The sequence below is a fragment of the Engraulis encrasicolus genome, chromosome 21, assembly GCF_034702125.1.
Source record: "Engraulis encrasicolus isolate BLACKSEA-1 chromosome 21, IST_EnEncr_1.0, whole genome shotgun sequence".
Classification (NCBI taxonomy): Eukaryota; Metazoa; Chordata; class Actinopteri; order Clupeiformes; family Engraulidae; genus Engraulis; species Engraulis encrasicolus.
Window position 1 is genome coordinate 24821870 of NC_085877.1, and position 130761 is coordinate 24952630.

The 130761-nt window shown below is 43.4% G+C and overlaps 5 protein-coding genes across 5 annotated transcripts; 4 read left to right on the forward strand and 1 right to left on the reverse strand.

The window, feature by feature from the left end:
- The first annotated feature begins 3513 nt into the window (after window positions 1-3513).
- On the forward strand, window positions 3514-7690 carry LOC134437312 (uncharacterized). Its single transcript, XM_063186803.1, has 5 exons — window positions 3514-3582; window positions 3901-4032; window positions 4613-4747; window positions 5081-5185; window positions 7479-7690. The coding sequence occupies exons 1-5, from the start codon at window positions 3531-3533 to the stop codon at window positions 7688-7690; spliced, it is 636 nt and encodes a 211-aa protein (XP_063042873.1). The 5' UTR covers window positions 3514-3530.
- A 691-nt stretch (window positions 7691-8381) lies between these two features.
- On the forward strand, window positions 8382-13425 carry LOC134437720 (urokinase plasminogen activator surface receptor-like). The gene is made up of 5 exons (XM_063187240.1): window positions 8382-8447; window positions 9907-10017; window positions 10319-10465; window positions 11167-11283; window positions 12136-13425. The coding sequence occupies exons 1-5, from the start codon at window positions 8399-8401 to the stop codon at window positions 12381-12383; spliced, it is 672 nt and encodes a 223-aa protein (XP_063043310.1). The 5' UTR covers window positions 8382-8398; the 3' UTR covers window positions 12384-13425.
- A 2971-nt stretch (window positions 13426-16396) lies between these two features.
- LOC134437313 (C-type lectin domain family 17, member A-like) lies at window positions 16397-28400 on the forward strand. The gene is made up of 13 exons (XM_063186804.1): window positions 16397-16639; window positions 17117-17191; window positions 17552-17599; window positions 18176-18595; window positions 19152-19178; window positions 19286-19348; window positions 19577-19654; window positions 20180-20313; window positions 20876-20985; window positions 21705-21856; window positions 27320-27376; window positions 27458-27589; window positions 28372-28400. Exons 1-13 carry the CDS (start codon window positions 16579-16581, stop codon window positions 28398-28400), a joined length of 1386 nt encoding a protein of 461 aa, XP_063042874.1. The 5' UTR covers window positions 16397-16578.
- An 8047-nt stretch (window positions 28401-36447) lies between these two features.
- On the forward strand, window positions 36448-38433 carry LOC134437315 (piggyBac transposable element-derived protein 2-like). Its single transcript, XM_063186805.1, has 2 exons — window positions 36448-36571; window positions 36767-38433. Exons 1-2 carry the CDS (start codon window positions 36448-36450, stop codon window positions 38431-38433), a joined length of 1791 nt encoding a protein of 596 aa, XP_063042875.1.
- Window positions 38434-43850: 5417 nt separating this feature from the next.
- LOC134437026 (uncharacterized) lies at window positions 43851-45726 on the reverse strand. The gene is made up of 2 exons (XM_063186456.1): window positions 44087-45726; window positions 43851-44005 (listed from the first exon to the last, which is right to left on the reverse strand). Exon 1 carries the CDS (start codon window positions 45534-45536, stop codon window positions 44799-44801), a length of 738 nt encoding a protein of 245 aa, XP_063042526.1. The 5' UTR covers window positions 45537-45726; the 3' UTR covers window positions 43851-44005; window positions 44087-44798.
- Window positions 45727-130761: the final 85035 nt, after the last annotated feature.

Below are 130761 nucleotides of genomic sequence, written 5' to 3' on the forward strand. Positions count from 1 at the left end.
TCACATCTGAATAACTTCCTCATGTTTTATGTAGCCTAAACAAGGATGGCTAGATTTAACTTTTTTTTTCTTTAACATCTCACTTTGACATTATTAAGTTCTTCTTGCGGAAGTGAAACGCGCACCTGATGTGGAGGTGAGGGCGTGTTCAAGAGCAAATCGCGCTGCCTTGACAGTTTGTCTCTTCAGCATGGGCAGTGTGCAATGTGTGAAATGCTTTGACTAGGCTATGCGATGCACTCGTGAGAGGTGACCGGGCTTTCAAATAATTTAGATTTTCTTGCAATTGCGACTGTGGATCAGGTGCATCTCGATCAGGACCCCTGTCCTGTCTCCCAGACCGCGCATAAAAGCACGCACGCACACACACAGGCATAGCTCTACCTTCCCGAATGTAATTACACTCTGACGGCCAAAGAGTTCGGGATGTGATCGGAGCAAGAAGTAGGCTAAGCGCCAAAGCAGCTCGAGCCATTGCTGGCTATTGATACAGGGAGAGTGAGAAAGCCACCTTTAGTTTGCATTTAACGTAGGTCATATTTAAGACGCATTAATAGGTGGTGGTGGTCAAATCAGCAGCAAGAGGCAAAAGGAACAAATTGCCAAAACAGAACCAGTACAACATTCCAAAACATCCAACAATAGCACAGCCATTACACACCGCGGCAATTCAACTTTGACAACTGTGATGATAGACAAGCCAGGCACACAATCGGCTGTGCACTCCTTCAGATTCACCCCATAGCCAACTCCGAGGCTAAGCTAGACTACTTCACCAGCAACAGGCAAGACCTAGCATACCAATACACGCTTGTACGAATCCAATCTCCACAGCAAGAAACAAAAGTCACTTCTTACCTGACACGATGCACAACTTTGGTGACATTCCCTTCACGCTTTAAATGTAGGCCTACATAATTCCTTGCTTAGTTGGTCCGTTTTTGTTCACCAAAGTGATGAGACTTCTCTACACAACAAGTTAGCTCCTCCAATGGTTTCAAGACCTTATGATGCATGGCCAACACATCGCCCTTAATACCACTTTTATTACTACCTTGACACCACAAGCTAAACAAAACAAGCTCGCGTCACTGCACCGTTCTACCAAAGTACGTCTAGGGGTACTGTTCTTTCCTGTCTGGTTGGGGTTCTTTGAACACAAATGTAAAGCACACGGCGGTGCCAATAAATAAAATCATGACTTACCAGAGGCTGTGACCACCAGTTGACTACAACACCTCTCCAAAATTCCTCTGGAAATGCCCATCCAATTCGTTGTCAAAACTTCCCAAACTGTTATAGTTCACCTCAGCTAGTTTGATATTTGCTCACGGGCATTTCCTATGATGCTCAATGTTCCTCCGTAGCACTAGCAATCCTACAGTGAAAGAGAGTCAGCGCGTTTTTTGACTACAGATACACGCTTCAGTGCTATAGTATGCACCGGGACCTTGCATCGCAAAGCGAGTGTTTCAGAGCATGTTTTATTATTGTTTAAAAAATAAAAATAAAATAAAATAAAATAAAATAAATTCGTTTTTTTCCCATGGCCCTCCCCCTAACTCCGATTTTTTTTGCCATGGCCCTCCCCTCCACCTCATTTTTTTTCTCACCCCCCCCCCCCCCCCCCCACCCCCCCCCCCCCCCACCCCCCTAAGCACCAGCCCTCCCCCCCCCCCCGGTAAATTACGAACAGTCCCTTAATTTTCGGGCTGTGACGCGCACACCTGGCGCACGCACTTGGGTCTAATGTTAGTTGACAGTTGAGTTTATTTGTTACTTTGTTGTTGTTTTTTTTAGAGGCCTAGCATGATATTTGAACAGACATGTGTTCAGCGAAGGACAGGGAACAAACACGTGGAATAGCGTACCACTTCTGTATAGAGATGTGCAAAGGATTTATAGGCCTATCATCAAATACACATGGCATCATATGGCATAATCATGAATCTTTTGAGGAATAATCTTGGCTATTAGAATCTGATTTTTTACCCATCACTTTTTAGAAAATGCTGGGTAGATTATGATACTAATTTAAGCACAGGTTTATAACTGCTACACTACTCTGCATAATCAACATTGATTAAGATAGGCCTACTTATGTGTGTCTGTATAAACTCGTCATATGAACAGGGCGTCAATTCCAATATGCACACTCCCGTCCTCCACTTGTGCTTGTGGCCTCACCCCGCCTCCTGGCCCCTCCATGGAGAAAACAATGAAGTTTCCCAGCTGTCAGCTTAGCCACAACAACTTTTGGGGGACTGTTTTTCATTCACCATCCCAATTGCCAATGCGAAAAAGACAAAAGAATTGTGATTTTGCAAGATATTGAATTATGTTTCTGTCGTCAGTGACATCATCATGAGGGAGGATGGAAGGGAGGGAGGATGGAAATCCCCAGATTGGAATCCACCCAGGGAGTAGTTGCAGTTAAGTTGTTACACTATGAATTTCACCAGTAGGTGGCGGCAACACTCTACAACTTACCTTGAGGGACACACCTTGTTTTTGAGTGAGTTGCAAGTAGGACGTTACAGGACTAGGCCTGGAAAAGTAAAAACTCTTTTGAACAATTAAAGTCACATTTTTTAAAATGGTATCCTATATTGCATAGCTTCACTGACTGACTGAGTCAGAGCCCGTCTGCAAATTTTAATGTGAATTTAAAAAGAAGATGGAATGTAACAGGGCAGCAACAACAAAAAAAGGAAAACAGTGATCTCCAGAAATCACTTTTGTAAAAGGCCAGATGGTGATGTGTATTGTGGTATGAAAAACACCCCATTGCTTTACTGCAATTATGCCCTACGGTCCCAAAGGATGCCCAACATCACTGGCCTGTGCCTGTGAGGAAGGGTGTCATGTGTTGCCGTATGACAAACACCTTATACCTGTAGAGCCAAATCTGGCCCTCTGAGTCATTTTATTAGGCCGGCGAGATCATTTGAAAAGTGTATTACATTTGGCCCACATACACCATTAATGTTTACTAGCAACCTACTGTATTTTCCTGCTAATTTGGCTTGCTACTGTAGGCCTACAACAGCCCTTTCAGTCCAGTCAGGGCTATACTGACGGGTTTGGTCAGGCCCAGGACAAAGTCACCTGAAAGGGCCTCAAACCCAATAGATACGTACTATCATATGTAATGAGGATCCAATTCTGAGCCCAGCCCACTCACTCCCTGGGCCCGGGTAAAGTGACCCCTTTGAACACATCCCACCCGCCACCCCAGCCTCATCCTCACCCTGTCCTCTTCCAACTTCTGGATCCAGGTGTCTCTTCTTTACTTTCCCATGACATCTATTGAGGACATGGGAACTCTTTAGCTGTTGATACAAGTGAAACGTGATACCCTATGAAAAGAAAACCTGAACTGCTCACCAGCCACTGAGCTGTCTGTACTTGTTCTGTCACACCATTTGATGCATTGCATTAGAATTGTGATTTGATATTGAGTGGATTTACCTGAGAAAAGACAGTGTAAGATTAATACTGGACTAAGCAGCAGCAACAGCAACAGCGAAATGCTACTGCAAATACACATACTTGCTCTGATGAGTCCACTCCTGATCAAAGGTAAACTTTCGAATTGCATATGTTCAAAGCTTATTTTGTTTGGTTAACAGTTGATTCCAAAGTGCTTAATGAACTGACTATATTTGCAGTGTGTACGATTTCAGTTTATATTTTGGTCTTGACTTAGTCTTAAGCAAGGCCCCTGTCATAAACATGCTGTTACCAGACTAATAATGATGAACAATGTATTATGCATTACTGAGGACTGTGCAATGATATAGTTCTGTACTATATGAGAGTGAAATATTTTCAATGACTGCGTTGCACATTATGATGCTACTCACTTTAAAACCTGACGGCTACACTTTATATTTCCAGCCCGGACAGAGGCCTACTGCTGTTGTTTGCGAGACCACAGGACATGCAATGATGTAGAGGAGAAAGAATGTTTTGCTGTGGTTCACACTCAAATTTTCTACTGCTGTGCGCGAGAAGAGGACATTATGTATGGTAAAAAATAATCACAATCAACATTTTATGGAAATATTTGTATGTGTGTTCATGAGTTTTTGTTTTAGAAGCCTGATAACTACCTAACATCGATCGCCATAGGAAATTATAATAAAGAACAGAGAGATCCCCCTTTTATGTAGCCTATTTGATTAAGCATGGCACTGTTAAGCGGAGAAATTCAAAAACGATATCCAGTGTGACACTGGTTTGTTGTTTGGGAATTACCACAAGAAAATAACCTGGAAGTTGGAGTGAATCACAATGAGTTAATCACACATAGATTTTGTTAGCTTTGCAGTAGCACAAGGAAATATACAGTATATGATGCTTTTCTGGTCTTTTGAATGTCGTCACTTCTTAAAGTAGAAAACAGAGCATTCACCTCAGAATGTTTTTCTTGCCCATAGATAAGATAAAGCTACCCATTTTAAAGACAAATTGTATGCTTTAAGATAAATCAGTTCTGTTCTCTGGAGTCATTGAGTGGCTTCTTGGACCTGAAACTGCATTCTGCAAAGAAATGATTTTTTTTAAATGGAGGGATTCTTTAAATATATCTTAGTGTTTGCATCAGCAGTGTGCAGAGAGGACCACGGCATGTGTAAGAGGAGCTTCATGCCAGCACAAAACGGTGTTGTTGACTGGAAAGTGAGCAGTCCTTGGATGAGGAAGTGTGGTGTATGTGACTTTTGCTGCAGTTCCAGACTGATAGGTAAATATCTAAAAAGTAATTTCCCATTTCTGTTTGTGGAAGCACAACTTTTTTAACTGATAAAAAGGAGAAGCCTCCTGTGTGTGTGTTTGTGCGTGTGTGTGTGTGTGTGTGTGTGTGTGTGTGTGTGTGTGTGTGTGTGTGTGTGTGTGTGTGTGTGTGTGTGTGTGTGTGTGTGTGTGTGTGTGTGTGTGTGTGCTCGTGTGCATGTGTGTGTGCGTACGTATGTGTGTTTGGATTTAGTGGTACATAACTTTTGATTGATTCACTTGATTGATTGATAAAATTCAACTATACCGTCTGTATCTCATTTGTGTGCAACATGAGATGCAGGATGCAACATCTCCCTTGATGTGAAAATGAGACTCTGTCGTGTTGAGAAGACCTTCCCTTGCATCCCGGAGTGTGTTGGCAAAGAATGGTGTCTGTCCTTGGACGGTAAGTTTGATTGAGAGACTGTGTGCTTGTCTCACCTAACTATTAGCCAGGCCACGTTTTCCTAGTGACTCAACACCTTTGGTCTTGCTTCTAGTCAGGCCTAGAGCAATGTAAATATGTTTTCTGATCTCCGGAAAAATCGTGAACTCCACTCACTTTGTCAGACACCAGTCATCCAGTTGCATGCCTAGGGAGGCGGGTCAACCATGCCGTTTGGGAAACGTTAATTGTTATGCTCTTGGTCAGACCAAGTATCGAAGAGATTTGAAAGTCGATGATAATCAGGCTACTTAACTATGTCACCAGTGGGCATGTATATAAAAAACCTATCATTTACTGTTGAAAGGACGTGAGAACATGAGCCCACAATTTAAAGCAGAGACGGTGGATAAGGGAGAGGTAAGGTAGATTCAAGCCTGTACCTTTCCGGGACCCATGTGACCCCCTTTAGGAGACCATGGGAGGTTGAGAATGAATTGCGTTCCCAGTGCTGTAGGTGGCAGTAGCACACATCTTATGAAAGTTGCCCCAAGCAAAATAAGAAGGAGGGAACATTCATAGCCTTTTACTGCAGATGGGGTCGCCGGCAGGCCCATTCACTATTCGCTTAAAATACTCAACTACATCACAACAATATTGCTATAACAGCATCGAGAGCCTCAAGTAACAGATTGAGACATAGCCATTACAATAGTAGTACAACAGGCCCAGGACAACTGAAAGGTTATAACATGGGCTCTGCGCTAAGTAAGGCTGTAACGATACACCCAACCCACGATTCGGTTTGTATCACGATATATGACCCACGGTTCGATATGCCCCACGATTTCACACAAAAAAAATAGAAAAAAAAAATGAAAAAAATAATAATAATTATATGAAAATAAATTATATATATACTTTGTAATTAATATATTTTTTGCATTTACCTGCCTGCATTAATTTTGTAGGTTTACAAGGCTGAATGATGTTGCAGATATAGGCTACCACTGCAACCTGTTCCCAGGTGTTGACATCAAAACACAACACAGAGAAATAAGGGATAATAGTTCACCAAGGGAAAAGGCTTATAAATAAGCTAAGATCATATGTTGAGAGAGAGAGCGAGAGAGAGAGAGAAAGAGAGAGAGAGGTGGGTGGTCAGGGTGTATAGTCATTGGCAGCTGTCTTACTTTATCAAACATTAGGCCTATGCCTATCCAATTAATATCCAAACATTAAAACAACACTGGCCATATATCGTCAGGAAACATGTTGTATTAAGTTAGGCTACTTAAAGAAATGCAACACTTAATTTTGATTAAGTTAAATATTTCTGTAGCTTTTTTTATGATCGTGCAGCAGCGCCTGCCCGTAGCCTACAATCAAAACTCGAAATTAACCTGTTAGTTCTCACTGCTACGTAACGCGCACGTTTTTCGTTTCGTTTTGTGGTTTGACATTTTGTCAAGAGCGAGAATGAATGCAGAGGCTGAAATGGAGCATGCTTTCTGCTTATGTAGGTGGTAATTTTACAATATAGCTTAACATTAATGTGGGAAGAAATAATGCTGCCTAATATCCTGCCTATCGACCTCTACGTTCGTCCGACTTGGGCACCTCCCTACAAGCGATTCCAGGCTGGTATATAGGCAGGCGGAGCATCTCGTGCGCTCTCTCTCTTTCGCGCGCTCTCTCTCTTTCTCCGCTCCAACATCAAACTCCACTCGCAATACACCGCGCATGCATGAGTAAAAAAAATATTTACACGTTTATAAAAGCCTTCTTGGTCTGTTGTTCATTTGTCCTTCACCTTCCTTGTTGTTCATTTGTCGTTCACCTTCCGATGTTTGCCTCTCGCGGAGGTTGCTCAGGCAATGGATAACAACAACGTGCTGGTTGGACGGAGCATTTTATATGAGAAAGCTGTGAATGGAACTGTTACTTGAACGTGTGCGCCCTTTTTCTACTGGTCTTTTTAAGCGCATATGCAAACTCTTGCCTGTATGTTGCCTGTTGTGTTCTACACTGAGGGGTAACAACTTTAAAAGGGCACATCGCGATTCTGTGAGGAAGCTTCGCGATAGGGGTTCGTGGGTCTGCGTACCGCGATCCCTCGGTTCGATGCAATATCGTTACAGCCTTAGCGCTAAGGGGTTAAACTGACTCCAAAACATCCGGTCTGAGGAAATGTTTTTTTTTTCGGTCATTATCGACTACTTATATTCCTATTCTATTCTATTCTATTCTACGAAGTATTCTATTCTATTCTATTCTATTCTACGTATTGTTTTTTTTCCTTATCCACTTCAAGGTGAAAGTCATGCTGGCAGTAAGGAATGCATCCCTGGTTGCATCTTCATGTGTAATCGTTTCCAAGAATTCTGCGCTGACTGTTCTCCAGACCGGTTCTACTGCTGCTGCTGCTGCTGCTGTGAGATGGTTCAGATGAGCAGCACCATTAGAACCCAACAGAACCTGCATACCTTGATGATGCCTCTCGTACTCGTCTTTCTCCTGAAGTGATCTCTCTCTCTCTCTCTCTCTCTCTCTCTCTCTCTCTCTCTCTCTCTCTCTCTCTCTCTCTCTCTCTCTCTCTTAGATTCCGCTCAGTTTTTATTTCTTTCATTGTTTCATTGTGTCTCATGTTGTCTCTTCTAGCATTTTCTGGTATTTTATCCACCTTGGTTTGTTTGCTTCCTTGGTCGTTTTCCTAAATTACTACAAAATGTAATGCTGGGATGGGTCAGAATTGTCGTATAGCAGCTATACTATAGCTGGTTGTGTTTTTTTGTATGTTTTTTTCCCCCAAAAAAGCTGGATCACATTCTTGGTCCAGGAATTGACACAATAAAACAATGTGTTTTATTAAAATGTTTTGATTTTTTAAAAAAAAATAGCGATTCTGTCATGTTATTGATCCGGCTAGTGTCTCCAATGTTCTCAAATGTTCATATGGTAAGAGTGTCAAAGCTCAAGAACGTGAACTTATCATCCTCCACAGTAGCATTTTTCTCTAAATAAAAAAGTATTTATTGGGCTTATGCCTTCATTTGACAGATGGGATACCACCAATTTGTTGGTGTTTTAGTTTTTGTCATACCAAAATGCTGTTTGGTTTCGACAAGAAGGGCGCAGGTCAAGGCAAAAGGCCACTCCTCCATCCTCCATACTGCAGGCTTCATAGTCGAGGACTTGGCTTCCTTACCCACATCCTCAAGCCACAGCTGCAAGATGGACCTGAAGGTAGCACTCATCCTGACAAGTTGCCTTATTTCTCAAGGTAACAAACAAACTAAAATGTCAACTTTTCTAATAGGGTGGTAAATATGCATTCTGGCTTGCTTAACACAGGCCATATTTATTATTATTCTTGGCAAGATCAGATTTCAATATGACCCCAAAAGTTGTTTTGTTGTGGACTGTGTACTTTATGACTTAAGCTTAACACAGGGAATATTCGTTATTATTCTTGGCAAGATGACATTTCAATATGGCCTTAAAAGACTTTTTGTTCTGGACTGCATACTTTATGACATTTTTTCTCGCAAAGTTGTATTTACATTGTTGAATATAAATAGAATAGTAATAGAGAGAGAGACAGAGAGAGAGAAGAGACAATTAAAGAAAAAGAAATACAGATCGTACACATGGTTTTTCTGTTTATAAACATGGTGTTGTGAGGAGGGGCGAGATGCTGGCAGCCAACCACGTGAGCTAATTTTTTGTCCGACAGCGGCTTCAAACAATCAGAGGTTGAGTTGTGCACAGCTAGGGGCGCGCAGCCAGGGGAAAACCAAAAAAGAGAACCCATTTATAATGCCAGACACAGAGAGAGAGAGAGACAGAGAGAGAGAGAGAGAGAGAGAGAGAGAGAGAGAGAGAGAGAGGGGAAGTTGTTGTTTTGTTCCCACATGCTAACACATATTGACCTCTGGTCCACTGTGTCCGCATGGCTGGCTGTGAGCCAGGTGAGGGCGCAGGGCTCATCCATAGCTAGTCAGGATGCCACTAGACAGGCCAGGGCAAGCCAACAGTTATATTTGGCTTAACTTCCATTGGAAGGTCAATTATCGTAACTACTGTTGTAAGTAATATTTGGATAGTGAAACTGAGTGGATACTGATACATGGAGTGAAATTGCTTTTCATTACCCACAATTTCAGTTTCAGAGTTATGCTGGGGTTTTTTTTCACTGACTTGGTGTTTTGTGTACATGGGCTAAAAGGTGTCAACCTATGGTCTACTGACAGCATGTTTGGCTGTGAACCAGAGGAAGGCACAGGTCTGAATCTTTCAACACAAAAGAGCCAGTGCCTTCAGTCCGGATACCCTTAGACAAGGGCAGGAAAGGCTACAGGTTCCCATCATTAACATGCTTTTTGTGCATGCTGTAAAACAATTTTACTATAGGTGAAGAAACTTTAAAAACAGGAAATTAAAGGTGGAACAGCCACAGTCAAGTAAAAAAAAATCTGAATACTTCATTATTATTATCATTCATTACATTACACTTAGCTGATGCTTTTTTTAAAATCCAAAGCGACTACAGATATTACAGGCTATTGGTTACAGTCCCTGGAGCAAATGTGGGGTTAGGTGCCTTGCTCAAGGGCACTTCAGCCATCTATGTAACACTAACAATCTAGTATGCGGTCTCCGGAAGGAATACATGCCAGGCTTGCTAACCTTATTAAGCTGGTCATCTCCAATTTAGCTAATCACCTCATCGCTGTTCCCAGGTCGGTGTCTGATGTGTCACAACTGCCTCCCTGATGACACCGGCTTCTGCCACGATGTCCAGGGACCCTGTCCCGAAGAATGTGCCAGCGTCAGAGTCGCCTCGTACATAGGTTGGGCTTATACAACATTCTCTTGTCTTGTCTTGTCTTGTCTTGTCTTCTCCAGAATTCTATCTAATGTGATGTCAAAACAGTTACCAATAATTGTACATTCGATTATATTCAATTATATATTCCTGTGATTCTTTCTGAGGTCACACTATATTTAAACAGTGTTCCCAGTATGTGGGTCCACTGTCAAAATTGTGGTACAGAACCAACAATAAAATCTGATATCCTGTTGTGTTTAAAGTGTGCACTCAATAAAACATAACAACACGTAATATAATCCTATAATGATTGGCCCGTACAGATGGCAGGAAGCAAGGTGTGATGAATCTGAAGACCTGCTCCCAGTCTGACATGTGTATTGTGGGATCTATTAACTTCGGAACCTCCAGAGTCAAAGTGGAGAATACATGCTGCTCCACTCATCTCTGCAATGGAAAAACTCCACCAGGTAACCAAACCACACACACAATTTTCTAAAATACGGAGAAATAGAGGTACACATATTCTACATGGCACAATACCTCTATATTATAGAGTATATAGAGACTATAAGTACACCCTCAGGCATTTTTTCTAGTAGTAGGCCTACTGTATGTTTGTACATAAAAGGGTACAGGTCAGAGCTTTCATGGCACCATGGTACCAACCATGCCATGCCAGCATGGCACCACCGTTGAAGATAAACAATTTAAAGGGATACCAGGTAGGATTAAAAGGTTGATTAATTACTGTCCTGAGTTGGCTGATGCTTAAATGAGTCAATAGTGAATGATGACTCCCCCAACCACTTCTGGTCGGCTCTCCACACGAAACATTTGGATGACCTGGTAGAATGAGTGTTGTGGTAAAAAAAAAATGTTTATCATTAATAAAAATAGACTTTAGGACACAAGTCTCACTTGTATTGACTGTTATTACTCTGAGGTAAAAATATATATATATATTTTTGTTTTGTGAGATTTTGAGGCAGGCGTGCCATGGGCTCTGCACAAACTGCAGAGGGCAGTATTAAACAGGCCGCTACAGTACATGCCCCACAACAAGAGGTTTATCAAGATTTTTGTCTCACTTCCTTTGTCTTTCTTGGAAAGTTGTTGTGCTTGAATATGTGATTCTGATGGAAATGAGTGTGTGGCTGTTGTTTGACAGAGTCCCGTGAAGACATCTCGAACGGAAACCGATGTTACACCTGCAGGAATGGAGACTGTTCTTCAACGGTGGAGTGCTTGGGAGATGAAGATCGCTGTGTTACATCTATAGCTACAGGTGATTTAGACACAGTGTGTTTACACGGTGTGAAGATGTTTTTAAACACAAATGTTTTGTGTTACATATTTTTTCTGTTTCTGTTTACATATAAACAGGACAGGTGGATACAAGTAAAAACACCATTGTGACAGGTGCGTTTTAGCTTCCTATAGAGGATATTTTTTTAAAACCAAAGCTATCCATGTAGGCCATAATAGATTTAATGACAGCCAAGTTACTGACACATTATGACTATTACAGTATATTGGAGGCAGGGCTGGACTGGGCCCAAAAAGCAGCACGGACATTTTTTTTTTTTGCAGAGGCAAGCCCCTCACACAGCGCCCTGTCTTTCTACAATATTATGGTTAGCTCAGTCCACTGTCTACATTAAACATGGACCAATGTACTGCCCCATGTGAATGGTTGATTAATCTCAACAACCAAACAACAGCATCGGCGCCTGCGGACCATCGGCCCACTGGGAAAATGCCCTGTATGCCAGATTACCAGTCCAACCCTGATTGGAGGATAACTCAGGTTTAGTAGGCCTACCACGTGTGTCTCTAGTCTCGCATCCCCACTCTTCCCGCTCTTTTTCTTCTATTTCTAGTAGTGAACATCAACCAAATTCATCTCTCTCTCTCTTTCTCTTTCTCTCTCTCTCTCTCTCTCTCTCTCTCTCTCTCTCTCTTTCTCTCTCTCTCCTCTCTCTTTCGCTCTGTCAATCTGTTTGTCTGTCTTCCTCCATTTGTACGTCTGTCTTATTTTTCTGTCTTGTTTCTCAAAGGAGGAAGGGAATCATTCAAGACGATTGTCTATTTACTCTCTCTCTCTCTCTCTCTCTCTCTCTCTGTCTCTCTTTCCCAGATGAGGAAGGAAGGTCCACTGGCATTCAGAAGGGCTGTGCGTCCATGTCGATCTGCCAGCAGAGGGACTCCTCCAGCCTCTTCCTGGCCGATTTGGCCGACCAGCTGATCTGCTGCGAGGGCCAGCTGTGCAACGACGGCACAGTGGCGACGACCAATCACAACGCAGGAAACCTGGCTCACCTTACCAGGAGCAACAGGCACATACTTCTGGCGATGGTGGCGGTGTCTGTCTATGGATTTCAGTGATTATCATCTCTGGAGTTGTTGTTGCTTTGAAGCCATGGCCTAATGGATACAGTATATAGTTAAAAAAAAACAGTGTTAATATAACTCCTAAAGTATGCCAAGTGTTTAAGCCTTTATTCAGACAGGACAGTTTGAGAGTATGACAGGACATGAGTGGGAGGTAGGGATGGGGGAATTTTCGGAAATATTTCGTGTCCCCAGGGTTAGCATTACAGTACAGTGTGTACAGTACAGTACAGTACAGTACAGTACAGTACAGTACAGGCCAGAGTAAGGCCCAGTGTAACATTTTCAAAGTTATTTCTACTCTTGTAAAAACATTAAGAGCTGTGGAGTTGAAATTACATTTGCAACCTGCAGAATTTAAAATTAAAATAAAAACCCTAGACTTTTGACTGAACAAAAAAGGGATAATCCAGGCAACTCCAAGTGAAAATGAGGAAGTGAATTAAAAAGCCTTTATCATCTTATGGCTAAAACATGATTAAAAGAACCAAAACCTTTGACTTTTGACACTGTCAGAGTAATTTAACTCTATCTGGATCATATAGGTCACTCTGAAATATCAGCAGTCTATTTCTTTCTTAGTGTGTAGGAAGTTGGTCCTGTGAAGGTTGCAAGTTGGAATCTCACGTCATTGCTGACTCATTTGCCCCTTGACAAAGCACTTAACCTGACATCACTTCAGAAACTGTAACTAATAAATATTATTCATTACTTCGGATACAAAAAACATCAGCTATGTGTAATATAATCATACAAATTAATATAATGTAATTTAGTTAGTGATATCATTAAGATTGCCATTCATTGCATGTCATGTCAGCTTTGTACTGTGAGCAAATATGCTTCTTTTTGTGGCTTGAAATCACACTTTTCTTTTTTTTATCTCTCCTCTGGCTGCGACACAGCTATACCTGGATGAATAAATTTACTGGATAACATTATTTTAATCACGTGTTGTTCTTATTTCAGTGACATGATGGAAATGTAAAACATTTCAGTTTGTATGTTTAGGTCACTTCATAAAGGACATACAATACTTCCTTTTGTGAATAATATGACTGGATCACATGCATGGCGGATGACAAGAACAAACATCAGCATTCCCTTTACTTCCTGCTTTTGAGCATACACAACTAACCCCGAAACTGAGCTCAGGTAGCATGGGGAACACACCATGTTTTGTGTGTAGTATACATTACCTCTCTTTCCATTGGAAATCACAATGACAATTTAAAAAAAATAAAGGGTAAACTGTAACTGTGAGTGTAACTGAGGGGAGGGGGCCTGTGGAGCCCAGAACGACTGCCGGTTCCAGCCAGTAAAAAGGCAGAAGTCATCTTCTGTTTCATTGTCAGGAACTGCAACTTCTGTGTTGTAAAAAGAGAAAAACAGATGATGAAAGAGCTGTTGACATAACCGAATGGCATCAGGGATGTCGAAAACACAACAAGGCAAATTATTGTAAAATGCTGATAGAGGTCCAGATCTTTCTGTGGACAATTAGCCTAGATTTTTTCCCCCATATCTTACATTACTTTGAGAGTAAACATGCTACTGATATACATGTAGGTGTGGATGACAAATGTTTGAAAGGAGGAGGCTTAACATGTAGAGACAACAACAGGTATATTACAGAACATACCTGTAAAGGTCAAAGGGAATGAATGCACATCAGTAGCACGGGTGGTGGACCAAGCAGAAGATAACTGAAGGGAAATGATAAAGGTCTGCAACACTGTTTATGCTCCCAGTTTAACAGCACAATAGCACGTTTTGTTTGGGAGCATTAACCGTGTTTTGGACCTTTATTATTTCCCTTTAGCTATATTACAGTCTAAGGCAAATAAAAGCACTTCTGTATGAAGCAAAGATTATACATTAAAACCCTGAGGATGTTAACAAAGAACAATGCATGTTCATATGCCAGGCCTGCATTATAATAAAAACCAATGGAAGTGTCGTGTAAACTGCTCTCGAGAAGAGGCACATATTGGATCGTAGGTTTCCTTTATGCAATGTACATGAACTAGTTCAAATGAACTAGCCTATAGTGCATCAACTGGCTCATATTTTAGGCGAATGTGAACTGAATGCACATCACACACTTCTTGATGAATGAAATATGAACAAGTTCATTCTGGTGCCTGTGAACAAACAACATGTACCTTCGTGTAGCCTCTTTTAGGGCTTTCAGGCCGATCAGAACGGAACCGGTGCCCGCACCAGTTAAGTTAAGTGCTTACCTGCGAACTGCCGGTGTTCATACCGGGCTCTGAACTTATTCTGCACGTGACTGTGTTACCCGGATGAACCTGCTGACGGCCATGATGTCACGGTTTGCGGAGAAAAAAAAACAAGCATTTTGCGATTCGCATTGCAAACCAATTTGTTGGTTCACGAGCGCTAAGATCTGTGGCGTGAACACGATGGCCGGTTCGCGAGTAGGTGCGGGAACGGGCACCGGCATGGTTCTCAGTGGGCCTTAGTGCAGATGGGCCTGTTCACTCATTGCTGAAAAGACTCTACATCATTCCAACATTGGTACGCCATTACTGAGTGATCTAAGTAACAGATTAAGACTTGGTCATTACAATTCTGGTGAGAGTAAGGTTGTTACAGAGGATCCACACAAAGGGCTTAATAGGGTGCCACCTTTCCTTAGTGTTCAGGTGAAAACCCAGCTAAGTACATCACAGAGCCCCAATAATATAAGATGGAATCAAACGTATATATTCACTGTTCTGATAAACATAATTGTTGTCTGCAGTGTTGTATAGGCTTTGCCAATGATATTGAACAATATTGCTTGCAACAACATACTGCAAAAAAATAACAATTAATTATTTCATTCGATTAATTAATTATGAACAATTATGAACTATGTTGGCTACGAACTAGTTCATTTTTTTTAAATGTGTGAACTGAGCTTTGAGCTAGTTTCCGTAGAATGAACTTTCTCAACACGCCCTGTACTGAACTTTTTGTGTGAAGTGGATTAATTTTGTGTGGCACAAACTGCAAACAGTGCGCTGACTTCATTTCTGTAGTGCTCCCAAGAACTTCGGTTGTGGTGGTGTTCACATAAATTGTCAATGTGTAACAGCTGAGAAGTTGGAGGCTAGACATTTATCAAAGACAGTGACACTTCAGTCCGCTCGCTGGACAAATCAAGGTCAAGAAGACGATATGCTATTAATTGAAGGTACAAATAAAATAAAACATGAGCCATCAATGCAGCTGTGAGGAAATAAAGACATTTTTGTATATCACGTGAGATTGTGTTGTGCGAAAAAAAAATCCTGTGATAAGGCTGCTAATGATGACCAATTTAAGAATCATGGTCAGTTTGTCATCTCTCTCTCTCTGTCTCTGTCTCTCTCTGTCTCTGTCTCTGTCTCTGTCTCTCTCTCTCTCTCTCTCTCTCTCTCTCTCTCTCTCTCTCTCTCTCTCTCTCTCTCTCTCTCTCTCTCTCTCTCTCTCAGTGACAAGCAACCTTTATAGTTACATTCTAGTGCTGCCACATGGTGCGTGGTTGAATGATCACCTGGTTAAACTGGATAGGTAACCTATAACCAGGACATTTGTAACTATTGAATCTAGGTCACCCGCATCATGAATACCCTCTCAGTCTCTCTGTCTGTCTGTCACTCTCTCTATCTCTCTTTCTCTCATAATTATTTGTGTTTGACCTTACTGTTTTACTGCCATGTGTCATTAGCTTGGCCAACACTGGTGATTATAGCAAGGGAAGGACAGAGGAGCATAAATGCATATACAGTACAGTACTTCCTCTGCTGTTGTCAAACATTAGCCTGGGCCCACCCTCCATGCTTCCTCTGATGCTGCACACACATTTCATCCCCTAGCCGGTCTGGCCTATCTGGCTATGCTTCTTTAATTACTATACACATCCCATAAGCCAGCTATAGGGTCTGATTCCCTAACACCAAAGTTTGTTAACTGGCTTGCTATAGCTATAAACTTTACTGTTGAGAAGTACCGTTCTCTCTTCCTGTTTCTTTCGCTGGTGTCTCAACAGTGAAGGAGTAAGTGATGCCATTGTGTGTCATAGCTTTGGTAGTGGTTGTAGCATCGCAGAAAGTGTGTGTTGAGAGTTTTTTCCTCATTTTGCTACTGTTGTTTTTTTTTGTCTGTATACGACGCAACTAAAGATAAGGGCAACTTAAAAATGGAAACTCTAGAGGGCTCATCTGAAGACAAACAAAAGGACGTACAAACAATTGACCAAGGTAAGATTGGATGGTTGAATTTCGTGGATGGATGAAATAGATTTTGGCACTGTGTTCATTCCAAAAGTGGTAGGCCTAATTCAAGGAGCGGAACTAAATCCAAAGCAACAAAATGCTTTATTGCATTACAATGACAAAAGTCACTGTCAAAAGTGCAATCCACAGCCCGTTTTGGCCATCAAACCATCCTCAGTGCCAATTGAGTTATAATAATAATAATAATAATAATAATAATTGTATTTGTATAGCACTGTATCATACAAGGCATGTAACTCAAAGTGCTTAACAAATGGAAAAAACATCATTGTTAGAGATGGATTTAAGAGGGGAGGTGTAGAGGAGAGGCTGAAATAGCAGGAAGGCAGAGGAAGAAGAGATAGATAGAGATTGTAGAGTCATAAGGTCAACGTAGGTTAGGACCAGGATTCTTATGCTCCTTGCTGCCTGCTGCTGTATCTCTCTTTTTTCACCGTTTAGAAATTGCTCCAAGTGAGATCACTTACTCTGAAGTTCAGTTCAAAGCAAGTGGTGTGCAAAAGAAGAAAGATCAAGGTGAGTAAACCTTTGGAGGTTGCCTGTTTTAACAACAAAAAATTATGATCAATTATGGTGTGAAATGTTCTTTCCCATATGAAACAGAAATATATTAGATTAGATTAGATTAGATTAGATTAGATTAGATTAGATTAGATTAGATTAGATTAGATTAGATTAGATGAAATTAAACTTTATTTATCCCCAAGGGGAAATTCTTTTTCTGGGTTGCTCTGTAGATTAAAAAGAGAAATAAATATAAATAAAAAATAGATAACAAATAAATAAGGTAACATACAAAATGATTCATATGAGGTTTTGAACAATATGTTTCACTCTACGTAATGTTCTGATCCTGACCTGGATTCTGCTTTGAAGACCACGACAGAGAGGTCATCTATTCGGACATCAGACTATCCAAAAAAGGTATGTACAGTTTGCAGTATTGGGTTATAGTCAGTGGTGAAAGTAAGAGGGTGCCAGGTGGTGCTTAGCACCGGTATAAACTTTTCAGCAGGTGCGCAGCACCGGTAATAAAAGGATTACTGCTGACCAAAAACCCACATTTGAGGGGGAAAACTAAGGTGCACAATTTAAGTTGAAAACACATACAACTTCACTCTGCCATTTGATTCAAGTGTCATATCATATGAAGAGAATAGGTCAAAGATACCCGATATAGGCCTACTCCTCCTGAAGTAGTCCTGAAGTGAGTAGTAGGCCTAAGACATGGACATGGTAAGACATGGAAACTAATTTCACCACTGGTTATAGCAAAATCCAATACACACACTCTTTCTTTCATTTCTCTCTCCATCTCTCTCATCTCTCTCTCTCTCTCTCTCTCTCTCTCGCTCTCTCTCTCTCTCTCTCTCTCTCTCTCTCTCTCTCTCTCTCTCTCTCTCACACACACACACACACACACACACACACACACAATGTATGATTAGTTTCACAAATGTTAGTTTCTTAAATGCTCTCCTTCTCTTTCCTCCCAAACAGATGACTCCAGCGACACTCTTCAAGTTGAATCAAATGACTGCTTTGGTGACCAAATCTCTATCAATGGTCCCAATGATGTCTGTGGGGAACAGACCTCTACCAATGGTCCCAATGAATGCCCTGGCAAACTGTACTCTTCTAGTGACCCCAATGACTCTCCTGGGAAACTGAACACTTCCAGCAGTCCCAATGGCTGCTCTGGTCTCCAGGCCTCTGCCAGTGGTTGCAGTGACTGCTTTGGTGACGAGATCTCCCTCAATGGCCCCAGTCCCAGCGACTGCTCTGTGAAAGAGAATTCGACCAGTGGTCTCTGTGAAGACTTTGGTCACCAGACCACAAAGAGGGTCTCTTGGCAGCTCACAGGTCTGCTATTTCTCCTGTGTGTCCTCCTGCTTCAGGCTGTTGTGATGACAGTCCTTTGTGAGTATTACTTTACATTTTTAAAAATATTCTTCACTGGCCATTAATGCGACTCCATCATTTATGGAAATAAGATAATTTTTCACCTTCCCTTGAGTTAAACATTTGAGTTTTGCCTTTCTTCTGTTGTTCCAGACATTCTATTAGTAGGCTAATATTAGTTCTATTCCATGCTAGCAAATTGTCATTGAGTTGTATGGGACTAGCAAGCTGCTAGCTGGTCCCATAAGATTCAATTACTGTATATATGCTACTGTATGTTAAAGGTAGAATTTGCATTGCCAGACTTGTCTGGAAGTATAGGAGAATGGTAAAACTGTCAAGGGAAGGTGAATGACGAGCATATTTCCAGCAATGGTGTCACTTTAAGCTGCAGCCAGCAGCAGCGCTTATCACTAAACTGAATTTAAAGTGTATATTTTGCACATAATGAAGTAAGACTGCTGTTAAGATTTTCCTAACCGTATAAAATTTAATGAAGGCATCTTACCGAAAGAGGAGTGGAGTAAGTGTAATGATTAGTAATAATTATGGTATACAACCCACTTATTTACAGATGTGCTGATGGAACATGCACACACAGGTGAGTTTATCTATAATCACAAACTTTTAAAGGCAGGAAGTCCATTTTTGCACAACTCATACGCCATAATGTAGGTAAACTATCTATAATGCCTTGTGCTACCGCAGATCTTAAACAGCAACATGAAAACACCACTTTTCTGAACAAGGCCTTGGAGATTAAACTTTTAGGTGAGATGGAAGAATGAATATAAATACTTGATTTCACACATGCTCTTCCATCAAAGAACACATCAATCCAAATTCATTTACTTGGTTGTGAATTCAACATTTCTACAAAAGAGTTTCAAGGATAGATGACTGCTATGTTGGAATGTTAACCGTTCAAAATACTTTGTGATAAAAATGTAAGGACATCTGTTTCATACTTTTTTGCCCCAAATTGGTTTGCACAAAAAGAAACAAACCAAAAACTACAGGTACAAGAGGAGCGAAATGCCAATCTATCCAAAGAAGTTGATTTACAGAAATGCCTTGGTAAGTAGTCAGATTTTGAAAATAGCAAAATATAAAGAAATATTTATTTTATTACATATCTGCATGCAGAGTCCACAGTGTGTCTTAGGTTAGTTAACACCATAGTAAACTTATAAGGGATCAGCAATTACTTTGGCCCATGGGGCTAATCTGGTGACTAAAAGGGTCAGAAAGTGAAGGCCTTTGTCAAGAATAAAACAAGTTTGACTATTTCATGACTGTCCATTGTAATTGAAATGTATTTAAATGAATAAAAAAGCCTTGGTTAATCTCAAATCCACAGGACCCTTGTGTTTGGCATGCATCTTAAGAACTTATGAGAGTATCACTTTGGATTTAAAGTTGTGTTTCTGGTAAAGGCTTTGCGAGCCAGATGAAATGGTTCAGTGCGCCCGTAAGGCCTCCGGGCCTTAGTTTGCCCACCTCTGCTTTAGAGACAACTGCGGACTAAAATTATAGTCCAATATACGACCCTATATGACAATTATTGTTTTATGACTAACACATCACCTTCAATCCTACTAGTGCGGATGTGCGGAAGGGAGAATTTCCAGGGAAAATGGTATATTTTTTCAAAGGATGAGAAGAATTGGAATGAAAGTCGCAGTGACTGTCAGGCTAGAGGAGGAGACCTGATCATCATAGACGCGGTCAAAAAGGTAGGGCTCAAGAAAACGGGGAAATTATCTGTCAATAAAGACAAGTAACTCGTAAGAAGACAGCACTGTTAAACACTGATACAACACTGTTACACATGATTCGTTGTAAGCCTGATGGTCTGGGAAATAGGTCAAAATATAACTAATTCATGTAAACTAATATGTGGGGAATCGGGCCAAAGTCTGCGCTCTCTGAGTGTGGTTCTGTTTTCTGATCTGCTGGGGATTCAGCGTAGGGGTCGATTGGGGCAGAGCAAATTTCATACGAACACTGGAGCTGGGTCCATAGGGTGCAGCCTTGCTGATACATGTATGCAGGGCTGTAACAAGACATTTTCAAATACTGAGGTCCAATACTGCGTGATGTACTGCATACTGTACATTTAGAATACTTCAAATTATTCAATCAAATTCTTACGTTTGTTTTCATTAATCACTGCTTTGAAATCACTGATTTTACATTTCTGAAAAAATTACAGAGGACTTGACCTCTGTGTCCTCAATGGTATTTACGGCCATGCATGTATGTGAGCGTATCATCTGGGTACTGTTCCTTTTGCAGAAGTTCCTAGACCAGCATGTAGGTGGATACGGGTGGTGGGTTGGTGCAAGTGATGCTGTTGAGGAGGGGCGGTGGTTGTGGGTGGACAACACAAGTCTTCCTATAAAGAGGTTGGTGCAAGTTACATATGCAAACTAAATACCAGTACTGCACACCCATTTCCCATTTGCTTCAAGACAATCACACATAGGTCTGTATTTGAATTCAATGCTTTATTCTTTACAGTGTTCATACTGTAGTTCTGTATACCTGAACCGTTTTTTTTAACTTTATCATGCTATTAATGTTTTTATTTCAGTTTCTTAGAGAGAGAAAGGACTATTGTTAATTAGCCTACCATCATTATTTAAAAAATACAAATAGATGTTATTCTTTTTTCTTAAAAGACTGCGAGTGATTCCAAGATGACCCTTTTAACTTAACATACTGTACCTGCAATACAATTCTTCCACCCAAAATTAATAAAACTAGTGACTAGTGGTTTAGGTACAGCATTGGTTACAGTCCCTGGAGCAATATGAGGTTAGGCTCCTTAGCCTGTTACAGTAAGACACAGTTATACATGTGCTGTTATCAGAATGGCAATGACCAAGTCATAGTGCATTACAAAAGGCCCTGTGTTATGTCACAGTAGTGTGGAATTGTGGCAAAGACCAAGTCGTAGTGCATTACTAAAGGCCCTGTGTTATGTCACAGTAGTGTAGTATTGTGGTAGTTAACTGTTCAATGACAGCTTTCCACTGAGAGAGCGGCGTGCATTATGGGGCTCCCCCCATGCCACAAATCACATCCTGATATTTAAGACTTCCTCTTCCTCTACTTTTGACAGTTCATTGTGGGCACGTAATCAACCAGACAACTATACAGATTCTGCCTGGGGTGGTGATCCAGTGCATGGAGAGGATTGCGGTGAATGGCTAACGGACAGTCTAAATGACAGCAAATGTGATAATAAACGGTGGCACATCTGTGAAGTACAGTGTGAGAGGTAGTCATATCTATCACACAAACATGTTGTATAACAGCTACACACACACACACACACACACACACACACACACACACACACACACACACACACACACACACACACACACACACACACACACACACACACACACACACACACACACACACACACACACACACACACACACACACACCGCACAAAAAGCTACAGAAGATTCTCCAAATGTCCATATAGAGACATTGTATCTGAAATAGTGCCTTACACTATCGTTGAGTCCATTCAAGATTCAAGATTCAAGATTCAAGAATTTATTGTCATTGTCAAAAAGGCAACGAAATTGTGTTTGGGGTACAATACTTAGTAGCAGCAGGTTTTCAAGTAAAGTGCAATAAGAGGTACAAGTGACACCAGTGCTTGACCCCCCAGCCCCCCCATCCCACTTAAAGTGCAGCAGAGATTAAGTGCATAATACTCGACACCCCCCCCCCCCCCTCTCTCTCAAAATGCTACTATTACTGTGTCAGAACGCTATAAAGGACTTTAAGAAAAGGCACAACAAAATACCTCCTCTTAATGTATGTTCTCTACAAGTATTCTGTTGTCCAGTCTTGCACTTTAAATGTCTGTATGAGCACTGTCTACGTCCATACTGTCTTATGTCCATGTATGAGTACTGTCTATGTCTATATTGTCTATGTCCTTACCTAGATTAGTCTATGTCTGCATGGGAGAGCAAGAAACGCAATTTCAAATTCTTTGTATGACCAGTGCATGTAAAGAAATTGACAATAAACTTGACTTGACTTGACACACACACACACACACACACACACACACACACACACACACACACACACACACACACACACACACACACACACACACACACACACACACACACACACACACACACACACACACAGAAATGTCCAAAGGATAGATGGATACGCTGTTGGCCAGTCTTTTAGTGCCATTCAAATGCTCCTAGCACACAACAGTCGGAGCTCTGTGTTGAAAACTGTTCTGTTCTGAACTGTTGTTTGTTTGACAAGAATTGAAAGCTCCACCCCCCCCCCCCAAAATCATACTGTATGCTCTATTCTGTTTTCAGCGTTAGATTGAATTTACGAACGCATCCAATGTCTCCATTGCCACTGTATTAGCCTATGCATTTTTCTCGGCAATGTGTAGGTCAGGGGTGTCAAACTAATTTGATTTGATCCCCGAGATCATTTCAAATACGCGTTACAGTTGGCCCACCATAATATTATAACACTGATAGAACGTGATATTTGGTGTGTCACAGGAATACGAGTGAGCCCAGGTTAAACGGCTCACACTCAAATGCAACAGAATAGCCTATGTGCAGGCAGATTTGTACTATGATGGGAATCCGTTTGTGAAATTTAAATATGAGTGTGTGTGAGCGTATGTATAGCTCCCGACTTTGTTCCATGGGTTTGAGTGTGAGTTTGACACTGGTATACTGTATGTAGGCTATATCATTGTTATGTAAAAAATAGTTTTAGGTCATATTAAAGTATATGTATATGTCTTGTGTAGTTATGATATTGACATTTAAATAACATTTAGGTACATTTCTATAGATAGTCTTTTGTAAGTAATGACTTGATACTGTATGCAGTTTGTATCACCTGGGTAATGTCTAAGTGCAGTATGTCTTTCTAGGAACGCTAGCCTATGTTATTTCTAGATAATGTCTAGGTAGGCCTATATTTTTATATTGTTAATTGTCATTTGTGTTTCAGATAATTGTACTGTTATGTGTGTGTCTAAGCCAGTAAATGTCTTTTTTTAACCTTCTAATGAATAAAGTGAGCTTGATTTTCTGTGTATTTATTGACTGATTTGTCTGAAAATCTGCAAAAAAGTAGTTCCCCTTGTTTGCAATGTGCTTGTTTCTTTTCTGAGGCCGTCAGGCTCACAAAGTACTGTACATTCCTGCTTATCTGAAGACTAAAGACTTATCATCTCCCTCTTTTTTCCAGTAATCCTTACCCTCATAACAAAACTATAAAGTACAAAGTTCGTTCTTCATTTCTCGTCCACTACAACTTAGCCATCCATAGCTTCTTTATTGTCCTCTTTCATATGTCGATATATTGTAGCCTTCCTTAGCATTCAAGTGTAATGTAATATTGTGGTAAAATGAAAACATGCACAGTATGCTTACGTGTGGTTTGTCAGCATTGAATTAAGCACGATGTGGATGTCTGTGCTGTTCTTTGGTATAATAAAGTACATTAAGCGTAAAAAGGGGAAGGGTGACTACAAACCCAAAATGCAGAGAATAGACAAATTGAGAAGATGATTTCAGGTGTCGGGCACTATTTGGATAGTAATTCTGTTGCATTTGGAAAATCTACTGCAGCTGTGTGTGTGTGTGTGTGTGTGTGTGTGTGTGTGTGTGTGTGTGTGTGTGTGTGTGTGTGTGTGTGTGTGGGTGAGTGAATGTGGGTGTGTGTGTGTGTGTGTGTGTGTGTGTGTGTGTGTAAGTGCATGTGTGTGTGTGCGTGCCTGTCCATGTGATTTTAAATCTAATCATCAGAACAATCCCATTTGCCATGTCATGCAGCATTAATGAAGAAGTGGTTGGAAATGGAGAAGTGAGAAGTGACTGAATGCTATTTACATACAGTAGGCTATATTGTCTATGAGCCTCTAAGCAGAAATGCTCAAATTAATTTAGATGTTTTAAGAGTGATAGGGTGGATATCTACATAAGACAGAAGATGGAGCAGAGTAAGCAGACCCAGCACGGAGGTGAGCAGTGTACTTCTACATGTCATTTTCTCAAATATTGCAGTTGCAGTAGAATCTTGTCTTAAGCAATGTCATGGGCTATAGGGGCCACATTCCAGAAAAAGTCCTAACTTGACTTAAATGATAGTAATGTTTTTAAGTTGTATAATAATGATAATAATAATAACAATAATAAAAACAATAATACATCAAATGTTAATTATGAAATGATAATAAAACATTGTATTATAATTATTATTACATCGAAGGCAGCTATGCCACTTATCACCCGGTCGACACATTTCCTTTTCATATTGTTTTTTAAAATATTTTCTTTAGGCAGCAATCTACCAAACAGCTGTTTTAGGGTTGGTGTAGGCCAGTGTTTCTCAAACTTTTTCAGACCGAGGACCACTTTGTCGCCCCAAAAATGTTCAGGGACCACCTGTCAACTGAATTGGCAGTTGAGGGGTGATAATTTGACACTGCCAATTTCGATGCAGATCACTTCCTTTTTATTCACATTTACAAACCTGTCTTATTGTGGTGAAAATATGACTTCAGCTATGTTTAGCTTTGTAATACTGTTACAAATAGCCTACTGCTAGCTTGTGTTGGAAAAGTAGAAATCTCCTTGAGGACCACCTGAGCTTTGTTGTGGACCACCAGTGGTCCCCGGACCACACTTTGAGAATCACTGGTGTAGGCCAACGCTAGGGAAACATGCAGGCGGAATGAGCGAGACAGGCGAAATTCAGTGTTCCATTCTGACAGCTCAACTATCATCAGGTCGTTGCGTTGAATCAAATGGAACGAAACACTTAGTACCGGTATGTAGTTGATTTGATTGGCCACAGTAGGAAAATTTCGCTTCTCAATTGATGGTGGAATATTTTTGCTTCTCTTCGATTCTGTTCGCTTGCCTTCGCCTCCCTCATAGGAATGAATGGCAAAGTTTGTTTCGATTGGCCAAATTCACGTCTGTGTCCCTAGCGTAGGCTACTGTAAGGCTTTGTTAGATAGATCCACAAGACTGTGTTATACCACCCCAACTGCACCAGATCCTAGCGACTAAAGTTAAAGTTAGACACTTCCCTTGGACATGCAATATGCGGTTTGTTTACGCTTGATTTACTAACACTTGGAACACTGAATCAGCCAATCACATTCAAGAACCAGACGCTCAATTTTAGATTCAGCTGTCAATCTTCTTTGGTTATCATAGTTGTTATTCTACAGCGCATCGATATAGAATGGTGATGAAAGTTCTTTTTCCGGTGTCCTGTCGATATGAGCTCGCTGTCAAGATGAGCTCCTTTTCGCTACTGAGCATGCTCGTGCATGCGCACCTCCATGCAGAGATTTCTGTGGGTGATTGTCCATCGAGCTGAGCTACAGAACAGCTGATCTTAGTTTACATACTCGATACCAACTGCAGCAAGGGACGCTATTACAAGTATAGGCATAAGGTTTATAGAGCAGGAAGACATCCGTGCCCCATAAAGGGCCGTACACACACGTCGCTACCAGTTACTCGCTTAGCGAATGAAGTCAATAGAATGCCAATGTGTTCCAGCGAGACTAGCAGGCGAGTACTGTACAAGCGATGAGATGTGGGCAGATCTTGAGTTGAAAATATTTTAACTTCGGGCGAGGCGAGTAAGCGAGTAACCAATTAGAATGCAGAGTTCGGAACTTCTCACCTGTACATTGGCAGTTAAAGCCGCGGGAACTTTCAGCGAACGTTCCATGAAAGACTGGCGAGTAGGCGAGCAAGCGAGAAGCTAGTAATGTGTGTGTACGCCGCTTCAGCTGGTGAGGGAGATGCCTTGCACAACCGTACTGAGTCTTTTTTTTTCACATCCTCTAACAGAATTCCTTGCGAAAAATCACCCCGCGTCAGACTTTTTCTAAAATAGCCTGACATCTAATAATCAACCTGATTTAAGAAAATATGACCTAGGCCTTATTTACCCCCTCGTTACATCAAACGTTTCCTAAGTAACCCATGGCATCTAAAAAATTAGACAGGCTGTCTCTGTTTAAGAAAATCCCAGCAATTTCCCACACCCGACGTTGCATCAAGCCTCCCTACTTGCGAGGCAAAAGCTCTCACATAGATAAATTATGACTCTTGTCATGTCCTGGGAACAGAAGCGTTCAGCTTGGATTTAAATATTTGCTGATTTTCAAAAAAAAAAGGCTACCCAAAGCAGCTGTGATGTTCGTTGCTGTAGTTCATATTGAGTAGGCTACTATAACTTCTCTGGAAAAGTCTAGAGGCGCGTACTAGACACGCCGCTCGTTTTAAAATAGTAGGCTAAATAAAATGAACAATCCATATATCGGCAAGTTATTGAAATGTCTCCACGGAGACTTACTTAAAGTCTTACTATCTCATTTCGATAAGGCAGCGCAAATCGATAGATGCCACCGTCAAGTTAGGCTACTGGTAGCTCATCTCGATGAAGCAGCTCATCTCGACAGAACACTGGTTCCGGGGAATAACGGATACATTACATTGTCAGCGAATCAGAACAATTCATTTCTGTTAACCGGCTGAAAAATAGTTTCATTAGTTCTGCTTAAACATGTTGCACATCAGTTTATCATCATTTCATGTTTATAATAACAATATATTTGGACTTCCATTGATGTGTTTGCTTGTTTGTTTATGCATGCTGTTCATGCAATTTGGTGTCATCCTTCAGGTGACACATTGCCAGGAAACACTGGAATGTCTGCTAATGGTTTTGAAAACACGAGCAGTGAGTTCTACATTACTTATTTTCTCAGTGTTTTATTACTTTGTCAATATATTACTAAGCTTTTTTCTTGTGCTTCTTCAGCGCAGAGCTCCGATGAAGCCACATACTGCCAGCTACCAGTGGATGAGATGGGACTGCAGAAACTCAAGTTAATCCTACTGGCCATCCTCTGTGTCATCCTTGGAGCTTTCCTCATGGCTTTCAAGGTGCAATGTAAGTGCATATAAGCGTTTTTTCGGTAGGGGAAAATTCAGAGATTGCATTTGTGTAGTTATTTGTAGGTTGAAAAGTAGGCTGAAAAATGTTGATGAGCCAGATTTGGGAAAGGATGCACTCTGCCTATTAAAACCTAAATATCTCGGGGGCGCAGCGTGTTAAGCCCCCCACATTTGGGCTTGCATGTCCACTCACGGGGACCCCGGTTCGAGTCCGGCCGGGGTCATTTCCCGATCCCCTGTCTCTCTGTCCCATTTGTTTCCTGTCACCATCTTCAGCTGTCCTATCAAATAAAGCCATGAAAGCCCCTAATTTGTTTTTTTTAAACCCTAAATATGTCCACATATCATTAAAAAAACCTCTAATCTCAAGAACCTGCATGCAGCGTATATGTCGCTCCAGGCTTTAAAAAAGAGACCCATTAATCAGACGCACTGTTACTCCAATCACACATGCTACAGTTAAACTATGGCCAAACCAAAACAATTCCTGACCATCAGTAAAGGCACGTCCTGTCAGTATACAATTGATGTACCATTATAGTTTTGTAAATATTCACTTTTCAGTTGACTGAGAAGTTAAAACTATGCCCGAACCAAAACAATTCCTAACCCTAACCGTCAGTTAAGGCATGCTTTTGTGCAAGCATGTTTTGTCTGAAAAGATGTGCCCAAATGTACCCCAGCAACCTTAGCGTCAAGCACATCTGTCAAACTAATGGGATGCCGGACCAATCGGATTCTTGTTATGCTCTTCTATGGCTTATTGTCTGACTTAAGGGCTGTCGGATCAACAAGCCGACCCGTAAGTGGGTGGTATTAACTTTTGTCGGTTGTGGTTCAAATTGCCTCTGCACTACCTTGGCCAATGCTTGCTATGACCAATCAAACATCCGCTTTTCATTCTGCGGTCTACACTGTGCTGCCAAAGCCAGTCCTAAAGATTTAAACAAAGGGGAAAACAAAAAGTTGTGTTAGGCTACCGCTGGTGCCTAAACATGATGGATACAACAGTAGTTAAGTAAGCGGTTAGGGTGTCAGACTTTTGTCCCAAAAGTTGACGGTTCGACTCCCGACCCACCAGTTTGGTGGAGTAATTAACCAGCGCTCTCCCCAATCCTCTGGCTGAGGTACACTGAGCATGGTACCATCCCGCCGCACTGCCCCATATCCCTGAGTGCGTTGCATTATGCGACCTTGCCTCCTCCACTTGCTTCTCTCCTCGTACCAGGAAGTAATATGTCATGATGACATCACTGACAACAGCATTATATTTCAATATCTTGCAAAAGCTCAATTGTAGAGTCTTTTTCTCATTTGCAATTGGGATGGTGAATGAAAAACAGTCCCTCAAAAGTTGTTGTGGCTAGGCTGACAGCTGGGAAACTTCATCGTTTTCTCCACGGAGGAGGGGCCAGGAGGCGGGACGAGGAGACAAGCGCAAGTGGAGGAGGCAAGGTCGCATATTGCAACGCACTCCCTATCGGGCACCATTGGGGGCTGCCCCCTTGCACGGGTGAGGCATACATGCAGTTTCCCTGTTGGGCTTTCACTTAACTTTCACTAGTTCATTTCCGGAAATGGTGCTGTGTTGCTTTAAAGTGGTGGTTCACTATTTTAGACATTAAGCCCTGTTTGTGTGACTTCTGGGGTGAAGTAGAGATGTTCTCATCACAATTTTGACATTTGGTGCTGAACGGAGCATTTGGGTATCCAAGACTGCAGCCCCCCCACCTTTACATTGACTCCAATAGAGCACTCAAGCAATCGATAAAATGGCATTAAACTTTCGTTCGAGAAAACATGGAACTCACTGTGTGGTCAGTGGTAGACAGCGATAAATTGACCCGAAAATTGCAGCGAAATAAGCCTTCTAACTGTTGTTTAGCATTTGGCGGACCTATTTTTCCCCAGACGCCGTTGAATAGCAGTAGACATCCAGCCAGTAGGTAGCGATAGTGTGTTGTTTGTGTAGACATCAAGGAGCGAGGTAGAACGGCTATCTTTGAGCGGGACTGGCTACAAAACTTCAACTTGCATACAAACCATAGATAGTAACGTAAACAAACGCACCCCCATTTCTGGTCGCGCGGAGTAATACTAGTCAAACCAATACAATCAATGAAAGCGGACAATAATGATAATATATCTTCTCTGGAAGCGTATTTCTTGGTGATTTTCGAGCCAACGTATCGCTGCCCACCTCTGACCACTCGGTGAGTTTCATGTCTCTGCAAACGAAAGTTTAATGCCAGTTTATGATCTATTGCTTGAGTGCTTCATTGGAGTCAATGTAAAGGTGGCGGGGCTGCAGTCTTGAATACCCAAATTCTCCGTTCAGTACCAAATGAGAACATCTCTACTTCACCAAAGGAAGCCACATAAACAGGACTTAATGTCTAAAATAGCGAACTACCACTTTAAAACGTGCCAGGCATTCCCTTTAATGACTAACAGATTGTCCTTGTTGTTTTTGCAGATTTCTTGAAAGTGGAGACGTGTTTAGGTGAGTGTGGGGGCCAAACCATACTTCCTATTGGAACAAAAAAATCCTTGTTAGTCTTGCCAAGTGGAGATAAACAATAAACATGGTTGTCACTAAGCGGGTATTGGCCAGAGCATAGTAACAGCATTACTGTAACAAATAACACAATAATTTACTGGGCAGTCATGGGTGAGCGGTTAGGGCATCAGACTTGCATCCCAGAGGTTACCGGTTCGACTCCCGACCCGCCAGGTTGGTGGGGGGAGTAATCAACCAGTGCTCTCCCCCATCCTCCTCCATGACTGAGGTACCCTGAGCATGGTACCGTCCCACCGCACTCCTCCCCGTGGGGCGCCATTGAGGGCTGCCCCCTTGCAAGGTTGAGGCATAAATGCAATTTCGTTGTGTGCAGTGTTCACTTGTGTGCTGTGGAGTGTTGTGTCACAATGACAATGGGAGTTGGAGCTTTCTAATGGGCTTTCACATTCACAAGTTTTGTGAGATTTCTCAAGCACATGATGACATATGGGCCTACTCCAAAATTATTAAACCTTTCCATCTGATGCATATTTCTCAGATAATGCACATTTTCCGTTGACATTTAGACCTGAAAGTCTTTTCCTTTTTTGGCACATTTCCCTCCAAATGTTCTGCACTTCAAGCCACCGCCCAGGACCTGGAATCCCTGCAAGTGTTGTATGATAATGCAACTGCTATGATAAGGACATTGGAGGGAAACCTCAAAGGTATGGACATGTCTTTCAACCATCTGTTACAAATTCTGTGACCACAATGACATTGAGCGCAGTTGCATGCAAGGAATATTTTGATTTTAAACGGGATGGTGACAGTATTTTGTTTGGCCACGAGTCACGTTAGCTGTATTCAATCTGAATGTGGCCGTATTGCTGCAAGATTCTGGTTGTACAACAGTCCTCTCCACACATAACTAACCTCTGAGCGCTTGGGCAAACGGCACATGCTGGTGGGATATCACATTCATCTCCCTAAGAGAACCGGGATTACAGTACGTAACTTATAGTTCTCTTTCGGTCGACTGACTTGACATCTCTTAGCTCCCTAATTGCCTTTGCTAGCCCTAGGAAATGAAGGAGGCCAGTCCTTCAGTAGGATTCACATATTCAAACCCAGAGTCCTATGTTCCAGAGGCAGTGCTGTGACATTCCAAATGGTAAAACCTAACACAGGAGTCCGGACTAGCCCAACTCACTGCCCGGCAGACCACGCATACCGCTGCACCCTTAAATGGGGCCCAGCATGTAAAGTAGAATGCGCCTTAAGGGGGGGCTGCCCCTGAGACTCATATGCCATGGCGATGAGCAGAGCCTCTGCTTAGACAGTGCATAGCCATTGGAAGACTTGGCAAAGCACACAAACAGTTGCTCAGTCTTCCTAAACACACTGGTTCTAATGTACACTCTGAGGGCAAGAACAGGGCATAAGTGATTTGGCGCTGTTGCTCTGATGAGGAAAAAGGTGGAGCGCAGTAGGCAGACAAGTCTACTGGTTCACAGTTGAAAGAGGCAGGATTTTGTGGGATAAATACCGGGTTGAATTTCAGGTAGCCTCAGGTACTAAGGAAATATCCCACGGGGGCTCTATGTGCCTTAGCACAGGGCAGTGGCACCAAGAGCCCTTCATGAACCGGGCACTCTAGGGGTGCAGCAAGGGTAGTCGGGCCAATGCCGACGCGGAATGCTGATATAGACGTCAAGTAGCTACACAGTCTCACCCCAAGTAGTCAATATCTGAGTACCTTTGACCAGACTGCAATTTTTGACGTCTTGGGTATTCCTTCCACGTCACATTTTGACTATGTCCTCAAAGGCGCCCCCTTGTGGCAGCATAACGTCATTGAGGTTAGGTTTAGGAATAGGTTTAGGGTTAGGCCACATAGTCAAAATGTGACGTGGAAGGAATACCCAAGACGTCAAAAATTGCAGTCTGGTCCAAGGTAGTCAGAAATTGACTACTTGGGGTGAGACTGCGTTGCAAGTAGACCTTAATGGTTGAAAAAGCCTTGCCTTTCTCCAAAAAGTCTTGTGATGGATATGGAGCATTGAATAGTTATTTCTCCACGTTAGTCACAACAGCGCTCTAAAACAGTCCACTTAAGATCATATAGGGATCTATAGGAATGCGCTCTGGCTCTTGAATGGTCCTAGTGACATTCTCAGGAAGCCCAGCAGCGTCCAAGTAAAGCTACTCACGGGTGACCTTGCAGAGGAGGGAAGTGAAGTGGACCACCTTGTGCGGGAGCTTCAGGGTTACTGTCGCCAATCCCGCACTGATGGAGGAAATGGCAAGGTGATTAGCCAGGGGCAGTTCCACCGAGGACATGTGGTCCCAGCCCATCTGCTGTGCATCCCACGTCAGAACTGGAGCGTTGACTGGCAGGTCACAGGTTCGAGCCCTGAGGGGCAAATTATTGCAGATGACTTCAGTCACACATATATACTGAAAGTGTGCTCAATGTCACTCCAATTCACACCTTGAAGAGATACTGATGTGACTCTTTCATCATACAGTATGGGGGGGGTCTTATTACACGAGGCCTCTGTTACTCTAGCCTGATTATCATGACTTTCAAATGTCTTTGAGACTTGGTCTGACCAAGTGCATACCAACTTACATTCTTAAACGGCATGGTTGACCCACCTCCCTTGTTTTGCTACTGGTCCAGGGCAGAAAAGGCTGAGCCGAAGGTTAAACCAAACATTTTCTTAGTCCCAATAGAACAGTGATACTCACTATTTTTTCCTGAAGAGCCATATTAGGAGGAAAAAATCAGGAGAATAGTCGCAAGGAGCGATCACACCGCCCCCCCCCCCCCCACACACACACACACACACACTTACTTTTCATGGCTTTTCTTTTTTTGGGGGGGAGGGGGGGATTACATCATGATAGTGTTGGCCTCATTATATATGGTTGTAGTATTATTTATGCAAATTATTATTAGTAGTAGTAGTATTAATTATTAAATGATTAGTATTGTTAAAATATTGAATTATTAATGAATTACCCTATGTCAGCAAACGCTGTTAGGCCTCTAACTCACTTTTAAACACTAAAAGACACCTCTGCTGAAGGGCACTTTTACATCAAAGAACAATAGGGCAGTTCAGTTTAACCTGGCACTGACAGATGGCCAATACATGCAACCAGAGTCAAAACCAACACAAAAACAGAGGGAGGAGTCCATTTTTGTTCTCTCTCTCTCTCTCTCTCTCTCTCTCTCTCTCTCTCTCTCTCTCTCTCTCTGACGCTGTCAGCCAGCATATTTTTGATGGCTGATGGATAGACCTCCGGATCGTCATTTATAGTGTAAGGAGGACGGAATTAACAGATTGGCTCAAGAGTTATTGAGCTTGTGAAGGATGGTTGCCCGATGCTCTTGTGAACTTATTATTTATAAAAACGTGACGTCGCCGACAGCACTGAGTTCTATCAGCTGTCAATCAATGCCGTGCAGAGAGAGAGAGAGAGAGAGAGAGAGAGAGAGAGATAAAGCGAGATAGAGAGAAAGTAAGTTTCCAACTTGCAGCATTCCAACGCGACTCCACGTGCTTTATTCGCGCTCTGCTTGCCTTCATTGCCCGTTTGACAGCGCCAGGTTAAACTGAAAATGAACAGCGATTTGCGATGTGGTCGCCAAGCAATCTGCGCGAGAGAGTTAGCCTAGAAATCTAGACGCCCCTAGCGACCGCAAATTGAATTTGCTCCCGGGGGCAGTCTAGCGGACCCCGGTCGTTTTGCGAGGCTGAAAGTTATCCGATGACAGGGCCAATCAAATCGCGAGGGGGGCCGGGCTACCTAGTAAACAGGAAACTTTCTAAGAAGAAGCATGGTGTCCGTCCGTGCTACGTACAGCACGAAATAAAAAGTGTTTACTTAATTTAAAAAGCCTGGATGATAATACATTTCGTGGCTGACATGGATTGATGTAATAATACACCATGAACTTATCGGACACAAACAGATCTCAACACATTACCATTTGATCATTTGATGTTTTAAACTAGCTCGGTAAGCTAAGTTGAGCATTTTACAGAACCAGATAGTCACACGCTATTATCAGACCACTACTGTAGGTGTAGAATGAAATTGCGGCCCCAATTTCTAATAAGACACATGCCATTAAAAACGAGACATTTGGGAGCTTTGAAAGTCTTTGAGTAGCTTACTAAATAGATGGGATCGATAGTCTGGCTAGTGGGAGCGAGCTGACCGGGGAGCGTCCTGCGTTGGGAGCGACAATCAGGGAAAGTTATGGGTATTTGTCACAGGTAGGGGGCGCTCGGTTTCAAAAGCGGCGCCCCCATTTAACCACCAGCTACCCCGAGGAACATACTGCACACCACAGACAAGGCAGGACCCCAGGTTGGAATTTAAGTCAATATTTATTTACTATTAGGACTAAATGTCTAAAAGCAACTCACTCCCACACGCACACACACACACACACACACGATACTCACACACACACACGTGCACCCACTCACTCACTCACTCACAGGCCCATTCTCTCACTCACTCACACAGGTCCCATGGGCAGGTCTGCAATGTCCTGTAACCAGTTCATTCTGTGGGTTCATAACCAGAGTCCGAATCCAGTTCCTAGTCCATAGTTCACTCCCTTGGGTCTGCTCATGCCAGCAGGGGTTCCGGCACACGGGGGAGTGGGGTCCACATCTCTGAAAGAACAAGTGTGGTGAGTGTTCACGCAGGCTGGCGATCCAGAAGTAGGCTATATCTAAGGCAGCTGATACTCAACACTCGTGGTCACACCATATTAACACTGCACACGAAGTCCCAATCTAGGCTACTGCGAACTGTGAATAACAGGGGGCAGCTAGCCACAAACAGTAGGCCTATGTAAAGTAGAGCCAGTCTTGCGTGGAGGTTACTCCAACATCGAGAGGGTGAAACCGACAGGGTAAGTGAGAGGGAGGGAGAGAGAGAGAGAGAGCCAGGAGCAGCATGCGAACATAGAGGGGTCTCCCAACTTGGAGGCCACAGTCTACAAGCATAGGCACTTAACTGATCGGGGGGTTGCGCCATCACCCCCGCACGTCCAACTCGGCAGCTTCATCGGAGTAGGTCGTTCCGCGGACCTCAACTCTGGCACTATGCCGTCCGTCGACCTCTCGGCTGCATGGATCCGGATCCGTAGGATCACCTTCACTTCGTGCCATCTTCCACAACTTGCTTCTGTCCGGTTACCGGTTCTGGCTTCACCTCCTCCCATACTCCCGGCTGCGGCCGCGTCTCTCCCCCCTCTGGTCTGAATTCTGCTCTCCCCGCGTTTGGTCTTCCTCTCCCGTCCGTTCCCCTTCTTTGCTGCTCCGTCTGTGTCTTAATACCCTTGCCCCTTCTGTTTGTGCCAATCATCAATTACATGCATTTCCATTCACACCTGCATCCACTCTCACACCTGCAGCCAGTCATCCTGATTAGCCTGTCTGTAAAACTAAGGAGGTCGCCATGATTGTTTACAGGGGTGCAGCGCCGAAAGTCTTCCCCAAACGAAATTTAAGTTCCCTCCCCCACTTATCGTTGTCACCCCTGTGACATATACAGCTAGCTAGCTAACACCGAACATGCCATGTTGACAACAATCATAAATATAACCATTTAACCCTGTGAAACCTGAACCATGAAAGCAATGAGAGAAAATTCTAATTTTTTGGAATTTGCTTCAATATTGGTCCCTTATAAGAAATGTAAAAAAAAAATTCAAAATTTTGTTAAGGTCGCTGAGATATTTAATGCATCATATATGACTGCACTGCATATATACTGCACAACGTTGCCCTCGGGCAACACAATATTTCTTCAAGCCCTACATATTGTGCATGTCACTTCAAACTATCAAAACCAATCAGAATGCTTTATTAGACATCATATTACAATCCAATGTGGTTTGGGTTCCTGTGTATTGCAACATTAGAAGGTGGGACTTCCTTTCTTGACCAGCAGTTGATGGAGCACATGGCATGAGAAAGAGGTAAGATTATTTGCATGATTTATGGAAGTAAACTTGATACAAACTTGAAATAAAAAATACGGCAGTATGCATGAAGGTGTAAAGAAGACTTTTTGAAGGTTTTAAGAAAGTTTTTCACTTTGTAATTATTTAGAAATACATTTTTTCTTTTCGTTGCCTTAAGGCAACGTTGTGCGATAAGGGGTAATTTTGTTGATGCCCTTCTTATCATTGCTTTCTTTGTGTGTGGTTGAGTTATCACTCAAATGTTATGTATTTTCATACTGCAAATGGTGGGTATTAGTACATTTAACTGCTTTATTTATTTGTAATAACTTATTCTACACATTTTGACAGAAAAATGGACACAAAAGTGTTCTATGGACGAAAGCGAAAGGATCTGCATGTTAGGGAAATACCATCTGACAGTGAGGACAGTGAGATAGACAGCAATGCCAGTGATGAGGAGCTGATTGCAGAACAAGGTTTGAGCAGAAGTGGGAAAATAGGGTGTGAACTTTTGACTGTGACTGCTATCTTATTTGTTAACAAGTCAATTGTAGCCTAAATATAGATTACCAGGTATCGAGAGAGCATCAAAAGTTACAGCAAACATTATGTTTCATACACATACAAGGCTGGAGAATTCACATTTTGTTATTTCCTGTTTTTTTTTGTAGCCATTGGAGGGGGTGAGGATGAGGCCATTGATGATGACGAGACTGTGGAGGATCAAGAAGATCAGGAAGATGATCAAGAAAATGATCCATCTCATGGAAGAAGTAATTCTACCCAAACCCCAAGATGGAAAACATCACACATCCCTGCCTCTTCTGAATATCCCGAATGGACAGGCATTCTCCAACACTCTGGCGATATCCAGTCTCCATACCGTTACTTCAAGAGGTTTTTCTCAGATGATTTGATTGAGTCCATTGTTCAAGAAACCAATTTGTTTAGCGTGCAACAAAATCCAGCCAAGCCACTTGACCTTACAGTTGATGAGCTTGAACAGTTCCTTGGTACAGTAATGTACATGTCCCTCTTCCGCCTCCCAGCCACCCGAATGTATTGGAGCCGAAGTACACGTGTTGCGCAAGTTGCCGATGTGATGTCCCTCACACGGTGGGAGGCCATCAAGAGATGTCTCCATTTCAATGACAACAATAGCCTCCCTACACGAGAGATGCCCAATTTTGACGAGCTGTACAAGATTCGCCCTCTCCTCGATCATATCCTGCCCAAGTTGAGAGAAATTCCAATGCAGGAGATGCTGTGCGTTGATGAGCAGATGGTACCTTTCAAAGGAAAAAGCAGAATTAAGCAGTACCTACCCAGTAAGCCAAAGAAGTGGGGGTACAAAATTCTACTTCTTTGTGGATCCAATGGCATTCCATACAATTTGGAGGTGTTTGTGGGGAAAGCTGTACATCCACCTGAATTGGCAGATATAGGTGCAAGCGGCAATGTGGTGCTTCGTTTAGCCGAACCAATCCCAAAACATCAAAATTTCAAGATGTTTTTCGACAACTGGTTTACCTCCGTTAAACTAATGCATGTGTTGGCACAGCAAGGCATCCATTGTGTAGGCACGGTGCGCCTAAACCGCTTACCAGGCAGTTGTATGGCGAAGGAGGAGGATCTGAAAAAGGCAGGCCGTGGGTCCTTCCAGGAAAAGACGGCATTAGTTGGCTCCACTGAGTTGCATGCCGTGAGATGGTACGACAACAGGTCCGTTACCCTTCTCAGTACGTATCAAGGAGCTCAGCCCATGTCCCAGGTTGACCGATGGGACAAACGGCAAAAAAAAGTCATCCAAGTGGCATGTCCTGCAGTCGTGTCAACATACAACCGACACATGGGGGGTGTTGATTTGCTTGATTCCTTGATTGCGCTGTACCGCATACATATCAGGTCAAAGAAATGGTACCACCGCCTTGTCTTCCATGTGATTGACCTGGTGGTGGTGACAAGCTGGCTACTCTATCGACAGGATTGCGTAGAGAGCGGGATGGCAAGAGGTGACCACATGGCCCTTTATGCCTTCAAATCAGAGGTGGCACAGAGTCTGTGCAAATTTCAGAAAGAGGGGAAAAAAAGAGGCAGACCCAGTGGAATCGCACAAAAATATGAGGAAAAGAAGAGGAGGCAGGGACCAACGGCTCCCATCCCCAACCATGATGTCCGCTTGGACAAAACATCCCACTGGCCAATTATGGCAGACAAGAAGGGAAGATGCAGGGTGCCTGGGTGCAGGGGAACACCCAAAGTCATGTGCGGAAAGTGCAATGTGCACTTGTGCTTCACCGCACAAAGCAACTGCTTCATGAATTTCCACATGGAATAAGGTTTAAATATAAGGTTTACATGATGGACAATTCAGTTGGTAATGTCAAAATGTGTTTAGTTTGTTCTATTTGACATTTCAGTGTTTAAAATGTTATACCTGTACTGCTTTGTTAGAATTGTCTATTGTTATGGTTCTCCATGTGGGTTTATCCCTTGAGCGCACAACGTTGCCCTCAGGCAACAAAAAAATATCTTGTAAGGGGGGGTTCAAAAAAATAAAAAAATGTTTTATATCAATAAAGTACCCCAAAATAAACCAGGAAATGCTCTGTAGTATTTTTTTTCATCCAACATCATATAGCGTGCAGTAGAGGGTTAATGAATGAAAATTCCAATTTCATGACCATTGAAAATGACTTTTAATGCATTTACAACTTTTTTTTTATTTAAAAAAGTTGTCAGACAATTTAATTTGAGGATTATCTTTAAATATTTAGTGAGATCCTGCCATTTTTTAAAGCCTATCCTTGTTTTAGCAGGACCATATTTTACATTTCCCACAGCCTGGTTGGGTAATTTTTTAAAATCTATGTAAAAACATAGCTGATCGAATGCTCAACAACCTATTTATAAGTGTAATATAGATCATTATTCATTTTTGATGTGTAATTTGAATATATGGGTCCATTACTACAATTGGACCATTTCTCCATTCACTTCAATGCATTTTTTACGAGATCATAATTTCAACATTTTGCATTGCATTTTCAAAATTGCAAGTAAAACCTGTTTCTTAAGGCAATATCTTTGTCTTGAAGTAAAACAACTTGTGTGTTTTGTTAAACGATCGTCGTGGTATGCTTTGTAAGTTTCCCTATGGAGCAAATGCATTGATGGCTGACTTCCTGCCACCGCCGGATGGTGCTTATATGTCTCATCAGTTTTAGCACGATCTCTCTGCAACACGGTGTAAAAATATAAACTCTTCCTTGCTTAATTGCACAAAGCAAGTGTTCAAATTAAAGGATGTAGAGTTATATTTCGGAAATTTGTACACAAACCTTATGCAATTTGACGAAATCTCAGCGTCGGTCAGGGAAACCGCTTCTACTCCATTTTCCTGTTTTTCGCCGAGCTGTGGTCAACTTGTTGTCGACCGCTGCTCTCTTGTGGCGGTTTCCGTGTACTGCAGGACGTTTGGAAATGACACGCAGGATGTTTTTCAGATCGATTTTTTTGTGTGTCAGCGTGGAGAGGGCTTTGAATTTGATGAGACATATATGATGCATCCGGCGCGATAGGGTTAACAAGCCCCACATTGCTCGACATTTCGCTGATTGATCAAGGAGGGCCATCTGAACTGTATAAGTGAAAACGCGATTTATTAGGAAACTTGTTTGTGGCTGTGGTCATCACACGCATTCACTGCTACGACGGCTCGAAGTTGCCGCTGCACCTACAAACCCCAACTCCGATGAAGTTGGGACGTTTGGTAAACAGTGAATAAAATCAAAATGCTATCATTTTCAAAACATTCAATCTATTCATTAGATGGAGAATAGTAAAAAGACAACATATTAAGTGTTAAAACCGAGAAAAAATATTGTTTTGGGGGACATATGTACTCATTTCTAATTTGATAAATCCAACACGTCTCAAAAGAGTTGGGACGGGGATAAGTGAAATTTAGTAAACATCCAAATAAGATAAAACAACAAAGAAGAACATTTCAAAATGAATTGTACTGACGGACAATATACGTGTCCAGGTATAAGATCATCACAGAGAGGCTGAGTCACTCAGAATTAAAGATGCAAAGGGAATAATTACCATAGTTATTACATACATTTTTGAATTCTTTGATTTACCACGATTGAGCGATCGTGTACACGGCTCCGGTCTCGCCCACTACATTTTGGCGTAGTCGGCAGGATTGGCATAGGAGCAGAGACACTGGTTTCATTTTTTTAGGTTTTTGTTTTGTCACTCTTTGTAATAGAAATGTGTCATATGGTCAATGGTTGAATGAGTGTATGTATGTGGTTGGTTGAAAGTAAGAGCACCACTGAATAAGCGCTGTGAGTTTGTGTTTTTCCTGTAGAAGCGGAGCAGCAGCCGAGGTTGGGAGACCGCCCCTCTCTCGGGATTTGGACCAGCCATCCCTGTGAGTTTTTGCATTTTCCAAATTTGTCTTGATCGGTTTCCGCAGCATGTCGCGGGACGCACAAGAGATTAGGGATGAGTTGGCTGAGGTAAGAGCCGAGAATGAGCGCTTAAAGGCCTCCCTCGCCCAGCGGGCCACAAGTACGAGCACACTAAATGGTAGCGCCCCGGCAGGGTCCGCTACAGAACGTTTGGTCTTTGTCCCAAGGGAAAAGAAGTGCCCATTGTTTAGGGGAAATGGGGCCATAAGTATCGAGGCGTGGAAGGAGGAGGCGGAGGCATGTATGCGGGCACGCCACTTTTCTGCTGCCGAGAGAGCCTATTTTCTTTATGATCACTTGGATGGTGAGGCACGGGATGAGATCCGCTATAGGCCGAGAGAAGAAAAAGAAAACCCAGAGAAAATTTTTGAAATTTTACAGGAGCTTTACGGTTGCCCACAGTCATACGTGGCCTTGCAGGAGGCGTTCTTTTCGAGAAAACAGCAAGAGGGAGAGACACTGCTAGAATTTTCAATCGCATTAATGACCCTTATTGATAAGGTTAGACGAAATGCGCCTGAGGGAATTCTTAACGCTGACGTTCTTCTGCGTGATCAGTTTGTGGAGCATGTTAACGAGGGCGCCTTGCGTCGTCACTTGAAGAGTTTCATTCGGACCACGCCGTTAGCCACTTTGATCGCGGTGCGTAAGGAAGCCATGCGTTGGGAACGGGAGGGCGCCGCCGAACCGCAGCGGCCGCGTAGCTTTTCCTTGTCTTCACTCGATCGCTCCCTTGGGGTCCCTGGTACCTCTTGCGCCGTAAGCATGGATCCCCGTGGTGGGGCGCCGACCAGATCTGATATGGAGAAGTTGCAGGCCGACATGGCGAAGCTCATGGAAATGGTGCAAAATCAACAGGCTCAGTTGCAGAATTTTTCTCGGGGTGCGGCCACACAGGTGCAGCCACGGAGGCGAGGTCGGTCTCCTCGGGAGGGACCCCTTGTCTGCTGGCGCTGTCGTGCGACAGGCCATATTGCTGCGGATTGTGACGGAGAACGAGTGGTGGGGCCCCCACAAGCACCCTCCCGTAGAGGCTCCGGGTTTTCGGAGAATGGGCCCCTCCAACCGAACCAGCCCTCGGGAAACTGACGCCCACCGGACTGAGGAGTCACAGTCCGGGGGGGGGCTCTCTTGGCTCACGTAATGCCCTTGCCCCTGCCAATGCCGCCGAGGCGTTACTTTCTAACTGTCCACATCTGCTCGTCCGGATGGGCGGGGTTCAGGTCCCCTGTCTCATTGACACTGGGTCTATGGTGTCCACCGTCACTGAAAGTTTCTTTGCTGCTATCTTCGAATCTATGGGGCAGGAGCGGTTACGCTCATGTCACTGGCTGCAGCTCCGAGCGGCCAACGGCCTAGAGATTCCTTACTTGGGCTACTTGGAGCTGAATATTGAGCTTTGCGGGAAGAGTATGCCTGATTGCGGTGTTCTGGTCGTTCGCGACCCCCCAGGGGGCACGGCTTCCGTGGTCCCTGGGGTTCTTGGTATGAATGTTATCGGCAAGTGTTATAAGGAACTTTTTGGGCGGCACGGTCCCACGCTTTTCGATCTCCCATCAGTGTCAACTGCCCCTCGACCGGTGCTGAAAGCGCTGCAACACTGTCATCAGGCTGAAATCCGGCCCACCCCCGAGACCAGCGGCGTGGTGAATGTCCGGGGCCGTGCGCCATGGCGGGTTCCGGGGGGGACCATGAAGTTGATTCCTGCCACCTGCCCTGAGCAACATTCAGGGCTTGGAACCCTCTTTGAGCCGACGGACCGGGGGTTGCCCGGGGGGTTGCTGGTGTCCCCTGCCTTGGTGCAGGTGACCCGTGGCTTGGTGCAGATCCCTGTAGTTAACGTCGGTTGTACGGACGTCCTGCTGTACCCTCGTACTAGACTCGGACAGGTGAATGCTGTGTCGATCATCAGCTTGCCACGGGACGTGGTGGAGGTCCGTTCCGTGGCCGCCATTACTGACCCTCAGGCGCCTGCCCCGTCGCCTTTGGAGACACAAATCCGCGCAGTGGACTTGTTACCCCTGCCTGCCGAGGAACAGGCTGAGGTCCGGGCCCTGCTTCTGAGGTACTCTTCGGTCTTCTCCGCCCATGAGGGCGACTTGGGTTGCACTTCCCTAATCTCGCACGACATCCCGCTGTTGGATCCGACACCGGTCCGGCAGCGTTACAGGCGCATTGCCCCCTCCGACTACGAGGCCGTAAAAACCCATATCAACCAGCTCCTCCAGGCGAAGGTCATCAGAGAAAGCAGTAGTCCATTCGCTTCTCCCCTTGTTCTAGTCCGGAAGAAGGATGGGAGCTTGCGACTCTGTGTCGACTATCGCCTGTTAAATGCCCGAACTCGGAAGGACGCCTTTCCGCTCCCTCGGATCGAGGAGACATTGGACATGTTGGCAGGTGCCCGCTGGTTTTCTACGATGGACTTAGCCAGTGGGTACAACCAAGTCCCCGTGACAGAAGGTGATCGGGCCAAAACGGCATTCTGTATCCCCTTTGTAGTGGGCGAGACCGTTACAGGAAGTAGTTCGACTACGCCACCCCCGGGGGTGGAGCCCCCGGAGGAAATGAATTAGGGGTAGTTACAGATACCCCGGACCAACACACAATGTACCCGCACAATAGATTACCAGGCAAACACAGGTTCGTGCACAATGGAGGCAGAGACAGTGGTGACAATTAATAATTCAATTCTTTATTATTACTTTCATTATAAAAATATGTTTTTCACTCTGTATAAAAATAATATGCACTCACTTACAGGGGTGGGTGTTCTGCCACAACACCCGCAGATCAATAAACACTTTACCCACTGCTTTGTTGTTCACAACCAGTTACAGTGTGGTGGGTGTTCTGCCACAACACACACAGACCCACAAACAGTGTAGTCACTAGGGGTAGCCAACATGGCTCAAATTGATTGCACAGACACAGACACTTCAGCCCCTGGGGCTTATCTTAGACTTTTCAGGTTGGTACCAACTCTAAAGGGTTAATAAAAGAAAATAAATTAAATAATTCACAGCAAACCAAATAAAGCAAAGAAAACGAAACACTGCATAAACAAAACCATAAACAAAAGGATTAAGTCAAAAATCAGCACACAGGGTTAGAAGAGGGGCACAGCAAACAAAAGTAAAAGATGGGAAGTAAGAGTTAGTCCAGCCCTGTTAGCCTTCTGGCCCAGGGACTAATAGTGGCCGTACCACACACACACACACACACACACAATCATTACACACACACACACACACACTGAACTAAAGCGCGCCAACGCCACACACACACAAATGTCCAATTTCCCGAGGCCGGAGCAGCAGCCGAGATACGGGTTCCCGGCTTCCAGAGGCACCACACAACCGGGGCTAAAAGTCGCCGCTCGTGCACCTAAACGCGTGGTGTGTCTGACCACGGCCACACGGATACAACCTGCGAGGGAGGAGGAGAGCGTTAGCCAAGCTAGCAGGACACCCACTATGACACGATTCTGCTGCCGAGAGGTTACCTTACCCGGAGATGAGGGTGCACCGATGCGCGATTCTCACAGTCGGAGTGCCAATACAGAGGTACACGGCCGAGGCGCCGGTAGCGACCACACGCTGAAACCATAATAATGGCCGTCGTTAGCAACCATGGTACGAAAACAAACAGTCAGGGCTGGGTAAAGGCACAAGCTAACCCACTATAATACATACCGGCGTGCAGGAGACGGGAAAAGCGCAAGGTAACCGTTGGTATTGTCCACCGAAGTCCTTGCCAGTGGAGAAGCAAGAGATCACTCTAGCCAAGTAAGAGACGCCAAGTTGGAATCACAACCTATAGAACAGCAGACGCGAAGTTAGCCACTAGCTGCTGGCTAGCACATAAACAGCGACAAGAAATGGTCCACATACTCACGAGGACAAGAAATGGTCCACATCTCCTAGATCTGAACTGGACACCGCACTCCTCTCGACGGCGAGGGGAGAAGCAACCACAGCATTCGCCGGTGGCGATGAAACGCGCAAAGGGGGACTTTGCAGGCTTACCGAATACTAGCCACTGGCAGTGTTTATGAAGAGACTTCCCATAAGCCTCTACGAGCGGCGTGGTGACGTGTGCCGCAGCGTCAGACTTTCCCTTAAAGGAGCAGCGCTCCACTACAATCTACCCCCCACATGTTGAATCGTCGGCCCGACGATGCAGGTACGCTTTCCCCCCCACTCCCAGATCCAAAATTCCATCAAGAGTTTGAAGTCGCCCCACCAGGCAGCCGATGGGGATTAGAGTGTTGTCCCGCGTTAGACCGGAAAGTCCGGCGTGGGGGCACCTCGCTGCTGCTAGTGCCACGACCGGGTAGCTGAGCGGCCGAACTGCTGGGGGAAGCCTGCGAAGTCCGACGCTGCCCTTCGTTTCCTCCTGAGGTGCCACCCTGGGGTGCATGGGGCTCTGCTGGGACACCCAAGCCAGCATCGCCCACCTGCTCCCCAAGAAGGATATCTTCTTCGCTCGATAGCTCCCCTGAGTCGACAGGGGTAGGTTCGCCTGGTCGGCCCGACCCCGAGGGGGTGTCGGGGGCCAGGGGGCCCACCACTCCTTTCAGCATGCTGCGGTGAACGTGCTTCAGCTTCGTTGGATCGTTGACGGGGGCGATCGTGTACACGGCTCCGGTCTCCGAAGGGGTACGCACCACCATGTGTACCTGAGAGTTCCACACATCTTGGATTTTATTTCGACCTCGCACGCCGAGGTTGCGTACATATACCCGTTGCCCTACTTCTAAAACAGCAGTCTTCACCCGTGCATCGTGTCTGTCCTTGCGATATTCCGCCGCTGCGGCCAAACGCTCCCGAGCCCCATCAAATGCCACTTGAAGCCGGGCCTGATGCTCCTGCATCCAGTCACACACTCGACCATGGACCGGTGGCCGAACTCGGCCCAGGAGGAAGTCTACGGGTAGCTGTGGCTCTTGGCCGAACATAAGGAAGTGTGGCGATTCTCCTGTCGCTTGATGCGGGGTGGTATTATAACAGAAGGTTACGTGCGGCAGGCAAGTTGCCCAGTCGCGCTTCCGAGAGGCCGGTAGGGTACGCAGGAGGTTGTGTAGAGTGCGGTTAAATCGCTCACATTGGCCGTTCCCGGCCGGGTGGTACGGGGTGGTTCGGGACTTCTGGACCCTGTACAGCCCGCAAAGCTGCTGAATCAGGGTGCCCTCGAAACAGCGCCCCTGGTCGGAGTGGAGCCGACCAGGAATTCCGAACCGGTAGAACCATTCCACAAGCAAGACCTGGGCGACCGTCGAGGCCCGCTGATCCCGGGTGGGGACGGCAATGGAATACTTACTGAAGACGTCCGTGATGACTAAAACGTTCTCCACCCCCCCCGACGTGGGCTCCAAAAGCGTGAAATCCACAGCTACCACTTCGTTGGGCCGAGATGCCAGTAGGTGGCCCATATACGCGGCGGCTAGAGGAGGCTCCCCTTTGGACTCTTGGCACCTAAGGCACTTTTCACACCATCGGCGCACCTCCGCAAACATGCGGGGCCAGTAACACCGTTGCCCAACCAACTCCAGTGTTCGATTAATCCCCTGGTGGCCATGGTGCTCGTGGAGCTGGTTTAGGACCTCTGATTGCAGGGCAGCCGGCAAAACCAGCTGGAGGCACTCATCACGGCCACTGGGGTGTAGCACTCTCCGGTAAAGGACTCCATCGTTCTCCACAAACCGTTTCCACTGCCGCAACAGGATCAAGGCCAAGGGTGACAGAGCTTCCCGTTCCTCACGAGTAGGCCGCCGACGCGCCTTCCAGAAGGCCAGAATCGGCTGGATAACAGGGTCTCCTTCTTGCAGAGCGCACAGGTCCGGCAAAGAGTGGGAGGGCAGCACCGAAACAACCAACTGAGAGGCGGTGATGCTACCCCCCGGGACAGCGGCCGGTTGCAGCTGACCACCGGGGTCGCTTGCTTTCAGAGTGCGCAGAACCGGCAAAGCGTGGGGGAACAACCCCGAGACACTGGACTGAGAGGCGGTACTGCCGTCTCCCTGAGCCGCTACCTGTTGCAGCAATCTAGGGACCGCTGTACCCGGAACCAGGTCACTCACGTCTTCTTGGTCTGGCTGATTCTGCCGCGACAGGCCGTCCGCATTTCCGTTAGATTTACCCGAGCGGTACTTTAATTCAAAATCAAATGATGCAAGCTGTGCGGCCCACCGGTGTTCGACCGCCCCAAGTTTGGAAGTAGTGAGGTGACTCAGGGGGTTATTATCAGTGTACACGACACACTTCTGGCCCAAGAGATATTCGCGAAACTTCTCGGTGACTGCCCATTTTAGGGCGAGGAACTCGAGCTTCATAGAACTGTAATTGTTCATATTCCGCTCTGTAGGTCTTAACGTTCTACTGGCGTATGCCACCGGTCGGACTTTGCCGTCCACCTCCTGCGAGAGGACCGCGCCCAGTCCGCAATGGCTGGCATCGACCTCAAGAATAAAAAAGAAAAGAAAAGTCCGCGTACGCCAGTACCGGCGCCGACACGAGCCTCCCCTTGAGTTCCTCAAAACTTCTTTCGCAATCCTCTGACCATGCATCAAGAAACTGCTGCCCCGAGGGCCGACGGGAACGGTTCCCGTTCAAGGTGGCCACCAATCGATGCAACGGCGCGGCCAGCTTGGCGAATCCTTCGACGAATCGTCGATAATAGCTGGCGAAGCCTAGGAATGATCGGAGCTCCGACACATTGGCAGGTCGCCGCCATGTGGACACTGCCTCCACCTTGCCAGGGTCGGTAGAGACACCGTGCTGAGAGATCACGTGTCCCAAGTACTGAACCTCCGGCTTAAAGAACGCGCACTTCCCTAATTTAGCCTTCAGCCCCTCCGACTGCAACCGGGTCAAGACCATCTCCAGGCGCTGTACATGTTGCGCCACGGTGGACGAGAAGATCACGATGTCGTCAAGATACAGTAGAACGGAATGACACTGTTGGTCGCCGAACATACGTTGCATTAATCGTTGAAATGTACCTGGTGCATTGCACAGGCCAAAAGGCATTCTGTTCCATTCGATACANTAGAACGGAATGACACTGTTGGTCGCCGAACATACGTTGCATTAATCGTTGAAATGTACCTGGTGCATTGCACAGGCCAAAAGGCATTCTGTTCCATTCGAACAACCCGAAGGGGGTACAGAATGCCGTTTTGGCCCGATCACCTTCTGTCACGGGGACTTGGTTGTGGAGCGCTGCTCCTTTAAGGGAAAGTCTGACGCTGCGGCACATGTCACCACGCCGCTCGTAGAGGCTTATGGGAAGTCTCTTCATAAACACTGCCAGTGGCTAGTATTCGGTAAGCCTGCAAAGTCCCCCTTTGCGCGTTTCATCGCCACCGGCGAATGCTGTGGTTGCTTCTCCCCTCGCCGTCGAGAGGAGTGCGGTGTCCAGTTCAGATCTAGGAGATGTGGACCATTTCTTGTCCTCGTGAGTATGTGGACCATTTCTTGTCGCTGTTTATGTGCTAGCCAGCAGCTAGTGGCTAACTTCGCGTCTGCTGTTCTATAGGTTGTGATTCCAACTTGGCGTCTCTTACTTGGCTAGAGTGATCTCTTGCTTCTCCACTGGCAAGGACTTCGGTGGACAATACCAACGGTTACCTTGCGCTTTTCCCGTCTCCTGCACGCCGGTATGTATTATAGTGGGTTAGCTTGTGCCTTTACCCAGCCCTGACTGTTTGTTTTCGTACCATGGTTGCTAACGACGGCCATTATTATGGTTTCAGCGTGTGGTCGCTACCGGCGCCTCGGCCGTGTACCTCTGTATTGGCACTCCGACTGTGAGAATCGCGCATCGGTGCACCCTCATCTCCGGGTAAGGTAACCTCTCGGCAGCAGAATCGTGTCATAGTGGGTGTCCTGCTAGCTTGGCTAACGCTCTCCTCCTCCCTCGCAGGTTGTATCCGTGTGGCCGTGGTCAGACACACCACGCGTTTAGGTGCACGAGCGGCGACTTTTAGCCCCGGTTGTGTGGTGCCTCTGGAAGCCGGGAACCCGTATCTCGGCTGCTGCTCCGGCCTCGGGAACTTTGGACATTCGTGTGTGCGTGTGCGTTGGCGCGCTCTAGTTCAGTGTGTGTGTGTGTGTGTGTGTAATGATTGTGTGTGTGTGCGTGTGGTACGGCCACTATTAGTCCCTGGGCCAGAAGGCTAACAGGGCTGGACTAACTCTACTTCCCATCTTTTACTTTTGTTTGCTGTGCCCCTCTTCTAACCCTGTGTGCTGTGTTTTGACTTAATCCTTTTGGTTATGGTTTATGTCCACTCCCTCAAGTTCATACTGTGTCCTCCTACAATGTGTGTGCATGTGTGTGTGCGTTGCCTTGATGGTGATGATCCAACTGTTTTCTACTCCATAGATGGAGTGTCAGTGTGAGTGGTGACCCAGGATGGTGTGCGTACGGATATGCGCACGCCAGGGAGTGTATGCATGTGTGTGCGTTTGCCTGTGTCTGAATGCTGCTTGCGTGTATGCACCTGCCTTTTAAATGCCTGTGCGTACCAGTTTGAATGGGTGCTTTGCCGTGTGTATGTGCTGTGGATCCACCCGTGTGATTTGTCCAGAGTGAGACCATTCTCTGACTGGCCTGCCTGCATGTGTGCGTCGTGTGAAAGTGTCTGTCTGCGTGTGAAAGCTGCCTGTGTGTGTGTGCGAAAGGAATGGTGATCCTGTGACCCGATACCCTGGGATGGTTGACTAGCATTGGGATGGGTTAGTTATTAGTGTGTGTTTTTGTGTTGTCGGGATGACGACAAGAATGCTGGGGGAAAATGTAAGAGGGCGCACTGTCTGTTCAGTAAGGTGTGTCCCTCAGCAGTTCCCATACTTCAATGACGTTACGAGACTCAGGTAGCTGCTCAGTGGCTAATCTGTAATTGGTGGCTATGCCATTGTTTTTATAAAATCAGATGAATTAGACCGGCTCTTTGGAGCCTTCCTGGTGTGCCGGTATTCGCTGATGATGCCTGGTGCCTTTGCTAATGGTGCAGCAAGGTATGTGTGATCACAGTTTTGTGTAGATGACTGCAACCATCTAGAGATGTGTATTTAAACATACTGTTCATTCTCAGGAGCCAGAGTTCCCGTGGCGTCTAACCCCAGTGGCTTCCCCTCCCTCTCAGTGTTGTTGAGGTGAGCTTGTAAAGATCCTTTGTCCTATGCATAGCTCATGTTAAACATTTGTCAACTATTTGTATGTAACATGTACTGATCTCTGTGTGTGTGTTCACCTAATTCCAGACACCTCAGAGTACGTCGAGGGTCTGTCTCTGTGGGGACTGCTTGCGGCAGCTGCTCACCGCTGTTTTGCCCTTACGAAATTGTTTAGCCTTTCTGTTTTGTTTGTTTAATTTTCTTTCGCCTGTCCGCCGCTTTAGTTTGTCACTTTGTCATTGTACGGGGTTTGGCTGTCGCAGTCTAGGCCTATGTACGCTAGTCGGGCAGGGCCATACAGTAGACTAGTAGTTTTGAGTGTGATTATACGGATTTATTCTGTGTGTAGTGGATATCCACACTTATTGTCATTTAATCACTTACATAGCGTAGTGAGCCTATGAGCGTGTGTGTGACTGGCGTTTACCATAGGCCCCTTGGTTTCGTGCACGAGTGGTGAACTTAATTTATTCTTAACTAGTAAGCCTGCCCGGCTGGCCTAGCTCGGTGAACCCCTTTTATCCTGGGGCAGCCAACCCCGTTCTAATGTGCATTACTGTTTTTATCTCAGCGGCGCAGGGTTTTAATTGACTACAATTGTATTAATAAAGAAAACATTGTTATTCCTTTAAACAAAGGTACGTCTCTTGTCCATTCTATCCGAACCTGTTGTGCCTTATTGGTTGAAATCAAAATATATTCTGGGGTGGCAGTCCCCCAGTGGCGTAGTCGTGCAATTACAAGTATCAGTTTGATGGTTATTATTTTAGGAAAACTAACATCCAAACTTCCACTTTGCTACATTTATATTGGCTGTAGTCTCACTCTAATTCCTGGAGTGCTAGAGCTATTGAAAATTGACCATATTAAGAATGCTTAATGCGTGCAAATGATACAGGGGTGTAACATTCTCCTAAGCACCTGAACTCACTTGAAATAGACCCAGAAGACATGGGAAACTGTCCTTTGCTTACAGAAGTCAGCAGAAGTTGTAGAAGTCCATTCTTTTTGACAATAATAGAGCATTGCACATCCTGTGCTACAGTGAATATGGACCATACAACTTGTGTTAGTGCTAGCTTCAAAAGTCAGCCTCCATGAGGCCATACGGGTGCAGACTTTAAGTTAAGAGTTAAGTTTAAGGTAAGACGTTCTCACTCATCTGTAGAGTTAAATACAGTGCTGAATGGTATAAATGGGTTTTAAACAGCATGAAAAGCCACTCATGCATTATATTTTGAAGGGAGATTACTGCCACATAGTAAGGTCAAATTGCATTCTCTACTATGTTTTAACAGTTTGGCTCCATCATAAGGACCAGCAGGTGATAAAATGGTGGGTTTTTGGTCAAGACCTGTCACACTGTAAGCACTACAGAAAGGAAAACATTGCAAAACATGACAAGGAATACACCCACCATTTAAGATGGTGAAATCATGTCCAAGATAGGAATTAACACTGTTTTTTATATAAAATAATCTCATCGGTTAATGTATTTAACTGTTAAGTGTTGTCTTTTGTTTTGTTTTTAGTCTTCCTCGACATTTGCTGCCATTTATTGTCCCCGTCCCAACTCTTTTGAGACGTGTTGGATTTATCAAATTAGAAATGAGTACATATGTCCCCCAAAACAATATTTTTTCTCGGTTTTAACACTTAATATGTTGTCTTTTCACTATTCTCCATCTAATGAATAGATTGAATGTTTTGAAAATGATAGCATTTTGATTTTATTCACTGTTTACCAAACATCCCAACTTCATCGGAGTTGGGGTTTGTACAAAGAGGCCCTCGCTAGTGGCTAGCTAACCTGTCGTCAATAACAGAGCTAGGTATCCAGCCTTGTATTATATGCCTGCCCCAAATTCTAATAAGATCCATGTCATTAAAAACGAGACATTTGGGAGCTTTGAAAGTCTGTAAGTCGCTTACTAAATAGATGGGAATGACACCTAGTCTACCGAGCTAGCGGCTAGCCATGTATTAGTTATGGGTATACAGCTAGCTAGCTAACACCGAACATGCCATGTTGACAACAATCATAAATATTAACCATTTAACAAGCCCCACATTGCTCGACATTTCGCTGATTGATCAAGGAGGGCCATGTGGTTGAAAACGATGCATTTTTGAACTGTATAAGTGAAAACACGATTTATTAGGAAACTTGTTTGTGGCTGTGGTCATCACACGAATTCACTGCTACGCCGGCTCGAAGTTGCCGCTGCACATACAAAGGGGCGTGTCGCGTGTACGTTGTGAAAGACAGCTGTGACGTTACACAGAAGTGTGTGGGGATTGGTTGTTCCACCATCCTATTGCGTGACGTTGAGTGCTGAAGCAACCGTTTATCCCGCCCACACTGCCGCCCAGCCCTCCTAGACCCTGGTACAGCTTTTTGCTGTACGGGTCTGGCTGCGCTAGGCTACGAGAGAGTTACACCAGGCGCGAACATGGAACAGCGATTTGCGATGTGGTCACCAACAAAGCAATCTGCGCGAGAGAGTTACACCAGGTGCGTGCACGCATCATTCACAATGTATGATGGAATTACTCATTTGATGTGGACAAGACAATTTATTGGTCTCTGCCATTGAGTGTCGTGGCGTTGTTGTGAAGGATGGTTGCCGAATTAGGTTAAGTTTTGGCGCTCTTTTCTCTGCTGATAGACGACCCCAGCCATGAAAAGCTGTCTATTTTTAAAACAATGCAAAACCAAGCCACCAATGAAAATGTGAACAAACGTCCATAAAAAATGACAGCCAATGTATTTTCAAATAAGATCTGTGATTGATTTTCAGGGCTCATTTCGGAGGGGAAATGTGGCTTGCTGCGCACCCGAGTCAAATTTGTCAGTAAATAAACAACGACGCATGGGGTGCCGGGTCAGCCAGGTGGAAAAAAAGAGATCTTGATGTAGACGTGCCCATAGCCTTGCCTACTTGGCGTGATGCAGATGACTATGATGTGTGTTCATTGTATATGTATGTAGGCATGGCAGATTTTAAATGCAGGTCTGTTGATTATGTTGGGTTATAATATTTTTTCTATAACCTTGCGAGCCGCCAAGTCAGGTGTCGCGAGCAGCGCAATGAGTAACAGGGCAATAGAACGTCTCTGCTTAAACCACGTCACTGCCTTGAACATGCCTCTACCCAGGACTGTTGGAGATGCTCAAAGTTGATTGGTTCCTGAAAAAGTGGGTGGAGTTCCCCTGCCCAGGGGAACTCACATTCTACCTGAACAAGCTCTTTTCCTGAGCAAGTGTAGCAGAGCCGAAGGTGTGGCGTCACTGTGAGGGCGGAGAGTGGGTACTGTTTCTCTACAACTAAACTTAAATGACCAACAGGACATCACAGGCATATTGCTATACTTTTTCATTTCGCAGGGCATCCGTAAGATGCTGTTTATAACTAATAGCAGTAAAACCTAACCGTAAAAGCTTTTCATTGCATATTTTGATAAAGGTATCTTTCTTGATGATTTTGTTTATGCAATTATCCTTCAAGCTACCACACGAGAGCTGGAATCCCTACAGGGGTCACATGATAATGCTACTGTCATGATACGAACTTTGGAGGCCACCCTAACAGGTATGGAATAATAATGAATAATTAATTATAATTAAATAATAATTTAGACAATTATTCATGTAATTACATGTTTAATAATATGTTTCTTTGCTTTTTGTCAATATAATTTCACAATATAATTCAGCCAGTTCAGAGGAGCTGGACTCTCTACAAGTGTCGCATGACAATGCTACTAACATGATTAGAACCTTGGAGACCAACCTCACAGGTATGGAAATGTCTTACAACCTTTTGCAACATGTGACCACCACGATTCTCACTCCAGAGCCAATCTCTTTTGATTTAAGGCGGGGATATACTGTGCAATATTTTCAGTCGTGGGTATTAAGCTCCAGCTCACACTGCAAGAGGGAATTTCACAATTTAAAAGTTCACAAGCAAGCAAAATGCTCACACTCTGCGGCACGACAGGCTTGTTTAGGGACTGCATAAGACAAGAACGAGGAGGGAACGTGCTCACCTGAGGTGGAGATGAGGGAGCGCTCAAGAGTGAATCGCGCTGCTTTGTCAATTCGTGTCGTAGCACTGCTTTAACTGTGCGATTTACTCACGCGGGACGGTCAGGATTTCAAACAGTTCTGATTTACTCGTGACCCTACAATTGCACAATTGTGAGGTGAAATCGCTTGTCCGTAGAGCTAGGCCTACCCCTTGTACCGTACACTACCCGATGCAAGACTCGCATTTGACCTGCGATTGAGCATGAAATTGGCCCGACTCCCAAAAAGTCGTGCGAGTGACAAATCGTGGCAAAATCAGGCAAAACCTCTTACAGAGAGAGTAGAGAGAGAGAGGTTCCATTGACCCATTGTTTCCTGGTTCTATTATGGCCCCCCTTAGGCAGACCTAGGCAGACCTAAGGACTGTTCTATTCATTGTAGGAGCATTATGACACGCCCCTTTAGGCAGACCGGAACCTGGTCATGTTAGGTGCCCATAGAAACCTATTATGTTGGCATATCTCTATAGAATATCTCTGACCTCTTACAGTGTAAGCCCGGCTTTAGATGATCTGTATGAGAATCTCCACAGACATGCCTCTCAGACAAATTATTCAAATATGCAATCAGAGAGACTTTTTTTTTTAATCAAACTTTCTTTTAATATAACTCTGGGTGCCCTACAAGTGTCGCATGATAATGCAATTTCCATGATAAGAACATTGGAGGCCAATTTAACAGGTATGGAAAAGTCTTTCAAACATCTGTTATTGAATTATGACTAATGCATTGATGCAGTGATAATTAGAGACTATTAGGAACCTTTTTTTCCCAGGCCACAAAATTTCCCAAATTATCTTTCTTTTTCTCCCATAGCTCAACTCAGTAACTCTCTCTCTCTCTCTCTGACAAAACTAAAATAAAATATGTAATTGGAGTGTCTTTTGCTTTTCAGCAAATGTTCTTACACATATATTTCAGTCAGCAGCACCTGTGGGCTGGAATCCCTAGAGTGCCTTTCATTGCTTTTGTCCTTTTTTTAAATTATTATTATTATTATTTTTTACAATATAACACAGTCAGCACACTGGAGCTGAAATCCCTACACGCGTCACATGATCATGCTATTGTCATGATAAGAACATTGGAGGCCAACTTAACAGGTATGGAAAGGTCTTCAACCATCTGTTATTGAAACGTGTGACCACAACAGTTCTCACTCTAGAACTGAACTCTTTGTTTTAACTACCGGCATCTGATCACAGTCATACTTCTCTGCTTAAATGTGTTGCCTCTCTCTTAGAAAAATAATAATTCAAATATGTACTCAGAGTGTCTTTCTTTGCTTTCTGTCAAATATTCCTAAAAAATATTTCAGCCTGTAAATGGGAGACGGATTCCCTACAAGTGTCGCATGATAATGTCACTGTCATGATGAGAACATTGGAGGTCAACTTTACAGGTATGGAAATGTCTTTTTGAAACATGTGACCACAGCAATTCTTACTCTAGAACTAAACTCTTTGTTTTACGTAACTGCCTTCATCTGATCACAGTCATACTTGTCTGCTTAAATGTGATGCCTCTCTCTTAGAGAAACTCTCTGTGTCCATTTTTCCTAAAATGTATTTTAGTCTGTACATGGGAGCTGGATTCCCTACAAGTGTTGCATGATAATGCTACTGCCATTATAGGAACCTTGGAGGCCAACCTCACAGGTATGGAAATGTCTTTAAAACATCTGTTACTGAAACATATGGCCTAATGTTGATGCAGCAATACTTAGTGATTACTAGTGGTCAAAAATTCCCAGCACACAAAATTTCACAAAAAAAATCGGTAACACTTTCTATGAAGCCCATATCTATAGCGCATTATGAGCGCATTTATAACAAATTATAATGCACATTATAATTACTTACAACACATTACGACTACACCGATGATGTTTCATGATGCTTTATGTTAACAGTAATGAATAACCATGAATGTAGCTTATAATACTCTATAAATCCAAGGTTATTATGAGTGCTCATGACTGGATATAAACTACAGGCAGCCTGATGTGCTTACAGTACATCATGATGCATTATAGATGTGCATTATACAGTGCATTATAGATGTATCCATATGAACTTCACTTTACTTAGAGCACACATTGACGACTTATGATCTCGCATGAAACATTATAGCATCGTATGAGCCCTTATGACAGTTTATCATCCAGGTCTGTGCATAGAGGGGTATAGGTACTCATAATGTACTATAAGCCCCATCAGGCAGCCTGTAGTTTATAGCCAGTCATGAGCACTCATGACACCCTTGGATTTATAAAGCATTATAAGCTAGATTCATAGTTATTAATAACTGTTAATATAAAGCATCATGAAGCATTATGAGTGTAGTCATAATACGTTGTAAGTAATTATAATGTGCATTATAATTTGTTATAAATGCGCTTATAATGTTGGCTTTAAGTAAAGTGTTACCAAAAAATCTTTAGCTCTACAGGCTGTAAGTATGCAGAGCTGTGCACCTGGCTGGATGTATTTCAGTGGGAAGTGCTACTACTTCTCCACTGATGTGATGAACTGGACTGATAGCAGAGATGACTGTGTGACTATGGGAGGACACCTGGTTATCGTAGACAACGAAGATGAATTGGTACAATGTTTTGGTATTTAGATGTGAAGGGAAATGAAGTAGTTAATTTGATAATTTGATTGTCACATTGATTGTACGCAGACATACACCAAGATTTAAATGTGAGTTGGATGTTGATGTGTGTACTGAGACAGTTGTAAGTCAAATAGGAGTTTTTGTTATTTCACTCATGCACACAAATACGTGAAAATGTACTGGAGTGTTTAAAATTGTGATTGTAATGATACATTGGAATCAATGTCACTTATCAAAATACTAACAGTAATATTTCTGAATTTAGGAATTTATAGTGATGCATGGAAGCAGGCACTTTATTGGTCTAAATGATATTGCCCAAGAGGGACGGCATCTTTGGATGGACGGCACACCCATGACATATCTGCAAGTAAGGTGAGTATCATCCAGACACATAGTGTGATAAACCAGCTACACATGGAATGTCATTTCATAGACGGTTTTGCTATGTTTTATTGAGAAACATTGGAGTTGTAAGCTCTGTTTTAAGTGTGCCCACTTACTAATATCTGGACAAAGGTCCTGGGTCCATCCAAAGCTTAGACAAGACATGCAGCTCAATGTGCTTCACAGTGAGATTAACAACAATATTAAAACAAAACAAACAAAGAACAAAAACAATATAAAATAAAATATTCAAATAAATAAGAAATAAAACACAAAATAGAATACAGATGAAAACAGTTCAATATGGTTGATTAAAAGACAAGTAAAGACAGAAAGTATAGGGACAACATGGTGAAATGTCGGAAAATCCACAAGAACCAGAGATAGTCAAGTTCATTATGTATTTTTGCTGGATTTTTATGGGGATTTGGAAAACTATACATTTTTGAAAAGTAGATAGTATAAGCAATCAGAAAAACAATGTTTCCATTTGCACAGGTGGCGGCCATCTTGGATTTTTCAAAATGGCATCCGAAAAACCTATATTTTGTCATTTCTCAGCTTCTGAATAAGTTAGAACATTGATTTTAACTGCTTAACCAACATTTTCAGGGTCACTGAATCTAATTGTGGTAGTTTTATGGTTGTCAGACATTTTGTTACCACACCAATTTATTTGAACTATTGATTAGTAATAGTAATAGTATTTATGAGTAGATGGCCCTCCATGTAAAACATCCCAGCTGGAATGTGCAAAACTGGTACAGTTTACATGTCCACCATTTTGCTGTACATTTACAGGCTTGCCTGTGCAAAGCTCACAGCTACATTGTATCCAGCATACAGGAACAGCGCCACATAGTGAATGTTTTGAGTGTCAACAGGTGTTCATTTTTGAATCAAGTCACAAAAAGCTGTCTGCGGTGTTGTTTGAAAGCTACAAATTACACAATCAGCTTGGAATACAACAACCCTCATAATATGAATTATGATAAATTGAAAAATAAAAAATTTAATATCTGAAGTCCTCAAATTTTAAAATGGCCAGTTCCTTGTCTTAACGTAGCCTGCAATGCCATGAACAACACCTGAAATTCTGGTGTTTGGTTCTTTATTCATTTCAGAGATAATGGGACATAAAGGTTGAAATGAGTTGTAATGAAGTAGTAATAGAGTAGTGTCAGGGACAAGACTGGACTGGCCATCTGGCATAAAGGGCATTTTCTTCTGCCCATTGTCAATGGACACAGTGGAAGCTAGACCATTTTCAGCATTCAGAGAAGGCAGGGTTGCCAGATGAGGCTGATGATTTCCAGCCCAAAAAAAGCGTCAAATCCCGCCTAGAAGCACAAAATCCCACCCAATTGTATTGATTTCTATAGCAAAAAAGTGGGCGGGTTTTTCCACTAAATGCCATTTTTTCCCGCACACGGCGATCCTAAGCAGCCCAATTGGGCGGGAAACAGCCCAATCTGGCAACACTGATTCAGAGAAGGCAGGGTTGAAAGAATAAGCTCAGTAAAGGAATTTTCTTAATGTTCAAGCATCAAAGGGTATGTTGTAGCTGTATTTGATGGCAACTAGTGGCTAGCATGTGTTGAGGAATGTATGCCGAGCACTGAAGAGGTGAAACTGAACTTCCTGCATCCTCATGGACCATCTCCATCCTTCACATATTCCGATAGACATGCTGTCATGTGATATTACCAGGGTGCGATTTGTCAAAAAAACAGAGGGGGGGATGTTTTTTTTTCTCCATGAAACGTGACGTCACAAAATGAAGTTAATACGACTAACAGCTCAATATTGGATGATATCAAATTAATAACACTTCAAGTGTAACTTGCAGGTTAAACACCACTAAATCTCATTTTAAGAACCTCAATACATAAATTTAGATGTGATATATGTCAAAATACCGAATTATTGCATAAACAACATTTTCAGAAAACTTTGTCAAAAATAACGGCGGCTTCTTTTAAACAAACATTTAGAATCCGACGTAGATAGAGGGAGTCGCCGCATTCTACATAGGCTACTAAGCACCGCAGAGAATAGGCCAGATTATAATATTGTAACACCTTTCCAGACCTATAGGCTAAATTTCAACAAGTTAAATGGCCTTAAACAGTGGCAGTATCCACCAGATACCGTCTGAACCATTTTATTATTTAAAATAATAATATTTTTTTGTAGGTTTCCTCCATGTCAATGCGCTGCAGCAGCGCCATGAGGGTGTGCCAGACCGTTATTAGGCTATGTGGCACTTCATTAGGTTTCAAAATAACGTTGTTAACCTAATAAAATGTCTGATTGATATAAACTCTATTTGTGCATATAGCATATTTAATTTTATATTTTCGATGTGTTTCCCTCATTGTGGAGATTCTCGGTTGGATCCAGAGTTGGGTAGGCTAGGTGTAGCCAAAAGAATCCCCCTGGGTGATTCTCACGAAGCTAAAAAAAACAATGGCAATGACTTTTTAATGGTTAAATATGACAGGGATTCTTTTGATAATATACATGACTGTAGAGCGAGACGTGTACTTTCTGGCACACTAGTTCATTTAAAAAAATATTATTTTTATTTTCCACTTTTTATGCATTTTATAGGCAAATTCTCATTACCGAAATGTGTCCCGACCAAAATTTCTGGTCTTTGAATTAGGGTAAAACATAATAAAAAATTAAAAAATACATAAATGACACTACAAGAGCGTTAGTCTATGTCCGAAGTTTCATTAAGTGTTCCTTGTTGGCAATTTAAATAATGAACACTAATGAATATTTCAAGAAAAGATCGTGTCCCCAAGTTTTTCTTCTCATTACCGCAATATATTTCAGAACTACAATTAAAAGCCATCAGAATTTCAATATGAGCTGAAACTACCTCCAATTCATCTGTACTAACAGGAGATTCAAGATTGCTACATGATTAGTCAGCCTTATTGTTTGTGCCTGTAAAATGTCACAATTTGTCTCAAAAATATGCAAATACGACAAAAGTGGTTCTCATTACCGAAATCAGTCAATATTTCGAAATGAAAAAGATTTTTTCATTTTAAACTTGCTTGGTAATAGGGTATTCCTTTTCAGAATTCAACAATGGTCATGAATTAGCTATGTCATAATTACTCAAGTTACAGTTAGCGTTATTGTGCTGAGCCATCTCATTACCGCAATACACATTCTCATTACCGCAATGTTTTAAGTACCTTTCGGTAATGAGGATTGTCAATTTCGGTAATGAGACTCAATGGTGATTTACATTTAGAATATATTTTCATGACATATATGTATTTCGCTTTTTATTTATGTACATTTTTAAACATGCAACTGCAACCTTAAATAGAAATTATATTTTTGCAGTATAAATATTGTCACTATGTCACTTAATTATAGTTAAAGCACTTGATGGAAGTGTTAAGTGAAATTGCATCCATTTCAGGTTGAAATATGCAATTGAATCGATATTCGATATACAATATTGTAAGTAAACAAAGCAAAAGTAAATGCCTAACATATGCAATAGTTCCTTCATCTAATGGGGGTTGTCTGTAAAAGTGATCATCTCCATATACATTACATAGGCTAAATTCAGTGGTCATATAGGTGTTGTTCATAGACCATTTTTCTGTTCTCATCCTTTCTGGCTAATGTTGTGGTAACATTTACATTTTGTCCCACCCTTGGAAGAACAATAACTTAATCGACTATGGGCCAGAAACCCTGTTGTGAGAGTTCATTGAGAGTAGCAAGTCACAACTTAATTCTTGCTCACATGCCAACCCATGAATCAATATTCTGGCTGTTTCCACCCTCGAAATGTGGTCTTTTGATGCAAAAAATGATCAAATTGCCTAGTGATGTCACCCAATGCAAAGGCAATTGCAAACAACGAAGCCAGCACTCGCAGTGAAGTTGTCAGATTGCGTAGATGGCAAAAAGGGAAAAAGTTGGGAGACAAAATCGACTCACTTCAAGTCTATGTGCTTTTCCAGAAATTGACAGTTTTTTTTGCTTCCTGTGTTTGGTTGTCATACCCTCATTTGTAGTGGGTTTGAGTATTTATCCTTTTTTACTAACTTGACTTCCTTCCAAAATCTTTGTGGTGTCACAAAAGGCTTGGTATTTGAAATGGTGTGAAGCAGTTTTTAGAATATTTCAATCAAAACTACAAAGCGGATTCCAAAAAAGTTGGGACACTTTGTAATTTGTGAATAAAATCAAAATGCTGGCATTTTCAAAACATTCATGTTAACAATGTAGAACATTATGCACAGACAACATATCAGTTGTTAAAGTCAAGCAGAATTATTGTTTTGAGGTAATTATGTGATCATTTAAAATTTCACCCTTGCAACAAATCCCAAAAAAGTTGGGACAGGGCCAATACAATGCTTTTTATATTGGATAAGACTAAACACAACACAAGGGATGAGACTGAACAGTTAGATACTTTGACTGATGGCATAATTTTATTCAAAAATTTGATATTTTGATGTGCGACACATGATTTCAGCAGCTGAACTGATAGGTGTGTTCTTCAACCTGTTTACCTTTTTGTTATGCTTAATATGTGGCATATCCTGACTGCAAGAAAACAATTTTGTGACCTGTTTACTCTAATGATGGACCACACTGTTGGAACATAGTAGAGATTGAAATTTGCCACCTTTATGGGGCAATATCTAAAGGCGGTGCTCCAAAATATAATGCCTTGGTAGCTATGTTTGCTGTTTAAAGTCTGTATGTATCATTCAACATTCATTTTAATGCTCTACATGAGTAAGAATACCCTAACTAAGTCACCTCTGCACCCCCTTACCATCATATATGCTGTCTTTCAGACTGACCACTAAATCAAGCTGAAGTATTCATTTTCTATATAACCTGGAGGGTGCATGACTCCATAATTTTCAAAATGGATTAAATATTTACCATTCTGTAATCAGAGGACAGTTTCACATGTCTCCTAGGTCCTTAGAATGAGCTTTTCCACACGCAACACTGTTTAATGTCTGCATCATGTGCATTAATCAAGTGTTGTGTTTATGGTCATTTTTTCGAGAGCTGTCATTGTTGGAGTGTCATAGTTTGCTTATTGACCACGAGTATGTCATGATCTCATAACTCGTGCAATGATTACACAGAACTCTATATTACGGAAGTAGGCCTTATATGCCTGCAATTTTGATAATTCAATCTTTCTGTATAATAGATAAGTAATTAGTCCCTCAAAATCTTTGCCGCTGAGTGCCATAGCCTCTATGTGATGGTATTTTATTTGTGCATTCATGTTGGCAGTCAATATAGTTCATTTTAAAATATTCTTCCTTGTTTAATTTTTAGAATTATCCAACTATTACAACATGTTTTGGCCCTGTCCCAACTTTTTTGAGATTTGTTGCATGGGCCAAATTTTAAATGATCACATAATTACCTCAAAACAATAATTCTGTTCATCTTTAACAACTGATATGTTGTCTGTACATAATGCTCTACCTTATTAACATATTAGATGTTTTAAAAATGCCAGCATTTTGATTTTATTCACAAAATACAAAGTGTCCCAACTTTTTTGGAATCCGCTTGTAGTAAGAAGAATCATTTGGAGGAATGCTGTAGTTGCCTTTACACTTTCCCAAATTAGAAACTGCTTATGCATGTTGTTTGCAACTTTTAGCAAGGTTTCAGGCCCCATACTCCGATCCTTTAGCCATGCTCAAACACCCATGTACCCATCTTTTAGTCATGCTGTAGGGTTCTTGATGTCCTGGGTAAGTGGAGAGGCAACTGGATCAAAACAGCCTCAAAATGCACTTTGCACTGATTTAGCTGAAAATGCCCATTCACAGCAATTCAAAATTCCAAGTCTATTGTGCCACCCGTTGACAAGTATCAAACATGCTAGAAAATGACAAGGAAGTTAAGGTAGTGCAATGGAACAATACTGCAAGAGAAGAGCAGGATTTTGCAACGTTTTAATTCTGTGTTTCATGCACCCTATACTAATTATGGGCATGTCTGATATTGTCCTGAAAACCAAACATTTTTTCTTTTTCAAAAATGCGAGTGAAGTGAAAGCCCACTTGGGAAACTACAACTCCCATTGTCATTGTGATCCAGCACTCCACAGCACACACATGAACACTGCACACAAAAGAATGGCATTTATGCCTCATCCTGAATGGGAGCAGTACTATGATCAGGGTACCTCAGTCATGGAGGAGGATGGGGGAGATCACTGGTTAATTACTCCCTCCACCAACCTGGCGGGTCGGGAATCGGGAGTCTGATGATGACCTAACCCATGACTGCCATTGATGTGCAATGTGCAACACAAGCAGTTAGTGGTGTTCAGTGATATTTCATAACACATAACGTTCATTGTGAATTCCAGCTTTGGTCCGGACAGCATTATGGTGATACTGTACCGGAAATGTACCGAACTGTGACCCTAAAACCAAGGTGTACATAACCCACATACCATACAAGCTACTCTAGTCATCTCTTGTTCCTTCTACTACCTACTTCCTAGTTGCCGGTGCGTGCTGAGTCAGAAAAAAAAGTCCAGTGCACGACCTCGCACTGCGACATGATTTTCCTTCTCATGACAGATTTAGATTTCTCGTCCACTATAGATTTTTGGCTGGAGAGATCAGTGGTGAGTTGTGATGTCATTCAGGGTGGGGATGAGGAGTGGGATGTATGCGCTTCATTGGGGTCATCAGGTGGCTACCCTCCGGTGTTTTGATGATGGACTAACTTTAACTTCAGAGTGCACCCCTTGGCCTTCACCCCCTATACTATGATGTTACTTTGGTGCCCAGGAGGGGCCTCGCCTCTTCACCTACTGCAGGGGTGGGGAACCTTTTTCATTCGAGGGGCCTCTTCAAATTTATCTGAGGGCCGTAAAAGTTCTCAGAGAGCAGTATTAAGAACACAAACCAGGATTTCCCACTGCACATTAGGCTTATATTGAAGGCAGCCACCTTTAAAACAGACCCCACCTTCTCTAGTTCCCCTGAATATAACTTAATTGTATTGCAAATGTTGATTCCTTTACAAAATATGTCATATTTCATGTGAAGCTGCATAACATTGATTTTATATCGGGGGCCTGATTAAACGGCCTCAAATGGCCCTCGAGACAGGTTCCCCACCCCTGACCTATGGTCTTTTATGGTCTTTGGCTGGGTTAAGTCTTGAATCCCAATATCCTTCAGTAGCTTAATGAATGGTTTTATATATAATATATTTATCATCTTATTAGGTGTCATTTGATTAGTTCTGCCCTGGAGACTCTGTCGTTGTGCTAATAATAATAACAAATCACATCACTTACTAATATTAGGCTTTAGTTCAATTTATTCCTCCTTATTCTCATTACCGAAAACTCATTCTCATTACCGAAATGTATCCCTCATTACCGAAATGAGCACTTAATTGTAAAAAAAAAGTACTAAAGGAAAACTGTATTCATATATATTTTTTATGAACACAGTACCTTTCATGTTTCTTTCACTTCAATATATTTTTGGACCGAAATTTTAGGTTTTCACTGATTTATTCTAAAATTAAAGAGGAAAACAAATGATCCTATTGCGGTAATGAGGTAAAATGGTAAAATTCTTAAACTACAATAATAAGAAAAAAAACTTTTTTGAGTGTTTTATGTAGCCCCTAGTACAACTATCAATATTCAATGAACAAAACTGCAAGAACAATTAAGTTTCCTAATACATTACATGAAAGAAAAAAATTGCGGTAATGAGCATTTTAGCAGACATGGACTTTTAAAACGTTAAAAAAATTGTTTTAAATAGTTGTCAGGTAAGTTGATATTATTGTGCTTAGTAACTGTACACTTTAATGTAACCGATTCAAAAAGAAATTCAATCAAAAAAGCTTTTTGAAAAAATGGTTGTCAAAACACCTTTGTTGCGCGTTTCGTGAGAATCACCCCCCTCCCCATCACAGAGCTATCGCGCACTACCACCACCACCGTTTTTATTACCCAAGTTTGCACAGTAAGATTGTCATTATTAGGGTATGTCACATTACTTTTTTGGAGTTTATTAACGCTGCTGTGCTGGCCTATAGCCTAGAAAGTTGACTGACTTTATGGCGCTTCGCTTTTGTCGGAAAAAAAAACCCCGATATGCTTCCGAAGCATAACCTGACGGTGTTTTTTAACTGCTGGAGAGAGTGAACCTCTTTCTCCAGGCCTACATAGCATATCCACATTTCCATCTTTTTGTTGAGGACTGCTTCGTACCTCTTGTCTGTCAGTAGCCTAACCGAATCCCTTCCGACGTTGTGTATTTTGCTCATGGGACAGTGTGCCAAATTGGGTCGTAGCAATGTTTTAACTAACCTATATGCAGTACCCTACACTCACGAGAGATGACCAGAATTTGAAACAGGTTTGATTCTTGCGGCGATTGCTGATAGCCAGCTGGTCCAGCGGTGGATTGCGCAAAACCAGGCGAGACTCGCTCTTGCAGACAACATTGCTCTGCGAGAAAGATCATCCCTGTCTTCCTGGCGATTCATCCCCTTTGTCATCGTCCCTCTTTTCCTGTTGGTAATTTGGGCCTGGCATGTTTATCCCCGTAATTTGTAAAACCGGCAATCAAACGTGCGCGCAGCACTTTACAAAGACGCAGGTATCCTCTCTATCAAAGGAACGCTTTCTCTGCGTGTGGTGTGCTAGATTTTCCGTATCCTCATGGATTGGCAAGACATGTTGGGAGACTTCAATTCAATTCAATTTACTCCCGATTTTGTAGAGATATTATGCTATTCATCAAAATGTCAGGACCACATCAACGTTAGTTTGGCAAATGTAGCCTAACGTTGGCATGCTGATGCAAGGTCGACGGTGAAACAATGACGCATGCAAATAATAATCGATCTACTTCCCCAAGCATAGCCTACTGAAAATGCCCAGCATGTCCAACGTGTTTTACACATTCAAATAGGCCTACTCCCACTAAAGACATCTCCCAAACTCAACGACGAGTGCTGCCAGTGCACATTTCGCCCCTAGCACCACACACGTGGACAGCTCGCAATGCAAAAATAGGTAGGCTATATAGGTAATATTTGTGCTGGCATTTTTGTTTCAGTTTTGTAACGAGGATTATAGCAGCTGAAGACTTGATTTCTTCTAGCTACGGGAATACTTTTTTAGTTTGGTATAATTAGTCCTGGACCATCCATGTAGACCCGTTCGCAATTTTGAGTTGGGGGCGTTTCTCACTGGAATTGAGTTAGTGGGTTCCTAGACATTAAAAATCACGGAGGTGCTCGTCCACCATAGTGCCAGATTTTTCACAATATGGCCGCCAAATATGGCCACTATCGCCTATGACAAAAACCTGTGTTGTTTACTTTTAAACTGTTTATACACATGCCATACATCAATTCTGACCAATTTTTGGAGAGGAAATCATTTCTGACAATTTCATGAGGAGAATGTGTGATTGTGACCTTAAAAGATCATTGCCAAGGTCAAATTTGCTATTCTGAAGAATGTCAATAGACTTTCATTGTAAAAATGAGAAACAAATTCTCAATTATGGTATGAGGAGTTATTTGCTGATATTGCCATGATTATTTTGTGTCAGTATAGTGTCAGTATAGTCCTTAAAAGGTCAAGGTCATGTTCCAGGTCTTTTCCCTATTCTGAATAACTCGGCCATGTGCTTGCCTATTAGGTCATTGTTAAGAATAAGGAACAGTCACTATAAATGTAAACCTAACATTTCCACACAGAGGACATGACAGCACATGCACTGCAACAGTCAACACAGAGAGGAGCCCCCACTAGAAGAGGAGAAGTGTGTCAGAGATCACAAGAGTACACAACTTCACTGCCTCTTTCAAATGCTTGTGCATAAGAATGCTCGAAAAACCGACAGAAAACCATACCTAGCACTTACAAGGGAGGATTATACATCCATTATACATGGGGGCATCTGTGGCCTAGTGGTTAGAGAGTTGGTCTTTCAATCTAGGGGTTGCAGGTTCGAATCCCCCCTGACCTCTCCCTACATCTCCATCCATGGCTGAAGTGCCCTTAAGCAAGGCACCTAACCCCACATTGCTCCAGGGACTGTAACCAATACCCTGAAAAATAATAACTGTAAGTCGCTTTGAATAAATGAAAGCGTCAGCTAAGTGTAATGTAATATACATTGGCAGGCATCCAGCTCTGATTATGCTGACAAATCATTACTTTCTGGTACCAATGGTTCACACTATGCAGCCTTATTACTGTTTCCAGATGCCTCAGTGAACAGACACCTTCAAAAGTCTCCAGTGTCGGGCACAGAATTAGGCCAAGCTGATGATATACTGCAGAGGAATTTACCATGCCAAGAGGTACCTGATCATGCAAAGCCAGTGGTTCGACCTGCCCTACCACCAGACATGCTGCTGCATCCTGAAAACAAACAAGCAACATTACTGCATGTTGCCACTGCAAAAGGTTTATCAGGAAACCATGAATTCTTGATCAGCCTGATTCGCTCTGGTGTGTCAGGAGGAGACCTTTTGATGCAGGCTGCTGTACACACACTTGTCTCATCTGCTGTTGTGCCAATGATACGTGCTGGCTTCCTTCCTATAATACCAAGACCCATTACTGAGTGTGCCACTGTCAGACACTGCCTATCCAACTTCCAGTGTTCGCAGGCAGATGATCCAGGCATCAATGGCAATTTGGTGTGATGAAACCTGCATGAGACGGAGCACTTCAAGGATCTCTTCCACTGTATTGGCCCTTTCCATTGGACGCATGTTATTCTCAGATATCAGGGAAAATTGCCTCGAGGTTCTGGCCTAGATAATGCATTGATGCATGTCTCTCCAGTGGGAGGTATTCTGGACTCACAAGGACAAGGCAGACTGTCCAGTGCTTGCACAGGTACAGGCATTGCACACTTCACTGGCTTCAAATTAACGTTGCCCAGAATTTGAGTTTGAGGCCTTAACTGAGCAAGTGGAGAGCTTGAATCAAGACAAGTCAGAGCTCTGCCAATTCTTTGAAGTTTGGCGGCCATCATTAAAAATGCTGTTGTCTCTGAAAGAGAAGGAAAATAAATCAATATGAGGCTACCATAACGTCCTATGCCAATTTTTGCAGAACGTAACTGCAGTAGCCTCTTACTGCTGTGGGAGGTGACATAAAGGTTGAGCAGCATTCAGAGAGTATGCAAGGGTCATGGAGGACAGTTTGTAGTAGGAGCCACATGCAATGTTAATGTTGCAGCAAAATTTGAGTTCTTTCCATCAGATTAGAATGATCACTGATGTCCTCAACTTTCTCACCAACAACACCACTTTGAAGCGGACAGAATACCACCTCCAACATGCACTGAGCACCGCTCCGTGCCTTACATTCAACCGAAATGTGTAATTGTTGCTAGACTTTGTGGTGGATCCGCAGAATCCATACTCATTGACCGTTAATGCGCCCGTTTCCACTGCACAATCTGCTCAGCAACCAGGTTGTTAACAGGAGTGTTGCACCTCGCCTGCGCAACCGTCTCCAAAGCTTGTTTTCAGCTTATACTGGCAGGATAGGTTAGTTCTCAAGAACATAAGATAAGTGGAACTGTTTCAAAAAGGAATCTTCTGCAGTACAAAGATCAGCCATAGAAGACACTAGCAATCATTGTAAAGGAGCAGAAGTTGGTCTCATCTAAAGACATAGCTGAGGCACATAGGAGGATGGACATTGCTGAGGAACGGGGCATGAGTATTCAGCAGATCTCATGATGTCCTTTCAGCATCACCCCTGTTAGATGGTGACCTTCTGTTGGTTGTTAACAAGTCAAAGCTTGTCAGTGAAATTGAGCCTCACCTTAATCTCACCCAATGAAGCTCTGAGTCTACTTATTGCCCTCATGTTCGGGTAGACTTCATGTCAAAGATCCGTCATATGCCTCTGGCAGAATTTAGGTGCTGTCATCATTGCCTTCATCAACTCAGCAGTATCCCTCTGCTGACATCCAGAGCTCATCCATCTTGTGACTCCTACATTGAGATGTCATTGAAGGAAGGTGAACGCATGCTGTGTACCAACTCAACAACAGCCGTTGACATCATTGGCGTGAACGGACTAACACCCATTCCTCACCAAGTTCCGGGCCTCTGTGGAGAACAAGTGAAATCTCCAATTGTTAGTTCCAGACATTATTTATTATCAAAGCAGAGGCAATACTACAGCCCTGCTGTTCTTGATGATGAGGTGCTACCAGCAAAGTCAGCTGATGGTGAAGAGATTCCAGAACTCTTGAACTGTGTTGAGGCTTAGGCCAGGTTGCTGGTGCATGTTGAGTGGGCTGTTCGTGTGAAGCAGTGCAGAAAAGTTGTTATAGACTCAAATGATACAGACACATTTGCATTGCTTCTCCACTACAGCCCATATTTCCAGGAACTTGGTATGCAGGAGATTTGCCAGCAGTATGGCACTGGCTAGATGCGGAGAATGCTTCCCCTCCATCAATTAGTCTCTCATCTTGGACCATCACTGACAAAAACTGTGATCAAAGAACATATCCTGTAAGGAGATGATTGCATGAGTAGGGGGTTGCATGAGGTTGGGACTAAACATGCAGCCATGGTTTCTGATCCAGTCCAGTACTTGCTATCTTTGGAGAGGCCAAAATATTGACCGAGCAAGCTGCAACATTGGCTGGGAAGTACTTGGTGCGTGTCTGGGCTGGGGCCAGATCAACCACAACAGCTGTAATATTTGATGATCACAGAGTATAAATGTACAGCATTGGTGATGGAATCAATGCACTTCCTCCCATCAATAGTGCTATAAGAGGGCACATTCACAGAGGGGCATTTCTAGTTCATAGAGTCTGCAACATACTTACTTCTCCTCTAGTGGGGGCTCCTCTCTGTGTTGACTGTTGCAGTGCATGGGCTGTCCTGTCCTCTGACTGTGTGGAAATGTTAGGTTTACATTTATAGTGGCTGTTCCTTATTCTTAATAATGACCTAATAGGCAAGCACATGGCCGAGTTCTTCAGAATAGGTAAAATACCTGGAACATGACCTTGACCTTGACCTTTTAAGGACTATACTGACACTATACTGACACAAAATAATCATGGCAATATCAGCAAATAACTCCTCATACCATAATTGAGAATTTGTTTCTCATTTTTACAATGAAAGTCTATTGACATTCTTCAGAATAGCAAATTTGACCTTGACAATGACCTTTTAAGGTCACAATCACACATTCTCCTCATGAAATTGTCAGAAATGATTTCCTCTCCAAAAATTGGTCAGAATTGATGTATGGCATGTGTATAAACAGTTTAAAAGTAAAGAACATAGGTTTTTGTCATAGGCGATGGCGGCCATATTCGCCGGCCATATTGTGAAAAATCTGGCACTATGGTGGACGAGCACCTCCGTGATTTTTATTGTCTAGGAACCCAGAAACTCAATTCCAGTGAGAAACGCCCCCAACTCAAAATTGCGAACGGGTCTACATGGATGGTCCAGGACTAAATTACGGACAATGCAAATAACTGTTTTTTGTGACATGCGGACATTTTTGGAGGGAATATAATCGAAAGTCCCGCCGCCTGGTTTATTGTTTTGTGACGTGCATGTGGATGAGCTTTATTGAAGTTTCATGTAATAGGCCTACTGAGCAGTGAACTGACATTGAAAATAGGCTATATGCCATTTTTACAACATGGCATTTTTCTCGGGTGCTATGAGTTATTGTTTTGCACCGAGTAGGAAACGTTTGATGCCATGCCACTCACAGTGAGTGACCATATTATTTCTCATCATTGTGGGCAAAGGGTAGGGCCTTCAACCATAGCCTATTGTATAGTTTGGTCTTTTTGTAGCCTGTAAGCCAATCCCCTCGTGAAACTGTAACGCGCTTCACATAAGAGTAGTGCCGCGGTTTCAGCACCATGGACAGAGGGCGCAAATCCATTTAGGCGGCAGGCATGTCGTTACTCCACGGCGAATGCCGTTTTTGGGAAAAATATTAAAGTAGTCGCTATTTCTAAGTAGCCTATGTAATGGTCTACTTTGAGACTGTTGAAATGCATCTCTCATGTGAAAGCAAAGGAGAGATAGGCCTAGATATCGCCCCCCTGTTTATAATCGCAAATTACGCATGGCCACAGACAGCGCGGAGACCCAGAACAGTTTCATATTCTAGATAAACCGATAGACCCGCTGATCTGTCTTTTTTAATACACAATGCACAAACACAGTAATAGACCATTTTCAATAGCCCACATACAATATAACTGTCCACTTTTCCCAGCCTCTCTACTACAACCAAAATGGTTAGTAAGCCTACATCCACAAGCGAGAGCTGAGCCAGAACTTTAGTTGGACTCCCTCTATCTACGTCATAGAGGCTCTGCCAGCGAGGAGCCCAATACTTCAGAAGTAGCTGTAAAATGATACATTTTCATAAAAAATATTGCAGTTTGGCTTTGTTATAGACTGTGAATTTCACATATATGTTTCAAAACACCTCTCCTGACAACATCCAGTATATATTTAGTTATAAATTTAACCTAAACGTTACCCTTTAATGCAGTCAAAACAAGGGGGCAGGGTGTTTTTCCCCCCAACACGGACACGAATATAAGACAATGCGTCTTCATTGAGAGTTTTTTGTAATGCAGTTGGAAATCTGTTGTGCGAAAATGTTACACTGAAATCGCCAAGGGGGAATATCTGTAGCCTACATTTCGTGTGCCAAAGACACTTAAGTCACTCACAATCCCAAGCGCACTAACCCTAGAAATACCCACCGAGTGTAGGCAGAGGGGGCTACTTCAACTTGTCGTCCTTATGCGTTGCAACTTTCTACAAACTTTCAGTCGGGTCATACAAATTCATTGCGTGTTCAGGCGCTCCACCCATTCTATCTGCCTTGACAGTAGCTTAGATTTACAATCAAGGCACAACGGTTGCATAGCCTTACGTGCAGACAGAAATAGCCTACTTGAACAATTTCAGTTTTGATGGCAAGGACGCACGTTTGCACACAGGTGACGGTTTCATACCGTAGTCTTAATTCCAGTAGCTTAGTTCATGGCTCCCTGTTGTGGTCTTTTATGTGGTGCCCTTACAATCCCTTTATGCTCCGTTTCCAAGCATCTCCCTTCCTAAAGCAACGTATAGGCTACAACTGAAGAGAAGAGCAGCGTTCAGCCTAATTCCTACTTTTGCTGTCTTTTATTTGATTGTGGTGCATTAATTCAACTTTTCCCTTAATAGAGCACCTGCTTTTTTGCCATTTGCATTCGGCATCCAATACGGCACCTCATCAATTAGCGAGAGCTCAGCGCGCACCTCCTCTTCAGTCTAACAAACTCCAGGACAGGGCGGCTCTCGCAACATGCCTAGTCGGTGCGTCTTTTTGCATAGCCACTCAAGAACAGTCGGGAGTTGGAAGCAAAGTATTTCAAACCAAATATCGTTTCCTTCGTTTGATCCCCCACTGACGCTGCGCTTATGCAATGCAATGCACCTTTTTTGCGCGCCTAGGCACTACTAGCCAAGTTAAGTAGTTGGGTAGGTTGTTTTTTTATTTGATGGTCCATCAAAAAAAGGACGAACTGCTGCTTTGGCGTTATATTTTCGCAGGTCGTTTGCATTAGCGATTAAGCTTCGACAACGTCGGGCAATTTTGAAAGTGAGTGCAATGTAGACTGCAGAAAAGGGTCACAACTTGCCTGTCATGTCGACATTTTGTTAGTTTATTTTGATAGGCCTATTCACGAGGATATTTTTCCAGCAGGGATAAAAACCAGAAGGGGGGACAATCCCCCCCATCCCCCCCAGCAAATCGCACCATGTATATTTCTATGATATTACCATATTATTATTAGGTGATTTGTATGATGTCATATTACTTGAGTCCCATTATCTCTAAAATTAATAAAGAACCAAACACCAGCATTTGACGCTGCATTCACTCCAACAGCGCGGACATCCACAGTACGTCCACAGAATGTGTCCGTTATCAGTCCGAAACTGTTAGAATACATGAAAACAAATCATGCCTTGCACACAGGAGTGTGGTGTATGTGCCAAAGTTAAGTTTACTGTGAAATTCACATCATCAATGAAAGGGTTACTGTCCTGAAACATACTATCCAATCAGAATAGTCTATCTCTATCGAAGCAAGATTAACTGGATCATTAATTGGTCAGGACTTCATGAAGGCCAAGCTATGTTTTTTGGTTTGGAGAGTGATGGTAAAATTGACCAATCACGGCTTGATTTGAAGGAGGAGGGACAAAAAAAAACATCTTTAGGCGTTCGCGAAGGCGTCTTGAGCTGACCTCTATCAGGGGCTGTTCACTCACGGAACTTGCTACTAGCCACAACTGGCTAACCCTAACCACGGGACAGTGCAAAATGAATGGGTGTCAATGGAGTTTTTTACCATTATCATTTTTGTGATTTTTTATAATTTTTTGTCCTGAAATATTAATATTAAGTTCGAAGCTAGAAATAATAAGACCCCATTTGAGTAGCGTTTTGATTATTTTGCGCCACTAGATTATTATATACTGGGTCACAAAGCTCAATTTTTATGGGGCCAATCCCATAAACATTAGCACGATGCTAGCGAGTACAGGTTGAAATATTCTAACCTGCTGTAAAACTACACCCCTGAACGATTTGTCAATACAGCCTATTGTTAAACAACAGTCATAGTGCTTACCAGGAATGTTTTGTTGATAATATTTGTGACTGGAAATGGCAGTAGCAATGTATTTAGCATGGGTTCCCCTTTCCATTCCATACATTTTCCCACATGAAGGACTGGCCTACGCTCGTTACTGCAGTATGCATGCAAAGCTAACTGGCTACAATAGGAACCAATGAGACTGAGCCTTCTCCCCTGTGTTCTAATTTCTCTGCCTCAATGCAACGAAACTCTCATGTGATTTCAGAACCGGAACGAGACTTGCACTTGTTTTCAAATCAAAGCGGCGCCAGTGCGATATACTGCAAGGTTAGCATTAACTTACTAAATGCTATTACATGGTTTGTAATATTGTTATAATGTTTTCAATAGTTTACCACGGCTGTTTTAGAGACTATTATTGCTTTGAATATGGGAATATCGTCCATCGACTGTTGTGTGCTTTCGCAGGTGCGCGCATACCAACAAGTGGTAAGTGAGAGGCTGCTTATAAAAGTTGTTTTGTAACATTCCCATGCAAATAATGTGTGAACCATGCAGATGGTTTTGATGGTAAGGCTTGAGGCTTTCTTGTCGGATGGTTGATAAAGCACAGTCGCGTTTAGAAATTGCCCCTTGGGTACCAAGTATTTGGCTAGAATGACAGGCAGCGTAAGTAGCGCAATCTTCGCACAAAGAGCGCCGAATTGCACCAAATTTTGGCTAAGGTCATTATTTGACCACCTCTAACAATGGCATTTCGTTTCAAATGCCCCGGAGTGGTCCTTTACCCTGAATAGACCTGAAGCTTACAGTGCCCTTACCTGACCTAAAACCTATAAAAGAAAACACTTAGTGAATGCAAAGGGGAAACAGATTGCATCCCGTGTATTGCATTCCATTTTATTTCCTAAATGTAGGGCCTATCCTATATACAGTTGAGGACGATATTATTAGCCCCCCTCTTGAAATTAGACATTTCTCTTGATTTCTCAGTAAGAATGACCATTATTAACCGTTTCTGTTATTCTGGAAACAAATACACTGATGGAGATAATGTTCAATGAGTTGAATATGGATTTTTCTATTGTTACGATGAGTTTAAACAAAAAAGGGCAAAAATGACAAGGACAAAATTATTAGCCCCCTGATCATTAATAGTCAATACAGTGCCATTTATGAACAAAAATTGACACCAGGCACTTTGATTAGTTGTTAACTATGTTGGCACATGTCCTACCAGGGATTTTGGCCCATTTTTTTCATTGCAAATAGTTAAGCTGGTCCAAATTGCATGGATGTTGAGGATGGACATTCATTTTCAGCACTCTTCAAATACTATCTAAAGGATTGAGGTCTGAACCACTCCATGACCATGGTTTTAGTATCCTTGAAGAACATTTGAACTATTTTGGATGCAAGTTTTGGGTTATTATCTTATTGAAAGATCCAGTGAAGATCTTAGCTCCCTCTATGAGCATATTTTTGCAAGGTCACTTTCCACATTCTATCATAATTTTCAGTTTTTATGGTGCCGTACACCCAAACAAGGTTTCCTGTGGCTGAGGCTGCCACAGAATGATGCATCCACCACCATGTTTAATTGTGGAAACCATCTTATAACGATTCAAGGCCTATCCCTTTCTTCACCTGACAGAAGCAGAATTCATGCATCAAAGCAGGTGCAATTGAATATCATCAGATGAAAGCAGAGACGTTCAAAACTCATTTTTGACTTTCAAATGTTCACAGGCAAAGCTCAATAACACTCTGATATGCACTGCCTTTACTAAAGGGGTTCTTCTGCAGTGGCGGAACCAGACATTTATTCTTGGAGGAGCAATGGGGTAGCCACATGATTTTCACAGGGGCATGCTCTTACACAAAGAAAAAAAAAACTCTAACACTATAGAATAGATAAAGAGAATGATTTTCTCGGGTTCTTATGACACCTGTGAGTGTTACCAGATTGAGCGGTTTCCGATTGTCATCTATGGGTTAAAGAAGGGCTTTGGGCAGGTACATATTCTGTAGAATTGTGTTTATATAAATCAAGACTTCTGTTTTATTCTGGCAGGATTTTAGTCTTAAGGCGTTCTTTTTAGTATTTTTGGGTTGGTAATCATTGGTCACATTTGGCAACCATAACACCCGCTGTGCACCCTATAACTGCACCCTTAAGTTTTAGGTCTCCTATTATGTCAAACAGTAGTCAGTTATTTTTTGTGTGATTTTTTTGTAAGATTTTTTTGTGATTTGACCCTCAGAAATCCATTGCATTGCAAATGGCAAGATTTACAAAGAACTATATAGTGCCTTACATTGACTGAACTTAACTCAAATTAGGCCTACATATCCCAACACCACACAGTCATTTCCGGAGAGAAAATAGTATAGAAAAGATCACATTACAAGTAAAAACATGGTCATTTTTGTATACTGCTAGCTGTCTTTTCTGAATACATTTTAACCATTGTAGAAGTAATTATTTAATATGTAGATGTGCCAGAAATGTGCCAAACCACCTCTAACAATGGAATTTCGTTTCAAATGTCTGGAGTGGTCCTTTACCCTAAATAGACCTGAAGCTTACAGTGCCCTTACCTGACCTAAAACCTATAAAAGAAAACACTTAGTGAATGCAAAGGGGAAACAGATTGCATCCCGTGTATTGCATTCCATTTTATTTCCTAAATGTAGGGCCTATCCTATATACAGTTGAGGACGATATTATTAGCCCCCCTCTTGAAATTAGACATTTCTCTTGATTTCTCAGTAAGAATGACCATTATTAACCGTTTCTGTTATTCTGGAAACAAATACACTGATGGAGATAATGTTCAATGAGTTGAATTTGGATTTTTCTATTGTTACGATGAGTTTAAACAAAAAAGGGCAAAAATGACAAGGACAAAATTATTAGCCCCCTGATCATTAATAGTCAATATGGCACCATTTATGAACCAAAACTGACAACAGGCTCTGATAAGTTGCTACCTAGGTTGGCACATGCCCCACTAGGGATTTTGGCCCATTTCTGGTCCAAATGGCATGGATGCTGAGCATAGACATTAACCACAGACTCTCAGTGGGATTGAGGACTGGACTATGAGCGTGTGATTCCAATATCATGGTTTTAGTGTCCTTGAAGAACCTCTGAAATAATCTAAATGTATGCTTTGGGTTACAATGTTGTTGGAAGACCCAGCAATCCAGATTCAGACCCAGACTCCCTGTGTCTGAGGCTGAATGACAGACTAAACTTGATGCCCTTCCACTATGTGTAACTGTGGAAACTACGTAGCCTCATTAGACCAAAAAAGCATTGGACACCTGCCTAGATGATTGTTATTGACCTGGCCTCACCTGGAGGTCCCCCCCCCCCCCCCCCTAAGAAAGACAGTTGTTAGGGCTTGTCATCATATTGGGCTTTGGGGCCATCATCACAGAAGAGCAGGGGCAGAGCTACAGGGGTGGCTAGGGTAGCATTTGACCCCCCTGAAATCTGATTGGCTACCCCAAGTGCTCCCCCAGAAAATGAACAGTAGCCCTGCCCACTCGCGTTACACGAAGTGCATAGATCGCCCGCAAATCGCTATCGCGAGTGAAGAAAGGATAACCATTTTCCCCACACACATTTTGATGCAAGTTTGTGTACACACCACCCTCGTGAATTTGGGCATATGGGGTACCATTCGAAAGCTCAGAATGACCTCTGCCTAGTGGTATGCATGGGACTGACGACAATAGAAGCAGTGTGCTTTTCCATCCTGAAGAAGAAAATCATTAGAGAAATAACAGCTTATTTCAGTCAAGACTCATTTCGTTTTCCTTTTAATGAAAAGTTAGCTGTGTGCCATTTAAGATTTTTAGATGCGTCCCAGCATCTCTATAAGAGGGTCTGTCTGTCCGTCCGTCCGTCCGTCCGTCCGTCTGAAACGCATTCGTCTGAAACGCATTCCTTCAATTGTTCCTTACTGTGGCCACAAGGCGGCAGAGTTGCCCTTTTGGACCGGAGCGAATGCGTGCAAGCCAATTGTTCCTTACTGTGGCCACAAGGCGGCAGAGTTGCCATTTTGGACCGGAGCGAATGCGTGCAAGCCAGAACATATTACCAAACAGGCAAGACGGCTGATGGCATTGTGAGACAACTGAGGGGGGCATTCAATTTTCGCTATTGTTTTGCGTTTGGACAATGGGAGGCAACTTTATTTTGGTTCGTCAGAAACTCGCGGAAATGAACGATTTAGAAGTCGGCAGGCAGTTTTTGACACAGATGTTTGTGCTCGGATAGAGAGGCGTTTGCATTGCATAACGCTCCACGGCATGGAACCGTAGTTAGTTGACAGGCGACCCGCAGCGCATACAGCTCTTCCTCTAAACGTTGACCTGTAACATTTGGTTATAGCTTTTCTCCTTTCAAAACATTTACATTTTCCTTTGTGCGTGGATAGAGGGGCGTTTGCATTGCATAACGCTCCACGACATGAAACTGTAATTAGTTGACAGGCGACCCGCAGCGCAGCTCTTCCTCTAAACGTGGACCTGATTTGGTTAGCTTTTTTTCTTTCATAACATTCACATTTTCCTCCGCTTTTCTCCAGTCCACAAACTCGGGTTCAGAGGTCTGTGTGTAGCCTACGAGCCTCCCTTTTAATATTCCCAGCGAGTTTACTTCTGCCTTTTCAGTAGTCAGTTTGCGCTGCGCACTGGAGCATGGTGCTCGAACTACAAGTAGACATCTGGGCCATTTGACATACGGTGTGTTAGCCTACAGCTAACCCACAGGTGCTTTTCGCTGCGCTCAGAGAGAGCACAGGACATAACGCGTCTTTCGTAATTGCTTTGTAGTCGTTTGAATTTGGTAAACTCTGGCACGGGAGCTCACTGCTTTGTGCCTTGACGGTGAAGCTGGTTTTGAAAAATAAGCGCATAATTCACCTAAAGGGTGAACCCATAAGCACATGATTCACCCAAACGATTTTATTTATTTATTATTTGTCGATGTTTAGATTCTTTCCCACATGCACATGATGCTGAAATGGCGTGATACTAAAGGTTGATACTAATAAATGTCTGGTCATTTGTAATGTAGCCTACTTCATCTATGTGAAATTTGAAATCATATGGTTCTTTTCCAAATCCAAGAATGATAAGCTTATTATAGCCTAAACTGCAAAAAATAAAGCCATGTCTTGCCATTTTGCTGCCTGCCACATTATTTGGAGTGTCCATGATGACCAATAAACAAAAAGTACATCCTCAGGGGGGCGTTGACAGGTTAGGAGGAGGCCAGGGGGGTGTTTGGGGGAAAAAAATTGCATTGTTGGAACTAGCATAGAGGGACGCATCTGTTGTCCGCCTGTCGGCCTTGTTCAGTACTATATAATACTCTATTGTCCATGTGAAAAATAAATAGATTCGTTTTTGGTGGTAGGCTAAATGAAAGTGTGAATTCAACTCAAACCTCATGTCTAAAGTCCAAATATTCACTGACATATGCTAATTGCTGTCTTTGTGTTGGAATAGACAATATGCTAATGAGTATTTTAAAAGAATGTCCGTACAGCACCTTTGGTAGCATTGTTATATGTGTGAATTGTAGCAAGTTCTTAGCAGCATTGCAACATTACAATGACTGGATTTTAGTATGGAAGTAACTCTTTAATGTGCAGTCTGAGTTCAGACTCAAATTATTGATGGGAAATTTGAAATTACATTAAAACCTAAGCATTCATTTCCTTTCAACCTAATTTTACTAAGTCTCTGATGCAGAAACTTTTAAGTTCATTTCTGAGAATTCTGTAGAAACTTTGAAAATCTGCAATAGGGCTTCAGTGAAACACTTATCTTTATCATCTCAAATCACATGATTCTCGTATACACAAACACAGATAGCCTACAGGTGTACACACCTGTCTGTGTATTCCAATGGCTTAGCACCCAAGTATTAGGCATTTTCCTTCTAAATAAGAGCAGCCCTTCATATCACTTTTCTCAAAAACTTCTGTTTCCCACATTTCTGGCACATCTACATATTAAATAATTACTTCTACAATGGTTAAAATGTATTCAGAAAAGACAGCTAGCAGTATACAAAAATGGCCATGTTTTTTCTTGGAATGTGATCTTTTCTATACTATTTTCTCTCCGGAAATGACTTTGTGGTGTTCGGATATGTAGGCCTAATTTGAGTTAAGTTCAGTCAATGTAAGGCACTATAAAGTTCTTTGTAAATCTTGTCATTTGGATTTCTGAGGGTCAAATCACAAAAAAATCTTACAAAAAATCACACAAAAAAACAGTTTGACATAATAGGAGACCTAAAACTTAAGGGTGCAGTTATAGGGTGCACAGCGGGTGTTATGGTTACCAAATGTGACCAATGATTACCAACCCAAAAATACTAAAAAGAACGCCTTAAGACTAAAATCCTGCCAGAATTAAACAGAAGTCTTGATTGATATGAACACAATTCTACAGAATATGTACCTGCCCAAAGCCCTTCTTTAACCCATAGATGACAATCGTAAACCGCTCAATCTGGTAACACTCACAGGTGTCATAAGAACCCGAGAAAACCATTCTCTTCATCTATTCTATAGTGTTTGAGTGTTTTTTTTCTTTGTGTAAGAGCATGCCCCTGTGAAATTGATGTGGCTACCCCATTACTCCTGCGAAGAATAAATGTCTGGTTCCGCCACTGCAGAAGAACCCCTTTAGTAAAGGCAGTGCATATCAGAGTGTTATTGAGCTTTGCCTGTGAACATTTGAAAGTCAAAAATGAGTTTTGAACGTCTCTGCTTTCATCTGATGATATTCAATTGCACCTGCTTTGATGCATGAATTCTGCTTCTGTCAGGTGAAGAAAGGGATAGGCCTTGAATCGTTATAAGATGGTTTCCAGAATTAAACATGGTGGTGGATTCTGTGGCAGCTTCAGCCACAGGAAACCTTGTTTGGGTGTACGGCACCATAAAAACTGAAAATTATGATAGAATGTGGAAAGTGACCTTGCAAAAATATGCTCATAGAGGGAGCTAAGATCTTCACTGGATCTTTCAATAAGATAATAACCCAAAACTTGCATCCAAAATAGTTCAAATGTTCTTCAAGGATACTAAAACCATGGTCATGGAGTGGTTCAGACCTCAATCCTTTAGATAGTATTTGAAGAGTGCTGAAAATGAATGTCCATCCTCAACATCCATGCAATTTGGACCAGCTTAACTATTTGCAATGAAAAAAATGGGCCAAAATCCCTGGTAGGACATGTGCCAACATAGTTAACAACTAATCAAAGTGCCTGGTGTCAATTTTTGTTCATAAATGGCACTGTATTGACTATTCATGATAAGGGGGCTAATAATTTTGTCCTTGCCATTTTTACACTTTTTTGTTTAAACTCATTGTGAAAATGGAAAAGCCCAAATTTAACTTATTGGATACTATCTCCATGGTGTATTCGTTTCCAGAATAACATACATTTATTAATAATGATCATTCTCAATTATCAATGAAGAGATATGTCTAATTTCAGGAGGGGGGCTAATAATATCGTCCTCAACTGTATGTATAATTATGTTTCAGTTTTACAAGACTGTTAAGATTCAAGGACATTCAGTAAACTTTTCATGCTGAAGTCACGCCTCAGTTCGCTAGCCTATCTGTCAAGATTTTTTTTTTTTGAAGGCCCAGCCGTCGAGCTCACGGTTCGCCACTGGCGCGGATAGAACGTGGACGTTGACTGTGCAGTGTGCAAGGCAGCCCGCGAACCTCTCGGACTCGCACTGCTCACGGAGACGTTAAGGAAACCGCCCTGTGTGCACGTACCGTCAGTTGTTGTTCATGACATTGCCGGCTATGTTTGGGCAAGGAACTGGCCATTTTAAAATATGAGTTTTTTAGACATTCAATTTTTAAATTCTCAATTTATCATAATTCATATTCTGAGGGTTGTTGTATTCCAAGCTGATTGTGTAATATGTAGAGCCAGAAAAGAGCTTGAAAACAACACCACAGACATCTTTTTGTGACTAACACTGACTGATATATTCAAGGCCGAATAATGTATAGTGTCCTACCCTCATTTGTAAGCCTTTGCTAGTCTATTTCTACCTTAATATTTATGTCAGATTCAAACCAATGTAGTTCTGGGGTGCTTCCTTGCTACTAAAAAAGGCACACCAAGTATGATTGAAATCTGGGTCGGTGGGGTGCCAAAGTGTCTGATTTCAAGTGAAATTACCCAGATACTATACAGTAAATCACCAGTTCAAATATATTAGCATGGTAACAAACTGTCTGAGAACATTAAAACTACCACCAGTAGATTCAGTGACCCTGAAAATGTAGGTTTAGCAGTTTAAATCAATGTTTTAGCTTATTCAGAGGCTGAGATATTGCAAAATTATGTTTTTTCGGATGCCATTTTGAAAAATCCAAGATGGCCGCCATGCAGACACTTGTGTAAATGGAAACATGGTTTTTCTGATTGCTTATACAATATACTTTTCAAAAATGTATAGTTTTCCAAATCCCCATAAAAATCCAGCGAAGGTTCGAATCCAAACATAATGAACCTGACTAAGAGTATAGACTAATAAAACAGGTGACCACAAGGATCAGGGCTCTCAGATCTGGCCCCTGGTGGCAACAGGAATGAGGAAAAAAGGAATGGGGGAAAAACTCAGCATGGCCTGAGGAAAACCCCATTCAGTTAGGAAGAAACATCAACCAGAGACCAATGGCCATAGGGGAGCCCCCTGCCAGGTTACAAACAGTTTAAAGGAAGAGAGAGGAATAGAGATTTTGCCGATCAGGACACATGTGTGGAGAGAATACGGTTGGGGAGGTTACGCCTCATTAATAAGGTGGTAATTAACCCTTTTACTGCCGTCGTCGCAAAATTGCGACAGGTCGCGGTATTGAATTAGGTGGGCTGTCACGTCGAATAGAGTGTAAAATCTTGTCCATACTCCTTTCCACTGGGTGGCAGACATGTGGTACTTCAATCCTTTCTAAGAATTTCGACCCCTCTTAGTGCATTTTTTTCGAGTAATTTCCATCTGAAAACCCAGACGCGGAAGTTGCGTTGCAAGTCACTATTTCAAAACAAAGGAGGATCGGCGTTGTGAGATTGTGCACATAATTTCCTCTAATTCAAGCCCAAATACATTCCAAATGCAAGTTGTCTTGGTGGTTTATGTTTAGTGACATTATATTTTCCCACAAGTTGATTGTATATGTGTAGACATTTATAATATGGCCTTATGCAATGCGTCTCCTATTGCTAACTTAGCCGTGGCTACAGAGAAGAACAGCCAATTCGAATAGGCAGTGAAATAGATCCCCTTGCCAAGCACAGGGAAACATGGCGTCAGTTTTACATACATAAACAGTTTTACAAACATAAATGATCCTAACAACAACTCAAAGAAAGAAAAGTCCGCAACACCAAGCTCCCGTTGCTCTTTTTTTAATGTGACGTTTCGGGCAGCATGCCCTTCATCAGACAATACAAATACATCAAACACCCTGTTTAAATACCCATGATCCCACAGGTGGTTCAACCCCCCACCCAGGTGATCCCCATTGACATCAATCTCCTGGATAAAGTGACGTGTGCAATATTAACCCCTTGAGGCAGTGCAATATTTACAATACATCGGAAAATTCTGAGAAAAACCAAGAATACATGACCGCATTTAGGGATACATCAGATGGGGGCTCCATATAATAGTCTTGCACATAGCCTTAATGGTAGACACAGAAGAGGAAGTGGAAGTTTTCATGGTATTTTTGCTGGTCCTGCACCCAATCTTTTTGAGACGGATGTGCGTGTTTTTTTCTCTCTTTAACTACTGGATGGATTTTTGCAACATTTCGTTTAGCTTTGTTTTCTCAATAGTAGTTTGTTTTTAATTTAGGTATAGAGATATCAAAAATATAACTGCTCATCTCTGCCCCAAAAGGCAAGCCCGCTTCCAGCATTTTCTGTGAGAATGCAATCTAGTTGTATGTTAATTTCTACACTCGCCTCCAAAAGAGTTGTCGCCTATCCATCTGTTTGGAATAACAGCTAATAACCTGACTTTCAATTAATCACTTGGCTTCAGAAGTCACTCATATGAAAGCTACAACCCTCCCGAATGAAAATGTATGTACAAAAATAAATTTAATTCACCAAAGAAAGATTGACCCTTTATTGAACACAGACAGGGCAGATTTTCACAAGACAAAAGTTTTGTCGCCTATCGAACATAATGTGAAAATGAGCAGATAAGTCACTTCAAAACACTTCAAATACGCAGATTGGGTGTCATACACTTAATCACTGAATCACTGTCACCTCTCCAGAAAATCAGCTTTGGCCTTAGGTGTATGTTTAGGGTCATTGTAATCATGGAAAGCAACACAATGAAAATCAATGGAGTTCAATGAGAGATGGTGACATATTCGCTATTCGTAGGGCAATACATGTTTAACTTCATGATTTAATCAATGATAAAAGCCCTCAAACACCTGCAGCATGCATGCAGCTCCTCATAAGAGCTGTATCCCTCCCTTGTTTCACTTGGGGGGGGGGGGGGGGGGGGGGGTGATAACTTGCAATATGTTATGTAATTACCAGTTTGTTACTGATCCATAATGCAAAGTGTAACTAAAAATCTATCATTCAATCTGTTATTCATATCCCATTTACACTAGTAATCATCATATTCCTTATTTAGCTTATGGGGCCCAGGCGAGCCAAACGACCATCGACCTGGAGAGGACTGTGGACATCTTCATAATGGGAAACTGAATGATGTATATTGTACATCGCCTTTTGAGCGAATCTGTGAGAGCAGAAGTTGTGTCTAAGCAAACCATAAGCAAAGTTTACAGTTGTAAACGAAATTGAGTGGTAGTGAATAATTTCAAAGTTTGAAGTCTAACAAACCTCTGTAAGAAGGAGTTTGCTGATGTAAGCATATTTCACCACAAATAATGAATAGGCCTACTTTTACAATGAATTCAACTGCTTTTTCCCGTTATTCATTTGTGTCTTTGTATGTTTATACCGTGTACTGTATGTCTGGGGACTGCATGCAGGGCTGGACTGGCTATCTGGCGTACTGGGCAAATCCCGGTGGGCCCTCTCGCGTCTATAATATAAATAATAATAATATATATATATATATATATATATTAGTGCTGTCAATTGATTAAAATATTTAATCGCGATTAATCGCATTAACCCTCGGAGGTCTAATTGCCCTTCAGAGGGCAATTTGACATGTCTCCAAAAACAAATCTATAACTCTGTGATTTTTTGTCATTGAAACATATAAGTTAAACATATACGCCATTAGAAACCTCAGACCTTCCAGATTTCAAATATATATATATGAAATAAATTATATAGCTGGCCCAATTGAAAGAAAGTGAAAAGAAATCTTCGCATATTCTGTACTCTCTGCCTGTAGCAGCCACACCTATAGCTATTCACATGTAAAGTACCGGTGCTTGAGTGGCTATTCAGAGGTGACAACACGCCCCTTTCAGTTAGGATAAACACAGCCATGCTGCTCACTTGGCCACAGGACAAAGAGAGTGACAGGGGGGGGTGTTGTCAGAGCACATGGAGATTGACAGGGGGGTGTGGGCCATTAGAGGTTTTTCACACCTATCTCATTAGTATTCAAATGAGACAGGCAGTGGCCTGACATAGTGTTTCTTTTTTGCATTTTGTATGAAAACAACAAAACATTTCTAAATGCCCTTTTTACTTTTATGCAGCCAACACATTTGTTTACAAGATTCAAACTTCAAAAGTCTTGGCTAGATATATTTATTGTGTGTTTTCTTGCACTTTTTGAAGACCTCTGAAACCTGTTTTTTGTACAGTTGTGTTTATACTCAATTTAAATAAAACATGTTTGTATGACACTCAATTTTCTTTCAGATTATTTATTGTCAGGCTTTTCAGAATGCAACCATATATTTCACTTTTGCATAGATGCTTACTGTTAGTTGAAAATACTTGAAAATGTCAGGGTGGTGCAAGCAGCCTAAAAGCCTCTGAAAGGCCTTAGACCTCAGAGGGTTAATGCCATAGTTAACTCGCGATTAATCACATTTTAATAGCATAATTATGTCTCATAGAAAATCATTGATTGAAAATCAATACTTCTATCGATGTACTTTGCAGGCCAAAAAAAGAGATTGGCTATGTTTGTGCAAGTAATCTTTTTAAAATTGAAAACAATGTGTTAGACACTGACATCTGCTCTAATGGCATATGATAGCCTATTGAACAAATAAGGGGGAGAAAATAATAATAACAAAAAAACCCATACATTGGCCTATGCACAAAACACACACACACAAAGCAGATATTTAGTTTCCAGTGACAGGAGGGGAGAAAATGTGCCTCATACAGCAGGGCAACATTTTCCTAGAGAAGTGTGTGATTGTGCCTCAGGCGGTGTCTCAGGCGCAGGTTGACAAGGTCATCTGTGGGCTAAAAAGCTCCAGAGCTAAAGACGCACATGGCATGGATACACTATTTATTAAAACCCATAAGCAATCCCTCCTTTCACCGCTCACAACCATTGTCAATGACTCTTTCACCCAGCAGGTATTCCCAGACAGTTTGAAAAGTGCAGTTATAACTCCAATCCTCAAATCTGGTGACCCAACAATAACTAGTAACTATAGACCAATTAGCATACTTCCCGCTATATCCAAAATAACTGAGAAAATAGTGGCAGAACAACTCATACAGCACCTAAATAATAGTCATATGCTTAACAGCATGCAGTTTGGTTTCAGAAAACATCACTCAACAGAGACGGCTGTCTGCTTCTTCTTGGAAAATGTAAAGTTAAAACTTGATGCTGGCGGTGTGGTTGGGGCTGTTTTCCTAGATTTTAGAAAGGCTTTTGACACTGTCAACCACCAGATACTTTTGCAAAAGCTAACTGACTTTAAGTTTTCGGCTGACTCATTGAAATGGATGGAGTCATACCTAGCATCACGGACACAGTGTGTTAGAGTGCAGCATACTACATCAAGCACCTGCATCAACTCTCTTGGAGTACCACAGGGGTCCATACTAGGTCCACTGTTGTTCAGCTTGTATATAAATGACTTGTCTAGTTGTTGTCCTGCATCAGTAACCTGTCAGCTATATGCAGATGATGCAGTATTATACATCCACGCAAAAGACAAACGTCTAGCTGCACAACAGTTAACATCAGTCATGAACAATGTGTGTACATGGCTACAACACTCACGTCTTCATCTCAATGTGTCAAAGACTGTTTGTATGTATTTATCTAAAAGGGTTACTACTGAACCAGACCCCAGCATCATGGTGCATGGTGAGAAACTGGATGTTGTCCAAGAGTTTAAATACCTTGGTGTTATAATAGATGCACAACTTGGTCTCAAGCAACATGTTAAAAAACTACAGGCAAAATAAAATTTAATCTAGCTAATTTCAGGTACATTAGGAATAATTTAACCATTGAGTCAGCTACACTGTATTTTAACGCAATGATTATGTCACATATGTCCTACTGTCTAACTAGTTGGGCATCAGCAAATGTCACAACCTTAAAAGCCATTAAAACATTATACAAACAAGCACTGAAAATCTTGGATAGAAAGCCCAAAACTTATCATCACTGTAAAGTACTGAAAAACATAAACTGTTGGACTGGGATAACTACATTAAATATAATGATTCAGTTTTACTATACAAAATTCTCCATGGCCTGGCCCCTCCTCCTCTACAGATATTTATTACAAAAAGTATAAATAGGGCTACCAGAGCCAGTTCCAGGGGTGATTGCTCTGTTCCATTTAGAAAGAGCACTTTTAGTCAGGCAGTTTTCTCTTACAGAGTCTCTCACACCTGGAACACAATTCCCAGTAAAATTAAAGAACTACCAACAGTAAACTCATTCAGCAAACAGTTAAAATTGTGGTTATTAGATTCTCATTGCTGTCAACATAATTTCCCATAATTAGGCTACTACTGGCAGCTGTTCTTTAACTTATTTGGGTATTGTATCTTGTAACTGTATTTTGTATTTTTTTTTTTTAAATGTGTGACATATCTTTGACTATAATATTTAAACTGTGTACTATAACTGTGTATTTTTAGTTTTGTTTTAACCTTGTTTTTTTAAGGAACATCAAACCTGTCAAGGGACAAAAGATGGAAATTAGCCTCATGGCTATAATCTTGTGTATTTAGCATTTTTGTTTAAATGCTGGTAATATATGCTGTCCCTTTTTAAATAAATAAACCTGAAACCTGCCTTGATCTCATTGGCATTTTTTAGGCTAAATGACATTATCTGATAAACTATATGCAGACTACTACATTCATAAAGATTTGTGTCTTAGCGAGAAAACCAATAAGCCTGGGGATAGGTTAACACTTTTCAAACAAAGCTAGAACGTTAGCCTACTTATGACAGCTCTGACATTCATAATGAGAAGTTACAAGTGTAATGGACGCAGGGAGGCGAGGGGTCCGTGTATATTTTGGTAATTGGATTTTCCCTTTATGATGGGAATTCAAAAAACAAAAAACGACTGGTTTGTTTGATTTTCGTTTCCAAACCCAAAACAAACAATTGAATTACGCAGCATTTGTCTTTCATTTTCATCTTTTAATTACATTTTTAAAAATGATATTCAAAGTCAGCGCAAACGGGAAAACGACCAAAAACAAGTATTATTCATATCCTCGCAGCCGGAAGTCAGACAGGTTAGGCTATGTTAAGAGTTTCTCGTCTCCAATTGGCTACAACGTCTACAGTAAGAAGTATAAGTCAGTGCTCCCTTCTGATTGGCTTTCATTTGACAGCCAGAACGTCAACTCGCGCTCAAGGTGGGATGGTAGGATAAAATACTTTTATATAAATGCCGTGCCATAACGTAGCCCTGGGGCGCCGCCAATAAACACACACACACACCCTACAATTTCTGTTTACAATTTCAATCACAATATGAATAAAATCACTCTTAATTATTTCATTTATCTAGGCCTATTCTTTTTTTCGGGGGAGGGGGGCAGGCATGAAGCCAGAAAACACTTGGTGTTCCAAAGAAAATACTGGTGTTCCTTTTTTCCCCTCAAAATGTTTAACTCCAAAATAGTACATTAACCATGTATTTTAACAGATAACAAATGCAATCACTGCAAACTGTCACAATGCTTAGAGATGAAGAACACGTGTGCACATACTCATGGAGCCATACTATATTGTTACACATACTATTACGCATGGTTAACAACCCCATTTAATCAGCATCTAAATGCTGTGAATTCTCAGAAACACGTCTTTATTACCGGAATCTAACACTTCCACCATGGATGGTGGTTGCAGTCCTGCGTGTAGTTGCCTTTTAAGTAATTGCTCTAACAAATTCACAATGCGTCGAGCTGGTAATGTGCGTCTCGTGCAGGCATGAGGGAAGCGGCGGCCTTTATTATTCTGTACGAGCCTCGTTGGAAACGATTGTTTACTTCCATCAGCTGTCTGTCAAGGATAATATTCCACAGTGACTGCAAATCCGAATCACTCCTGCTCGGTGCGCACCTTCCCATGTTGAGTCACGTCAGCCGGCATAAGCCTGACAGGCCAGGCAGCTTTCTGTTCCGTGAGCCTGGCCCTGCGACATCCGAGTTCTGAACATCATTTTCGCTGATGATGCTCTCCGTTAATTTCCTTGAGTATTCTCTCAAATTCAGCATCAGCGTTACTTCTGAATGTAGAAAACGTTTCTTTGAGGGCCTCGATCATGTGATTACAGTACCCAGTGACGCCGCATATTTTGTCTCAGCCCTGTCCGAGATATGAGCTATTCTAATGGGGGCAACTTTTGTTTACATTTCATTTCATTTTCAACATTTTTATTTATTCCCAAAAACATCCAAAAGGTTATGCAACATCAGCAGACAGCTTGCAAACAGCGATACCTTTTGGGAAAATATTTGGAGTAGGCCTATGCTTTTTTAAAAATGTAAACAAAAGTTGCCCCCATTAGAACAGCTCATATCTCGGAAAGGGCTGGGTCAAAAACTGCGGCGTCACCGGGTATTGACAAGTCAAGGGTAGCGTGAGCAATACAACAGCACATTGAAATTGGCAGGAGTTGCCCTTTGAGTGACAAGACAATTTAATGGACTTTGTTGAAAGAAACCGGGCACATGTGAAAGTGATCATTGATGTCGGCCTACTGTTCTGTGCAAGTGCATTGCACTACGTGGTCACAGGGAGGACGCAGACAGCATTACAGAATGTTCAAACTTGTGAGAAGGCGAAGTTTCCCTCCCTCTTCTCACTGGCTGATTTAGCCCCTTCTAAAGACTCGCGAATGGTTTATCAGGCATGAAAACGGGTCAGGGGTGAAAAAGGTGAGAAAGGTGCGGCGTGGTACGGTGGCACGGCGCGGCGCGGTGGCATGGAGCGGCACGTGTGCTGCAGTGGTGCGCACGCATGGGTGGTGTGCAGTGGCGTTTTTGGGGGACAGTGTTGTATAAGAGTCATACTAGGGGGGTCTGGGGGCATGGTCTCTCATGGGAGAAAATTTAGCTAAAACCGTCTTTAAATGATGAATTTTGAGCATACTGTAGCGACCCAGGGACAGTGAACATAAGAAGAACTCCAACCATCTTCGTTACTTCATGACTGTCATGCTGTCATGTCTGATAAGGGGGGCAGATAGATAGATAGATAGATATAGATAAAATGGGTTTTGGTTCTCAGCTTTAAAAAAAAAAAATCCCCCTTGACCTCATCAAAACCCTGCCAATGCCCCCCTTATAAATAAAATAGACTAATGCCCCCCAATGGCAACTAAGCACCCCCTCCTCTCAACACTATCCAATGTCCCCTCAACGCTTGCCTGGTTGACTCGTTTGAACAGTTAATCATCATATTTCAGACAACTTGTAGGCCTAATACAAAAAATCTTTGTCACAGTTTGGATAAACTATTGATTTTTTTGTCCATTCACCTAGTAGGCCTATATCTGTTTCCTATGAAAAAAATAATAGGAAAGCTCCAACTTTGACCGTGAAAAAACTGTTTGACCGTGTTCCACTAAATATAAATCGGTAGATTTTTAATATGTCATTTAGATGTAGGCAAGGGATTACAAAAAACTTGGCATGATTCCTATAACAATTTGTCCCGTGTCAAACGATTGACTAAGTTAGGCTACGCTCTTTCTTCCTGTCCCTCTCTCTCGTGCGTGCTATAAGAAGCCGCAGCATATGATTCGAAGCATGATGTTGGATGCCTCGCGTAGCCTGCGCTTCTTCCCCGTAGCTCCTACTAGAAAGGCTACTTTCGCCATTTCGTAGCGCACAGACCCGTCAGGAAAACGTGCCGTAGCCGTACCCAAGCTTTCATTAACGGAGCTCTTTTGAGAATAAATACTTTTTCACGTGGGCAGGGCAAATGCGGTTTCAAATTATTAGGAAAAACAGCTTAACCACTGTGGCTAATTACATCCACTCACTTCTCATCGAAATGCTTGCGTCTTGATGTTCTCAAAACAAGAATCATGATCTCAAATAGTTACCTATCTGGGAAACGTGTAGACTCTGTGACAGATCGTTTGGACATTTTCTTATAATCAGAGATGTTCTAGAACTATAAAGAAAGATATTTGATACAACCACGCTAGCCCCGCAGACCAAAGCGGCACCTGTTTTAAATTGCGCTTTCAAAGAGAAATTCATACTTCATGAAGGGCGGAACTTAGATTGAGCTCGTTCACGTTATTGGCTGTGCCGACAGCAACAAATGCTGTGATTGGTCAAACGTCATTGTCAGTTGTGGAATCTCTCCTGAAAGTGTATGAAGTTTTCTGCGGTAGAGCGCTACACTTTTCTCCTCGCTCGGACCCCCCTAAAATTTTCTCCTCGGATCTACACGATTTACAGGAATGACCCATTTTGATTTCAAAACGGCGAATTTCGCCGAAAGGTGAGGGATTTTCATGCCTGGTTTATATGTGATTTTCAGTTGTCTTAAATGGCGGGACTTTGATGAGCGAAAGCGCACACGCACGCATTCGTACGCGCACACACTCGCACACCTGCGCTTGCAACACTTTCTCTGAACATTGTCGTGGCCATGGGCGGAGGCGCCGCCAATGGCAAGCATATTAGTTCTGAATGGCAAGATTACACCAGTGACTTTTGGAAGGGGAAATGTTGTGTGGGGATTTTGTGATATGTTTATTGTGTTATGTTTATTATTTGTGATGATCATGAATGTGAACCCGGACAATCTTTATGTTCAACGTGGTTAGGTTTTGAGTAGGCCTATTGTGTTTAAACAGGCGGTTTTTGTTTTGTGATTGTCAAAAGGAATTGTGAGACCAATACGTGTAGAGCCATGCAGCGTTAAGTAACTGACTGAATTAGTGAATAATTGGCTGGCCCTAGGAAATGGGTGTAGTTAAGCCGTAGTCAAGTCGTTGATGTGAGCTATTTTTATTGAGAAGTGGTAACCGGTAGGAGATGACTTTGCGTAAAACTGCTGCATATTGGTGTAAGCAGAGAAGCGTGTTGTAGTTTGATGCTGCTGAACTTGGAGGAAGTGAATGATTTCGTTTTCTCTTGTTTCGTTTTATGATGCCCACGTGTACATTTATTTTCTGATGTCTTTGGTGAAGGTAAATTAAAGGCCTAAATGTTTTTGATATACTTCCGACTTCGTGCCTGCTTCTATCCATTCCGCTCGTTACGCACGTCCTTGACAAGAGGTTGCAAGCGCTTCCCCACAAAACTGATTGTGATTATGAACATGATATAAAAAGTGAGTGCAACAAAGGGGAGTGCAACACAATATCAAATGCTTTGATGGAAGTAGGCTACACCTGTTTTACATAACCCCTCGCAGTACCTCCAATGGTGGCACCATCGGCGTCGTTAGACCATTTTTACCCGGGCACGTGCCCTGGTATGGATCTGCGGTGCCAGGGTAACGGGCACTGATTTTTTAAATTAATTTATTTATTTATACCTTTATTTTTTATTATTTAAGTCTGACTCATCTGGCAATCTACAGAATACATGCTTGCATTTTTTTTCTTAAAATAGGCCAAGACACTTAAGTTAGAATTTAAGTCTGACACGGACGCAGCCTGCCCTACCCTAATCAGAATCCAGTTGCCGCCACGGCCACTATAGCTCTCGGAGCATATTGCTGAAATGTTTAATATTTTGTGTGTACGTGTGCGTTGATGACAATGTAAGTACATAATTTCTGTTTGTATTTATGTTGTATTTCATCCTCTGGTGTTTGTTAGATGCTGTTTAGTCTGGTAACCCTGTAACTTTGGTTTTACCGCGAGCTCCATTCATTTCAATGAGGAAATGTCTGTTTCTTAAATGGCTTCCTAAATGCTAATTTCTTGGTTTAAAGTTACATGAGTAGTCCGGTTTGGAAGTGCTTCGATAGTAGTTTCGACCTGTGGTGTTGTTTCCACCGTTTTGTGACTGTTTGAGTCAGTAATTTAGCTTCCAAATATTGCATTGTCGCGCTATGGAGACATAAGCTGTTCACGTGAACACTCGTCTTGATTTTATGGCGGCAAGAACCGCTTCTTCAATTTGTGGTCTTAAAGCGCCACCCTGTGGACACTAAGTGTACTGCACTTGATTTTCCCTGGATTAACCCCTTAAGTGCCTAGTTCTCACTTGTATAATTACTGTATTACTTGCCACTTGCAGTAATTCGTTTTTTCCCCTGCCACATTGATGTTACTGAGGTGCAATTAGGCCTATATTATTATGTATATATTGTAATGTAACTTGATGTGCATATTTGACTACCTAATTATTATGAAACTGTATATTCTGCATATTTTAGTATTGTGTAGAATTTGCCTGTATAGTTTCTAATGACTCTTTCTGTATATGTTTATCTTGCAAAACCACACATTTATCACACACCTTCTGTAATGTATCCATATCTTTACTACCATACATTGAATATGTATGCAACTGTTCAATGAAGAACACTTTTGATGTCTGGAATCAATAAATCTCTTAATATCACCTAAAGTCGCAGCGGTTCTCTGACCGGAACACATAGTCAGTGAGGGGGCGACTAGCCATCAACGTACACGTCCGTCACACATAGCTTGCATATATATAGAAGAATGCCCTGTTTTTGTTCTTCAGTTTTTTGGTGTGTCAGGTAACTTATGTAGAGTTATGGAAGAAGTAGGACTATGTTGTACTAGTAGGCTAGTAGTTAGCTATTTTATGATATTTTGCTGGCATTGAATTATTTGTTATCTCAATGACCGGAATTAGATAACAGCCTACTGTATTAGTTAGCCTATAATTCCAATTCAACTCAAACAACATTGTTCTTGTAGATGGACATCAGAAAGTTATTCTCTCGGATATCACAGGGATAAAGCAGCAATACATTATCTCTGCCCATTCTTTAAAAAAATTAATTGCCCAAATTTTTTTCATTTCTTTTTGGTGCCCAATTGTGCCCCTGTATAGTATTGGGTCTACAGACGCCCCTGGGTGGCACACTGTAGTCATTGAAAAGTTAGGTAGCCTACCATAATACTATGACAACGCAGGGACTTAGTAGCCTGATGCACTACGGTCATTCATTGTTCTAGTAGCAAATGTATAATGCAGTGTCGTAACGGGTTAATAAAACCCAACTCCTTTCTGTTAATAGAAAATTCATGCCTTTTCTTCTGCAATGTAGGCTATAAAAATCTCAGATCCCAAAGCGAAACTTATCCACATTGGAGTGTCATGGAAGACAGTTTCACTAAGCCTATAGCTGTGAGACGAGTCCACAAAACATCAAACAGTAGCCTAGTGTTCGCTGGCCGTTGTCAATTGGTGCAGGGAGTAGGCCTACCAAACTACATTAACAACTGCGCCTACATTTATTCACCTCTGCTGGGTCATTATTTTAGCGAGCGCGAGGACAGGATTCAGTGAATTAAAATGGTCTGAAGCCTGCCTACTTCGTTGACATAATCACTCAATTTTTCATAGGCATAGACTTTCATAGTTTGAACTCTGCCACTTTTGCAATTACGCTGTTGTTTACGATGTTTTCTTCTCACTCACTGCACTTGCTAAAAGTGATAAAGCCAACCAGGCATCTTCTGGTACGGCATTTAATGTAAAAGTCTGTCAGTCGTGCGCGCTGTCAAATGAAAGCCAATCAGAAGGGAGCCGTTGTAGCCAATGGAAGGCCACTTCCGGCTGCGAGAATATAAATAATGCTTGTTTTTGGTCCGTTTTTCCGTTTGAGCTGACTTTGAATTTCATTTTTTAAAGTGTGATTAAAAAATGAATATTAAAGAAAAATGCGGCGTAATTCAATTTTTGGTTTTGGGTTTGGAAACGAAAATCAAACAAACCAGTCGTTTTTCGTTTTTTGAATTCCCATTCATAAAGGGAAAATCCAATTACCAAAATATACACGGACCCCTGACACTAAAGTTGTCGTCCCTCCCCCACTCACTCAAATCAGTCACAAATATGTACCCATTTGATTTGTTTTCATAAACTTTTCTTGTATTTTTGCGCCAGCCTATAATCCTCCATTTCTCTTGATGTGTCAGCTGACACAAGGACCGGTGCTGTCATGTAATTGCGTGTTAGTTACGGCATCCCCCCTTTCCCTTTCGCCTATCCAACAAAGATCTTATTTTTTCACTCTACTGCTTGTGCAACTATGATTTTTAAACTGAATGTGTTTTTGTAATCTTTTACTTCTGCAATGGCATGTCACGTCATTATCAAGACGTCTGAGTAGCAGCCTCTTTGCATGGTAGATGGATATAAGAAGCCGCCTTGTGCTACTGTTTGGGAATCGCTGATTGCTACGCGCTCACTTTATTACATAACCTGCTGTGAAACATGGTAGCGTAACTTTGTTGTTGGCAAAATGTATGTTGGAAGTCTAAGCTATACGAAGCGGCCACTTGGTTTTGCTGTAGTGAAAAAAATGGCGAGTCCGAAAACAATACTCCACTCTGTCAGGGTTGCACGGTATACAGGTATAAAAAAGTAACTCGGTACTAAGGCATTTAAAACGGTACTATACTGCATTTGAGTACCGGTATGCAACAATGTGGCAAACGGCAACAGCTGCTGCTTACACACATACAACAACTGAATAGCGGTTAGCGTTAGCGATTGCTTAGCACTTCATTTGTAACTTTAACTTACAGTTGGAATAGTATCATGCTGTACTTTATGCATATTTCGCACAAGTGACATTATTAGTGATTGCTTTGTGAATCCATCCTGTATAATTGCCTCCAAAGTTGTCAGTAGCAAGGTAGCTAAACATGCTAGGTTACGACACAACCACACAGAGGGAGACACAGAGAAGAGGTGGCTTTGCTGCTGCGTGTGTGGGAGTTAGTGTTGTGTGAGTGAGAGAGAGAGAGAGTGAGTGAGAGAGAGAGAGAGAGAGAGAGAGAGAGAGAGAGAGAAGCGCTTCTGATTGGATCAGGGTGAGTTTCTTATTAACGCCTGAATTGCTGTGGAACAGCAAGTAGTGGCTGTAATATTGAGTTGGGGTTTTGGTTAAAATCTACCAGCAGTGAAAATAAGCAAATGTTTGAACAATAATTCACTGCACATTCACTTTTGTTGGCAGATACTGCACTGAGCTGCCGACACGCTCATTTAATCCTTATCTGCCAACAAACCAGGGCAGAGGTAAGGGTCAGTGATACAAACAACCATCCGATGGTTAGCCAAGGTGAAATACAAATCACAACTTACATCAGCTGCGATCCAGACACTTCCCGTTACTCAGGGTTCACCCAGCAAAAGACAACGTAGGCACCTTGCATGCGGCTTAATGATCGATAAGCCCCAAATTGCTACAAGACAAACAAACGTGAGATCAACCATGTGAAATTACGACACGGGCAAGACAAGCGCCTAGAAGGAATAACCTTACCCACGTTTTCGCACTACTGGCACAAACTTCCAACTTCACGGGCCGCACAGCAAACAAACAACCTCCTGGCTCAACTGCACCACCAACAAAGCAATCTTTGGCAAGCTCCCGCCACCATTTGAAATGACATGCCACCTGTGCCACCGAATTACGCTCGGCACGCAATTGGCTTGCCAGACCCCAAGTGGCACCTCCTACACAGCACTACGCTCTGCCCGCTACATATATATATATACACTCGCCTCCAGAAGAGTTGTCGCCTATCCATCTGTTTGGAATAACAGCTAATAACCTGACTTTCAATTAATCACTTGGCTTCAGAAGTCACTCATATGAAAGCTACAACCCTCCCGAATGAAAATGTATGTACAAAAATAAATTTCATGCACCAAAGAAAGATTGACCCTTTATTGAACACAGACAGGGCAGATTTTCACAAGACAAAAGTTTTGTCGCCTATCGAACATAATGTGAAAATGAGCAGATAAGTCACTTCAAAACACTTCAAATACGCAGATTGGGTGTCATACTTAATCACTGAATCACTCTCACCTCTCCAGAAAATCAACTTTGGCCTTAGGTGTATGTTTAGGGTCATTGTAATCATGGAAAGCAACACAATGAAAATCAATGGAGTTCAATGAGAGATGGTGACATATTCGCTATTCGTAGAGCAGTACATGTTTAACTTCATGATTTAATCAATGATAAAAGCCCTCAAACACCTGAAGCATGCATGCAGCTCCTCATAAGAGCTGTATCTGTACCATGTTTCACTTTATGCACCATTTATCTTTTTTCATATTCTTCATCTCCAACACCATATAGTTTTCATGCTATCAGTTCTAAAATGGTTGATCTTGGGATCTTGACTTCAGAGTACGAGTCCCATTAGCCTTCATTTTTGTCAGAATTAGGCCTGACATACTCTTGGCTGGCTTTTTTGAGACAGGACAGTGGGAGATACTTCTTTGGTGTTAAAGGTGAAGAATTTGGAAACAATACATGTTGCCTAAAGTCAAACATGGGAGGGATACAGCTCTTATGTGGAGCTGCATGCATGCTGCTGGTGTGTGAGGGCTTTTATCATTGATTACATCATGAAGTTAAAAATGTATTGCTCTAGGAATAGCAAATATGTCACCATCTCTCATTGAACTCCATTGATTTCCATTGTGTTGCTTTCCATGATTACAATGACCCTAAACATACACCTAAGGCCAAAGTTGATTTTCTGGAGAGGTGTGAGTGAATCAGTGATTAAGTATGACACCCGATCTGCGTATTTGAAGTGTTTTGAAGTGACTTATCTGCTCATTTTCACATTATGTTCGATAGGCGACAAAACTTTTGTCTTGTCAAAATCTGCCCTGTCTGTGTTCATTAAAGGGTCAATCTTTCTTTGGTGCATGAAATTTATTTTTGTACATTTATTTTCATTCGAGAGGGTTGTAGCTTTCATATGAGTGACTTCTGAAGCCAAGTGATTAATTGAAAGTCAGGTTATTAGCTGTTATTCCAAACAGATGGATAGGCGACAACTCTTTTGGAGGCGAGTGTATATATATATATATATATATATATATATATATATGGGCCTTTTCAAATCCCAGTCCAGCCCTGACTGCATGTAACTGATGTAAATTAGCCAAAGAATAGTGCTGGTACAGTACAAGTACAGTACAGTACATATTCATTCAATTCATTCAAGCAAGTTTATTAGGACCATGTGCAATTAAAACATAAATGTTTCCACCCCCCATATCGTTCAGACCAGTGTTGCAGGTGTTTAGTAGGGGTGGTACTGTTGACAAAATTCACGGTTCGGTTCATATCGCGGTGTCAAGGTCACGGTTTTCGGTTCTCTACGGTTCTTTTTTTTAGTTCATGATAAATGGTGCACTGGCTAAAATAATCGGACTTATCACTAAATATCCTACATATGGTTTGCATAGGCTTATAATGTGAAAATGGTATTATATTAATTGTGTCATCCTCTGATTTGGTCTTATGCGCTAATGTTTTAATCAGAGAGACTGGATAAGATACTCCTAGAATCTCTGTTTTACATATTTTTCTGGGCAGTACATGAATTGCGGTTTGCGATGGATTGCACGGTTCGGTTCGGTTTGTGTGTGAATTGTACGGTTTCGGTTTTCGGTGCGGTTTGTGCCATCCCTAATGTTTAGGTGTGTTGTTAACTGATTTATGACTACCTTCTCTGCAACCTTTGAAAGTACTTCACAGGGATCTCCAGATTTGAAACTACCCGCTTCCAGTTATCAGGAAAACAACAATATATATACTATATATATATCTATGTTTTACATTACATAGTTCCAAATAAAAATTTAAACTGAAAATATTTTTTGTGATCAAATGATTTTTATTCTTATTTTACTGTCACGCTTCTGACACAAAGCACGTAAACATACTTCAACAAAATCAGAGCTCCAACTCGTCGGAAAGTTTGAGCCAGGAGTTCCAAGTTCTTACCAATGCGTCATTAATTTAAAAAGAAACTGAAACTTCTTAGAATCTACAACAGTTAGATGAATACAATGCAAATTTAGACAATGTAGAGAAAGAGATAGAGAGAGAGAGAGAGAGAGAGAGAGAGAGAGAGAGAGAGAGAGAGAGAGGTGATCATGAAATAGTCTGCTGTCACTCAGCCATAATTGCTATTTACGTGTAAGCCAAGATTGGTTGAAAACCACCATTTTCTGAACTCTACGCTCTATGCATATTCAACTCTACAAACCCTATACAAAATTCACACACAATCATCAAAGCAAATCACTTCTACAATATCAAAGTTTTCATTCAAAGCAGTGAACTGTCTTATAAAGAATCTATTTTATTGTCAAATGACACACACAACCCATCATATGAATACTGAATGTGTTCATCATGAACCTAATGTGGAACAATGATTTTTGAACAATAATTGTTGAACACTTAACGTGGATGGTAAATCACTAATCTGAAAGGACAACACCAGTGTTTAAATTGGCTTTTGGGAGGTGGGGGAGCCCTTCACTCGCGGTCAAAATAGCTTTTTTTTTTAAAAACATTTTTTTTTAACATCGCCCCATCAGGCAAATAGGCCTACATGTATTCTATGAAGTTATTGCCCATAATTAATATCATACATAGATCAATGTATTACTCAGTTATGAGGAAAAACAGCAAGGTACCCTCATTCCCTCTTCATTGTATTAGGTTGCTAAAAAATAGGAACAGTTAGACCAGTATCACACCTGATGCATTTATGTAGCCTACTTTTTAATATTCTCTCCTGTCAGTTGGCAACAGTATGCTATTGAACTGTCAGTACAGGGGCAAAACAGTTTTAATTCTGACCACCATCACTGCACCATCAAGCTACAAAGGTGTAAGACTATTAAGAACTCATATTATTGATGTGAATAACAATTTGTTTTAAAAGATCATATGATTGATTTTAATTCTCCTAATTTATTTCTTTAATTCTCTTAATAATGTCATGGGTTTAGCATGCATTTATTAGCACGTTTTATGCCTAATAAGTAACAAAGTTAAAAGAATAAAAATGCATGCTTAGGCTATGCTGTTCTATTACAGTGCGTGAAAGTGTGCACTGTCACTTTAAATCAGGCGGAGTCTGCAGAGAATCTTCTCACTCGGACACGTCTTTTCTTTACAGATTGCCCCTTTGGCTGACTGATTATATGGGCGTTCTTATTTCAGTACTTTAGTTAGTTCAGCTATCTCGCTCCTTGCATATGTTTTAATTACACTTCAGTCGCATTAAGTAAATGCTTTTTTGCAAAGCAATAACTTTGGCAAAAGGCGGCAATAGATTGCTGCAATTCTAGCGCGAGAGAGACGGTGCACTGCTCTACACGCAAAGCTAGGATGGACACGCAGGAATCCCTGTCATTTGCTTACTGTCTAAAAACTTTTAATATGTTCCTGGCATGTTTAAGCCCACATAAAAGTAACCTGCAATCAAATGGCTACACATTCTGACAGAACAATGGACGGAAATAGCAAACTTGATGGTGATTTTACCCCATTAACAAATTGCTGTTAAAGTAGGCAGACACCACGCTATTCTGCATGACTGTTTGGTTAACTTTGCCTGAAAGCTAGCCGATATCAAATGAAATGACAGCTTACCTCCGTTTTGTAAAAGGCATTGTATCTAGCCTACTAACTTTGCACATTGAACATGAAGGCATGGAGGACAGGCTTGAAGTAGTGAACTCGAAGCGGAGTAGTTCTAGTTCTAGCTGTGAGAAAGAGCAAGCGCTCCGGACTGTGCTCAACTGTTGCAAAGTTGCAACGTTGCTACAAACTGTGTCTCGCAGCGCATGTGCAGAATGCAGATGCATAATAACTGAAATAATGCGGGAGTCCCTTAATCTTATTTTATGTTGCTATCATTATAAAACTTTCATAAAAATATGATATTTCAAGAAGGGCTGAAAATATATGAACTGTGAATAGGCCTACACTGAGGGTGGGGCAGCAGGAGCGCAGCTCCGTTTGGCTGTCCCTCCGAGGTGAGGAGGCGGAGCTGCGCTCCGGAGGGCTCCGCCCCAATTTAAACCCTGGACAACACCCTAATGGACAAGAGCTAAACTAGACGACACCTGGACAACACCTAATGAGCTAAGCCTTTTTATGCAATATTACACTGCAATGTGCGTGTTATAAAATATTCCAATACTGTTATTTTTACTCTCAGAACAATTAAATGTGATTCTTACGGTAACTTAACCTGCATATTTTTCGCTGAAAAAGTTGTGACTGAGTCTTCAAACTGCAATCCAAATGTAGCATGCCGTCAACATCGCTCACAAAGACTTCCCTTTTTTTCCTGATTGGGTAGGTAAGATTCCATGTTGTGAATGTTGCACAAGCGTTATTATACATGAACGTGGAAGGGCATTTGCACACTCACAAACTAAATGTTCCCTAATAGAAAGGCATGCATAGTGTGTCTGTGTGCGAGTGTGTGTGTGTGTGTGTGTGTGTGTGTGTGTGCGTGTGCGCATGTGTACTTGTGTGTACTAGAGTGTGGCTCGGGCCATTTTTTTCTGTCCGAGCCCGGCCCTCAGCCGACAGAAAAGTGATCGACCCCGACCCGAGCCCGAGACTAATTAAAATGTTTGTGTCCGAACCCGTCCGAAGCCCGAGACCACTGTAATAACAACTGAACCTGTGCGCAAGCAAGATTTTCAATGTATAAAAACACACACACACACACACACACACGCCCGCGCGCGCACATACACATGTGACAGCGCACCTTATGTTTTTTTCGGTTAGACTAACCAGATATGTTGGGTGCGGTGATCAAATGCATGGGAGGGGCGTGAGAGGATAAGAAAGGCGAAAACTTACAAATACGTTTTGGATGCACTCAGCGCAGATATCGAAGCATTTGTTACGTTACTGTTAGTGCAAACAAATCCCCGCGAGCCCCGTGAAGCTGCCGCTCCTTGTCGTTAAGAAGTATAAGTTAACCTCGAAGAACAGTAGCCTGGTCGGCCCTCCACGAGAATGTAATTTCCCCTGATGTCAATATAAAACCAGGAAAGGTTGCACGCGCATAACTGTACAGTAAACGTGACAACAATTAAGAACCTACGTGAAGGACATGACATGTCACAGCGGACAAAATAGTAACAGGAAACCTCTCCGCCCCTACCTTACTCCATAGCGTGTGCGTCTTCTTAGTTATCCATATTATGCTCCTTGCTAGCCCATGCTGGAAATGTAATCCTTGGCGAACAATGCAGTGACAAACTTTGTCATTTTATGTTCAACATTCAAGACAGCCTCGAAGGCATGCTAAAACATGGCTTACACTAGGCCTATAACAAAATACCATGCGTTCACTGACAACTGTTGATTTGGCACTTATTAAGAAAGCAAGTTGACTCAGTGTAACAGGTTGGACTAGGTCCCCTGTTAGTGTGTATGTTGTAATTGAAAACAGCTGCCCGTGTGGGCGAGGGTGGAGCCCTTCCGGTTAGTATAAATCAAAGAGGCTTGAGACAAGAGGGCTTACTCACGTCATAACAGCGTAGTAGGAAATGATGGCGAGGGGAGTACGGAAATGTTATTCACTGTGGAACAGGTCATAGGACAGCGTGAATGTCTGTCAGCTGTCCTTAATTACCCCCAGCAATTACTGCTGACCAACAGCTGCCGTTACTTGGCCACAAATTACGGAGTACGAAAATGGCACCCATCGTGGATGGATGACCAATGACCATGCGCAAGGGAGTTAATTTTCCATCCACTCGTGTCCTCAGGCAACGCCCCCGTACTACACCGTGGCCAATGCATTCCCCGCCAAGAGATTGTTCTTTCTCTTGAGTTTCTTTGGTATAAATTGCCTACTATGTTGGCTGTTAGCCAGGTGTGGCTAACCTCGGTACCGGTTGGCGCTTGGGGAAGCCCTGTACGCTGGGTGCAGTAGGTGATGTTGGCGTGTTGGGTTTTGGACCCATACTGTAGCGCATATTAGAGCGCAGCTGAAATGCGGACGCCAGGTTGCCGCATGTAGCCTAACCGGCTTGAAGCATTGCATGGTGAAGCGAGGGTCAACCGTAGGCTTCCAGACTCGGTCCGGTGCTTCCTAGTTGCAACTTAAGGTTGAGCACATATTGTCAATGGGCTGGGGTGGGGGGACGCCGCCGTCTTTTCCCGGTGTTTGTGTTTTGTTATTTTGCCTTTTACCACCACGAGCTCTCTTAGAAGTGGCAGGTTGTTGTTCTTTGCGCAGGTGCGTGACGCCTTCGTCTTTCAGCCATACGGTCTGACACGGTCAGCTCCAATCACCCACCCCTTGGACAAGGGATGAGTGATTGGAGACTGGCTGGTTGAGATTAGTAGCATTATCGTGTGTTCAGTGGATGAGTGAGGGGATCCATGGGGGGAGGTTGACTGGAAAAACCCCTGGAATTAGGCCTACCTCTTTTCTTTATTTTGATTCTTTTGCTTGTGTCTAACCTTTTTGTTTAATTGTGTGCACCTTTCATTTATTTTGCATGGTTTGTTGTGGTTTGATTTCTTTTCTTTGATTCTCGGTTTGCTGTGTCCTTTTCTTTGCCTTTATTAATTTTGAGGTAGTGCCCTTTTACAGTTGGGTCAACTGTCGGCCCCTAGTGGCAACCCCTGTATGACGTATGTGTGTGGGCTGCAGTATGTAAACCCACTAGAATTGTTACTCCTGCACTAGGGTGACATACTTTTAAAAGAAAAGAGTGAAAACGTATATTTTTATAGATTACAAGAAAGAAAATAAAAACTATTCTATGTGCAACAGCTGTGTCATCCTTTTGTCATCTAGAACCTGTCGGGGAAAAATTGTGTTTTTAACATCTGGGTTGTCTCACCCTTTAACGAGACTGGCGTAGTCACCTTTTAAAATCTGATTACTTAAAGTTTGTAATCTTAAGTAACTCCGCTCTGCTACATTAGCATCCCTGCTCGGCTGACTCGGAGTGAGCGTCCATGTTGCCACTGGTAACTGGCGCGTGCATACAGTCAATAATAATCACTCGCACGAGTAGCCTACCAACATTTTCATTTATGCATATTAAATGACTTATTTTTTAATCACAAAACTGCCGTTTGCATGAACTGAAACGTTTCCTCTGGTTGCTTACAATTTTCACAATGTCTGTTCGCTTCAAGCCAGAGTCTGACAGATATTCTATTTTTTTTGTCCGATTCCGGCCCGGCCCTTCGGGTTCCGACCAGGCCTGTCGGGCTTCGGTTGGGTTGCCATGCTCTAGTGCAGTGGTTCCCAACCTATGGGTCGGGACCCCCCTTATGGGTCGCCAAAGATCCACAGGGGGTCGCGGAGCCCTCTTGATTTTAAGGGGTTTCATTTTAAATATATATAGCCCATGTTGAATAAATGACAAAGCATTCAACTAATAAATGCATAGAAGCAACAAATTGTAAGTGCTACATTAAACATTTAGCCTATATTTGACCAAAGACGAATTGAGGAATAAAATAACTAAAATGAGTTTTGGCAGGAAACAGAGGGCATCTTGTGACGCTGTCTCGTGCAGGCGATCGCGTGGTTGGGTCACCAAAGCTTACAATAGTAAAAATATGGGTCCCTTAAAAAAAAGGTTGGGAACCACTGGTCTAGTGTGTACTTGCGTGTGCGCCCAACAATTATCAAGTTTTCCCATTTATGCAGCGTGAATGAAGAAGTTTCAAATTGAGAAGTGAAGTTGAGTGAAACAAAGTGTTACTGAGTGTTACTTAAATACACATTGTCTGTGAGGACGTAAAACAGAAGTACCCTCATGCCAGTGCTGTTCAATGACAGATCGACATTATTGTGGTAGGTACATGTGTGAGAGGGAACATGGAGCAAAGCGGACAGACCCAGCAGGATGGTAAGAGACAATTTATACGTACATACATGCCATTTTGTCTTGGGCTCTTGCATGTAGCATTTATTAATACATTGGGGCAGATCTGGTGGTTGGGTTGGAGGTTGGTTATAGGTTAGTTAGGGGGGTGGTGTTAGGAATAGAGATGCACCGGATCCTAATTTTTAGGATCCTGCCGGATCCACTGCTTAAGATACTGCCGGATCCGGAACCGGATACCGGATCCTACAAAAGGGTTGAAACATATCGTCTACTCGCACACGTGGGCCCTTTTTATTACGTTGGCTCAAACTATTTTTTAGACTCATTGGCTTATTGCCACACTGCCTGCAACGGCCGCTTCCAAAAGGCTTTAACTCCATGAAGTGATTGGGGTTGTGAAAGACTGACTGAAAAGCCTAGGCTAGAGATGCCCCAGACCCTGATTTTTAGGTAACATGCCGGATAACGGATCCACTGCTTAAGATCCTGCTGGACCCGGATCCTGTGAAAAACCCATTATCCTGCCGGATCCGGAACCAGAACCGGATCCGGTGCATCTCTAGTTAGGAAGGTGGCAGAACTGCATGTAATATGTAAAAAAACAAGGTGCTGCGGTGATCTCACTGGTAAGCAGTATTTAGAATGTCTTATTAATGTCTAGAATATGGGAGAATACAATAATAATTATATAACAACAATAGTAGTAGTAGTAGTAGTAGTAGTACGTAAGTAATTGAAATGAGATCATGTGATAAACAGCATCTATAATATTGTGGCTACATTTTATAAAGATGCTTTTGACTAGCTGAATTGCAATGCATTACAATGGGATATTTATATTTTCGTGGCTACATTTCATGAAGATGTGTTTGACCAACTGAATTACATTGTGTTACAAGGAGGTATTTAGGTTGGGTTGAGGCTACAGAAAATAGATGTGTGGAAATCCTGCCTACAATTCAATTGAGTTTATTCAGTTATTTTCTGCGCACTGACTTAAGAAATATATCTTCTATGATATTTGGGCATCTTTTTATTTGTTTGCTTGTTTATTTGTGTCGCATAAGCCTATATAATATGACGGTCAATTAGAAGAAATCTATCTATCTATCTGTCTATCTGTCCTTTGTAATGTGTTTTATGTATTTTGACTGGAATCACTGCCCACTGTCAGGTGCTAAATCGGCAGGAAATATGGCTAGTGGAGACTCCACAAAAAAGAACGGTAAGTCCCTCATTATTTATTTTGTCAGTGTTGCAGACATACAGTGTCTACCATATCAGTAAGGTCCTTTTTTCATGTCTCTTTTCAGTCCAGAGCTCAGATGAAGCCACGTGCTACCAGCTAACAGTGGATGAGACGGGACTGCAGAAAGTCAAGTTAATCTTACTGGCCATCCTCTGTGTCATCCTTGGAGCTTTCCTCATGGCTTTCAAGGTGCAATGTAAGTGGTGTACTGACTTCAGGGATATCTTGTGCATCATTATTTTGTACAGCGCTTGATAATGGGACCTGACAATCTTTGAGAATAAGCCACAGAGCAAAAAAGGTTAAAATCAAGTCTTCACCGTGTATAGATGTTTGGAGGTTGAAGTATCACCAAAGATGACTTGTCTGAATGTAGTATTTTGTAACACTATTTTATGGTATTTATTAATGTAACTTTTATGTAATGACTACCAATCACTGTGACTGACAGAGATACTGTATGTAACAGACTATCCTCGTTCTTTTTGCAGATTTCTTGAAAGAGGAGATGTGTGCAGGTGGGTTTGCATTTCCTACTCGCATTGTCAAAAATTTTCCTTGGAAGATGCAAAGGGTGTTTCTAGTGTTTCTGGCTTCATGAAATGCCTAGTATAGTGGTTGAAAGACCTCCTATTCCTTCATGCTGCTAACTGAACTGGCGTGTCATTGCCTTAAACATACTCCATCGAACTGTTGGAATGGTAAAAAATTAATTGGGTCCCTATATTAATAGAATCAAAATGAAATAATGAAAATCATTATTAGACATTACATCAAACATTACATTTTGGCCTACTCCATATATCTATAACATTTCCAACTGTTGCTGTAGGCTACATCAGGGGTACATCAGACAATTAGATTTCTGACAAGGGTATTGCGGGCCGGCCATGGCCATGATTTTCTACTGGTAAAGAAGTTGTTCTATTTTTTTATTATATTAGAAATGAATGCTATTTAACATACAATCAAATGAATTTATTTTAAAGCATTAATTTTCTTCCATGTGCTGATAATATGCAGACTGCTGCATCTGATTTTTATTGTGATATCGTGTTTCATTAGCTGATTGCTGGCTATCAATGTAAGACTCCGTTGTCATAAGCCATTGAAACCAAAAGTTGATTCCGAATGCAGGACCAAGAACCAAGACGCATGGAACTAATACTGTCTGAATTTTTTTTCAATTAGTCCAAAGTTAGTTAGTCCAAAGTCACTCACTGCACTGCATTGATATTTGCTGTATCGCACGGCGGCCCATGGTCCCTGGGATTCCTCAGATTTTGCACATTTCCTATTGACTGTAATTTTGATCTGATTTAATGCACTTCAAGGAACCACACAGCAGCTGGAATCCCTGCTGTTGCATGATAATGCTACTGTCATGATAAGGACCTTGGAGGCCAACCTCACAGGTATGATGTCTTTCAGCCATTTGTCATAGAAACATGTCCCACAATGTAACCACAATCACATGTAACCACAATCATGATCACTCCAACTCATACATTGATGAGAGACTAGGCACATTTGAGATTCAAGTTATAAACGTCTATCTCGTCTCTACACCACGTCAGAAAAAACTCATCATCAGAGCAGCAGTTGACTTACCAGTCAAGTCGTACCCAAATCCCCACGAGACAATGAACTTGCACCAGTTTGATCGATGTGGCAAATGACATACGTAGCTTTTGTGTTTTGTGTAGGGGGGCAGGAGGGGGGAGGAGTTGTAGCAAGGTGCGCTGAAAACGTTTTCCCCCTTCCACTGACGGTTTTCTGGCAGGCCTACAGCTCATCAAAGCATGACTAGGACGCCACTTTTTGCTCTTCAATTGAGCTGTGTTGTGCCCAATCCAAAAGCAACGAGTGGCAGGCGAGTCGCGCTGTGTCGAGCTGTTGGCCTTCCAGAAAAAAGGCGGTGTAAAAGAGGCATTATTTACAGAGGTATGGGACAGTATATACACAGATGTACTTGTAAGTGAAAGGTGAATTAGTATGCTGCATTAGTACACTGGTGCATTAGTATAGCACTTTTGGTAAAGTTGGACCTATGGCAGTAAATAGAATGGACAACGAAGTTATATTTCTACAGTAATATACAACAGATGAGTTGGACACAATTTCTTACTTACTGTTTTTTTTATTTCAGGCTGCGTTAACAATCAATTTTCACTGGCGATGTCAAACATGGCTACGGATGTGACTCCTGTCAGTAGATAGTTTGACAGCATTTCCTCCAGTGATTCAAAGATTCACCTTCTTTCCCTAACACCCAGCCAAAACCAGCAAAGCCCTTAAGCTTGAAAAGGGAGTAAAACTACACACACATTAAAAATGTTCTACCTGCATTTAGCGTTTCTCAGTTAGGTATTTTCAGACATACTGCATGGTCATCACACTTTTGCTGTCTCACGGGGCATCACTAAGACATAACTCTTAACTGTATAATTGACACAGTCAAAATTACCTCCTCAGATTTTCCTTATTTCCCACTGAATTCTATTTTGAGTCTCTTAATTTTTTTTTGCTCATTTTCTCACTAACACACTTCCAGACACCACACGGGAGCTGGAATCCATGCAAGTGTTGCATGATCAGGCTACTGCCATGATAAGGACATTGGAGACCAACCTCACAGGTATGTCACCTTGATGAGACACTGATGTGACTCCTTTGCCAAGTGAGGAGGGATCCAGTCTGTTCATCCACCTCCAGTAAAGATCAATTTGTAATTAAATTACGCTATCGTCTTTCATGTAAATACTTATTCCCAAAGGTCATACTACTGCTGCCTTGATAATATTGTCCTATTATGATGAGGACTTTGGAGGCAAAGTGTCAATGAAGATTCAATTGCTGCGAATACATGCAACATTTCTAAACAGATTTAAGCTCAATCAGAATGAAATTCATTCATGTAAACAGGACATTCGGAATGAAAAATGTGAATACAATTGAAATTCCAAGCAGATTGGAAGGGGTAGAGCGGATCCGAATACAAACCTCTTTCGTTGGAGTAAGGTCACTGTAAATTGTGAATGTAGTGGAGCGCTGCTCCTTTAAGGGAAAGTCTGACGCTGCGGCACACGTCACCACGCCGCTCGTAGAGGCTTATGGGAAGTCTCTTCATAAACACTGCCAGTGGCTAGTATTCGGTAAGCCTGCAAAGTCCCCCTTTGCGCGTTTCATCGCCACCGGCGAATGCTGTGGTTGCTTCTCCCCTCGCCGTCGAGAGGAGTGCGGTGTCCAGTTCAGATCTAGGAGATGTGGACCATTTCTTGTCGCTGTTTATGTGCTAGCCAGCAGCTAGTGGCTAACTTCGCGTCTGCTGTTCTATAGGTTGTGATTCCAACTTGGCGTCTCTTACTTGGCTAGAGTGATCTCTTGCTTCTCCACTGGCAAGGACTTCGGTGGACAATACCAACGGTTACCTTGCGCATTTCCCGTCTCCTGCACGCCGGTATGTATTATAGTGGGTTAGCTTGTGCCTTTACCCAGCCCTGACTGTTTGTTTTCGTACCATGGTTGCTAACGACGGCCATTATTATGGTTTCAGCGTGTGGTCACTACCGGCGCCTCGGCCGTGTACCTCTGTATTGGCACTTCGACTGTGAGAATTGCGCATCGGTGCACCCTCATCTCCGGGTAAGGTAACCTCTCGGCAGCAGAATCGTGTCATAGTGGGTGTCCTGCTAGCTTGGCTAACGCTCTCCTCCTCCCTCGCAGGTTGTATCCGTGTGGCCGTGGTCAGACCCACCACGCGTTTAGGTGCACGAGCGGCGACTTTTAGCCCCGGTTGTGGGTGCCTCTGGAAGCCGAGATACGGGTTCCCGGCTTCCAGAGGCACCCACAACCGGGGCTAAAAGTCGCCGCTCGAAGGTGGACCGAATTATGATAATTAACCCAGAAATTAATTACTATTATATTTGCATGGAATTGCACGACTACGCCACTGGGGGAATTTCGCCACCCAGAGTAAACCTTGACTCCAATGATAGCAAGGCAAACACAGGTTCGGATAGACATAGACAGAGACGTGTATTTCCAGTTCCAAAAATAAAATATTTCTTTATTAATACATATTTAAAATAAGAAAATAAACATACATTAAAAACAAACTCCTGCACCGCATAAAGTAAGAGGGGACAAGTTGAGCAGAATAGGGAGTTCGGATCCGAGATGGCTGTACATGAAATTAACTTGGCACACCACCAAGCTATCGGGGCAGGTAAACCGTGTCTGCAGTAAGGATTCCTATTTACACACATGCGCATAGGCTACCACGTCAAGCAAGTGATTCAATCAATAAGTCTTTGCACTGCAAGCAAGTGATTCAATCGGTAAGACTTACCACGTCAAGCAAGTGATTCAAACAGTGGGTGCACCTCACCACTAATACTAATGCATACTGGACACGGGAACCTGCCCTGAAGAAAGGTTATACCAACAGATCAGATCAACTGTAGTTGACAAACAACAGTGATAGGCCTATTAAATAGCCAAGCCCGGAGTAGAGAGAGAGAGAGAGGGGGGGGGGGGGGGAGCGGTCGGAGCGAAATCAAACAAAACAAATAACAGAGGTAACACTTAAAATCTAAGGGCAAAACAGCAGTGAACAGTTACCACCGACCCTCGATAGCACATCTCCACACTGACATGGATACGGTAAGCTGGGCATCACCGGATCTGAGCACTGCATAGGCCTACAGCAACACCAAAACCAACACCGGGAGAGCTCCAGCGGCCCTACCGCTTTCGGCTCTTTTTATAAAAATTGACCTAGACGCCACTTGCTGCGAAGCCACTCAGCAGCTAGCTGAATCTGTGACGTCATATCAATACGGGAGCTGGCAAGGGACAACGCTCACCTTGCTTGACAGCTGAACCCGTTACATTTTCTCCCAGCTTTTTGCATCGTCGCCCCGACGATGAGCTACATTTCCACTACCAGGGCTCGGGTCGCAGTATCACAGGCAAGCAGGCACACCCGTACATGCATCAGACAGTCACACCCATGCACTGTCACTCGTAGTCAGGCAGGTATGCTCTTCCAGGTGCGCACGGGCAGTCGCGCACCTACAGGTAGACAGGCATACGGTCACAAGCGCGCGCGCACACACACACACACACACACACGCACGCACGTGTGTGCGCGCACTACCATCCAACAAGCAAATTGAACAACATCATCATACAGACACACATGCATACACACACACAGTGCAAGAGGGCGGAGGTTGGAGGTTGGGGAGGCATGGACATGTCCCTTGGGCCCGGCAGCGCTCCGCTGGCACGGCCACTACTCAGTCCAGGGGACGGCGGACCTCCTGTTGGCCGACGAGGGGAGGGCCTCCCATTACGCCCCGATTGGGCTGCCGGCGAGGGCTGCGGTGGAGCAGGGACCCGCTGCCCGTCACAGTTCCGGGCCAGGTGGCCGGGCTGTCGGCACCGCCAACACACCCTGGGGCTCCCAGGCGACCCTGCTTGAGGCCGCTGCAGCAGCTCCACCCACTGCGACAGGAGATGGATCTGTTCATCCTGCCGACTACGCCAAAATGTAGTAAGGTGGACCGAATTATGATAATTAACCCAGAAATTAATTACTATTATATTTGCATGGAATTGCACGACTACGCCACTGGGGGAATTTCGCCACCCAGAGTAAACCTTGACTCCAATGATAGCAAGGCAAACACAGGTTCGGATAGACATAGACAGAGACGTGTATTTCCAGTTCCAAAAATAAAATATTTCTTTATTAATACATATTTAAAATAAGAAAATAAACATACATTAAAAACAAACTCCTGCACCGCATAAAGTAAAAGGGGACAAGTTGAGCAGAATAGGGAGTTCGGATCCGAGATGGCTGTACATGAAATTAACTTGGCACACCACCAAACTATCGGGGCAGGTAAACCGTGTCTGAATTAAAGATGCCTATTTACACACATGCGCATAGGCTACCACGTCAAGCAAGTGATTCAATCAATAAGTCTTTGCACTGCAAGCAAGTGATTCAATCGGTAAGACTTACCACGTCAAGCAAGTGATTCAAACAGTGGGTGCACCTCACCACTAATACTAATGCATACTGGACACGGGAACCTACCCTGAAGAAAGGTTATACTAACAGATCGGATCAACTGTTGTTGACAAACAACAGTGATAGGCCTATTAAATAGCCAAGCCCGGAGTAGAGAGAGAGAGAGGGGGGGGGGGGGAGCGGTCGGAGCGAAATCAAACAAAACAAATAACAGAGGTAACACTTAAAATCTAAGGGCAAAACAGCAGTGAACAGTTACCACCGACCCTCGATAGCACATCTCCACATTGACATGGATACGGCAAGCTGGGCATTACCGGATCTGAGCAATGTAACGGGTTCAGCTGTCAAGCAAGGTGAGCGTTGTCCCTTGCCAGCTCCCGTATTGATATGACGTCACAGATTCAGCTAGCTGACTGTCCTCTGGTTGAGCGGCGCGTGGAAGCCCGCCCATTACCCCTTGACCAGGTTGTCGGCGAGGGTTGCGTCCCAGCATGAACCCGCGGCTCATCACAGTCCCTTGCAAGATGACCAGGCTGCCCACACCGCCAGCACGTGAAACTGGCCTCCTGCGACTCTGGTTGAGGTTGCTGTGATATACCCAGCCACCTGGACAGCACATCCAGCTGCCCTCGCTGATGCGCTGCCATCTCCCTCAACTCCGACAGTCCTTCCATAGTGCTTCTCTCCTGGGCTGCAACGTGGCACTGTGGTGTCCGCTGTAAGGGGGCAACCGCCGTCTTTCCCCAGCATAAAAACAAATAACCCAAAAAAAATAAGAACCACGAGCTCTAAACCAACAGCTGTGCCTCAGAGGTCATCCGAAATCAGCAAACCATGCAAAATAAATCAAAATCCAGTAAATACATGCAGTTAAATAAGAAATTAGATAATTGGATGAAATAATGAAAAAAGGAAATTAGGCACAGCAAACGAAAGTAAACGAAAATCAAAACATGAGGTAAACCAACCCCAGAGGCTCAGCTCAGTGCAGTCCCCTAGGTATCCCCACACTCACTCGTCACTCACACACACACACGCACACACACACTGTGGAATGGCTCACACACTAGCTCACACCGAGCCGAGCGCCCACACGCATACACACACACACACACACACACACACTGAACTAAAGCGCGCCAACGCACACACACGCACGAATGTCCAATTTCCCGAGGCCGGAGCAGCAGCCGAGATACGGGTTCCCGGCTTCCAGAGGCACCACACAACCGGGGCTAAAAGTCGCCGCTCGTGCACCTAAACGCGTGGTGTGTCTGACCACGGCCACACGGATACAACCTGCGAGGGAGGAGGAGAGCGTTAGCCAAGCTAGCAGGACACCCACTATGACACGATTATGCTGCCGAGAGGTTACCTTACCCGGAGATGAGGGTGCACCGATGCGCGATTCTCACAGTCGGAGTGCCAATACAGAGGTACACGGCCGAGGCGCCGGTCAAGAATAAATGGGCGGCTAAAGTCCGCGTACGCCAGTACCGGCGCCGACACGAGCCTCCCCTTGAGTTCCTCAAAACTTCTTTCGCAATCCTCTGACCATACGAGCACAGTAAATGGTAGCGCCCCGGCAGGGCCCGCTACAGAACGTTTGGTCTTTGTCCCAAGGGAAAAGAAGTGCCCATTGTTTAGGGGAAATGGGGGCATAAGTATCGAGGCGTGGAAGGAGGAGGCGGAGGCATGTATGCGGGCGCGCCATTTTTCTGCTGCCGAGAGAGCCTATTTTCTTTACGATCACTTGGATGGCGAGGCACGGGATGAGATCCGCTATAGGCCGAGAGAAGAAAAAGAAAACCCAGAGAAAATCTTAGAAATTTTACAGGAGCTTTACGGTTGCCCACAGTCATACGTGGCCTTGCAGGAGGCGTTCTTTTCGAGAAAACAGCAAGAGGGAGAGACACTGCTAGAGTTTTCAATCGCATTAATGACCCTTATTGATAAAGTTAGACGAAATGCGCCTGAGGGAATTCTTAACGCTGACGTTCTTCTGCGTGATCAGTTTGTGGAGCATGTTAACGAGGGCGCCTTGCGTCGTCACTTGAAGAGTTTCATTCGGACCACGCCGTTAGCCACTTTGATCGCGGTGCGTAAGGAAGCCATGCGTTGGGAACGGGAGGGCGCCGCCGAACCGCAGCGGCCGCGTAGCTTTTCCTTGTCTTCACTCGATCGCTCCCTTGGGGTCCCTGGTACCTCTTGCGCCGTAAGCATGGATCCCCGTGGTGGGGCGCCGACCAGATCTGATATGGAGAAGTTGCAGGCCGACATGGCGAAGCTCATGGAAATGGTGCAAAATCAACAGGCTCAGTTGCAGCATTTTTCTCGGGGTGCGGCCACACAGGGGGAGCCACGGAGGCGAGGTCGGTATCCTCGGGAGGGACCCCTTGCCTGCTGGCGCTGTCGTGCGACAGGCCATATTGCTGCGGATTGTGACGGAGAACGAGTGGTGGGGCCCCCACAAGCACCCTCCCGTAGAGGCTCCGGGTTTTCGGGGAATGGGCCCCTCCAACCGAACCAGCCCTCGGGAAACTGACGCCCACCGGACTGAGGAGTCACAGTCCGGGGGGGGCCTCTCTTGGCTCACGTAATGCCCTTCACCCTCCCAATGCCGCCGAGGCGTTACTTTCTAACTGTCCACATCTGCTCGTCCGGATAGGCGGGGTTCAGGTCCCCTGTCTCATTGACACTGGGTCTATGGTGTCCACCGTCACTGAAAGTTTCTTCGCTGCCAACTTCGAATCTTTGGGGCAGGAGCGTTTACGCTCATGTCACTGGCTGCAGCTCCGAGCGGCCAACGGCCTAGAGATTCCTTACTTGGGCTACTTGGAGCTGAATATTGAGCTTTGCGGGAAGAGTATGCCTGATTGCGGTGTTCTGGTCATTCGCGACCCCCCAGGGGGCACGGCTTCCGTGGTCCCTGGGGTTCTTGGTATGAATGTTATCGGCAAGTGTTATAAGGAACTTTTTGGGCGGCACGGTCCCACGCTTTTCGATCTCCCATCAGTGTCAACTGCCCCTCGACCGGTGCTGAAAGCGCTGCAACACTGTCATCAGGCTGAAATCCGGCCCACCCCCGAGACCAGCGGCGTGGTGAATGTCCGGGGCCGTGCGCCATGGCGGGTTCCGGGGGGGACCATGAAGTTGATTCCTGCCACCCTGCCCTGAGCAACATTCAGGGCTTGGAACCCTCTTTGAGCCGACGGACCGGGGGTTGCCCGGGGGGTTGCTGGTGTCCCCTGCCTTGGTGCAGGTGACCCGTGGCTTGGTGCAGATCCCTGTAGTTAACGTCGGTTGTACGGACGTCCTGCTGTACCCTCGTACTAGACTCGGACAGGTGAATGCTGTGTCGATCATCAGCTTGCCACGGGACGTGGTGGAAGTCCGTTCCGTGGCCGCCATTACTGACCCTCAGGCGCCTGCCCCGTCGCCTTTGGAGACACAAATCCGCGCAGTGGACTTGTTACCCCTGCCTGCCGAGGAACAGGCTGAGGTCCGGGCCCTGCTTCTGAGGTACTCTTCGGTCTTCTCCGCCCATGAGGGCGACTTGGGTTGCACTTCCCTAATCTCGCACGACATCCCGCTGTTGGATCCGACACCGGTCCGGCAGCGTTACAGGCGCATTGCCCCCTCCGACTACGAGGCCGTAAAAACCCATATCAACCAGCTCCTCCAGGCGAAGGTCATCAGAGAAAGCAGTAGTCCATTCGCTTCTCCCATTGTTCTAGTCCGGAAGAAGGATGGGAGCTTGCGACTCTGTGTCGACTATCGCCTGTTAAATGCCCGAACTCGGAAAGACGCCTTTCCGCTTCCTCGGATCGAGGAGACATTGGACATGTTGGCAGGTGCCCGCTGGTTTTTCTACGATGGACTTAGCCAGTGGGTACAACCAAGTCCCCGTGACAGAAGGTGATCGGGCCAAAACGGCATTCTGTACCCCCTTCGGGTTGTTCGAATGGAACAGAATGCCTTTTGGCCTGTGCAATGCACCAGGTACATTTCAACGATTAATGCAACGTATGTTCGGCGACCAACAGTGTCATTCCGTTCTACTGTATCTTGACGACATCGTGATCTTCTCGTCCACCGTGGCGCAACATCTACAGCGCCTGGAGATGGTCTTGACCCGGTTGCAGTCGGAGGGGCTGAAGGCTAAATTAGGGAAGTGCGCGTTCTTTAAGCCGGAGGTTCAGTACTTGGGACATGTGATCTCTCAGCACGGTGTCTCTACCGACCCTGGCAAGGTGGAGGCAGTGGCCACATGGCGGCGACCTGCCAATGTGTCGGAGCTCCGATCATTTCTAGGCTTCGCCAGCTATTATCGACGATTCGTCGAAGGATTCGCAAAGCTGGCCGCGCCGTTGCATCGATTGGTGGCCACCTTGAACGGGAGCCGTTCCCGTCAGCCCTCGGGGCAGCAGTTTCTTGATGCATGGTCAGAGGATTGCGAAAGAAGTTTTGAGGAACTCAAGGGGAGGCTCGTGTCGGCGCCGGTACTGGCGTACGCGGACTTTAGCCGCCCATTTATTCTTGAGGTCGACGCCAGCCATTGCGGACTGGGCGCGGTCCTCTCGCAGGAGGTGGACGGCAAAGTCCGACCGGTGGCATACGCCAGTAGAACGTTAAGACCTACAGAGAGGAATATGAACAATTACAGTTCTATGAAGCTCGAGTTCCTCGCCCTAAAATGGGCCGTCACCGAGAAGTTTCGCGAATATCTCTTGGGCCAGAAGTGTGTCGTGTACACTGATAATAACCCCCTGAGTCACCTCACCACTTCCAAACTCGGGGCGGTCGAACACCGGTGGGCCGCACAGCTTGCATCATTTGATTTTGAATTAAAGTACCGCTCGGGTAAATCTAACGGTAATGCGGACGGCCTGTCGCGGCAGAATCAGCCAGACCAAGAAGACGTGAGTGACCTGGTTCCGGGTACAGCGGTCCCTAGATTGCTGCAACAGGTAGCGGCTCAGGGGGATGGCGGCACCGCCTCTCAGTCCAGTGTCTCGGGGTTGTTCCCCCACGCTTTGCCGGTTCTGCGCACTCTGCAAGCAAGCGACCCCGGTGGTCAGCTGCAACCGGCCGCTGTCCCGGGGGGTAGCATCACCGCCTCTCAGCTGGTTGTTTCGGTGCTGCCCTCCTACCCTTTGCCGGACTTGTGCGCTCTGCAAGAAGGAGACCCTGTTATCCAGCCGATTCTGGCCTTCTGGAAGGCGCGTCGGCGGCCTACTCGTGAGGAACGGGAAGCTCTGTCACCCTTGGCCTTGATCCTGTTGCGGCAGTGGAAACGGTTTGTGGAGAACGATGGAGTCCTTTACCGGAGAGTGCTACACCCCAGTGGCCGTGATGAGTGCCTCCAGCTGGTTTTGCCGGCTGCCCTGCAATCAGAGGTCCTAAACCAGCTCCACGAGCACCATGGCCACCAGGGGATTAATCGAACACTGGAGTTGGTTGGGCAACGGTGTTACTGGCCCCGCATGTTTGCGGAGGTGCGCCGATGGTGTGAAAAGTGCCTTAGGTGCCAAGAGTCCAAAGGGGAGCCTCCTCTAGCCGCCGCGCATATGGGCCACCTACTGGCATCTCGGCCCAACGAAGTGGTAGCTGTGGATTTCACGCTTTTGGAGCCCACGTCGGGGGGGGTGGAGAACGTTTTAGTCATCACGGACGTCTTCAGTAAGTATTCCATCGCCGTCCCCACCCGGGATCAGCGGGCCTCGACGGTCGCCCAGGTCTTGCTTGTGGAATGGTTCTACCGGTTCGGAATTCCTGGTCGGCTCCACTCCGACCAGGGGCGCTGTTTCGAGGGCACCCTGATTCAGCAGCTTTGCGGGCTGTACGGGGTCCAGAAGTCCCGAACCACCCCGTACCACCCGGCCGGGAACGGCCAATGTGAGCGATTTAACCGCACTCTACACAACCTCCTGCGTACCCTACCGGCCTCTCGGAAGCGCGACTGGGCAACTTGCCTGCCGCACGTAACCTTCTGTTATAATACCACCCCGCATCAAGCGACAGGAGAATCGCCACACTTCCTTATGTTCGGCCAAGAGCCACAGCTACCCGTAGACTTCCTCCTGGGCCGAGTTCGGCCACCGGTCCATGGTCGAGTGTGCGACTGGATACAGGAGCATCAGGCCCGGCTTCAAGTGGCATTTGATGGGGCTCGGGAGCGTTTGGCCGCAGCGGCGGAGTATCGCAAGGACAGACACGATGCACGGGTGAAGACTGCTGTTTTAGAAGTAGGGCAACGGGTATATGTACGCAACCTCGGCGTGCGAGGTCGAAATAAAATCCAAGATGTGTGGAACTCCCAGGTACACATGGTGGTGCGTACCCCTTCGGAGACCGGAGCCGTGTACACGATCGCCCCCGTCAACGATCCAACGAAGCTGAAGCACGTTCACCGCAGCATGCTGAAAGGAGTGGGTGGCCCCCTGGCCCCCGACACCCCCCCGGGGTCGGGCCGACCAGGCGAACCTACCCCTGTCGACTCAGGGGAGCTATCGAGCGAAGAAGATATCCTTCTTGGGGAGCAGGTGGGCGATGCTGGCTTGGGTGTCCCAGCAGAGCCCCATGCACCCCAGGGTGGCACCTCAGGAGGAAACGAAGGGCAGCGTCGGACTTCGCAGGCTTCCCCCGGCAGTTCGGCCGTTCAGCCACCCGGTCGTGGCACTAGCAGCAGCGACGTGCCCCCACGCCGGACTTTCCGGTCTAACGCGGGACAACACTCTAATCCCCATCGGCTGCCTGGTGGGGCGACTTCAAACTCTTGATGGAATTTTGGATCTGGGAGTGGGGGGGAAAGCGTACCTGCATCGTCGGGCCGACGATTCAACATGTGGGGGGTAGATTGTAGTGGAGCGCTGCTCCTTTAAGGGAAAGTCTGACGCTGCGGCACACGTCACCACGCCGCTCGTAGAGGCTTATGGGAAGTCTCTTCATAAACACTGCCAGTGGCTAGTATTCGGTAAGCCTGCAAAGTCCCCCTTTGCGCGTTTCATCGCCACCGGCGAATGCTGTGGTTGCTTCTCCCCTCGCCGTCGAGAGGAGTGCGGTGTCCAGTTCAGATCTAGGAGATGTGGACCATTTCTTGTCGCTGTTTATGTGCTAGCCAGCAGCTAGTGGCTAACTTCGCGTCTGCTGTTCTATAGGTTGTGATTCCAACTTGGCGTCTCTTACTTGGCTAGAGTGATCTCTTGCTTCTCCACTGGCAAGGACTTCGGTGGACAATACCAACGGTTACCTTGCGCATTTCCCGTCTCCTGCACGCCGGTATGTATTATAGTGGGTTAGCTTGTGCCTTTACCCAGCCCTGACTGTTTGTTTTCGTACCATGGTTGCTAACGACGGCCATTATTATGGTTTCAGCGTGTGGTCACTACCGGCGCCTCGGCCGTGTACCTCTGTATTGGCACTCCGACTGTGAGAATTGCGCATCGGTGCACCCTCATCTCCGGGTAAGGTAACCTCTCGGCAGCAGAATCGTGTCATAGTGGGTGTCCTGCTAGCTTGGCTAACGCTCTCCTCCTCCCTCGCAGGTTGTATCCGTGTGGCCGTGGTCAGACCCACCACGCGTTTAGGTGCACGAGCGGCGACTTTTAGCCCCGGTTGTGGGTGCCTCTGGAAGCCGGGAACCCGTATCTCGGCTGCTGCTCCGGCCTCGGGAAATTGGACATTCGTGTGTGTGTGTGTGTGGGCGCTCGGCTCGGTGTGAGCTGGTGTGTGAGCCATTCCACCGTGTGTGTGTGTGTGTGTGTACGTTGGTGCGTGTGAGTGTGTGTGGGGATACCTAGGGGACTGCACTGAGCTGAGCCTCTGGGGTTGGTTTACCTCATGTTTTGGTTTTCGTTTTCTTTCGTTTGCTGTGCCTAATTTCCTTTTTTTTCATTATTTCATTCAATTATCTAATTTCTTATTTAACTGCATGTGTTAATTGGATTTTGATTTATTTTGCATGGTTTGCTATGATTTCTTGTTGTTTCTGTTTGCCGTGAATTATTTCTGTTTGTTGTGAACTATTTCTTTACTTTTTCTTTTGTTAATCCTGAGGTGTGCCATTCGCCCTATTGTGTTAGCCGTGCCAGCCCCTAGTGGCAAAGTCTGACAACCTACCAGGTGTGTTGTTTATTGTGAATTAAGGAACATACTTTGGGGCGGTGTTTACAGATCCGCGGGTGTGGTGGCAGCACACCCACCCCTGCACTTTACTGTTAACGTGAACATACTTTGGGGCAAGTGTTTATCTATCTGCGGGTGATTGCGACAGCACACCCACCCCACTGCACTTTGTGAATTGTGAGTACCTTTTTATATTTATTACAAAGAGTGAGAAAAATATATTTTTATAACGCAAAGAATAATAAAGATTTGAATTATTAATTGTCACCACTGTCTCTGCCTCCATTGTGCACGAACCTGTGTTTGCCTGGTAATCTATTGTGCGGGTACATTGTGTGTTGGTCCGGGGTATCTGTAACTACCCCTAATTCATTTCCTCCGGGGGCTCCACCCCCGGGGGTGGCGTAGTCGAACTACTTCCTGTAACGGTCTCGCCCACTACATTTTGGCGTAGTCGGCAGGATAGCGTACAGAGACGTGTTTTCTTGTTTGGGTTAGGCTTTTGTTTTTTTTCATTGGTTCAGTTGATTGAAGGGCATAGGAGGGCAAAACGGCAGTGGGCACGCGGCGGGGGACTCGAATCTCCACCACGACCCCGTTGAGTCTTGGGTTGCCGTGAGTGGGCGAATTGCGGCCTGTCCCCGTCCAAGATGGAGGAAGAACGTGAGGGACTATTGGAGCTTAAGGACATGGCAAGGCGGCAGGGGGAACAGATCCATCTCCTGTCGCAGTGGGTGGAGCTGCTGCAGCGGCCTCAAGCAGGGTCGCCTGGGAGCCCCAGGGTGTGTTGGCGGTGCCGACAGCCCGGCCACCTGGCCCGGAACTGTGACGGGCAGCGGGTCCCTGCTCCACCGCAGCCCTCGCCGGCAGCCCAATCGGGGCGTAATGGGAGGCCCTCCCCTCGTCGGCCAACAGGAGGTCCGCCGTCCCCTGGACTGAGTAGTGGCCGTGCCAGCGGAGCGCTGCCGGGCCCAAGGGACATGTCCATGCCTCCCCAACCTCCAACCTCCGCCCTCTTGCACTGTGTGTGTATATGCATGTGTGTCTGTATGATGATGTTGTTCAATTTGCTTGCTGGATGGTAGTGCGCGTACACGCGTGCGTGTGGGTGGGTGTGTGTGTATGTGTGCGCTTGTGACCGTATGCCTGTCTACCTGTAGGTGCGCGACTGCCCGTGCGCACCTGGAAGAGCATACCTGCCTGACTACGAGTGACAGTGCATGGGTGTGACTGTCTGATGCATGTACGGGTGTGCCTGCTTGCCTGTGATACTGCGACCCGAGCCCTGGTAGTGGAAATGTAGCTCATCGTCGGGGCGACGATGCAAAAAGCTGGGAGAAAATGTAACGGGTTCAGCTGTCAAGCAAGGTGAGCGTTGTCCCTTGCCAGCTCCCGTATTGATATGACGTCACAGATTCAGCTAGCTGCTGAGTGGCTTCGCAGCAAGTGGCGTCTAGGTCAATTTTTATAAAAAGAGCCGAAAGCGGTAGGGCCGCTGGAGCTCTCCCGGTGTTGGTTTTGGTGTTGCTGTAGGCCTATGCAGTGCTCAGATCCGGTGATGCCCAGCTTGCCGTATCCATGTCAATGTGGAGATGTGCTATCGAGGGTCGGTGGTACAACTGTTCACTGCTGTTTTGCCCTTAGATTTTAAGTGTTACCTCTGTTATTTGTTTTGTTTGATTTCGCTCCGACCGCTCCCCCGCCCCCCCACCCCACCTCTCTCTCTCTACTCCGGGCTTGGCTATTTAATATCACTGTTGTTTGTCAACTACAGTTGATCTGATCTATAACCTTTCTTCCGGGCAGGTTCCCGTGTCCAGTATGCATTAGTATTAGTGGTGAGGTGCACCCACTGTTTGAATCACTTGCTTGACGTGTTAAGTCTTACCGATTGAATCACTTGCTTGCAGTGCAAAGACTTATTGATTGGATCACTTGCTTGGCGTGGTATGCCTATGCGCATGTGCGTGTAAACATAGGCATCTTTAATTCAGACACGGTTTACCTGCCCTGATAGTTTGGTGGTGTGCCAAGTTAATTTCATGTACAGCCATCTCGGATCCGAACTCCCTATTCTGCTCAACTTGTCCCCTCTTACTTTATGCGGTGCAGGAGTTTTTAATGTATGTTTATTTTCTTATTTTAAATATGTATTAATAAAGAAATATTTTATTTTTGGAACTGGAAATATACGTCTCTGTCTATGTCTATCCGAACCTGTGTTTGCCTCGCTATCATTGGAGTCAAGGTTTACTCTGGGTGGCGAAATTCCCCCAGTGGCGTAGTCGTGCAATTCCATGCAAATATAATAGTAATTAATTTCTGGGTTCATTATCATAATTCGGTCCACCTTACTACATGAATAACAATAAAATGCTATCATTTTCAAAACATTCAATTGTTACAATAGATGGAGAGTGCAATGACAACAGCTAAATATTTGTTTTGGGGGATTTTTAGGAACATTTTACATTTAAAGGTGCACTGTGTAGGATGGTGGACAGAGTAGGTATTGCAACTATGTTGCTCATTGAAACTGTGCCGTCTACTGCAAAATGGATCTTTTCAGGAATATTTACTGAATAATGAAGTAATATTTACTAGTATGACTAAAGCACAGTAAGTTTTGCAGCTAAAAATGTCTATTTCTGGAAAATCAAAATGGCAGAAATGGAGAATATCCCCCTTCCCTCCATATATGAAAAGTGCCATTTTCCCAGTCATAATGAATACTTAGAATTTGATAGTGGTGATACAGTACTTATTCATGAAAAAAGTAGCATTTGTGAATGTGCAGCATGAATTCTGGAAATAAACTACCAATAATATTGCACAGTGCACCTTTAAATGGCAACACAAAGCGGAGCACTTAACAGTTCATTGTGTTAACTGGTGGGGGGGGGGGGGGGGGTTATAAATATAAAAAGTGTTCTTGTCCTAGAGATAATTTCAACAGCTATTGTAACAATACATAGAGTGTAATGAGGACCTAGTTTGTGCCCAGGACAACTGACCGGTTTGTACCGGTTTCAGATGTTGAGAACGTCATGACGCATAGAATTATCTTTTCAAATCTTTCTTTCTGTAACAGAAATCCAGATGCAGCTAGCTAGACAGGAACATATAAGTGCTAACCTCACACAAGAGCTAATTGTGGCACTTCAAGGTAAGATGTTCATCACAGCTGTGGTAGACAAATAGTTCAGCATTTACATTGCAATTTTAACAAAAGGTGGCTCAAGAGGTAGCTCAAAAAGTCGCAGTGTCTTCTCAAGTATATGGATGAAGGGTGTCAGTCCATTTCAACAAAAAGGATACTCTAGACAACTCCAAGTAAATAAATGAAGAAGTGAATATCAACTTCTTATTTATGGCAGTGCAATGCAAGGCTATAATTTATTGAAGCAATGGTACGTATTGAAACCACTAACAATATTAGTGATGCTGTGTTATGTGATTCAAATGCCAGTTTTGCCATCCAACTGTAAATGTCATCAAAATGTTATACTTGCATGATGTGATCAATGTTAAATACTCTCATCAGAGCTGCAACAGGAGCAAATGACGAACTGTACAGACGGCTGGGAGTACTTTGATGGCAAGTGCTACTACTTCTCCACTGATATGAAGAACTGGATTGACAGTAGAGACGCCTGTGTGACTATGGGAGGACACCTGGTTATCTTGGAAAGACCAGCAGAAATGGTATGTATCTACACAGAGAGGGGGGAGGTCACGGGAGGAGGGGGACGTTGGGATGGACGTTTGTAAGTCCATCCATCCATCAGTGTTGCATATCTATTTTTTGTTAACCACATAATTCTACCGTACATGTGTGTTCATGCAGTTTTGATGCCCTCCGTGAAAGTGTACAATGTATTGTAAATAGCCTCAAGAATAAATGGATATACAGTACATAGCAATAATGGGTACACCCCGTTTGAAAAGTAACATTTTGAACAATATTTCAATAAACACACAAGTTATTCCAAGAAAGTTTAATACAACATCTGTTGAGCTTACCACAGAAAAGTAAGGTCAATAGTATAAATTAAATGGCGGTCCGTGTAGGTCCGTGGTCCGTGTACCATTCGTTCATTTGTTTTTCGATTCAGAACCAAATAATAAAAAAACGAAAAAACGGCTGGTTATTTCATTATTTCGTTGATTTGTATTTCCAAATTTTATTTTCTACTTCATTTCAAAATAACGCCAATGAAAAAAAGGTTGACGTGCTATTTTTATTTTTTGATATTTTCATCTCTCGGCCGTATGTGCCCCGGAAGTTATAGCCTACAAGCCGACCTCGATTAAATAGGTTAAAAGCATAACTAAATCCATACTGGATGTTGTCAGAAGAGGTGTTTAGAAACATATATGTGAAATTCACAGCCAAAAAACAAATCCAAACGGCAATGTTTTTATGAAAATGTATCAGTTGAAAGCTTTCATGTCCGTCTTCATGGCCTGACGCGCCTTGCCTGCATGGACGGGCGCCCTCTGTCCATGGTGCTTTGGCGGCACCAAAGATTATTTTAATTCTAACGTCTCTGGCGGCACTACTCTTATGTGAGAAGCACGTTACAGTTTCATGAGTGAATACGTACAGACAGTCTACAAAAGACCAAACAATACAACCAAACAATAGGCCTACTGTTGTACCCTTTGCCGACATAAGGCTCTCACATGCACATCACAAAACAATAATCCACGCGGCGGGACTATTTTGATTATATTCCTTCCAAAAAATTTCAAAATGACACAAAAATCAGTAATTTGAATTGTCCGTAATTATACCAAACTAAAACAAAAGTATACACGTAGAAGATAGTCCACGTTACAAAACTTCAACAAAAATGCGAGCCATATCACAAATGAAGACCATCCAAAATGCTGGTTTACAGTAAAAATAAATTGAGGCAATTACCACAAAATCAATAGCTTCAGTTTTTACACTGGAAAATGAAATATGAGCTAAAACTTCACCCCCTATCATCAGTACAGTAGGTTACATTTCTGAGTAGCTCTAGGTGCGATCATTCTCTGGCATTTGCAGCTGGTGCAGCCCTTGTATTGCACTGCGAGCTGTCCACGTGTGTGGTGCTAGGTGAAATGTGCACTGGCAGCACTCGTCGTTGAGTTTGGGAGATGTCTTTAGTGGGAGTATTTGAATGTGTAAAAAAAAACACGTTGAACACAGTGGCAATGGCCATTTTCAGTAAACTTGGGGAAGTATAGCCTTGCGCCCTACTATTTGTAAGCCTATGCGTCTTGTTTCACCTTCGTACTTGCATCAGCACATTACACTTGCCAAAATAACGTTGATGTGGTGCTGACATTTTACTGAAGCCTAATATCTCGACCAAATCGGGAGTAAATTGAATTAAATTAAAGTCTCTCAACGTGGCTTGCCATTCCATGAGGGATAAGGACGGAGAATGCCTCACACACGCGGTGCGTTCCTTTGATGCCTGCTGTGTTAAGTGCTGGCGCACGCATTGTGTAGGTTTAGACAAATGACAGTGATAAACATATCCAGGTCAAAATTACTAACAGGAAAAGAGGGACAATGACAAAGGGAATGAATTCGCCAGGAACACAGATTTTATTTGGCAAACTAGAGACTTTCTAGGGTTCATGACAAAATAATGCTTGGCATTAGATCTGATGGCTAGTGGGGAAAACGCCAGAGGGCAATTCTTTCCCAGAGTCAACAACAACAACACAATATCAAAATGCCATGGTGGACGCGACCACCTGCAACCAAAAGTCAGCTCCGTTCGGTTCCTAGAAAACAGATCCCTTAAAAAAATAATAATAGGCTAATCCAGATCCCATTCGGCTACTAGGCCTATAGGCTATCTCCACATTGTTCCATAAGACAGCTTCACTGATAAGCCTAGCCAATAGCTGTAGTAAGCCCACAAGACACCAAAGAGTGTTCGGTGGTCGTTGTCTATTACAAAACTGTTAATAAAACCGGTGGTCTTCGGGTAGGTAAAACTATGTCAGTCGTGCGCGCTGTCAAATGAGAGCCACGAGAAGCGCGGTGGGGCGCAACATCGTCCTGTGTTTCGCATCATCGCCAACGGCAGGGGCAAACGCTAGTACTTCCGGGGCACATAAGGCTGAGAGATGAAAATATAAAAAAATAAAAATAGCACTTCGGCTTTTTTTCATTGGCGTTGTTTTGAAATGAAGTACAAAATAAATTTTGGAAATTCAGATCGAAATTTGTTTTTTCGTTTGTCACTAAAACGAAATAATGAAATAACCAGCCGTTTTTTCGTTTTTTGTTATTTGGTTCTGAATCGAAAAACAAAAGAACGAATGGTACACGGGTCCGTGTATCATCCGATCATTCAATTATTCCATTTAATTTGGCAAACGGAAAACGAAATAATGACTCCATATTTTGTTTTCCCGTTTTTCTATATGGCCAAAAAATGGGGAGTTGTGTTGATTTTTCCTTTTCCCCACTCAAAGCAGAACAAGTAATAAACGAGAAAACCAAAACGAAATAACAACTCTAATTTACGATTATTGGTCCCATTTCCCTTGGTGCTTTTCTATTGCTCGCCCAAGTAAGACACGTGCACAAGTGGCCGCCAAACGCGCTGCTTTACGCATTTCCCCGAGGCCTATAGTTAGCCTGCTGATGCTCCTACCCCACCGAACATCTTTCTGTCCTACTGGTAGCCCCATTATGTCGGTGCCTGTGGGTGGTGAAGATAGCCTAACTTAGAGTTTCTCAACGTAGGTACCAGCGCCCCCCTGGGGACGTTCGAGAGCCGTTGGGGGGCGCTGGCTACAGACCACACTTTTTTAAGTGTGTTGAAACTTCTACTGTTGAAACGATTTTGGAACATTAAACACATACCATTTAATAGAATAAGTTAATACCGTGCCAGCCTTTGTAAAGGCGATGTGCGATGTAGGCCTAGCTGTTTATTTTGTGTGCATTTCAGTGCAGCACGAGAGGGGCTGGCAAAAAGCGCCTGTGCATGCGCTTGTTGTCCGCTATGCACAGAGCCTCCCGAAAATGTATTCCCAGCGAGCTCGCAAACATCCTGGCAGTCGCCTATGCATAGGATGAAACAGTGCCCAAAGTGCACAACTTGGAGACATGTTGTTTTAGTTATGTTCTTAAATAGCCTATGTGTGTCCTGTGAAATCGCGACCTTGCACAGTCCTCGCAGAGACGCATCAGCTTGCTCACGTGCAAATGTGTAGTGTTGTATTTGAAGAGGCAATTGTGAGAGGACTATTTTCCGCAATTAAAAAGGAGTGTCATTTAAAAATATAGACGGCAAGGGAGGATATTAATGCATTTGGTGATTTTGCACCCCCTTCCTCAACCGGCCCTTTTAAAAAGATAAATAGTTTGCTTTTGATGCCGGCAAGTTAGCCTATCTCTGGCTTGCAATGTGGGCTGCACGCGGTCTGTGCTTTCCGTTGCTCTGGGAAGGAACGCTTCTTCTGCTTCTTGATTTCCCCATGCCACCTCGAGCGGGGTTCAGTCAAGCTGTAAGGTGACAGGTGTATGAGGAGGTCAGGGGAGCGTTTGGGCAAAAAAGGTTGAGAACTGGCCGAATTCTTTTACGCACCGACTGTACTGTGTCTGATCCAGTAATGTCTACACCCATAACCTCCTTAATAATTGTGACTATCCAATGGGCTGAGGCTCCTTCCACTAGATCATTGTATTACTACAGGTGGAATTAAGTTTTGACCGTTGGTGCGTGAGTCGGAACAAACGTTTCTTCCACTGCTTGGTACTGTCTGCTGATAGCCTATTCCTGGGAACTGCTACCAGATACGCCTCAACTGTGGAGGAGACCTCGCTGGTAGCAGTTCCCAGGAATAGGCTGTCAGTAGACGGTACCAAGCAGTAGAAGAAAAGTTTCTTCCGACTCACGCACGCACCAATGGTCAAAACTTCATTCCACCTGTAATAATACAATGATCTAGTGGAAGGAGCCTTGTCCCATTGGATAGTCACCATTATTAATGAGGCTATGGGGTAGACATAGCCTACTGGACCGGACACAGTAGGCCTACGGTGCGTATAGGAGTTAGGCTATCTTTACCACCCACAGGCACCGACATAGGGGGCTACCAGTAGGACAGAAAGATGTTCTGTCGAGTAGGAGCATCAGCAGGTTGATTATAGGCCTCGGGGAAATGCGTAAAGCAACGCGTTTGGCAGCCACTTGTGCACTATCGTGTCTTAGGCGAGCATCAGAAAAGCATCGCGGGAAATGGGACCAATAGCCTAATCGTAAATTAGAGTTTTTATTTCGTTTTGGTTTTCTCGTTTATTACTTGTTCTATTTTGAGTTCGGAAAAGGAAAATCAACATAACTCCCCATTTTTGGCCATATGGAAAAAACAGGAAAACAAAATATGGAGTCGTTATTTCGTTTTCCGTTTGCCAGATTGAATGGAATAATTGAATGATCAGATGATACACGGACCGACCGTACACGGTCCGTGTACTTTTTCGTTCATTCATTTTTCTATTTTGGAATGAAAAATGAAAATCAAAAAAGGGCGAAATTGATTGTTTTGTTTTAACCCATTGGTGCCTGAGCCAGTTTTTAGAAAAGGTCCCCAATGCCTGAGGTTTTTTGAGATAAGAAAATTTGGTTGAAAACTTCGATGAAAAATTCAATATCTCAGCCTCTGGAACACATAGGGACATGGGACAAATTGCATTGAAAAGGTAAAATCCTCTGCTGTCACGGGATTATGATCATTCAGCATTAACACTAACACATATTCCTTAAAAAAATCATATCTCATAATCAAATGATTGAAAAAAATGTCATGTGCTTTCAGGATAATGCTTGATGCTGCTATTTATTATAGGCTATTTATTGCTACTGTTACAATAGCCGACTATAACTCAATCATAATAATCATTATTATTATAATTATTAGGCAGTCATTTCTGCCATAAATCAGGGGACATTTGTCTGATACAGCCACTTCCTCTCCCACCGGCGACTATGGCCGTTTTATTCCTCCAAACGTTATGCAGAGACCGATGAGCTATTTCATATCATATTTTGAGACGGGGCTCCACTTTGAGCTGGATGTGTGGCCGCGCGTCTATAATCCGCATGTCTACCGTTGTCTGCCTCACCAATAGGCTATCACCATATCCGAAAGTTCTTCAGTGAAAATATTCTGAAATAGGCCTATCTAAAGGACGTGCTTCCTCTGATATTGGCAACTTCGCCAATTGCCCCGAGTGTCGAGTGAACTTTTGGTAATGTCGGGGGCGAAATCTAGTTGACTGTCTATTTGGAAGCCACTCGCCCACCTCTTCATGCGGCCGCGGCAAATCACACTCCTGCTCTCTATCTAAAGGGTCTTCAATCATATTTCCTTTCCTCGATCGAAATCTGTTCATTACCTTTCAACTGAACGTCACGTTTGCTGTAACAGCATGTCTCGCGAACCACAGCCTTTTTTTTTTTTTACCTGTGTGAAATGACTAAACAATCCACGTCTGCAGAAGCGAGCATGGTTGATTTCGTTTGACATTTTTGTCGACAAATCAAACTTTTTTTTTTTTGCCACCACATGATCTTTAAAAAATCGAGAACACCCACCTCTTGTGTATTTGAACAAAACATTATGGATTGCATCGCCCATATGCGTCTTGAAAATATTGACAAATCAATAATGTTGCGTAACGCAACAACTGGCATCAGGGCCAATGTTGCGTAACGCAACATCCGGCGTCAATGGGTTAAGCAATGCAAGCTGAAATGGCTGTATTTGGTTTTCAGCATGTATTGCCTCACATGAAAATAGTAATTGAAAAATTGAAAACATTTATGATCGATTTTCAATTCGTAATATTTGTTAATTCATTAATTGAAATTCATTTGACTGACGCTATTGTTTATCCGGAAGGATAGGCTATATTTGCCGTCTGACTCGCACCAGTTAAGGCCTTGGTATTCCTCTATAGTCTATAGCGACCATGGGGCAGAAAAGACGCTCCAGAAATTCAGCCAGGGACATAAAAGTAAAGTAGAAGAATGAAGACAAGCCACAACCTTGACATGTGCAAGGGATACGGCCAGCCGTGGAGCTTGCCGAACGTCCGCGTTGTTGAATGAGCAACATTTCATTTATGGACATAATTGTATCGGTTAGCTAGGCCTATTTAATTAAATCGAAAGCCTTCATAGCTCATTGTAGGCCACATTTTCACACCTAGGATATATACAGTAGGCTACCTTAGGTAAGAAATAGTCCAAAGCAGTGGTATGTAATCAACAGCCATATGATTATTGTAAGGTTGATGTCTTGCGTTATTATTTTGCCACCATTTACTTATTAGCCATCTTGCAGGTTAAC

Excerpts from the sequence above, each read along its gene's own strand:
- LOC134437312 (XM_063186803.1), top strand. The coding sequence starts at position 3,531 with ATGCTACTGCAAATACACATACTTGCTCTGATGAGTCCACTCCTGATC. Across the intron at positions 3,583-3,900 it reads GAGTCCACTCCTGATCAAAG|CCCGGACAGAGGCCTACTGC; the intron begins GTAAACTTTCGA and ends TTATATTTCCAG. Across the intron at positions 4,748-5,080 it reads CTGCAGTTCCAGACTGATAG|GATGCAACATCTCCCTTGAT; the intron begins GTAAATATCTAA and ends CATGAGATGCAG.
- LOC134437720 (XM_063187240.1), top strand. The coding sequence starts at position 8,399 with ATGGACCTGAAGGTAGCACTCATCCTGACAAGTTGCCTTATTTCTCAA. Across the intron at positions 8,448-9,906 it reads AAGTTGCCTTATTTCTCAAG|GTCGGTGTCTGATGTGTCAC; the intron begins GTAACAAACAAA and ends CGCTGTTCCCAG. Across the intron at positions 10,018-10,318 it reads CAGAGTCGCCTCGTACATAG|ATGGCAGGAAGCAAGGTGTG; the intron begins GTTGGGCTTATA and ends TGGCCCGTACAG.
- LOC134437313 (XM_063186804.1), top strand. The coding sequence starts at position 16,579 with ATGGAAACTCTAGAGGGCTCATCTGAAGACAAACAAAAGGACGTACAA. Across the intron at positions 18,596-19,151 it reads TGTTGTGATGACAGTCCTTT|ATGTGCTGATGGAACATGCA; the intron begins GTGAGTATTACT and ends ACTTATTTACAG. Across the intron at positions 20,986-21,704 it reads ACAAGTCTTCCTATAAAGAG|TTCATTGTGGGCACGTAATC; the intron begins GTTGGTGCAAGT and ends TACTTTTGACAG.
- LOC134437315 (XM_063186805.1), top strand. The coding sequence starts at position 36,448 with ATGGACACAAAAGTGTTCTATGGACGAAAGCGAAAGGATCTGCATGTT. Across the intron at positions 36,572-36,766 it reads GGAGCTGATTGCAGAACAAG|CCATTGGAGGGGGTGAGGAT; the intron begins GTTTGAGCAGAA and ends TTTTTTTTGTAG.
- LOC134437026 (XM_063186456.1), bottom strand. The coding sequence starts at position 45,536 with ATGTTCGGCCAAGAGCCACAGCTACCCGTAGACTTCCTCCTGGGCCGA.